General features: G+C 57.1%; 2 protein-coding genes and 1 non-coding gene across 3 annotated transcripts in view; 2 read left to right on the top strand and 1 right to left on the bottom strand.

Annotated features, from left to right (window-relative positions):
• Positions 1-12,808: 12,808 nt before the first annotated feature.
• NSD2 (nuclear receptor binding SET domain protein 2) lies at positions 12,809-88,310 on the top strand. The gene is made up of 22 exons (XM_068975009.1): positions 12,809-12,860; positions 46,073-46,697; positions 48,494-48,656; positions 56,752-56,918; positions 57,410-57,883; positions 63,624-63,768; positions 65,788-65,906; positions 67,837-67,918; positions 68,990-69,111; positions 77,795-77,926; positions 78,015-78,138; positions 78,447-78,647; positions 79,378-79,557; positions 79,831-79,987; positions 80,107-80,312; positions 81,068-81,171; positions 82,096-82,365; positions 83,693-83,809; positions 85,797-85,938; positions 86,116-86,222; positions 86,740-86,944; positions 87,362-88,310. The coding sequence occupies exons 2-22, from the start codon at positions 46,101-46,103 to the stop codon at positions 87,631-87,633; spliced, it is 4,086 nt and encodes a 1,361-aa protein (XP_068831110.1). The 5' UTR covers positions 12,809-12,860; positions 46,073-46,100; the 3' UTR covers positions 87,634-88,310.
• On the top strand, positions 85,596-85,719 carry LOC138082470 (small Cajal body-specific RNA 23). The gene has a single exon (XR_011145100.1). It is a non-coding gene; the product is annotated as a small Cajal body-specific RNA 23 (non-coding RNA).
• A 2,423-nt stretch (positions 88,311-90,733) lies between the features above and the next one.
• NELFA (negative elongation factor complex member A) overlaps positions 90,734-105,061 on the bottom strand; it is a 21,628-nt gene continuing 7,300 nt past the window's right edge. The window contains exons 2-11 of the mRNA XM_068975113.1: positions 96,140-96,311; positions 94,851-95,012; positions 93,940-94,029; positions 93,163-93,293; positions 93,015-93,084; positions 92,794-92,882; positions 92,132-92,243; positions 91,699-91,979; positions 91,526-91,625; positions 90,734-91,376 (exon numbers count right to left, since the gene is read on the bottom strand). Coding sequence (XP_068831214.1) covers positions 91,192-91,376; positions 91,526-91,625; positions 91,699-91,979; positions 92,132-92,243; positions 92,794-92,882; positions 93,015-93,084; positions 93,163-93,293; positions 93,940-94,029; positions 94,851-95,012; positions 96,140-96,311 — 1,392 coding nt within the window. The 3' untranslated portion in view covers positions 90,734-91,191. The remainder of the gene's footprint in view (positions 91,377-91,525; positions 91,626-91,698; positions 91,980-92,131; positions 92,244-92,793; positions 92,883-93,014; positions 93,085-93,162; positions 93,294-93,939; positions 94,030-94,850; positions 95,013-96,139; positions 96,312-105,061) is intronic.

Raw genomic sequence — 105,061 nt, 5'->3', positions numbered from 1 at the left:
ATAGAGATCAGCTTAGGGAATCAGGTTAGGGGTCAGGACACTGGAAGAGGACTGGCGGGACTGTGTGCTGTTTGGCCACGCCCCACGTGAAGGCGGGCAGAACTGGATTGGACCAGGTTGCGGTTTTGCCCAGAGGTGTGATGAAGGGAGAGAGGGGAGTCACGATGTGTGCCAGACAGGGGCTTTATATGACTTGAGGGAGCTCGAAACGGGAGGAGGGGAAGGCTGGAGGAGGTGGGGGTGGCTTGGGACAGCGGAAGTTTGCAGGGTCACCGCCTTGTGGGGCCTGTTGAACCTGAAGGGAGTTTGAGTTGGGTGCCAGGGCAGGTGAGCTGGCAAGAGGCCTGCTTATGAATACAGCAGAGAGTGGTGGGTGTGGCCTGCACCCGTGAGCCCCGGAGAAGGGCCAGGTGAGGTGGGAGGGCCCAGCTGTGCCTTCCTGCAGCAGGCAGCCACGCACAAGCAGGACACCCTCTGCTCAGGCGGGATGGTGGCTGTGGGGTGGATATGGGAGGGACGTGTATTTGAGTCCCGAGACCCAACGGTAGAGTCTGGGGGGCTGCGGTCACAACCTGCTGGTTCCCGGCAGCGACACCCACCCTGTCCCCCCCTCTTCATAGCACAGCCCTGGGTTTACTGGAAAACCTTTCTGCAAATCTTCAAATGCTTTAATTTTAAAATTAATTTTACCTCAGTGTGCGTGTAGTAAAGTGTCCAAGTCCCAAATGTGCAGTCTGAAGCATCTTCCATCAGGTACACATCCGTTCGGCTCCCACACTAATCAAGGCAGAAGGCTGCCAGCCCTGCAGACGCCTCCCCATGCTTGCTCCAGCATCACCCCTTCTCAGAAATACCCTCTGTTATAACTTCTACCTCAAAAATCACTTCAAACTGCCCTGGTGGTCCAGTGGTTAAGGCTTGGCCTGCCATGCCCACGGGGGACGCAGGTCCAATCCCTGGTGCCAGAAGACTCCATGCCCACGGGGCAGCTTAGCCCTTGCATCCTAACTACTGAGCCTGTGCCCTAAAGCCCGCCAGCTGCAACCACTGCAGCCCCAGGTGGGGCTGCTGAACCCAGGCGCCCCAGAGCCTGTGCTCTGCAACAAGAAGCCACTCCAATGAGAAGCCCCTGAGCACCGCAAGCAGAGAGAACCCTTGTGCGGCAATGAAGACCCAGCCAAAACCAACAAGAACAAAAAAACCCCAACATTATAATAAAGAATTGCTTTGGCCTGTTCTTTTACTTTATATAAATGGAATCAACCAGTGTGTCTGTTAATACTTAAAAAAAATCTGGCTGCTTTCACTTAGCATTTTGTCTATGGAATTCGTCAGCATAACAAACTGATGGGTGATGTTAGTTTGCCGTTTTAATTGTCATGCAGTGTCCCGTTATATGAATATGCCTGCTTAGTCGCTCAGTCGTGTCTGACTCTTTGCAACCCACGGACTGTAGCCCGCCAGGCTCCTCTGTCCATGGGATTCTCCAGGCAAGAACACTGGAGCGGGTTGCCGTTGACTTCTCTGGGGATCTTCCTGACCCAGGGGTCGAACCTGGGGCTCCTGCGTTTCAGGTGGATTCTTTACTGTCTGAACCACCAGGGAGGCCCGCTTATATGGACATATGGTTGATCTATCAGCGCTGTGGATGATGGATCCTGCGTTCTTGGCCATTCGAACGAATGACGCCCTGATATTCTCGCCTGAGGCTTTGCTGCTTGCACTTAATGCCTTTGGTAGAAGAACTGCTGGTCGGAAGCTGTGCTTAAGTTCAGCATTACTAAGCACTGACAGCTGGTTTCCAGAATGTTCCTATCAGCTTACCTGGCCACCAGCAGAGCAGGAGCCCAGGCCCCCAGAGTTCCAGTTACTGCGATGGCAATCACTCCTGAAGGTGGGGCACAGCATGGCTCCGTTTTGCGTTCCTTTCATGACTAAGGATTTTGAGGCACTTTTTCATATACGTCTGAGCATTTGGACCTCTTCTTTGATGGAGTGCCTGCATAAGGCTGGTTTCTGGTCCATTTCCCCATTGGTCATCCGCGTTTTTCGTTCTGGCTTGTGAGAGTCCTTTGTATATTCTAGATTATGGGCCCTTAGGTTATATGTATTTCGAACATTTTCTCTCACTCAGGATTACCTTTTCAACTCGTAATGGTGTCTTTTGATGAAGAAAAGTTCTTGATTTTAATGCTCTAAATTTTTTTTTTTTTGGTCACTGCTTTTTGTGTTTGAAGAAATCTTTGCTACCTGAAGGTCCTGAAGATATTCTCATGTTTTATTCTAGAAACTTAATTGTTTTTTTTTTTTTTTTTTAAGAAAAAAATTTAGTTTTGGCTGTGCTGGGTCTTCGTGGTGTTTGGGCTTTCTCTAGTTGTAGAGAATGGGGCCTGCTCTCTAGTTATGTACAGGCTTCTGCTCGCAGTGGCTTCTGGGTGAAGAGCACAGGCTCTCGGGCTTCAGGAGTTGCCGCTCTTGGCTCAGCAGTTGTGGCCCATGGGTTTAGTCGCCCTGAGGCATGTGGGATCTTCCTGGACTAGGGATCAAACCAGTGTTTCCTGCATTGCCAGGGGACTCCTTAACCCCTAGACCGCCAGGGAAGCCTCAGCTGTTCTCTTTCACGTTTAGGCTTGTGATAATTTGAACGGTGTTTCTTTGTTTTGTGTGTTGCGAGGCAGAGATCAAGGATGATTTTTCTCCTGTGGGTACAGAATGGGTCCAGCACCGGTTATGGAAAAGACCTTCTCCTTTCACCTTCCAAGGGCAGAGTAGTGGTCCCCGAAGATGTCTGCATTCCATCCTCATTCTGGGACTCGCAATTATGCTATTTTGTACAGAAAAAGGGATTTTGCAGAAAAGGGGATTATGTGAAGGATCTTCAGATGGGAGTTTGCTCTGGATTATTCCGCTGGGCCCAGTGTAACCATCAGCTTCCTTAAAAATGCAAGAGAGAGACAGAAGTGAGGGGAGGAGGGCGGCCTGACCACAAAGGAGGGGACTGGGGTGATGGGTGTGAGGGCATTCCGGCAGCCCGTGCCTGCTTCAGTGAGGGAAGAAGGGGCCTTGAGCCAGGGAAGCGAGCAGCCTCTCAAAGCTGGAAAGACAAGGAAATGAGTCCTCTCCTAGCCCTGCCTCCCCCAAAGGAATGCCGACACCTTGATTTTACCACAGTGAGACACGTGTCAGATTTCTGACCTACAGAACTTTATGATAAATTTGATAAATTTGGGTGGTTTTAAGCCACTAAGTTTTAAAGAATTCATTACAGAAGCAAATAACTAATCTATCCCACTGAATTGCAGGGGCAATTTTGTCATAAACTAGGTGGCCACGGGCTTGTTCTGCAAGCTTATTCTGGATGTTCTTGATGGAACAGAAGCTCTTCGTTTTAGTACAGTAACATCATCGCTTTGACAACTAACAGATTTTCCCCTGCGCTTTGGGCAATATCTTTTCCTGACCGAAGGTCAAAAGTATATTCACTTATATCCCCTACCAAAAGATTTGAACATTTCCTTTTACTATTTAAGATCTTGGTCCATTTAGAGTTACTAGGCATTTTTGTATGTAGTGTGAGGTACAAGCTCAGCTTCATTTTTTTCACCTTATGGATAATTAATTTTCCCAGGCCTCCTTATTTTTTTGAATTGTATTTATTTATTTGTTCTGGCTGTGCTGGGCTTTTTCTCCAGTTTCAGGGAGCGAGGCTACTGTCCAGTTGCAATCCATGGACTTCTCGTGGTGGCTTTTCTTGGAGAGCAAGGGCTCTAGGGCGCACCAGCTGTGGAGGTTGCCCTGGGCGTGTGGTGTCCCCCCAGATCAGGGATTGAACCCGCGTCTCCTGCACTGGCAGGCGGGTTCCTTACCACAGAGCTGCCAGGGAAGGCCTCAGGCCTCATTGTGGAATGGTCTCTCTCCCCAGTCTGCCACGGCCCTTTGCCACATGTCCACGCTCCATCTGTCCTTATCATTCCTCGGTCAGCCGTTCCCTGTACCATTACCCCACTCATGGTGGGTCCCCCTCAGAGGCACAGCCACCCAGAAGCTAAGGAATTCCCTATGTGAGACTCAGACAAGTCGTTGTTTTCATTGGGCTCTTTCTTTTTTGGACAGACTTGGTAAAAGAGTGGCATTTGGACTGCCGTTGTTCAGGACCAGTGTCTCTCTTTCCAAAGTATTTATCTGCTTGTACTGGGTCCTTCGTTGCAGCATGAGGGATCTTTGTTAGTCGTGGGATCTGGTGCTCTGACCAGGGATCGAACCCCGGCCCCCTGCATTGGGAGAACTGAGTCTTAGCCGCTGGGCCACAGGGAGGTCGCAAGACCGCTCTCTCTCTCCTCACTGCCGGCCCCTCTGGTTTGACTGTGGGCTGACTCCTGCTTGGGGTTAGCTGAGCTTCTTGGATACGTAAATCAGTGTTTTTGTCAACTTTGGAAAAAACTTGACATTATCTTGTCAATGTTTTTTTCTGTCCCATTTCTGTTTTTCTCCTTATCAGGTTCCAACACATATGAGTAAAGCAGTCCATCCCGTGAAGCCTTTATTTTTTTTTTGCTTTTAAAAATCAAATTAAATTTTTTTTTTTGTGGCTGCACTGCAAGCCATGTGGGATCCTGGTTCCCCGACCAGGGATGGAATCTGCTTCCTGCAGTGGAAGCGCAGAGTCTTAACCACTGGACCAGCAGGGAACACCCCCGTTCAAGCCTTTGGATGACGGCAGCCCTGGGTGACAAGTTTGTCTGCGGCCTCAGGAGAGACCTTGCGCCTTAGTCATCCAGCTCCCCACTCCCGAGTTCCTGACAACGCAATTTCAAGCCGCAGGCGATGCTCACTGTGGCTTCGAGCCACCGGGTCTGGGGCCACGCAGCAGTAGGCAGCAGAACAGGGTATGACTGGGAATGTCTTGCTCAAGGCGTAGCCCCAGTTCCCAGGGCAGGGTCCCGGTGTCTCAGCCGTTCAGCCGGGCACACTGATGACAGGGCCCCCACTTGGGCCAGGCCCCAGCTCCCACAACAGTTTTTTTTGCCAGTCTGGGGCCCTTACCGCAGCCAAGGACAGTGGGACATCTTGGACTCCCCCCAGCACACCGGCCTATCCTCCAATGCCTTCCCCACAGGTTCCAGCCACATCTCTGTCTCTCTGCTCAGTGGTACAGGGTGTCCTGCATGGACTCTGTTCCTCTGTGCCACGGGAGATAGAAAGCTGGGCGGGCGGCGGGTGGGCGGCGGGCGGGCGGCCGGCGGGGACGGGGGGCAAGGTATGCCTCATAAACTCCCCTTGTCCAGGGGGCCAAGTCCTGCTCGTGCTTTTCCCCACCTCCTGAAAATGGGTCGCTTCATCTGCTTCCTCCCAGTTGTTTCCAGTGGGAGGGGCAGTCTGGTCCCAGCGTCTCTCTTACAGCAGAAGCCTCTGTCAGATTTGCCTGAGAGTCTACATTTGTGGGAAAACCGGTGAGAGCTCTGAATCAAGTCTGGGAATTAGTTTATGATAACAGACCAATGTTGGTTTCCTGCTTTGCTGTTGTTGTTTTAAATGACTTGTTTAATTTTGGCTGCGCTGAGTCCGTGTTGCTGTGCAAGCTTTGCTCTGGCTGTGGTGAGTGGGGGCTACTCTCCAGTTGCCGTGTGGGGGCTTCAGAGCATCTCAGGGGCTTCTCTTATTGCCGAGCACGGGTTCTAGGGTGCTCAGGTCAGAGTACTGCAGTTCCTGGGCTCTGGAGCACAGGCTCAGTTGCTCCTGTCACGCGGAGTCCTCCCAGACCGAGGATTGACCCCGTGTCTCTGCACTGGCAGGTGGACTCTTTACCACAGAGCCACCAGGGAAGCCCCAGTTTCCTACTTTTGACACAGCTACTGGGGAGATGTAAGCTGTCGACACCAGGGGAAACAGGTGAGCACTGGCCGCAGTCTGTGAACCGAGAACTTCCAGATGTTCAAGCTGAATTTAGAAAAGGCAGAGGAACCAGAGATCAAATTGCCAACATCTGCTGGATCATTGAAAAAGCAAGAGAGTTCCAGAAAAGCATCTACCTCTTTATTGCTTTATCGACTACGCCAAAGCCTTTGACTGTGTGGATCACAACAAACTGTGGAAAATTCTTCAAGAGATGGGAATACCAGACCACCTTCATGCTTCCTGAGGAATCTGTATGCAGGTCAGGAAGCAACATTTAGAACTGGACATGGAACAACAGACTGGCTCCATATTGGGAAAGGAATATGTCAAGGCTGTATACTGTCACCCTGCTTATTTAACTTCTATGCAGAGCACATCATGAGAAACGCAGGGCTGGGTGAAGCACAAGCTGGAATCAAGATTGCAGGGAGAAGTAGCAATAACCTCATATACGCAGATGACACCACCCTTATGGCCGAAAGTGAAGAGGAACTGAAGAGCTTCTTGATGAAAGTGAAAGGGGAGAGTGAAAAAGCTGGCTTAAAATTCAACATTCAAAAAACAAAGATCATGGCATGTGGTCCCATCACTTCATGGCAAATAGATGGGGAAACAATGGAAACAGTGACAGACTTTATTTTGGGGGGCTCTAAAATCACTGCAGATGGTGACTGCAGCCATGAAATTAAAAGACGCTTGCTCCTTGGGAGAAAAGCTATTACCAACCTAGACAGCATATTAAAACGCAGAAACATTACTTTGCCAACAAAGGTCCATCTAGTCAAAGCTATGTATGGTGTTTCCAGTAGTCATGGATGGATGTGAGAGTTGGACCATAAAGAAAGTCGAGCATCGAAGAATTGATGCTTTTGACTGCGGTGTTAGAGAAGACTCTTGAGAGCCCCTTGGACTGCAAGGAGATCAAACCAGTCAGTCCTAAGGAAATCAACCCTGAATACTCATTGGAAGGACTGATGCTGAAGCTGAAGCTCCAATACTTTGGCCACCTGTTGTGAAGAACTGACTCATTAGAAAAGACCCTGATGCTGGGAAAGATTGATGGTGGGAGAAGGGGACGACAGAAGATGAGATAGTTGGATGGCATCACCGACTGGATGGACATGAGTTTGAGCAAGCTCCCAGAGTTGGTGATGGACAGGGAAGCCTGGTGTGCTGCAGTCCATGGGGTCGCAAAGAGTCGGAGACAACTGAGCCGCTGAACTAACTGGCCGAAAGTGAAGAGGCGCTGCCCTGGCTGGTCCTGGATCAGGGCAGTCCCCGTGGAGATTGGGGGTGCAGGGTTCGCAGGCGGGGCTGAGGGCAAGGTGGAGATCCCCGTCTTCCCACCATTGCTTTCGGTTCTCTGGCGGCCTTCCCTTCCCTTCCAGAGACTCTCAACAGACACAAGAACCACGCAGCCCTGCGGGTCGCAGGCTGGAAGGCGGTCGGGGCGGTGGGCGGGCCCCGAGTGGTGGGCGGAGCCTGGAGGCGCCTGACCAATGCGGGGGCGGCACTGGGGGCGGGGCCGGGGAGGCGGGACCCTTTCGGCCTGCTCTCCCCGCAGGTCCCTAAGCCCTGGGTCCCTGCCGCCGCGGCGCCCGGCTCCCACCGTCCCCACCCAGCGGTTCCAGGGAGGCGGGCTCTAAGCCGGTGCAGCGATTCCTGCCTGGCTCTCAGCCGCTCCCGAAGCGGGGACTGCGCTATTGGTGTCACCATTTCCCTCTCTCTCTGTCACAGACACAGACACACACACACACGCCTCACAACCTACAAGTTTATGCAACTAGGAAGACAGGGACTGTGGTTTGAACTGTGTCCCCACAAAGGCATGTGCAAGTATAAACTCCCACCCTGTGACTGCAACCTGATTTGGAAACGGGGTCTTTGCGGATGTCGTCAAAATGGGGTCATTAGGTGGCTCTGATCCAATCACTGGTGACCTTGCAGGAAGAGAAACCAGAGTGAGAGGATGACGCAGGGAGGAGGCCCTGTGAAGTCAGAGCCTCGGAGGGGAGTGATGTGGGTACAGAGCAAAGAGCACAGGGGCTGGGCCCCACCAGAGGCCAGGGCCGGGCCAGGAGTGGGCCTCCCGCAGAAACCGAGAGCAGAGACCCTCCTCACCCTCGGTTTCAGGCTTCTGGCCTCCAGACCTTAGAGAACAACTTTGTGTTGTCCTGGGGCACTTCACGGGTGGTCCTCAGGTGCCCCCACGGGGGGAACCAGGACTGGAGGCCCAGCAGTCTGTCCCCAGGCAGCACTGGCACCTGGAGATAAACCCCAGGGGACGCAAGCGGGGATGGGGGAGGCTTCTGAAGAGAGTGGTGTCCCCACTGAGAGCTGGCATGGGGATGGGAAGGGGAGAAGTTCGGTTTGGTACCTATCCAGGGGTGGGTCCACGTGGCTGTCCAAGGGGCATATCCAGTGGGGAGTCAACTTTGTTGGTGAGGAGCTCTCCAAAAAACTAAGATCATGGCATCTGGTCCCATCACTTTATGGCAAATAGCTGGGGAAACTATGGAAACAGTGACAGACTTTATTTTCTTGGGCTCCAAAATCACCATAGACAGTGACTGCAGCCATGAAATTAAAAAAAGTTGCTCCTTGGAAGAAAAGCTACGACAAACCTACACAGCATATTAAAAAGCAGTGACATTACTTTGCTGACAAACGTCCCTCTAGTAAAAGCTACGGTTTTTCCATTAGTCTTGTATGGATATGAGAGTTGGACCATAAAGAAAGCTGAGTGTTTGAGAATTGATGCTTTTGAACTGTAATTTGGAGAAGACTCTTGAGAGTCCCTTGGACTGCAAGATCCAACCAGTCCATCCTAAAGAAAATCAACACTGAATATTCACTGGAAGGAATGATGCTGAAGCTGAAGCTCCAGTACTTCGGCCACCTGATGCTAAGAGCTGACTCATTGGAAAAGACCCTGATGCTGGGAAAAATTGAAGGCAGAAGGGGACAACCGAGAATGAGATGGCTGGATGCGTCACGGACTCAATGGACGTGAGTTTGTGCAAACTCCGGGAAACGGTGAAGGACAGGGAAGCCTGGTGTGCTGCAGTCCATGGGTTGTAGAGTTGGACGCTACTGAGCAACCAAACAGCAACAAGCTCTGGGGAGAGGGGTGGGCTGGAGAGGCACGGCTCGACGTCTTCCCCATTCCTGAAGGTAGGATTTAAGTCTCACTGAGGAGTGGGCTCTGTGTTAAGGGCGCTGGGGAGCCATAGCAGGATTTTACGCAGGTGGGTGCCATATTGTGGTTTAGAGAAGTTCCCCTGGCTGGGTGCAGAGAACGAACTAAAGGAGGAGAAATCGGTGGGTTGAAAGCTGCCTCCTAATTCCTAGTAAGCAGCTAACTAAGGGCCTGTGGGGGAGGGGCAGAGTGGCAGGGAAGGAGCGGCCGGCTCAGTGGAGGACTTAGGAGGAGGGGTGAGCCCTCGGCCGGAAGGGGACTTTGGTGGGGGTGGGGAGGTGGGGAAGATGGTTCTGAGGTTGCCCTCAGGACCGGCCCACTGTCCTGGGCTGCGGTTTACTCCCGGAGACTGAGGACAGACACTGCAGGCTTCTCAGGGCCTCCCAGAGGTCAGCCCCGAGGCGGATGGAGAGGAGGTGGGCAGGGAAGCTGCGGAGGCCTCTGGCTCGGGCCTCCCAGCCAGGACTTGGGCGGGGGGCTTCTCAGCAGGGCTTCAGTCTCCATGTCCATCTCCTGGCCTGCTGGGGGCCCTGCTCAATAGAGGGTTGGCCCACGTGACCCAGGGGCCTTACGGCCTGCTGGCTCTGTGGGTTGGCCCAGGGAGCTGAAGTGGTGCTTGGGCTTGGCAGGAGCTGAGGCGAGCTGGGCCTTTGGAAGGGCAGGCTGTCAGCTTAGGGAACACAGGTCTGAGCTGGGAAGGGGCCGCAGAGAAGGCCTGGGGTGGGAGGCCCCCTGCCCGTTAGGCCTGGGTTCTGGCCTGCGTTGGGTTGAGAAAGGAGGGTCTCTCCCCTTCCCTCCTTGGAGGCAGGGGCCACCTGGGGCACAGGAGGAGGGGCAGCTTGAGACCACTGGTTTCCACTTGGAAGCCCTCTTTCTTTGGCCAGGGATGGAGAAAGGCTGGGGTCAGAGTGCACACATCCCCATGGAAACAGCAATGAGCCTGGCCTCTGGGGGACTCTGGCTCTGGTGGGGGATGGGGCAGCCAAACGGGGGCTCAGGGACTCCTTTAGCTAAGGGGCCTGGGCTTGGCCTCTGGTAGCAACTCTGCCAGGGAGGCCTGGGCCTGGGTCAAGGGGTAGCAGGGAGGCAGAGTGGGCTCCAGCCCGGGTCACATGGAAATCATGGAGCGGCTTGGGCTTCCTAGAGTTGTATGCCCTGGTGGGTGGTAACATCAGCAGGCAGCCAGAGGTGGCCTGGCTGCAGACCTCGTGGCCAGGGGACGCCCAGCTCCGCTTGACCCCTTGTCCTGTCTGCTGGGCTGGTCCCAGAGCTAGCAGGCGGGCCTGGGGTACCCTGGTCCCAAATGCCTTGCCAGCGTGGCCTTGGTCTGAGAGGCTGGGTGGGGGGCAGCAGGTGGGGGCTGAGATGGAGGACCACTGAACCCCAAAAGGTCAGAGCAGGGGTAGCTTTGCCCTCTGAAATCCTCTCTCGTGTGGTCACTACACATCGGGAGCAGACTCGCAGTCCTGCTGCGAGTGTGGCACTTTCATTTGGAGAAGCGACTGAGACTCCAAGAGGCTGAAACAAGCTTCAGCCCCAGCTGCTGACATCCTCAAGTGCCCCGCAGCCCTCTGGGCCCACTGGGCTTGGGGCTCCCACTGCCCTGGGCCTCCCCAACCAGGAGCCTACCTGTCAGTCCTGTGAGGGCCTCTTTCTCCTCTGCACGGATGGAGACCCAATCATGGGAAATACACTCTCCATGGCAGAGGCCCCAGAGTGTGCAGGGCTGGGGCTGTCCAGCTGGCCAGATTTGATGAAAAGGGCTCGGGACCCCCACAAGACAGCAGGGCTAGTCCAGGGAGGCCTGCGCTGGGCGGGAAAAGATCAGCCAGCCCCAAATAACTTTCAAGAAAATCCAAACACTCGCTTTCATGTTTTGAATAAATTTACATGTTGATCGCACTATTCTAAATGCAATTTTCTTTTTTTTTAAGAGGAGCCCTAATTCCAAATCTGTGAAATCAAGAGAGATGTGGTGGTATCTGTCTTGTACTGCCGTGATTTAAAGCTACTGAGGAGGCAAGCAGTTTTCAGGCTTGTGCCCTGGAAGGATTCCAGAGCCAGAGAGGCAACTAGTCTTCTACCTACAGCTTAGAGATACGGCAAAGTGCAAATGTGAACGGGCCAGCACCTAGCTAGACACCTTCCAGGGGCTCCTGGTGGCCAGAGGTGAGTCCTGGCAGTGCCAGATGGGGGAGGGGTGTCTCTTCTGGCAGCTCAGGCTCCCCAGCACGCTGCAAGGGGGCAGCACACAGTAGGACCTCACCACAACGCTCTTGGACAGAAGGTTGAACAATCCTGTAATCCCTTTCAGCTGGACACCGCGTGTGGCTGCCCCCTGGGACGAGGGAGCCCAGCGATGAGGTGGCTCTCTCGAGCTGAGGCTGGATGGGAAGACTGTCCTTGAACAGGGCCCCGGTTGGCACACTCTGTCCACCCTATGTACCAGCCCACTGTCCTCACGGCAAGCTACAGTGATCTTCCCAAAGCTGGCCCCTGACCATGGGCTGGCACTCCTGGGCCTGCCCTGCCCTTCTTCCCCACCCTAGCCTCACTAGAATGGCACAAGCCCCTAGCAGTTTTGGGGCCTGAGACGAGACCTGTTTCTGACCACGGATTTCCCCACTACCCCCAGATCCAGACCAGCCAGACAGGAGCCTGGGCGGTGGGGGAAACGGGCTGAATCCTCGCCCTGCAGATATTCTGCGGAAGGAGCCACCCGCCTCCTCTCCACCGCGCCGGCCGCCCTGCCGTTTGTGACCATCTATGCCCAGTTTGTAATGTGGGATCCAGGAGCGCAGGCACGGCGAGGACCTCTGCACCGGGAGCCCCCCTCCACAAAGCTCCCCTTCGAGTTCCGGCTGGGATTCGCCTGCAGAGCCGGCTGGAGCCTCACCTCCGCCCTCCCGGATCCCGGCCGCACGACCAGACCAGGTACCTCACCCCCTTGCCCCCTTCCCCGCCGCCAGAGCTCCTGCTGGCCTGGGACCCCGAGCTAGGGCGCGAATGCCCGCTGGGGCGCGCGGCCCGCGGCCAGCACGGGCGGACCCCATGCGCAGGGCGCGCGGGGCGGCCGGGAGGGCGCCACCTCCCACGGCCCGGCTCGAGGGCCGCCGGGGCCGCGCTCGCGCGGGGCGGCCTCGCCGGCGGCGATTGGGCGCGCGGCCGTGACGTCACCGCGCGCGCGCGCGCTCAGGGGCCTGGCTCCGGGCTTTCAGTTGAGCCGCCGCCTGGCGCGCGCCCGGGCCGAGTAGCGGGAGCGGGGCGCGCGCCCGGCGCCAGGCTGAGGCGGCTCGCGCAGTGCCCGCGCCCCCCTCCGCGGCCCGCGCCCTCGGGCCCCCCGCGGCCGGCCGTTGCCCCAGACCCCCGGCCCCGGGGCCCCCGCCCGCCCGCCCGGCCGCCGCCGCCGCCGCCGCCGCCGCCGCCCCGCCCCGCGCGGATTTGAAAAGCCCGGCCGCAGCCCCGCGGGCGCCGCAGCCAATCAGCGGCGCGCACTTTCCCGCGGCTTCTGCGAGGCGGCGGCGGCCCGGCGGCGGCGGCGGCGGGCGGGAGGCGCGGGGGCGGGGTCGGCGCCGCGCGCGGAGAGCCTCGGCCTGGCCGCGCTGCGCCCGCCGCCGCCGCCGCCGCCCCCTCCCCTCCCTCGGCCCTGCCTCCCTCCCCCGCGCGGCCCCGGCCCCGGCCCCCTTCCCGGCCGCCGCCGCCGCCGCCGCCGGAGCCGCCGCGCCGGAGAGCCGCCGCCGCCGCCGGAGGATGCGCCGCACAACAGGTCACTGGCGCCGCCGGCCCAACCGCCGCGGGCCCGGGGGGCGGAGGGCGGAGGGGCCGGGCGGGCGCGGCCATGTTGGGCCCGGCGGCCGGCGGCTGCACCTGTGCCGGCCCGACGCGGGCCGCCGGCCTTTGTTCGCTGCGGCGCCGAGCGGGCCGGGCCGGCCTTTGTGAGGCGCGGGCCGGGGCCGGGGCCGGGCGGCGGCGGGAGGGGCGGCCGGGGCCGCGGGGAGGCGCGTGTTTGTCCGCCGAGGCGCCGGGTGACACTCGGGTTGCCGGCCGTTGGTCAGCGCGGGCGCCGGGAGCCCCGGGCCTGGCAGGTGGCGGCGCGGGGACCCCGCCCGGGGGGGCTTGCCGGCCCGCGGCCGCCCGCGCTCGGCCGGACGGTGCTCCCCCCCGCCCCGCACCCCAACCCCGGGGCCCCGGGGGCGCGCGCGATGGAGCGGCCGCGGCCGCCCGGCAGGCTCTGCCCCGCTCGCCAGAGGGCAGTTTAAAAAAATCTCGGCATTTGAGACACGCGGGTCTCGAGCCTGGGCAGAGGGCGCAGGAGCCGGTGCCGCCGCCGTCGGCTCTCCCCGGTGTCCGCGCCGGTGCCAGGACGTGAGCGGTCACAGGCTTGACAAGTTAGCGCTTCTTAGGCAGGTGATGAGGGCTCGGGGCGCGTGTGCGCGCGTCCCAGAACCGGGGACCCACTCGGTTCGGGGGACTTCAGAGCGAGGTTAGGGAGGTTCTTGAGGACTGACAACCCCGCGCTCTAAGGCCTTGGCTTTTAAATGACTTAAACGCCGAGATACGTGTTCCCTAATCGCCCAACGACTTAAAAAGTTAACGTTGCCACTGCGCGTTGAGAACACCGACCCTCATATTTGTGTATTTTAAAATGAGATGGTCGAGATGGAAGATAAGTTAGGAGCCATCTCATTTATGCAGCGCTTTCGTTTTCCCCAATGTTTTCCATGCCCTCGTTACATGTGTTAAGTGTGACCAGAGCAACATGAAAAAGCACCACTCCAACCAGTAGCTCGGAGGAAACCAGTCGTGGGAGCGCAGCCCTTTCCTGGTGTGCTCCGTGCGTGCTCCGGCGCCCCACCACCGACCGGAGTTCAAATCTAAACTGCCGCCTGGAAGTGAAGAGGACTCATGCCTTAAGCACGATTACTTTGAGTCATTTCCTTTTCTTTTCTTCCATTTTCTCAGATGCTCAGCAGCCTTCAGTTTTGGGCCAGTGGTTGGTAAAGTGAGTACTTTCTGCACGTTCGTGAGTTTCTTAAGTTTTTTTTTTTTTTTTTTTAAGAACTCTGATCTATATAATACAAAAATCCTCGCCTCCTGACTGCGTTACTATAGATCAGGGTGGGCTGGGATTCCAGTGGTGAACATTCCAATTTAAAAGTATCAGAAAAATAACTTGCTGAATTTCAAAAAGTGATGGGCTTGATACTCCCCGGTGGTCCAGTGGTTAAGACTCTTAGCTTCCAGGGCAGGGCCATGGGTTTGATCCCTGGTCAGGGAACTAAGATCCCACATGCTGTGTGGCACTACCAAAAAAAAAAAAAATGATGGGCAGTTTCTTATTCTGTGTGCACATTTGTGATACATGTTATGTCTAAACTAACATAATTTGAAATTTATGGAGACACAACAGAACAAAACAATAAGTTAAACAGGCTGCCATGTGTGACTGCTAGGTTTATGGTTTTTATTCAGCTGATTTAAACAGGGCTGTTAAAATAGTACCTGCTTAAATGTGAGGACTCAAATGAGGAATAAGTCAGAATTGCGAGACTTACATGTTAGGAGTTAGAGACCTTGTGGCTTAGGGAAGAGTGGGCCAATCCGGCCACCTGTTCAGATGACCTCTCCTCCTGCAAGTAGTCCAGGTTGGGCGAGCTGGGCCCTTGCTGCTGCGCAGGCCCTTCTCTGGCTGTGGAGAGTGGGGGCTCCCCTTGAGCTGCGGGGCGCGGGCTTACTGAGGTGGCTTCGCTCGTGCGGCTCGGGGCCGAGGGACACGGGCCCACTCGTCGTGGCGCGCGGGCTCAGTTGCTCTGCAGCACGTGGGATCTTCCCAGACAGGGATGGGACCCGTGTCTCCTGCTTCAGCAGGCAAATCCCGGGCCACTGAGCTGCCAGGGAGGCCCCTCCAGGCAGTCCAGGTTTAAAAGGCTCACTCGCATGGCACAAGTGAACTAGCTAGTTACTTCCTTTTTTACGGCTTGACGCTTTAGTTTAAAACAGGTAAAAGTAGGTGAAGTTACATTTACTAAGAAGTGCTGGTGAGGGGATAGAAAACACTGATAAAATGTTGCTACATGAGATTGGGGTTGTCCTTGCGCACACACAAGCATGTGGTAAGGTGATGCTAAAGTTCCACATTTACTTTCTCCTGCCATTTTTAATCTAGACAAATAAGCTTTCTCAGGAAACAGCTGAGTTCTAAGTGAACATTTAATCAGTGGGAGTTGAAGTTATTAAGCTTTTTACTCACATATTCTGGTATATGGTTTTTGGTTGGTTGATTTTTGTTTTTTGTTTGGATATAATGCTTGGCTATAGAATGTATGCAATTTTGGATAAGCCTCTTAGTCTTCTAAGCTTCACTCCTTGCCCGGCTGCAGTAAATGGGTCCTGGTTCCTCAAATATGTGGTCCCCTGTCCTGATCCAGGCTTCTGCATGGACTGTTGTTGTGTGTGGACCACTGCTTGTCTTTCCTTTAAATTTTTTTTATTATTTAAATTTTATTTTTATTTTTGGCTGTGCTGTGTCTTCCTTGCATTTGCACGGGCTTTCTCTGGTTGTGGCGTGCAGGGGCTACTCGTTTTGCGGAGCGCGGGCTGTACGTACGTGCTCAGGCTTCAGTAGTTTGTCACGTAATTTCTCCGAGGCATGTGGAGTCTTCCCGGACCAGGGATCAAACCTGTATCCCCTGCACTGGCAGGTAGGTTCCTACCCACTGGGAAGCCCTGTCCTCCCATTTTGAACACAGAGGACCCAGCCCTTCAGTGGCCTTACGTGGCCTTTCTCCCTGCTGGACGAGCTCCTGGAGGGAGGGTTCCTACAGTCTCGGGCGGACTGGCCTCTGCTCATGCCTTCCTGTGGCAGGCGCTCAGCGAGTGCTGAGTGAACGGGCTTATGACTCGGGACAAGCAGCCCATTTTAATGCCAGCATGTGGCCTGTTTGCTTCTCTTTTTTGTAAGGCATGGTGAAGCAGAAAGGGCCCTTCTGGAAGAAACTGAATATGGAAAGTAAGGGGCTGGCTTAAGGTCTCCCTGCTTTAATCGGGGAGCCGAGACACTGTTTGCCAGGAAGGCCTGTTTCCTCTCTTTTCCTTTTGTCTTTGTAGCTAACTCAAATGTTAAATAAAAATTAACTGTGAAATATTGCAAACATATAAGTACAACAAGTAACAGAACAGACCTGTATGTACCACCAGGATGAATCAAGCGGTGATGTGTCTGCCGTGCCTCTCTCCCTGTCCCTGGGCAAAGGAGAAAGATAAGATACGCAGAAGCAGGAGGTGACATGGAAGTTCCGGAGGATTATGTTTATACTTTGCAAACTGTCTTTATGTGATTTGTTACTTTTGTTTTTAGGAATTGTTATTTAGGGTAAAACTTATTATTTAGGGGAGAAAAAGACTCAAATGAGTTACCCCAGCGATTGGTCAGCATTTTGCACTTGTCTATTGGTTACAGTATAGCTTTTGAAGGAGCTGATTGATTTGATGAGATTTGCCTTGCCAGTTAAAAAATTCAAGATATCTCAAATTAGTATTGTTCTTGAGTCTGTCTTCCAGAAAGCAAAGGGCCAAAGATGAATTTTTCAGAGCGCCTTAATGTCTGTAATACTTAATACTTTCAACAAGGTATACAAGGATGGAAACTGCTAAGTGGTGGTTGAGCTGAGTGCCAGCCTGCTGCCCAACAGCCCTAGTGATGAAACTCCCCTGTTGGGTGTGAAGAGAAGAATGTTTTGTCTCCCTGGAAGGAGTTGGGAGCTCAATTTTTAAGTTAACTGGGTTGTCACAGAAAGAATCAATGATCTGAAATAAGTTTGTTGTGCTGTTAAGGGTATGTTTCTGTCAGCAGTGTTAAACATTTTAAGTAATCTTTCGCTTGTGTTTGCCGCTGTGTTACGGAGGCTGACAGGTCAGGAAGGGTGTTTCTGACTCCAGCTCCCTCCCCTCAGCCAGCTCTCCATGCGCTGCCTGTCTTTCTAAAATGTGTGTGTGCTCCTGTGGGAGCCCGCTTTTCAGGGATCTCAGGGCCCTCTGGGGTTCAAGACCTGTCTCACTGCTCTTTCTGCCTCTCACTGCACTTTTTTTTTTTTTTTTTTTGCTGTGCTGTGCAGCCTGTGGGATCTCAGTTCCCCAACGAGGAATTGAACCGGGGTCCCTGGCAGTGCGAGCTTGCAGTCCTAACCGCTGGATGGCCGTGGGAGCTCCCTCTTGCACTCCGTATTTTGGTCTCGCCCGGTCTCTTCAGCCCTCTGCTGTGGCTGAGCTTTTCCTTGGCTCTTGCTCGGTCAGTTTTGCCTCCGCTTTCCCCTGTGGCCCTCACACACGCACATAGACTCAATCAGTGCCTGTGTGGGCACCGCTGGCTTCCGTTTGCATTCCTTCTCGTTCAGCTCTCATGCACCTCACTCCTAGAAGGTGGCCCCAGAGCCCCTGCCTGCCTCGGGAGCCCTCGGGAGTGTGTCTTGAGCTCTTGGTGCGTGGCCAGCCTCTTCCCGGTCCACCCTCCCTCTGCCTCAGCCGCGCTGGCCTCTGGCCTGTCTAAAGCGCTGCAGCCACGCTTGGCCCCCGGCCCCTGCATCTGCAGTTCCTTCTACTCGGACAACCTGCCTGGCTGGCTTTTCACCTGCCTTTAAGTCTTTGCTTAAACTTCCCTTCTCAGGCACCACCCTGACCCCTGGTTTATGATATCCTTTTGCTGTCTGGCCCTACCCATCTGCCTCCGCTTCTTTTGCCTAGCTTGTATCCTCTGACGTTCCAGGTGTTTTCCTTATTTGTCTGTGTGCCAGACTGCATCAAGAGGTCTGTAGCAGTGGAGATTTTTCTCCTTTCGGCTTTAACTACTGTCAGGCTCCCAGTGCCTAGAACAGTACCTGAGTGAATGTCAGTCCTTCAGTGACTGCTTATATGAAGACTCAGCCCCTCGTGTGTTGGCCAGTGTGTGAGGAGTGGTGTGGATCGAGGGCAGTGGTGCGAGTGTGCTTGCCCTGGTGTGAGGTGGCAGAGAGGGAGGCCCAGGGCAGGTGAGAGAGGCCAGAGAGGAAGCTGGCCAGCCAGCGCTCGAGGACAGCGGCCGTCCCCAGACCCAGGAGCCTCCAGGAAGGCTGGACCGACGCATCAGAGAGGGCCGGCGTGGCGCTGAGGGCAAGGGGGAAGGGCCGAGTGACCCTAACATTCACATTTCGAAAGATTTGAGAGGGCACCATTTTTGTCTCACTGTGAGCTAGTAAAATGGATAGTGGGCCTCATTTCTGATTTACCTCGGTTCCTTCAAAAAGAAACTGAGTTCACCTACCAGCTGAGATGTGTCCCTGGTGCCTTCCTACTCATAGAGGAGGAAGCCCTTGGTCTTGAGTGTGGCGCGTGGGCCCTGTGTTTCCCTGGGATCTTCACTGGCTGGCCCCTCGCAGCTGCTCTGAGGCCTCAGCATGGTGCTGCTGCCCCCAGGATGAGCCGTGCTCCCTCGCACGTGGTGTGCGTGTCCTGTGGCTCGCTCCATCCCCTTCCCCTGTGGGCGCCGCCAGTCTGCAGCACTTGGGATGCTCCCAGGTCGGCGGCTCCTCTGAGCGCCGGGCCCTGTCCCGGCAGCACACGGCTTGGGCTCTCTCCCTGCACGTGTCCAGGTTCCGAGCTTTTCAGGGTGAGCTCTCAGTTGTCTTCTGGGCTTCAAGCGGCACCCAGTATTAACTGAGAGTCAACTCTTGGAGATATTCGTACTTCTGAGTCTTCTATTTTCCCAAAGATTTATATATATATGTGTGTGTGTGTGTGTATATATATATATATATATTTATTTGGATGTGCTGGGGGGATTTTTTTTTTTTAGTTGTGGCATATGGAATCTAGTTCCCTGACCAGGGATCAAACCCAGGCCCCCTGCGTTGGGAGCACGGAGTCTTAGCCACTAGACCACCAGAGAAGGCCCCTAAAGATTTTTATTTAATAAAAATTGAATTCCTGGGTTTTTACGATTAAAGTATATGTTAGAAATAAGAGCTTCTGGGAAATTCCCTGGTGGTGTGGTGGTTAGGACTGCCCAGTTGCCCTGCTGAGGGCCTGGGTCCAGTCCTTCCCTGGGGAACCGAGATCCCCCAGGGCGCACAGCAGAAAAAGAAATAAGAGCCTCCTGTTTGCATCCCCCCAAAGATTGAAAGTCAGTGCCATCTGTGCAGAGTGGTTCCCCCTGTGTCTTGGAGCAGCAAATCTTGGTTCCCTCCTCTCGCTGAGTCCTCACAGCAGCACATCCCAGAGATGTTAAGTACTGTCCCAGAGTCACAGGCTGTAAGCGCTGGACCTCCTGCAGGGCCTGAGCTCTGCTTCTGTGCTCTGGGAACTCATTGTCCTGCCTCTCAGGGGACATTTGAACATCAGACCGTCTAGACACGAATAGGAGGGTGGGCCGTTATATTTTGTTAGTTAGTATGGCTGTGTACTTCTGCTGACATTCCTTCATTCAGGGAGAATTAAGAAATTAGCTGTGTTCCATTGATGAGCCAGAACTCATGTCCTCGGTCCCCTGGACTTGACAGACCTGTGAGGGGGCTGAAACGGGAGAGATGGTGGACAGAAGATTGCATCTTTGAAAAATCTGTGAAACTGTCTTGCTAAATAATCAAACCTGAAAACTGATCAGGCCTTTGGTCCCATAAGTACTCACCAGGAGGTGCGGGGTGGGGGAAGGGCCACAGGAGGCTGCGCCGCAGGGTCGCCGTTGGCTGGAGACGCGGGGCTCTGCAGGACTTGGCGACAGGCCGCCTCCACCGGAGAAGAAGGGCAATGTGGGCCGGGCAGGCTCCTGGAGGCACCCCAGCCGGATGCCCGCCCGCCGCAGGGCTGTGTGCATCCCGGGCGGGCCAGTTAGGTGGGGATGAGATGGAACACAACTTCGTATTTGTGACGGTGTTCCACTTGTGAAAGTGGAGCGCTGACTCGGTTTCTCATTAAGGAACCTTCCTTTTTTCAGCTGTTACAGTGGTTTTGTTTAAGAAAGGAATTTGTGTCTTGTAGAGCCACGTACAGAATTTGTCAAAAAGTGCACCACGGTCTGGGGCTTGCTTCCCAGCTGTGTGGCGAGGGAGCGGCTGGGCAGGCTGGCACACGGAGCGGGTTCGTGCGTTCGTGGTCTCCGTGACAGAGGGGGAGAGTCGTGCAGGAGACTTGGTGCAGCCTCTGCTGCTCTTGGTCTGTCTGTATATCCACGGGCGTCATGCCTGCCTGGAGGCTGAGGCCGGTACCGAGCGCGGAAGAGGGCCCGGCGTCGGGTGGTGAGGGCTCCAGAGCAGAGAGCCCGTGGCAGGAGAGGGCCGAAGGTCAGAGGGGAGGGCGCTGAGCGCAGAGCAGGCTGTGGGCGGGGGCCGCTCTCGAGGCTGCACGGAGCATTTTCATCTGCAGAGGAGCGTGAGGCCTTGCGGGTTCAGGCGGGCGTGTGTGGGTGGGCAGTGTGCGTCTGTTTGCTTTGGAGAGCGCGTTTCTCAGGGTCGTCTGTGAGCTGGTGGGGGGAGGGTTAGGGGCGAGGCCGTGGGAGGCGGCCTGTGTGCCCTGGCTGGCTGCGTGAGTCTTCCCAACTGGCTCTCTGAGCGCCCCATAGGACTGGGCAGCCTGCCCGCCTTGAAATTGGGTGTGGCTGCGTGGTCTGCTTTTGACAGTGGGAAGGGGCGCGTGGCCTGTGGCTGGGGCCCTGAGAGCCGCGTGCTTGGCCACGTTCCCGCGCCCCTGCTCCTGGTGGCAGCGTACAGGTATGCGCTCCGAGTGAGAAGGAAGCCTCGGGGTGAGCCAGGTCATTGCCCGGTAACCTGGTCCCCCAGGCTTGGTCCCCAGACTGGCCGCATGGGCCACCCGGGAGCGTCTTAGAAGCACGGGCTGGGGCCCACCTTCTGCCTCCCCAGGCCTGAGCTCCCGGGCAGGTGGCCGCCTTCGCGGGGTGCCTGAGCCTGCCGCGCTGAGAACTCTGCCTGGAGTTCCCCGAAGGCCCAGCGCTCAGGCCTGGCGCGGCCTTGATGAGGGGCGCGGGTTCCGCAGAGGAGTCAGCGGGAAGGGCCTGCAGTCAAGCCACGAGGCCCGTGGGTTGTGGGGAGGGTGTCAGTGACCCCTGAGTTTCTGTTTGACAAAGCCAGACGGAAGCCCATTCACTGTCCGAACAACATCCATTCTTGTAAGATTCCATTTACTTGGGTTTCGAGGCTCAGAAACAAGGACGAGGCTAAAGAGGGATGTTTAAAGCTCTCATCGACGCCTTCACCCCCAGGTCGCTTTCTCCGGGACACCCACACTGTGCCCTTTCTGTCTTGACGCCTGGCTTGCTGTCCCCCACCTGCCCTCCCTGCGAGTGGAGGCCCCTTGCTGGCGGCCCTCGCCCCTGCTCCCCACGGTGGCCCCAGGACAGCACCACCTGGATGGGCCCTTAGTGGGCACTGAGGGACCCTGGGCACATCCGTGTGGGGCAGCTTGCTCCGGGCCTGCAGGGGTCCTGTCTGTGTGACTCAGAGCCTGGGCCCTGCCCAGTGTGAGGTGCTGAGATCTCCGACTGCTCTGCAGCTCGGGTTCTGGGGCGGGAGCACTGGCCGGCTTCAGGCTCTTTGCTCTTCCTCAGGTGCGAGGGGGTGGCCTGGGGGAACAGTGCCTGCAGGGGAGCTCAGGGAGACCCCGAGGGCGCGCCCCTGAGGATTCCCCTCTTTATTCTGCGTCGGAAGGTGTCCCTGATTGCGGAAGACCCCTTGGGATTAGGCCTCATGTTGACAGTTTATGGATTCTCTTCTGTTGAGTTCTGAAATCTGTATAAAAAAGTTTTTATTTCTGGAAGTTCAGCTTCTTATAACTTCTTTGAAGACGCGACCGTGTTTTGTTTGTGCGGCGCAGAGGCTGAGCCCGTGTGTGTGTCTCAGGCCCTGGGGCGCTTGCAGCAGCGCTGTTGGCAGAGGGTCCGAGCCGCTCCGTCTACAGCGGGTGCCTGAAGCCTGGCGCCTCCTCCCGTCCCCTCCCTCTGTGAGTTCCCAGCACCGGAGTCAGGTAGCAGAAACAGTTGTGAATTCCAGCCTAGAGTTTATGGAAAGCTTCTTTTCAAGGGCATGCAGTTCCTTGACGGACCATCAAGGCGAAACAGTAAGCTCACGCAGCACTAGTCGTTAGACGACCAGGGACTTCCGCGGGGGTCCGGTGGCTCGGACCTGGCCCGCCCAGTGTCGGGGCCACGGCCATCCCTGGCCCGGAGCGGCGGCCCACACGCCGCAACTGAGATCTGCCTGCTCCAACAGCTGGTGCAGCCAGAACGTTTCTTTCTTGTAATCACAGTACGTTTCATGAAAAGTTTGTACGAATCAGAAAAGTGGAAGGAAACTATTAATTGTAATCTTACCAACCAAATGTTTAGGTATGTATTTCCTGTTTGCTTTTCATTCATCGGTCTGAACCAGGCGCCCTGAAGACGGTTCCCTCTGTGAGGGTCAGAGCAGAACGCAGCAGCCTAGGTGACTGTTCCAGGGAGACGGCTGCTCTGCCCCTTCAGCTGTCTCTTATATCTGTCTATTAAAAAACACTTGCCTGTTTTATGGAGCTGAGAACTTTGAGGGCCGTGTGTTACGTGTGCAGTTCTATCTTCAGGAGATAAGGATTTGGCGTCTTTCCGCCCCACTTCCCCTTCCCCGGTCTCCTGAGTCCAGTGGTGTCCGGCTGTCTGCGCCTTCCTGGTGCGCTGCCCCAGAGCGCGTGGCTGAGAGCACAGCAGTGTGTGTGTGTGTTTACACTCTTGCAGTGTGGACTTGCGTGCCAGGGCCCACCTGTCACTGCCGGCGTGCTGTCGGTCTGGGTCACTCCCGCGGTGCCCATTGCTGGGGGCTGTTGGCCCGGGTCCGCCATTCTCCCTGGCACGGGCCGCCCTTGAGGCAGCTTGGGCCTCCTCACAGCATGGTGGCTGCTTCCTGCTGCAGGAAGTGAAGCTGCCAGTCCTTTTGCTTTCTGCTTATTTCTTGGCTGCACCACGCGGCTTGTGGGAGCTCAGGTCCACTACCCGGGCTTGAAACTGGCCCACGGCAGTGGCAGCCCGGAGTCCTAACCACTCGGTCGTCAACAGATAGTGACAGATGCATGGAAAACTAAGCAAATAGAAAAAGAAAAGGCTTGTCCCCCGTGGACAAGCCTTTTATTTATTCATAAAAACACCTTAAAAAAAAAGGATGCGTTTGATTTATTTGTTTTTTGACTGTGTGGCATGCAGGGTCTTCGTTTCCCCAACCAAGGATTGGACCCGTGCCCCGCAGGGGAAGCCCAGAGGCGTGCCCCCTGGGCCTCCAGGGAAGCCCTGCCGGCCCTTTGAGAGGTGAGGCGGCTCCAGCCTGACGTCGCGCCTGCTGTGTGCAGCTGGGAGCAGCCACAGGCCCGGGCCAGGGTCAAGGATGTAGAGAAACAGGCTTTATCTCTTGGTGGGGGAGTGACGAAGAAGTTTTGGCCATCTTTAATATGCCACAGGTTTTGTTTGACTCTTATGTTTTTAATTTTAAAAATTTATTTAAATTGGAGATGAATTATTTTACAATATTGTGATGGTTTTTTGCCATACATTAACATGAATCAGCCATGGGTATACGTGTGTCCCCCCCCATAATCCCCCTCCCACCTAATATATCACAGTTTTAACAGTTTTTATTTATTTATTTTTAAAATTTTGTTTTGTTTTTGGCTGCACTAAGACTTGGGGGATCTTAGTTCTTCGACCAGGGATTAAACCTGGCAGTGAAAGTGCAGATTCCTAATCACTGGACCGCCAGGGAATTCCCACAATTTTTGGTTTGAATGACTATTTATTAATTGTTCTATTGTTTAGCTGAACGCTACTTTCCTAGTAAATTGTTTTTCTTTTTCTATTTGCTTAGTTTTCCATGCATCTGTTACTAATGCAGGCTCAGGTTTTCCAGATGAGTTGTGTACAAAGCCTTTGGAGATGGTCAGGTACGCGTTTTTCCCTTGGGGAGCCTGTCTGCTGGAACTGTTTGTCTTCCTGCTCCCGACGGGCCTTCCTAGACCCGTGCCCCGGCTGCAGGCGCCCCGTCTTCTGCGGGGACCACCCACCCCTTAGGTCTCATGTCCCCCGTGGTTTGCCTCCATGTCTTGGTGGTATGTCTTTTGGGGGTTATCTCAGAAAGTGTGGGAGGCAACGCTTTTAGAGACCTTGCATGCCAAAATGATCTGTTCTGTGCTTAAACTTGATTGATAGCTTGTCTAGATACGTAACTTAGATTTAAAATAGTTTCTCTCAAAAAAGTGAAGATGGGAATTCCGTGGTGGTGTAGCGGTTAGGACGCCTTCCTTTCACTGCGGAGGGCACGAGTTCAGTCCCTGGTCAGGGAAGTAAGATCCCACAAGCTGAGCAATGTGGCCAGAAATGAAAATAGCTGGAAAATCTGACAGTACTGCTTCATTATTGGGGGGGTCTTCATGGGTGTTTTCTTTTTTCTAAGATAACTGATGCTACCAAGATCGCCGATTCTGGCCTGTCACCTACCTTTACCCCAAACCGCGTGGTCTCTTTTGTCTTCATCCTGTGGAGTGCCCAGTGGGTCTTTTCAACCTCTTGATTCTGGGTATCTTATTTCTTCCCTAATTTTTAGAAATCCTGACTCCACTTCTTTATATTTCTCCCCAGCTTTATTACGGTACAATTGACAAATAAAATCTTCTGTCTCCCAGTGTCCAGTGCCCAGCGTGATGCATAAAATCAGCACCTCTGCGCCGTACGTGGGGGCTGAGAGTGAGCCCTCAGAATTCTCATCGCGTGTCTGTGAGGTGATGGATGTTCACTGAACTTACTGTGGACGTCATTTCCTTGTGTGCATCCGTTGTGCCGCACACCTTCAGCTTACACAGCGCGTGTGTGTGCTCGGGCGCGTCCCACTCTGCATGACCCCTGGACTGCAGCCCACCAGGCTCCTCCATCCGTGGCATTTTCCGGCCCAGAATACTGGATTAGGGTGCCATTGCCTTCTCCAGGGGATCTTCCCAAAGTCTCTTGCGTGTCCTGAATTGGCAGGGAGGCTCTCTACGACTGCGCCACCTGGGAAGCCCTGAACTCCGTACGGTGCTGCATGACTGCACACGTCTCAGTGAAGCTGGAAGAGAGAGAATTAGAGCTGGAAACCCGTGTGCGGTGTAAGGATCTGAGCCCCCACATGCACTGGGAAGCGGCCGCTGACCGAGCTAGCACACCTGGCTCCGCCCTCAGTTCCCGGTCGTGTGTTGGGGGCGAGCGTGCTTCACATTTTCTCTCCCAGCAAGTTTCGGTGTGAAGCTGGGTGTTCTGATCATAGTCCCTGGACTGTGTGTCTAGAGCTTGCTCATCTCACAAGCGAACGTCCGTCCCGTTGGCAGCAGCTCTCCGTTTCTCCGCCCCTTAGCCTCTGGCAACCAACCGCCCATTCTCTCTGCTTGTACGAATGTGGCTTATTTCAGATTTCGCGTATAAGTGAGAGCGTGCAACGTTTTAATAGAACGTCCTCTGGGTTGACCCATGTGCACGTGGCAGAATCTCCTTATTAATGGCTGGATAATCTTCCACCACACGCATAAGCCCCCTCCTCCTTTTTGGCCCCTGTGTGACATACGGGGTCTTGGTTTCCCCACCAGGGATCGAACCCTGGCCCCCTGCGCTGGGAGTGTGGAGTCTTAGCCGCTGGACCACCAGGGAAGTCCCTAAACCCCATTCTCTTTTTCCATTCCTCTCCGCGCGTGGACTGTTGGGAGCGGTGCTGCAGAACGCGAGTCTGCAGACGCATCTTCAGCGTCTGGGCTCGTTTCCGTCTGGTGCGCCCTCAGAGGTGGGCTTGCTGCGTCCCACGGCAGCTCTGGTTTCCATTCCTGAGGAATCTGTTCTCTCCCCGCAGTCGCTGCAGCGGCTCACATGCCCACCAGCAGTGTGCCAGGCCTCCCTTTTCCCTGTGGCCTCACCAGCGCTCGTGGGTTCTCTTTGATGATAGCCGTTCTGACAGGTATGAGGTGCAGGCTCATTATAGTTCCATTTGCGCTTCCTGAGTGTCTTCCCGTGCCTGGGGCCCGTCTGCATGGCTTCTGTGGAGAAATGTCAGTTCCGGTCTCTTTGAGAATTTTAAACTCCTCTGTCCCTGGAGCTCGTGCCACGCGGGTGTTTCTTTAGTGCGGCCTTCAGGTGTTTTGCTTTCTCTGCCCCAGGCTGCTGCGGGCCTTCCCCTTCCTCCTCTTCCTCCCCTCATCTTTCTTCTCCTTCCGGCTCCCTTCCTGCCTCCATCCCTCCTTTCTCCTGCTCTGGCAGTTCTGTAGGAGCCACGATATCCGGGTCTCTCTGTCCCCTTAGTGGTTGTGGAATGCAGTTACAAAGAAAGCAGTGATTTTTTAATTATTTTGGAAATATCTTTACATTTTCACAATGTTCCTTTAAAAATCGAAAGAAAATCTATGATTAGATAATATGTTCACGCGCCTCAGAGTGGAAAAGTGTCGTGTGAAGGTCCCTCCACTGCCGTGCCCCCAGCCGCCTAACCTCCTCCTGGAGGCGCCTGGGCTCCAGGGTGGCCCGAGCGTGCCGCCCTGGAGGACAAGTGTGTGTGCTTGGTGGTTTCTCTCTTGCCCTCTAGTGTGTCTTCTAGATCCCTAGCTTTCTTTTGCTTTTACATTCTTAACTCTCAAGCTGAATTTTCCCCAGATGCCCGATGGCCCTCGATGCAGGCCCCCTGCCGAGATGGAGGTCCAGGAGCTGCCGGCGGGGCTCTGGGCGGGGGCTTCGCCGAGGGCCGATGGGTCGGGACCCACTGGCAGGGTCCTGGTAGGCGGCCTCAGCGGGCTGTTTTGCAGTCTGCCGCCTGGAGCGCCCGCTCCGGCGCCCCCGTCCTTTGAGTGCACTCCACTTCTCCCACTGGCTGCCAGGCTGTGGGTGGGGCGGCTGGGACTTTGATCTGGTCTTCAGACTTGCTCCCAGTGTGCCCTGCTGTATGCCTTGTAAGGCACAGTTTAGAGGGAAAATAGGAAATGCCTTACAGATATGTGGATGATACATCTTAATATGACGAAGCCTTTCCTACTCACGAAAGATTTGATAGGGTAAAAATTGACATGAACTTGATCAGTTGAGCTCTTTTGAAGTATATACTTTGGTGGTTTTTCTGTACATTGTCAGTGTTAATGTAACCGTCCCCACTGTCTAAACCCTGAATGGTTTTGCCACCCCAGTAGGGAGCCGGGTGCCTGCTGAGCAGTCACCCCCCCTCCTGCGTGCCCCCAGCCACCACTCTGCTCTCCGTCTCTGGACTCTCCTGTTGTAGGCGTGCCGTAGAAACAGTGTCATGTGGTAAGTGGCTTTCTGTGACTGGCTTCTTTAGTCCAGCGGTGTTTCTGAAGCCTTGAGGTTTGTCCGTGTGACGGTGTGTGTCAGTATTTCATTTTTATGACTGAATATCCCATTGTATGGCAGGGTCCACTTTTCCCCCTGCGAGGTGGCTTGTGGGACCGTAGGTCCCCCAGCCAGGTGTCAAGCCTGGGCCCCTGGCAGGAGAAGCATGGAATCCTAACCACTGGGCACCAGGAGAGTCGAGATCACTTCTGATTCCATCTGCTTATCAGTTGTTAGGACATTGGGTTGTTTTTCCTTTTCAAAAATAGTTTTGTCAAAATTCTTGTACAAGTTTTTGTGTGAATATGTTTTTAGTTCTCTCTGGGGTAGATCCTAGGAGTGGGATTGCTGGTTCTCGTGGCAGTTGGGGGACGTCTTGATTGTTCCCAGCTGTGGCTGCTCCGTTTTCCATCCCTGGCAGAGTGCGAGGGGTCCTGAGATTTGCCGCTCTGCACGGAGACGAGAGGACAAGCAGGCCTGGGGCCGGGGGCGGCGCCGGCCTGTGTGTCCGTGCAAGGCTAGGGACGGGCCACGGGCAGAGCGCGCCCGGGTGGCTGCGCCCGGGGCTGGCCTCGAGCGGGCCTGTGTGCTGTGCGTCCCTGAAGTGAGCACAGAACGAGGAGCAGGCCCGTCACAAAGGCCTCACTGTGTGCAGAGGGAGCGAAGCTTCGGCTGTGAGTCAGCCCTCCATTCTGTAGGTACAGCCGCTCGGTGGACAGTCTGGCAGGGTGACGCGCTGTTGCGTCCTCAGCCCCTGTTCTGGGGCAGACTCCGTGCTGACCCCGGTGCTCCACATGGAGCTCTTTCCCCTGAGACGGGGCGCCCTGTGGTCATTCCGCGAAGGCAGGACCAGTCTGTTCCAGGGAGACTTGTGCAAAATGTTGGAAAGCAAGGGAGTGTTAGGGAGTGTGTGTGCCTGCTTCCGTTGTGCTTGCAGACTTGACTTTTCCATTTGAGTCTCTCTTCTGCTTCCGCACGAGTGACAAGCTTGGTGCCTCTCTGGGCTCTGGGGGAGGCCTGCCTGCTGTCCGGCACTGAGCCTGCCCCCGGGGACTCGGCTCAGCGTTGCGGCATGGGCTCTGCAGGCTGCAGCTGTACCGGGGAGCTCTGGGAGGGCGGGTGCGGAGGCGTCCTGAGCACAGGGAGGACACTCTTCCGCCACCCCTCCCCCCTCCCCCAGGCCCTCCCCTCTCCCGTCTGTACGTTAGACCCTCTGTTGCCCACTCTGGAGTATCAGCTCCCTAAGAACAAGGTGTGTGCCTTGTTTACCGCTCTGCTTCCGCATGTTGGAACCGGGCCTGTGCGCGCTGGCTGGTTCTAAACGCTGGTCGGTCATCCGGGCACTTCTTTGGAGAGTGGTGCTTTTCCCTTCATCGTGGACACCCCTCCTCTGTTCCGTGTGGCCTCCCCAGCCGCTTGCCGCGCCAGCACCTGCTCTGGAGCGTCTGTGATGTGCGTGGAGTGGGTTGCGCCATCTTCAGAGCTTGTTACACGAGGCCGCACGCGATGCTTGGCTCCCCCCACCCTCCCCTCAGTCCCCTTGGAAAACCATTCGTCACTCTGAGCTGTTAGTTTCTGCTTTAACTAACACATTTTCAGTTTTCACTGTAACGGCATCACGGTTTTCTTTTCTTTTATAATGACTGCATGTTGCATTTTGTTTTTAGACATTTTAAAAGGGAAAGGCTTTGTAGACGAGAGGTGCCCTGAGCCGCCAGCCTCCCTGCAGCAGCAGCAGCAGCAGCTTCCTCCTGGAGAGGTGGCTCTCCCCTTCAGCTTCACTGCGGTCGCTCTCCTGACTCACTTATCTGCTCTCTTTGTCCTTGTGGATCGACCCTTCGTTTGTAATTCTGTTTTGAAAATACTTGTTTATCTGGCTGCGTCAGATCTTTGTTGTGTCGTGTGGGATCTTTTGTTACGGCGCACAGACCCTGGCTGAGGCATGTGGGCTGCGTGGGCTTAGTTGGCCCGCAGCATGCTGGGTGTTAGTTCCCCGGCCTGGGATCGAACCCTCATCGCCTGCGTTGCACGGCACACTCTTAACCACTGGACCACCGGGGAAGTCCCTGAAATTCCTGACAGTCTTTTTAGTTGGGGTTTCTGTAAGGAGTGTAGGTAAATGTGAGAAAGAAGCCTCACGTTTGTTCTAAACCCACTCCCCACTTGTTCCCTGCACCCTGCTTCTTCTTCTGGGCTTGTAGCTTTGCTCTAGTGTGCCTTTCAGCGTTCCTTTTGTGGAAGGAATGTCTATACTAAACTGCCTTAGTTTTTGCATGTCTGAATATACACTTTGGCTCATGCTTGGTAATAATTTAGAGGAGAAATTCTCTCTTCCCTGAGCACTTTGGAGAGGCTCTGCCACCTGCTTCTCTCAGTCGAGGCCGCACAAAGCCTGTGTTTCTGTTCCTCTCCTCGGCTGAAGTCTGTCCATTAACTTATTCTTTACGGGGACTTAGGTTTGAAGATTTTCTTTTTGTCCTTCATATTCACAAAAGTGTGTGTTTAAGTATTGATTTGTTTCTCTTTATTTTGCTCAGAACCCTGGGTACCCTTTTTAATCTGAATACTTAAGTTTAGTTTCATCTCTGGAAGAATTTCCATCATTATCCTTTTGAAAATCGCCTTTCCCCCATCCTTCCTAGTTTCTCCTGGAACTCCAGGGGAATGTAAACGCCCTGAAAGCAGAACGTGCTTCACATGTACGTGTGCAGACAGTCGCTGTCTTCACCGTCTTCACACGCACCGTCCAGGGGCACCGAGCACGCCCGCATCATCGTGCATCTGTTCCTGCGGCCTGCTTCAGAACTTTCCCGCCTCGTGAGATGGAGACTGGTTCCAGTTGGACACCAGCTCTTCATTCTCTCTCCCCCATTCCCTTGCAGGCTGCCTTTCTATCAGCGCTTCTGTCTCTAGGAATTTGATTCCTCTCGGGACCTCATGTAAGTGCAGTCAGGGAGTTCCCTGGTGGTCCAGTGGTTCGGTTCAGTTCAGTCGCTCAGTCGTGTCTGACTCTTTGCGACCCCGTGGACTTCAGCACTCCAGGCCTCCCTGTCCATCACCAGCTCCCAGAGCTTCCTCAAACTCATGTCCATGGAGTCGGTGATGCCATCCAACCATCTCATCCTCTGCCGTCCCCTTTTCCTCCCGCCTTCAATCTTTCCCAGCATCAGAGCCTTTTCAAATGAGTCAGTTCTTTGCATCAGGTGGCCAAAGTATTGCAGTTTCAGCTTCGGTGTCAGTCCTTCCTGTGAGTATTCAGGGTTGATTTCCTTCAGGATTGACTGGTTTGATCTCCTTGCAGTCCAAGCAACTCTTTTTTTTTTTTTAATTTTTTTCTACCCATTGTCCATGTTAAGGCAGACATGCTTCCTTATCACAAACCTATGTTTTTTTAGTGGATTTATTTCCAGTGACGGTTTTGATTTTATACAAAGATCTTTGTCACAACTCTCTGGACTGTAGCCCACCAGGCTCCTCAGTCCATGGGATTCTCCAGGCAAGAATACTGGAGTGGGTTGCCATTTCCTTCTCCAGGCAAGCAACTCTTAAGAGTCTTCTCCAACACCACAGTTTGAAAGCATCAATTCTTGTGGTGCTCAGCTTTCCTTATAGTTCAGCTCTCACATCTGTACACGACCACTGGGAAAACCACAGCTCTGACTAGATGGTCCTTTGTTGGCAAAGGAATGTCTCTGCTTTTTAATATGCTGTCTAGGATGGTCATAGCTTTTCTTCCAAGGGGCAAGTGTCTTTTAATTTCATGGCTGCACTCACCATCTGCAGTGATTTTGGAGCCCCAGAAATAAAATCTGTCACTGTTTCCATTGTTTCCCCATCTATTTGGCAGGCAGTGATGGGACTGGATGCCATGATCTTAGTTTTCTGATTGTTTTAAGCCAACTTTTTCGCTCTCCTCTTTCACTTTCATCAAGAGGCTTTTTAGTTCCTCTTCACTTTCTGCCATAAGGGTGGTATCATCTGCACATCTGAGGTTATAGATATTTCTCCTGGCAATCTTGATTCCAGCTTGTGCTTCATCCAACCCAGTGTTTCTCATGATGTACTCTGCACATAAGTTAAACAAGCATGGTGACAATATACAGCCTTGACGTGCTCCTTTTCCTATTTGGAACCAGTCTGTTGTTCCATAGCCAGTTCCAACTGTTGCTTCTTGACCTGCATACAGATTTCTCAGGAGGCAGGTCAGGTGGTCTGGTATTCCCATCTCTTGAAGAATTTTCCACAGTTTGTTCTGATCCACACAGTGAAAGACTTTGGTGTAGTCAGTAAAGCAGAAATAGATGTTTTTCTGGAACTCTCTTGCTTTTTCTATGATCCAGTGGATGTTGGCAATTTGATCTCTGGTTCCTCTGCCTTTTCTAAATCCAGCTTGAACATCTGAAAGTTCATGGTTCACGGACAGTTGAAGCCTGGCTTGGAGAATTTTGAGTATTACTTTGCTAGCGTGTGAGATGAGTACAGTTGTGCGGTAGTTTGAGCATTCTTTGGCATTGCCTTTCTTTGGGATTGGAATGAAAGCTGACCTTTTCCAGTCCTGTGGCCACTCCTGAGTTTTCCAAATTTGCTGGCATATGGAGTGCAGCACTTTCACAGCAGCATCTTCTAGGATTTGAAGTAGCTCAGCTGGAATTCCATCCCCTCCACTAGCTTTGTTCATAGTGATGCTTCCTAAGGCCCACTTAACTTTGCATTCTAGGATGTCTGGCTCTAGGTGAGTGATCACACCATCGTGGTTATCTGGGTTGTGAAGATCTTGTTTGTACAGTTCTCCTGTGTATTCTTGCCACCTCTTCTTACTGTCTTCTGCTCCTGTTAGATCCATGCCGTTTCTGTCCTTTATCGAGCCCATCTTGGCGTGAGACGTTCCCTTGGTGTCTCTGATTTTCTTGAAGGGCGCTCTCGTCTTTCCCGTTCTGTTGTTTTCCTCTGTGCAATTTCACTGTGTTGGTCGCTGAGGAAGGCCGCGGGATAGGACTCTGTGATCTCACTGCTGGGCCGTGGGTTCAACCTCTGGCTGGGGAACTTAATATCCTGCAAGCTGTGTGAAAAAGTGAAAGTCGCGTCCAACTCTTTGTGACCTCATGGACTATACAGTGGTGGAATTCTCCAGACCAGAGTATCAGAGTGGATAGCTGTTCCCTTCTCTAGGGGATCTTTCTAACCGAGGGATCGAACCCAGGTCTCCCACATTGCAGGTGCATTCTTTACCAGCTGAGCTACAGCAAGCTGTGCAGTGTGACCAAACAAAAAGTGGAGCCACACAGCCCTTGTCCTTCTGTGGGCAGCTTTCCTCGCTTAGCATGGTGCGTGTGGGGCGTGTCCGTGGTGCAGCGTGCCTCAATACTCATCCTTTTTAAGGCTGAATAATATTCCGTCATCTGAGGGTCAGTTGATCGATTCATTCGCCTGCTGAAGGACACCTTGATCGCTCCCAGGTTTTGGCAACGGTGAGATAAAACTGACACACACCTCCTTGTGCAGGTTTTCCTGGATGGAAGTGTTCAGCTTCCTTGGGTAAATTCCAAGGAGTGGGATTGCTGGATCGTGTGATGAGAGTGTCTTCAGTGTTGTGAGCAACCACGGAAGTGTGTTCCCAGCAGCAGGGAGGAGACTGCTGCTGCTCCGCATCCGCTCAGGCAGCCGGTGCCGTCCGTGTGGCGGGTTCTGGCCGTGCTGAGCAGCGTGGGGTGACTGCTCTCCCTGCGGGCCTCCACGGGGCATGCCCCCAGGCCACCTCTGGGGTGGAGAAGCCCCTGAGCACTCCCAGCTGCCGGGCAGGGCCGTGCAGTGCTGCTCCTCCCAGGCCCGCCATTTGTTTCTTGGCTCGGGGTTTGGGCCCCCACCGCCTTCTCAGGCAGTTTTCGAGGGTGGCTGTGTCTCCGGGGGCCTCCGGGGGCGTTTGCTGTGGGCCCAGCCCTGGGCCGGAGGGGCAGCTCGGCACACAGCACTCTGACCGCTGACCTGTGGCGAGGCCGGCGCTCCGTCCGCAGGAGCTGGAGCGCGGGGGCGGGCGCTCGCCGAGGAGGGGCAGTGGTGGAGCCCGAGGCTGGCCCGGGCCGCGGCCCCGCGCTCTGTGCCTGCTGAGCCCGCAGCTCTGCGGGGTCAGGCGCCCACGTGGCCCTGCCCGCTGCTCCAGGCCCGGCTCAGAGGCCTGTGTCCTGTCCCCTGCTGCTGTGCCCAGAGGCTCCTTGCTCTTCACGCCTCATTTCTGGATCTGGAGATTTCCCTGTCTTGTTTTGAATTAGGCGATATACATAGCTCACTTTTTTTTTCTTTAAAAAAAGTAAAAATTTGGCATCTTCACGAGAAATGTCGTGAAACGTGTTAAAATGGTAACGGAGTTCATCGTAATGTTGAACCATCGTGAATAAATGCTCTGTAGCTGTGATACCTTATTTTAACATGCATGGTAATAACTGGGTTTGATTTGCTGCTGTTTTGCCTTTTTTTTTTTGACGGTCCTACTCTACTGATCTTGGTCGATAGCTTTTCTTTGTAGTACTGCTCTGGTTTTGACGGGAGAGGTGTGCCGGCCTTACGTAGTGATGTTTGGGAAGCTCTCCGTCACTTTCCGTGATGGGAGAAATTTGAACAGCAGGAATGCTGTGTTTGCGTGATGAGTAATACACAGCAGTTGGGAAGACTGAGTTGAGCTTGTTCTTATATCGACACAGCGGGAATCAGCTGTGTTGGTCGAACCGCAGGCCCGGTGCGGCAGCATTTCTGGGCATGCACACCCCGTGCAGCAGCTCTCAGCTCCGCAGCCTGGAAGGCGCTTTGTGAACTGATGGTGGGGGACTGAGCAGGCAGATGCCATCTTTGTTAGGACAGTCACCCTGTCCCAGGCCTGCGGGAGGTGGTGCTGCGCTGGGAGCTTATGTCTGGCTTCTAGCTGTTGGACTTGGGGCTCCCGGTGGGTGCTGTGGGCACGGAGAACCAGAGCCCCAGGACGCTGCTGTGGGTGTGTGGTGGGCGGTAGGCAGCCTGCTGGGCTGAGCCTGGCTTCTCTCGCCTGGGGCCCTGGGTGCCCTGAGCCCGTCTTGCCGGTCTTCGGCTGGAGGCGCACATTGTCCAGAGGCCTTCTGTGCCAGAACAGCTTGAGGCAGGTCGGTGCGATGCTGAAGGCTGCCCTGTTGGACGGGCGGGTGTGCACACGGGTCCTGTTGCTCTTTGCGCTCTTCTGCTTTTAAAGCTCATCCCTCTCCCCCGATTGAGGGCCACTGAGCCAGCGAAGCCCTCTGGGCCGTTTTTCCGTGGTTTCTGTGGGCTTTGCAGGTTTTTTGCCTCTTGGTTGGGTTTTTTGGTTTTCTTGGAATGCCAGATAGAATGAAAGATTTCCTAACTTACTGGTATAACCTTGATAAAAAACGAAAACTCCTTGAAAGGTCAAGTCAGTGGTCAGTGCCGTGGTGGGTGTGAGAGTGGACCCTCTCTAGGGGGCTGTGCCTTCAGGCGTCGTCCCAGGTGGAATCCTGGGGAGTAGCGAGCAGCCCGCAGTTTCCAGGTGAGGGAGGGATACAGGCCAGATGCACAGAGAAACAAGTGCCTGCGCGAGGGTAGAGTGCCAGCAGCAGACGCAGGTCTGCACAGACCAGATGCTAAGAGCTGTGTCTGATACATGCGGAGATGTGAAAGAACTTGAAAATTCCAGCAGGAGCAGGCAGTCTTGGAAATGTGGTTCACGTGTAGGTCATGCTCCCCTAGGCCTGGCACTAAATCCTGAGGGGAGCCAGGAGTCCGAACCTGTGTGTGAGGGTTCCAGGCCTGAGTGTTGGCGACTGGCCTCTTGGTTACGTCTGTCGGCTCTGTCTCCTGGTGTCGCGGTCTGAGCTGTGCGCTGCCCAGGGCTGCCGTCCGCGTCCTTCACTCGCACAGGCTGCCTGGGGCTCGGCAGGGCCTCTGGGCGGCGAGCGCGGGGCTGCAGCTGGTGTCTGCCGTGTCTGTGCGGCTGTAGCGCGGCGTTGCGCCTTCTGCAGTCACGTGAGTGTTCAGAAGCCGAGGGACAGAGGGCCTCACTTGGGCTCACCGTTTCCGGTGCCTTCATCCCTCCCTAAAGGCCCCGGCGTCGCTCTGCTCTCATCCCTCACCAGCCGCAAGAACTCCTGTTGGCATTTCTCATAGTGAAGACCTGATGGCAGCAACTTCCTAATTGGTATTTCTTTTAAAATATATTTAGTCATCATTCTTACAGAATCTTTCTTCTGGATGTCAGATACCAGGTGGGCAGTCTTTTCCCTTTCCCCATTACTCTCATCATGGCTGGCTCCTGTTTCTCATGAGAAGTGAATGGCCATCCATGTCACTGGTCTGTATTTAATGGACCTTTTGTCCCCCCTCTGCTCTTTAGGGTTTTTCTTTATATTGGTTTAAATGTTTCCACTGACTATACCTGGGTGTGCATCCTTTTACATACATCCTGCTGAGATTTGGGCTTCCCCTGTGGTTCAGCTGGCAAAGAATCCACCTGTAATGCAGGAGACCTGGGTTTGATCCCTGGGTTGGGAAGATCCGCTGGAGAAAGGAAAGGCTCCCTACTCCAGTATTCTGGCCTGGAGAAGGCCATGGACTATATGTGTATATAGTATAGTGTGTACGTATACTATAGTGTATAGTATAGTGTACGTATGTATATATAGTCCATGGGGTTGCAGAGAGTTGGGCACAACTGAGCGACTTTCAGTTCAGTTCACTTCACTTCTGCTGAGATTTGCTGAGCTTCTTGAATCTCTGAATTTATGTCTCACTGAATCTGAAAAGTTTTCTGTTTAATCTTTCCCAAATGTTTTTTTCTATCTCATTGTTTCTTCCCTCTCCTCTGGGTAGGAGTGGGAATCCAGACCCTTTGATGTTGGTCTGTAGCACAAGCTAGAATCAAGATTGCTGGGAGAAATATCAATAACCTCAGATATGCAGATGACACCACCCTTATGGCAGAAAGTGAAGAAGAATTAAAGAGCCTCTTGATGAAAGTGAAAGAGGAGAGTGAAAAAGCTGGCTTAAAACTCAACATTCAAAAAATGAAGATCATGGCATCCAGTCCCATCACTTCACGGCAAATAGATGGGGAAACAGTGGGAACAGCGACAGGTTTTATTTTCTTGGGCTCCAGAATCACTCTTGACAACTGAGCTCGCGTAGTGTGATAACCTAGTGATCGCACTGTTCCCGTCAGGCACGTTTTTACAGATAGGTGGACTCATTCATCGGAGAAGGCGATGGCACCCCACTCCAGCAGTCTTGCCTGGAAAATCCCATGGACGGAGGAGCCTGGTGGGCTGCAGTCCACGGGGTCGCGAAGAGTCAGACACGACTGAGCGACTTCCCTTTCCCTTTCAAAACCGCTGCAGATGGTGACTGTGGCCGTGAGATTAAAGATGCTTGCTCCTTGGGAGAAAAGCAATGACAAACCCAGACAGAGTATTAAAACTCTGTCTAGTTTTAATACCAGACGTTACCTATAGACAGTACTAGAGACATTACCTACAAAGGTCCGTATAGTCAGAGCTGTGATTTTTTTCAGTAGTCATGGATGGATGTGAGAGCTGGACAGAAAGAAAGGCTGAGCACTGAAGAATTGATGCTTTTGAACTGTGGTGTTGGAGAAGATTCTTGAGAATCCCTTGGACTACCAGGAGATCCAACCAGTCCATCGTAAAGGAAATCAGTCCTGAATATTCATTGGAAGGACTGATCCTGAAGCTCCAATACTTTGGCCACCTGATGCGAACAACTGACTCAATTGAAAAGACCCTGATGCTGGGAAAGATTGAAGGCGGGAGGAAAAGGGGACGACAGAGGATGAGATGGCTGGATGGCATCACCAACTCGATGGACATGAGTTTGAGCAGGCTCCGGGAGTTGGTGATGGACAGGGAGGCCTGGCGTGCTACCGTCCGTGGGGTCGCAGAGAGTCGGGCACGCCTGAGCAACGGAACAACAAAGTAGATCACAGAGGCTCTGTTTCTTTCTATTAATTTTTACTCTTTTTTAAAGATCATTTCTACTGAGCTATTTTCAAGTTTCTTTGTTATATATATTTTATTGAAGTACAGTTAACTTACTATGTTTCAGATGCATATGAAATAGAAAAAGTGAAGCAAACTAGATAAAAGTCAAAGGTCACCATACAGTTGAGCTGTTTTTAAACATGACTGCCCCTTAGAAACATACCTGGAGGCTGGAGGAAAAAAGCAATAGCTGAACATTTGTATTTTTCAAAAGAACTTCAAGACAGTTGTGTAACATATCTGGATTTTAAAAAGTGGTAACAGGTTTTCCTGTTAGATCCTAGTTTTGACATAGAGTCCTATTGTTTTTCTACTGACCAATCATGATACAATGGTATTGAGTAATAACTACATAATCCCAGTAGTAAAAGATGTTTATCACTTTTCACAGTCGGGTTTCACAATCAGTTCAGTTCAGTCACTCAGTCATATTCGACCCTTTGCGACCACACGGACTGCAGCACACCAGGCGTCCCTGTCCATCACCAACTCGTGGAGCTTGCTGAAACTCAGGTCTGCCGAGTCAGTGATGCCATCCAACCACCTCATCCTCTGTCGTTCCCGTCTCCTCCCACCTTCAGTCTTTCCCAGCATCAGGGTCTTTTCCAGGGAGTCACATCAGGTGGCCAAAGTATTGGAGCTTCAGCGTCAGCATCAGTCCTTCCAGTAAATATTCAGAACTGATTTCCTTTACGATTGACTGATCTCCTTGCTGTCCAAGGGACTCTCAAGAGTCTTCTCCAACACCACAGTTCAGAAGCATCATTCTTCAGTGCTCAGCTTTCTTTATGGTCCAACTCTCACATCCATACCTAACTACTGGAAAAACCATAGCTTTGACTAGATGGACCTTTGTCGGCAAAGTTAATGTCTCTGCTTTTTAATATGCTGTGGTTGGTCATAGCTTTTCTCAATCAATAACCAGACAGAAAATGAAAGATAATTACAATTGCAAGCCATAATGGGAACGCAATTAACAATATAAAATAATTACATGCAGTTGGGGGTGAAGCAGAGTGTTGTGAGTGGAGGTGCACACGTGCACACGTTTTCATCGACTCAGCCCGTCTGTGTCTTCTGGTTGGTGTATTTCATCCATTTACATTTAAGGGAATGATTGATAGGTGTGATCCCATTACTGTTTTCTTCATTGTTTGGGTTTATTATTTTCCGTAGGTCTCTTCCTTCTCTGTGTTTCCCGTCTGGAGAAATTCCGTTTGCATTTGTTGTAAAGCTGGTTGGGTGGTGCTGAATTCTCTTAACTTTTGCTTGTCTGGAAAGCTTTTGATTTCTCCATCGAATCTGAAGGAGCGTCTTGCTGGGTAGAATATTCTTGGTTATAGGTGCTTCCCTTTCATCATTTAAAATGTACCATGCCATGCCCTTCTGACTTGTAGAGTCTCTCTCGGGAAATCAGCCTGCTGGGCGTCCCCTTGTATGCTATCTGTCGTTTTTCCTGTGGTGCTTTTAGTGCTTACCTCTGTCTTCAGTTTTTGTCAGCTTGGTTGCCCTGTGTCTGGCTGTGTCCCTCTCTGAGTTTGTCCTTCCTGGGACTCTGTGCTTCCTGGACGTGGTTGACTCTTTCCTTTCCCATGTTCAGGAAGTTTTCAGCTATTATCTCTTCAAATATTTTCTCAGGTCCTTTGTCTCTGTCTTCTCCTTCTGGGACCCCTGTAATGCCAAAGTTGGTGTGTTTAATGTTGTGCCAGCAGTCTCTTAGGCTGTCTTCATTTCTTTTTGTTCTTTTTTCTATATTCTGCTCTGTGGCAGTGACTTCCACCATTCTGTCCTCCAGGTCTTCTGCCTCAGTTACTTGCTGACGATTCCTTCCAGTGGGGCTCAGAGGTTAAAGCGTCTGCCTGCAGTGCAGGAGACCTGGGTTCGATCCCTGGGTCAGGAAGATTCCCTGGAGAAGGAAATGGCAACCCACTCCAGTATTCTTGCCTGGAGAATCCCCTGGATGGAGGAGCCTGGTGGGCTACAGTCCATGGGGTTGCAGAGTCGGACACGACTGAGCGACTTCACTTCCCTTCATCTTTCAGCGTGTGTTCGTCTCTGTGTGTGTCCTCCAGGTCTGCTGCCTCGGTTACCTGCTGATGCTTCCTTCCAGTGTGTGTTCGTCTCTGCCTGTTCTTTCCTTCTAGGTCTTTGGTAAACATTTCTTGCATTTTCTAAATCTGCCTCCACCATTTCCCCGAGATCCCGGACCGTCTTCACGGTTGTTATCCTTTCTCGAGATCCCGGACCGTCTTCACGATCGTTATCCTTTCTCGAGCTCCTGGGTCGTCTCCACGATCGTTATTCTGAATTCTTTTTCTGGAAGGTTGCCTGTCTCCACTCCATTTTGTTGTTTTTCTGGGGTTTTATTTTGTCCTTTCACCTGGGATATGACTTTCTGCTCTCTTGTCGTGGTTCACTTTCTGTGGTGTGTTTTTGTTTCCGCTGCTCCGAGACTGCTTCTCTCGTTTCTTGTCTGCCCTGTGAGGCCGAGGCTGAGAAGCTTATGTCAGCTTTCTGATGAGAGGGGCTGACAAAGGGAAAAACTGGGTCTCCCTCTACTGGGCACTGAGGACATCCAGGGGATATGACTTTGGAGGCCAGTGGGACTTGACTGTGGAGCTGCCACAGGACCGGGGAGACAGGCCGTTGCAGGGCACAGGCCAAAGCTTGCGCGCCAGGAGCCGGGAGAGAGGAGCATTGCCCCACAGGAGACCGAGCCAGCCGTGCCTGGGAGCGTCCAGCAGCCTCCGGTGGAGGCGTGGGCTGACAGTGGCCCGCGGGGTCGGGGGCACTGGATACAGCAGTGTTGCCGTAAGTCCTTTCCCAGGAGGTCGCCATCACTGACATTATCCCTAGCATAGCTTGCCCTCAGGCCAAACAACAGGGAGGGAACACAGCCCCGCCCATCAGAACAAGACCCAGATTCCCCCTAAGTCAGTCTCTTCCATCAGGAAGCTTCCACAAGCCTCTTATCTTTATCCATCAGAGGGCAGAGAGAACGAAAACCACAATCACAGAAAACTAACCAAACTGACCGCGTGGACCACAGCCTTGTCTAACTCAGTGAGACTATGAGCCGTGCCGTGTGGGGTCACCTGAGATGGACCGGTGACGGTGGCGAGTTCTGACAAACGTGGGCCCCTGGAGAAGGGGATGGAAAGCCACATCAGCATTCCTGCCTTGAGAACTCCATGGACAGCATGAAAAGGCAGAAAGATAGGATGCTGAAAGATGAACTCCCAGGTCGGTAGGTGCCCAATATGCTGCTGGAGATCAGTGGAGAAATAACTCCAGAAAGAATGAAGATGCAACCAGACTGAAAACAGCGCCCAGCTGTGGACGTGACTGGTGATGAGAGTGAAGCCCAGTGCTGTAAGGAGCAGTGCTGCGTCGGAGCCTGGGACGTCAGGTCCATGAGTCAAGGTGAACTGGAAGTGGTCAGACAGGAGGTGGCAAGAGTGAACGTCAACATTTTAGAAATCAGTGAACTGGAATGGACCGGAACGGGTGAATCTAACTCAGATGACCATTGTATCTACTACTGTGGGCAAGAATAGAATCCCTCAGAAGAAACGGAGTAGCCCTTACAGTCAACAGGAGTCCGAAATGCAGCACTCGGTGCAACCTCAAGAATGACAGAATGATCTCTGTTCATTTCCAAGGCAAACCATTCAGTGTCACAGTAGTCCAAATCTATGCCCCAACCACTAATGCCAAGGAAGCCGAACAGTTTTGTGATGACCTTCAAGACCTTCTAGAACTAACACCAGAAAAAAGGTGTCCTTTTCATCATAGGGGACTGGGGTGCAAAAGTGGGAAGTTAAGAGGTGGCCGGAGTAACAGGCAAGTTTGGCCTTGGAGTCCAAAATGAAGCAGGGCAAAGGCTAACAGTTTTGCCAAGAGAACACACCGGTCAGAGCAAACACTTTTCCAGTAGCACAAGAGATGACTCTACACATGGACATCACCAGATGGTCAGTACTGAAATCAGACGGATTATATTCTTTGCAGTCAAAGATGGAGAAGGCTATACAGTCGGGGAAAACAAGACGGGAAGCTGACGGTGGCTCACATCGTGAACTCCTTATTGCCAAATTCAGACTTAAATTGAAGAAAGTAGGGAAAACCACTGGACCATTCAGGTATGACCTAAATCCCAGTGACAAATAGATTCAAGGGATTAGATCTGACAGAGTGCCTGAAGAACCATGGACGGAGGTTCGTGACATTGTACAGGAGGCGGTGATCAAAACCATCCCCAAGAAAAAGAAACGCAAGAAGGCAGAATGGTTGTCTGAGGAGGCCTTAGTAGCTGAGAAAACAAGTGAAAGGCAAAGGAAGAAAGGAGAGATGTATCCATCTGACTGCAGAGCTCCATAAAATAGCAAGGAGAGATAAGAAAGGATTCCTCAGCGATCAATGCAAAGAAGTAGAGGAAAACAATAGAATGGGAAAGACTAGAGATCTCTTCAGGAAAATTAGAGACACCAAGGGAACATTGCATGCAAAGATGGGCTCAATAAAGGACAGAAATGGTAGGGACCTAACAGAAGCTATTAAGCAGAAGAGATTAAGATATCTTAAGCAGAAGATATTAAGAGGTGGCAAGAATACACAGAACTATCCAAAAAAGATGTTCATGACCCAGATAACCACGATGGTGTGACCACTCACCTAGAGCCAGACATCCTGGAATGTGAAGTCAGGTGGGCCTTAGGAAGCAGCACTATGAACAAAGCTAGTGGAGGTGATGGAATTCCAGCTGAGCTACTTCACATCCTAAAAGGCGATGCTGTGAAAGTGCTGTCCCCAATATGCCAGCAAATTTGGAAAACTCAGCAGTGACCACAGTACTGGAAAAGGTCAATTTCCATTCCAATCCCAAACAAAGGCAATGCCAAAGAATGTTCAAACTCCTGCACAGTTGTACTCATCTCACACGCTAGCAAAAGTAATGCTCAAAATTCTCCAGGCGAGGCTTCAACAGGACACAAACCGAGAACTTCCAGATGTTCAAGCTGCATTTAGAAAAGACAGAGGAACCGGAGATCAAATTGCCAAATCATTTGGATCATAGAAAAAGCAAGAGAGTTCCAGAAAAACATCTACTTCTGCTTTATTGACTACGCCAAAGCTTTAGACTGGGTGGATCACAACAAACTGGTAAATTCTTAAAGAGATGGGAATACCAAACCACCTGACCTGCCTCCTGAGAAATCTGTGTGCAGGTCAAGAAGCAACAGTTAGAACTGGACGTGAAATAGACTGGTTCCAAATTGGGAAAGGAGTACGTCAAGGCTGTATATTGTCACCCTGGTTATTTAACTTATATGCAGAGTACATCATACGAAATGCCAGACTGGATGAAGCACAACCTGGAATCAAGATTGCCGGGAGAAATATCAGTAACCTCAGATATGCATTTGATACCACCCTTATAAAAGGGAAGAAAGCAGAGAGGAACTGAAGAGCTTCTTGATTAGAGTGAAAGAAGAGAGGGAGAAAGCTGGCTTGAAGCTCAGCATTCAGAAAACGAGGTTCATGGCATCTGGCCCCATCACTTCACGGCAGACAGATGGGGAAACAGTGGGAACAGTGAGAGACTTTATTTTCTTGGGCTCCAGAATCACTGGGGACAGTGACTGCAGCTATGAAATTAAAAGACGCCTGTTCCTTGGAAGAAAAACTATGACCAACCGAGGCAGCATATTAAAAAGCAGAAGTATTACTTCGCCGACAAAGGTCCGTCTAGTCAAAGCTGTGATTTTTCCAGTAGTCATGTATGGATGTGAGAGTTGGACCATAAAGAAAGCTGAGCACTGAAGAATTGATGCTTTTGAGCTGTGGTGTTGGAGAAGACTCTTGAAAGTCTCTTGGACTGCAAGGAGATCCAATCAGTCCATTGTAAAGGAAATCAGTCCTGAATATTCATTGGAAGGACTGATGCTGAAACTCCAATACTTTGGCCACCTGATGCGAAGAACTGACTCATTTGAAAAGACCCTGATGCTGGGAAAGATTGAAGGTGGGAGGAAAAAGGGACGACAGAGAATGAGATGGCTGGATGGCATCACCAACTCGATGGACATGAGCTTGAGGAAGCTCCGGAGTTGGTGATGGACAGGGAGGCCTGGCTTGCTGTGTAAAGAGTCAGACACGACTGAGCGGCTGAACTGATATGGTGGAGTCTCTGTTTCCCCCAGTCCTCTGGAAGGCCTGTAATCAAATTCGACTGGCCCTCAAGGCTGGATGCCCAGCCCCGTTGTTGGATCCCCGGGCTGGGAAGCCTCACGTGGGGCGCAGAGCCTTCAGCGCGGCGCTTGGGCTGCTTCGGTGCCTGTCTCCCAGTCTGTGGGTCGCCCGCCGCGCGAGCGTGGTGCTGACGCTGGCCTGAGCGCGCTCCTCCTGCTGTCTCCAGGCTGCTGCCGCCTCTTTGGCGTCAGGTGTCTCTCTCTGGTGGGTTCCCGCACCCTCCTGTTGGTGGTCCCTAACAGCTGGTTGCAACTTCAGTGCTTTTGCAGGAGACAGGCACGCGTCCTGGCTTTATCCTGGATGTTGTGAGTGATGCGCCTGGAGACACCCCTTTTTTCCGATACGTTCTTCTCAAGAGGACTCGTTTTCTTTCAGTTGTGTTGAAACTCTCGTAACATTTACCGTCTTGACCGTTTGAAACAATTATCTGGCTGTGCTGGGGCCTCAGCTGAGGCACGTGTGATCTTTCAGCTGTGGCACAAGAGCTCTGGGCTGCAGCGTGTGGAATCTGGCTCCGTGACCAGGGATCACACCCAGGTCCCCTGCGTTGGGAATACGGAGTCTTAGCCCGTGGACCCCAGGGCGGTCCCCCCTCTCAGCCGTGTTGAAGCGTGCCACTCGGGTGCTGTGTGCAGGCAGTGTGGTAGCCATCGCCTCCAGAACGGTGCCGCCCTGTGAGCCTGCAGCTCGGCCCCCGGCCTGCCCTCCTTCCTGCAAATGTCTGTGGCTCTGATTACGCGTGAGGAAGCGGCCGCACAGCCTTTGCTCGTCTTCTGTGACTGGCGTACTGCTGTCCGCGTAACGTCCTTGGGGTCGGTGTGTGGCAGGTGTCCGCCTCCCCTTGCCGTCTGAGGCTGCGGCACGCCCCGCTCTGTGGATGGACGCGGGGCGCCGACACCCCGCGTGCCTGCCTTCCGTCCCTGGGGGTGTGTGTCGGGTGGGCTCGTGGGTCCTGTGGGTGCTCTGAGGAAGCCCCGCTATTTCCTTCCCGCCCCCGCCCCCGTGCACAGGGCTCCAGGCTCCTCGCGCCCCCCGAGGCCCTGCTCTCTGTTCTGATAGTGGGTAGCCATCCTCATAGGTGCTGTGTGAGGCGGCATTTCTTTTGGGGTTTTGATCTTTTCTTTAGTTTTTTAGTGGGGGATGGCCCTCACTGCGTGACTTGTGGGATCCCAGTTCCCGAGCAGGGACGGAACCCGGGCTCCCAAAAGTTGAGAGCGCAGAGTCCCGGCCGCCGGGCTGCCAGAGAGCTGCGGTTTGCCCGTAAGAGTGGGCTCGCGGGCCTGCGTGCGGGCCGTGTGGGCCCTGGGGCTGGGCGGGGTCCGTGTCCTCTGCTCACCGGCCACACGCGCCCTGCTGTGCCTCGAGGCCGTCGGCTTCTCTCTGTCCAGTCAGCCTGATGTGAGCGGGACTGGAACCCACTCAGACTTGCCTTAAAAGCCCCCCGTGGGTCACAGCGGACGGTCCCGGCGTGTGCTCGGGTGGGGGGGTGGTCCCCCAGGGGGCGTCTTGGTGCGGGGCCCCTCGGTGGTGGCAGGGCCAGCTCTGGTGCGGTGCCCTCCATCGGGGGCGCCCCGACTTGGTGCTCTGGTCCCCCCGGTGGCTCGTCTTGGAGGGCCTCCTCGCTGCCGCTGTGGTGTGCTCTTGGGGGGGTCTTCCCAGCAGAGTGGGCGCCAGCCTGTTCCCCGTGAGCTGCCTTCACTGGGTGTCCCGAGTGAGGGGCTGCGGCTCCCGGGGAAGCCCCCCCTGCCTGTGGGGCTCAGGCAGCCCGTCTGACCCTGGGTACCGTGCGGGGTCCTTGGTGTGCCCTGTCCAAGGAGAGCTGCGTGTCCTCGAGGCTGCGCCCCCTCCTCGTCCCCACGGTTAGCGTGGGCCAGGCCGGTGGCAGGGGGCCCGCTGCCACCTTCCCCGTCCGTCTGGGCTTAAGCTTTGCTGCCCAGTGGCTGTGGGCAGGCCTGGAGCCCCTGCCTGGCGCTGCTTCCAGCTATGTCTCGGGCCCCTCCTCTTGTCCTCTGCCCAGGCCTGGCTTTGCGCTGGCCGCCTTGGGTGCTGCCCTGGCGGCAGGTGGAGGGCAGCCCCCGTTTCCCGAGGGCTCGGGGGCAGTGGCGTGACTTCCTTTCCTCGCCCGACTTCTGTGTTCCACCACGAAAACCCCGTCCTGGTCCTTTCACTCTTGTTTTGGGACTCCTGTCATTTCTGTGATGTTAGAACTGCCTGTTGGGACTGAAGTCACAGAAAACACCATACCCTGCCTCAGAATCCCTGAAACTCCCCAAGTGTATAAAGAGTTCCATTGGCGTACTCATCTGAGGTTTGAAATTAAGATGTTTCTTTTCTCTTTTTCCAACACTGCAGTGTTCTGAGACGGAGGCACCGAGGCTGAATGGAAGTCAGCGTCAGGAAAAGCCCTCTTTCTGCTCCAAAGGTGGTAAAGTGCATGAAGATGAAGCAGGCCCCGGAAGTCCTGGGCAGCGCCAGCGGGAAGACCCCGAGCTGCGACGTGAGCCGAGAGTGCTCCGTGTTCCTGAGCAAAGCCCAGCTCTCGGCCGGCCTGCAGGACGGGGTTGTGCAGAAGTTCAACGGCCATGACGCGCTGCCGTTCATCCCGGCCGAGAGGCTGAAAGACCTCACCTCCCGCGTCTTCAATGGAGAGCCTGGTGCTCACGATGCCAAACTGCGTTTTGAATCCCAGGAAGTGAAGGGACTTGGGACCCCACCTCACACTACCCCTGTCAAAAATGGCTCTCCAGAAATTAAGCTGAAAATCACCAAAACCTACATGAATGGGAAACCTCTCTTTGAGTCCTCCATATGTGGTGACGGTGCGGCCGCCGTGTCCCGTTCGGAAGCAGACGGACAGAGACCGGAGCACAAGGCCCGGAGGAGCCGCAAGAGAAGCGCACAGCGTGGCTCTTTGCTGGAGCACGGCCGCGGGGAGGCTGCCCTGCTGTCCAGGGTCTCCAGTCCTGTGGACAAAAAGGTATTTGTGAATGAGGGGCTCTGGGCGGGTGGCAGGGGGCCTCGGAGGACACGTGACGTGTGAGAAGCGATAGGAGGTGGGCGTGGCCCCCGTGGCCGGCTCTCCACTTGCTCTGAGGGCTCGCTGCGGGGACACTCACATCCTGTTGAGCTGGGGCCTGGAGATGAAGTGTGAAGACTGCATTAGGTTCTGAATCTGGGCCTGGCCATTCCAGAGCCCTCGGCCTTCAGGCAGTCCTGTTTCACAGAGCTCCTCTCCGCCTGATGGCGGTCAGTGGGGGACCCCGTGGGGCTTCCTCGGTCTGTGCTGTCTGAGGAGCGCTCCCGCCGGCCTCCCCTCGGTCACTGTCCGCCCGGGGCCCACTGTCCGCTGCAGGGGCCCTGCGTGTGGCTTGCCCCAGTGACCACGGGGACGTGCCTCCTGCCTGCATGCTCTTGGTGCTGGAGTGCGCGTGAATGCACGTTCAGGGTTCGAAGGCTGGGGTGGGAATGTGGGATGAAAACACGGTGTTTATGCCACAAGTCTTCAGTGACAGGCGGGAACCTCAACCCTGGCAGAGGAGCTGCAGAGGGCTTTGTGGCGCCCCTGTTCCTGAGCTGGTGGTCTGCATAAATGGGGTCTGGCAGGCCTCTGTGCGCTGGCCAGGTGAAGCTCCAGGCCCGCTTTCAGGAGTAGGGGCAGGGGCTTGAGGCCAGTTTGGGTTTTTTCTCACCAAGGCTGGAGGAATCACTGTAAAATTATAGTGAGGAATTTTGTTTACGGCCCCACAGATAGAGCAGGAAAGGATGGACATTTCCCTGGAGGAGCTGAAATAACGGAGACCTTCAGGGCTTCTGTCTGTTGAGTGCTGGGGTTGGGGGCGCAGGGCGGCTCTGACGTAATCACAGTGATGGTGGTCTGGGCTGCTGTGGCCCTGCTTGAAGCCCCCTGGTGGATCCGTGCTCCTTTGTAGGGAAGAGGCTGCGGTTGATTTTGTTAAAACCTGGACAGGTCACCTGCTTTTGCCGCTCTGAGTCTGGCTGCGCCCTCCGAGTGGGGACGATACTGCCTGTCCTGAGGGCGTGGGCGCGAGGCTGAGGTGACAGTCAGCCTGAGAGCCGGCGTCTTTGTAGGAGTGTGTGACGCGCCCGCTCTGTGCCAGCCCTCACCCCCGATGGGCGTGGCGACTGCACTCGCCTCCGTGCACGCGTGTGGGGCTGAGGCTTAAAGCCAGTCGGCGATTCGACTGTGCTCAGCCCCCTGGCGAGGGCGCCGCTCTTGCCAGGCCTTCATTCAGCCTCCTCCTGGCCTGGGTTCTGAGGTGCGGAGGCTGAGGCTCTGGGAACCCAGGCCTTGGGTGGTGGGGGTGGGGCTGGGCCTGCTGCCGAGCCCCCGCGTCCCGGCCCCCCTGGGGTCCTCCCTCCCGAGGACTGACTGTCAGACAAGGGCTCAGAGGGGCCGAGGGCCAGAGGATGAATTCCATGAGAATTCTTGTCCAGCCTGCGAATAAAGCTCCACTAAAGGCCTCCCACCAGGCCAAGGAAGTGGATTTCTGCAGAGACCTTTGTCATGTCGGGCACCTCTGTGTGCCAGGTCCTTGCTGACCTTTAGCTGGGGGCAGGAGATGAGCAGTTTCGATGAAGTGCTCTCAGGGCTGTTGGCTAAAACCGATGAGGGAGCCGTGAGGGAAAGCACACTTCTTAGGTGTGTGTGTGCACGTGTGTGTATGCAATCTGCTCTGACTCACCCTTGGTCTTCTGTGGATAGGAAGCTGGGTTTAGGGCTAGGTACTTGACGTATCTCTTGTTCATTTTCAGATTCCAGCTAAGAGAGAGTCCTGTCTGAACAGCAGCAGAGACGAAGGCCAGCCATTGAGGTTCGGGGTCGGGGACCTGGTGTGGTCCAAGGTGTCCGGCTACCCGTGGTGGCCCTGCATGGTCTCTGCCGACCCACTCCTGCACAGCCACACCAGGCTGAAAGGTACCGGAGGGCGCAGTGGGGGCTGCCGTTCCGTCTTCGTCTTCTGCGCTTCACTGTTCCCATCGCCCAGCTTCTCTCTTCCTCTTGCTTCAGCAGCCCTACTGCGGCTCTTTATTTCCCCCTTTTTTATTGTGCTTTAATGCAGAAACATAAGATTTACCGTCCTAACCGAGTACTCAAATGAGTGGCATGAAATACGTTCACATTGCCAGATAGTGGTCCCCGCCACCTGTGCCCAGAGCCCTGCTTGCTCCGTAGACCTGAAGCTCTGTCCCTGCGAGGCGGCAAGTCCTCAGGGCCCCACCCTAGACCCTGGCGGCCCCGCTCTGCGTTCGATCTGCTATCATCTCCCTAGTGATTAGTGATGGTGAACACCTTTTCATGTGCGTATTGGCCGTTCATACAGCATTTCAGTCGGCTTGTTGGTGGAGGTGGGTTGGATTGTTACATTTTTTTTGTGGTTCATTTTGCAACTTTGAAGTTAGTGATTCAGACATGACGCATTGTTTTTATTTTTATATCCAACTTGGATATGTACTTTATCTGATTGAATTAGTATTATAGGAGAATGGTCTTTGCCTTCTCATTTGCTTTTCAGGTTTTATGATAATTTATTATTATTTAGATATATAGTAATTACTTATGTCAGCATGATGTTCAGAGATTAGTATTTCATATTGCATTTTAGTTTAAAGACGTCCCAGTTTATTTTATTAGGTGGGAAAAAGGGAGAAAGACTAGAAATATTCTAATCATCTTTGTTCTCATGAAACTTGAATTATAAATCAGAGAAGTTAGAGCACATAATGTGATGTAATGTGTTATGATACAGATTAGAGCAGATGCTTAAATAATTGAACAATTCATGAAACATAAGTTCTCATGTGGTTTTGGAGGGAGAAAAAACAAAATTGGGTGGTTTGAGTGTCTCATAAACAGTTCTTCTAGAGTAGACTCTGAGTTTGGTGTGAGGAAGGTGAGATGTGGTGATGCAGGGCTGGAGCTGACCACGTTGGCTCCTAGGTGTCTGTGCCCTCCAGGGGCGTGGGCAGGCGGGGTGGGGCCTGCCCCAGTGGCCCCCCTTGGCCTCTGGCTGGAGGCCTGAGCCTTGCCGCGGCGTCGCTGCTGGGAGTGGGGTTCAGCAGTGCCCCCTGGCAGGCAGACTTGGGAGGCTCAGATGGGGATGAGAGGCCCTCTCTTGTGTCCCGAGACCCCGGCGCACGTGTGCAGGACGCCGGGGCCGGGGAGGAGCCTGTGGGCTGGTTCTGCTTCTGCCCCGGTACAGGGTGTGCAGCTTCCTCAACTTGCCAGCATCAGGGAGTCTCTGTCGGGGCTTCCGGGGCCCCAGGGCGCACCCCAGAGGCCCCTGGACTTGGTCAGAGTGCGACAGGAGTGCCAGTTGAGGCAGAAGCCAGGCTGCCCTGCTGTGGTCGGGGTGGGCCTTCTGCCTCGGTGGCAGCCCTCCCTCCCAGCTCCAGGTGGCCCAGGCAGAGCCCTCCGGGACCCTGTGACTCCATACCGGTTGTCTGCAGAGCACATCACATGCAGTCTCTCGGGGTCCTTTCCAGCACTGGGATTTCTGCCTCATTTCAGCCTCCCAGTGTCTCAGACCGTCCTAACTAAAGGCGTCTTTCCATGTCTCTCTGTTCCAGCTGCAGGGCTTAGTTCCCTTCATTGCTCGGTCCCCCGGGTTAGGGTTGGATAATTTCTATAGCCTGCAGCAGCTCCATCACTTCATGGCAGACAGATGGGGAAACAATGGAAGCAGTGAGAGACTTTATTTTCTTGGGCTCCAGAATCACTGCAGATGGTGACTGCAGCCATGAAATTTAAAAAAGATGCTTGCTCCTTGGAAGACAAGCTATGACAAACCTAGACAGCATATTCAAAAGCAGAGACATTACTTTGCTGACAAAGGTCCGTCTAGTCAAGGCTATGGTTTTTCCAGTGGTCATGTATGGATGTGAGAGTTGGACTGTGAAGAAGGCTGAGTGCTGAAGAATTGATGCTTTTGAACTGTGGTGTTGGAGAAGACTCTTTAGAGTCCCTTGGCCTGCAGGGAAATCCAACCAGTCCATCCTAAAGGAGATCAGCCCTGAATATTCACTGGAAGGACTGAAGCTGAAACTGAAGCTCCAATACTTTGGCCCCTGATGTGAAGAGCTGACTGATTGGAAAAGACCCCGATGCTGGGAAAGATTGAGGGCAGGAGGAGAAGGGGACGACAGAGGATGAGATGGTTGGATGGCATCACCGACTCAGTGGACATGAGTTTGAGCAAGCTCCAGGAGTTGGTGATGGACAGGGAGGCCTGGTGTGCTGCAGTCCGTGGGGTCGCAAAGCGTCAGACATGACTGAACTGAACTGAGCTGACAGCAGCTTCTCTGAGTGAGACTGGCGCGCCACCACTGGTGTGCGTGCTCCGGCTCAGCGCTTCTGCACGCTCGCTTAAGAAACGGCAGCCGCGTCCTCCTGGTTGAGGCGCAGACTCTGGAGAGTCAGTCGGCTGCTGGGGCCCGGCTCAGCTGGCAGTGAGCTGCTCCTCCGTGTCTTTAAGCTCCGAGGTTATCAGGGTGTCTCCCTAGGTATGAAAGACAGAGGTGATGATGACGCTACTTTTGGGGAAAGATCTTAGCACAGAGACTGGTGAGCTCTCAGGTGTTACCATCAGCCTTTTTTTTTTTTACTTTTAAAACCAGAGTTTGTATTGTGTCTGCACCCCCCGCGCCCGGTCACCTCTGGGGTTTCTCCTGAGAACGTTGCTGTTTGAGCAGTTGCTTCCCCTGAGCAGCCCTTGTGTTTGGTGATTCCGTTTTAATAGTTTTGTGCCACCCGTCAGCGTTCTATGTTGCCAGGCGTCCCCGGAGCGTTCCCAGAGCCGAGTGGCCACAGATGGAGTCTGTCTTGGCTCGTTTTCCACGTGGAATATTTTGTTTGTTAGTACCTTTTCCGATTTGAAGCGTTTCCAGCCCACTGTTCAGAGTGGAACAGCGCTGTGGATGCCACCCACTCTAAGCTAGACTTGCCAACCTTAAACGCTTTGTTTCACCTGCTCTCTCTCTTTTGTATATGAATACACTCCCCTTTGCCAGCTCATCTGAGCGGGTGCTGTACCCGTCCTGACACTCCACCCTGGCTCGTCAGCGGCAGTCCTCCTGGAACGAGGCCAGAACCCCGCCTGCATGTGAGAAAGCGGCCCGCCAGTATCTGGCCCTTCGTCTCTTGGGGCCTTGCTTAGATCTCCTGGGAACCTCCAGTGTGGCTGTGCACCTGCTCTTTTCTTCACCCTGAGGTTGAGTCAGGGTGCCCTCCCAGCCCCTGCGGGCGAGAGCAGACCCCCAGCCCTGGCCTTGTGAGCAGACTCAGGCCCACAGAGGCAGGCGAGCGCCATGCAGGTAGGGCGCGGACTTGGCCCTTCACTGAGGCCTTCTTGAAAGGAGGGCTTCAGTCCAGCAGTGTGCTTCTCCAGGAACTGTCTTGGCTTGCAGGGGAGGCAGCCTTGGTCAGCACAGGCCAGCTGCAGAGCACTGACAGTGTCGTTTGGAAAGCAGCTCGGAAGGCTGAGAGCCAGGATGGGTTGCAGGGGGAGTCAGATGACCTTTGGAAAGTGAAGGGGTCAGGGGAACCTGGGAGACCGTGGGGCTGGCCCGTGCCGTGGCCCCTGCCCAGGAGGTGTGGACCAGAGTGTCCGGGGCGTGCTGGCCGCTGTCTCAGTGGCTGGCCTGCGCTGCATTTGGGGCCTGGCTCCCTGGGCGCCTCCCTCTGAGGTCTGGCCCTCCCTGAGGACCCACTGACGGTCTGCTGAATGCTAGCTCTCCATTTTTATCCTTTTCATGGGAAGGCGCTGGCGCTTTTCTGTGAAGGTGAGCTCCCTCCTGAAAGGTTACTTATATATTGAACGTTACTGCCTTCACTCTCTTTAATACGCCCGCTGTTCCAGGTGTGGCCTCTGGGAGCCCAGGGAGTCCCTTTCAGCCGAGAGCCCCTGTTCTGGCTCTGTCTGTCTTGGAGCGCTACCTCATGTGTGCTAAGCACTAGCCACACTGCGGGCTCCCTTTACACTTCCTTCGCCCCAGTCCTTCAACCAGCTATTCCTCAGAGGAAGCCGGGGTCCTTTGAGTAGCAAGTGGTGTGTGGCTGCCCAGGTCTGGGCTCTGGTTGTGTCCAAGGCCTGGAAGGCAGAGGATGGAGGGTGAGGCGGGTGTGCTGGCACGCTGCCCCCGCTCCCTCTGCAGCACCTGGGATGGTGGGCCTGAGGCTCAGGAGTCCTTGCTGGGAGGACGCGTCGAGGAGGGTGGCTTCGGGTGTGGAGCTGGCCGAGCAGGGGCTTGGGAAGCAAGGCCTTTTGATTCCTGTAGGATGGAACTCCTCAGCCTGCTCCTGATTCCCACCCGCAGTTTTCTCTTTCTGTCTTCTTTTTACTTATCATACTTGGGATTACAGGAGTTCTTGGATCTGAATCGGTAGCAGTGCATTTAAGCTTTCCTTAAAAGATAATTTCACACATGTATTTTTGGCGGCGCTGGGTCTCCCCAGGGGTGGCGAGGGGCCACTCTGGTTGTGGTGTGCGGGCTCCTCGCTGCGGAGGCCCACAGGCTGGGGGCGCGCGGCTCGGCGGCGGCGGCGCCTGACTCCGTCGTGGCCCCCGCGCCCCTGAGCACGGGCTGCGTACTCACAGCGTGTGGCCTAGTTGCTGCGCAGCGTGTGGGGTCTTCCCAGAGCAGGGATCGAGCCTGTCTCTCTCACGTCGGCAGGGAGACTCTTTACCACCTAGCCGCCAGGGAAGCCCACACGTGAGCTGTAGAGACTGAAGTAGAGTCTGTGTGCAGAAGAGAGCACAGCCGCGTAGAGAGTTCAGGCCTCCTTTGCAGACCTAAGCGCGCTTCTGCCGTTTGTAGCAGCAGAGCTTGTCTTGGAGACCGTCTGCCAGGGCACACGTGGCCGAGCCAGCGGCTCTGAGGCCTGGCCCTCTAGGTTGGAATCAGGAGGTGACTGGCGTTCTGGGTATTACACTGAAGAAGACTGGATTCTCTTGCACCTGGGAACGTTACCGTCTCCCTGGGGTACCCGGGTCCTGCTGGCCTCCCTGCAGACACTGGGGCGTCGGGTCCGGCTCTCCTCTGTTGGGCCCTCCTGGTCCATTGGGTGAGACTCTCCTCTGCTGGGCCCTGCTGGTCCGTTGGGTCCGGCTCTCCTCTGTGTGGAGGGTCTTATTCTCGCCTTTTCTGTGTTATTATGTAGAAAGGAGCCCTCATTGCTGTATTTCTAAATTCCAGCATTTTCTGAAAATACTACAGGTAATCTGACTTTCTCACCTTCTGAGTTGATACTGTGATTGTTCTTTCTGCTTGTTCTGTCAACTAGGAAGAGAGGTGAGTTAGGGTTTCCCACTGTGGTGGTGGACGTGCCCTTTCCTGTTTGAGTTTTTGTCAGTTTCTACTTTGCCTGTTTGGGGTCTCCGGTGACCCCCCCAGGGACCGAACCAGGAAATGTGGGCCTGGCCATCCTTGTTCTTTGTTTCCCATGGGGCGGACTCTGGTCTGCTCGGCCTCGCCCAGGTTCAGGGTCCACCTTGCGTCTGATGGGCCGTGATGGGGAGGACGCGAACTCGGTACAACGTTAAAGTGCCCGAGCTAGTGGTGGCCAGCTTCTCTCAGGAGGGAGGGCAGGTGGGGCCTCAGTGACCGATGTTTTCCTTCCAACTGTAAGGATGAAAATCCAAGGTCACAGGGAGGAAGGGCTGCTAATGGGTGGTGGGACAGTTGGTTAATTATGGTTATCAAAGAAAGTAAGGAATTCACCTCTCAATTTGGACCAAAATAAAATTCAGATGGCTTAGAAAAAAGCCTTAAAAATAAGAGAAAGTTGGGTTATGTTTGTTATGACATTTCTGAGCAGAAAAGAACTTTAAAAATGTTAAATTAATTTTATAAGCTTGGGATCAGCCTGTCATGTTCTCTGATTTCTTTTTTCCAGCGGACATGTAAGGAGCACTTTTACCGTCTTTAGCTATTTATTTAAAAACTGTGTGCGCTCACATTGTTCCATCATGTGCACTGTAACACATTTTCCTCAGTTCTGCAAACGCTACGGCATCTATCTATATCCACTTTCACGATCACGAGGTCTTTGGAAAGAAGTCACAAATCTCCCGACATAGTTTTGAATCTTAGCTATTTTAAAATCAAAAGAAGTATACACACTTATAAACAAGTCAAATTGTCCTGAGAGATTAATAGTGGGAAACAGTCCCCTGCCCTCCCAGAACTTATTATTTTTAACTCTTTAAACATTTTCTTTTGGCTTTAGCTTCTTTTATCATCAGATATTTTCTGTTGACTTTCTGTTATGGTAAATGAAGATTGATCTCCTCAATCATTTCCTGTTTCTTTCCCTTCCATTCTTTCCATAGAATTAACTCACTATTTTTATTACATCAAACATAAGTGTCCATTTAATTTTGACCGTGTAAATATCATTCAGTGAGAAATCCAGCTGTGTTCTCAATTGCATTTTATTTCTTGTACAACCTTTTGTCTTTTTTCTGGAGATAAATATTGCATTTCTCGTGGAATTGTATAGTTCGCTGCCATTTAGCTAAATTTTTTCAAATGTTTGCTCTTCTGTCTTTAAAGCTCATGCTGTCGCGTGGTTAGTTTCTCTGATTGGGGGTAGAAATGGACGGCCGCGTTGGAGCCCCGCCGCCTCTCTGCCCGCCTGCCTTCCTGCTGCCTGGTCCCCTTCGGGGAGGAGCCCGCGCGGCTGGTCCCCTCTCCCCTTCCTCGCGCCCCTGGGCCCCGCTCCCCCGTCGACTGTCACTGGCCGGGTGCTCTGCTCTCCTCGGCCGCCGCTCTGTCTGTGACTCCACGCCGTGCCCTTCCTCGGTCCGCTATCCTGTCTCGCTGCAGCGTGGTTTTTGGCATCCTGAGGAAGCGGTGGGGGTCGCTTTGAGTTCCTGGGTTCGGAGGGTGCCGCTGCTGTCACACTCGAGCTTCGGTGTGACTGGGTGTGGGATTTTATGTTGGACGTAATTCTCTGACATGGGAGAAGGCGTTGCCTTCCAGCATCCAGAGCTTCTGTCTGTCATTTCGTGAACATGGACCTGTCTCTTCTCCCCCAGCGGCTCGACTGTCCCAAAGCTGTGCCTGGACCTGGGTGTCGGGTGAGGTGCTGGCAGGGTTAGTTCTGACGCGTGTTCCTGGGTTTGGTAAACTCTCTGATGAGTTTCTGTTCGGAAGGCCAGTTACCTGATTTCATGGTGGTATTGTCAAATTTCAGATGGCGCTTCTCTCTCCTTCTTCTCTTCTGACAGCAAACTAGAGTTCTTCTGTGTCAGGCGTCACCTCCTGGTGTGGCGCCTGTGGCCCTGCAGACTGTTGACTGTGAGCTCTGGGCTCTGTTCGAGGCTCCTCTGGGCCCCGGTGCCTCCGCTGGGCCTGGGTGCCTGCGCTGGGCCTTCTTGCAGAGGACGGCGCTCCGCTGGCTGCGGCCCGTAGGGGGCACTGCTGGCTTTCTTAGAGGTGCTGGCTGGTGGTCGCCTGGCTGAGGGCATGAATCTCCACCTTTTGGGGCAAAGGCAACGTGGGAAGCTGTTCCTGTGGCGTGCTGGTTCCCTGGGAAGTGCGCTTTGCTGCCGCGTGTCCAGTGTCCTGTGCGAGGGCGCAGGGGCCGGGGCGCTGGCTCCTTCAGCATCTGGGGGCACTTGGTGGCCTTGAGCTGCCCTCTCCGCAGCGTGGTGCATGTGGGGGGCTGGGGTTTGCGCCCGCAGCCCCCTCGCCACTGTCCTCTCTGCTCTGACTGATGGAGTGTCTTCTTCGGTGGCATGAGGAGGGAGGAGATGAGAAGTGAGCCGGGTCATTGGTCTTTCCTCGCCGGCTTTGAACCCTATCTAAGTCTCACGAGTGTATTTCCCCTTTTGCTATAGAGTGTGGTGGGGGAAAAAAAGGATTTATTTTGAGGTTAATGGATTCCAACAGCACCAAGTAAAATGACTTCAAAGCCACTCCTAACTTGATATCAGTAATTATTAATAGATTTGCCTAATTTCATCCCAAATTCTAACTTTCAAGTTCTAACATTTTATTTTAAAAACTAGGTCAGAAAAAGAGTGCACGCCAGTATCACGTACAGTTCTTTGGTGATGCCCCAGAAAGAGCTTGGATATTTGAGAAGAGCCTTGTAGCTTTTGAAGGAGAAGGACAGTTTGAAAAATTATGCCAGGAAAGTGCCAAGCAGGCACCCACGAAAGCTGAGAAAATTAAGGTGACAGACGTTCCTTAAGTACAATTTTAGACGAAACTTTTATTTTTATTCGTAATTATTTACCTTGTTTTGAACTGTGGTTGCTTGAAACGCTGCCGTGGCTGCTTACATCTGCCGCTGCTGGCTCTGCCCAGCGCGCTGCGTCCCACGGCACGGCAGCTTTGTGTAGACACGTGGTTTATCCTGTTTACTCCTTTGATGACTCCCAGAGATAGTTTCCTAAGTTTTGTTTTCTTTTATGTATGCACACGCACAGAGACACACATATATATGATATTATATGTAAGTATTCATTGTAATTGCAATTGATTTCCAATTTCAAGAAACAGTAGAGTTATACTGGTCTGAACTCTAAAACCTTCAAGTTAATTGGTTTTTATATTTTTTATTTCTAAATTTACCTTAAATTCAGAAAGTGCCCTTCTTTAAAGTGGGTTAATTTTTAATCTTTATTTGATGAAACTTACACATGTCTTGTGTTTTCTTTGCAGCTGTTGAAGCCCATTTCAGGGAAGTTGAGGGCCCAGTGGGAAATGGGCCTCGTTCAGGCCGAGGCCGCCGCGCGCATGGCGGTGGAGGAGCGGAGGGCCAAGTTCACGTTCCTCTACGTGGGGGACCAGCTCCGCCTCAACCCCCATGTGGCCAAGGAGGCGGGTGTGGCTGCGGAGTCTCTGGGAGAAGCAGCAGAGCCCTCAGGAGGCGGAGAAGACAGCCCGAAGTCCTCGGGGGAGGAGGGCGCACCTGTCAAGAGGAGACGGAGGGCCAAGCTGTCCAGCTCCACCGAGAACCTCCCTGGCGACGCGGGGCCGGGGCGGGCCACACCGCAGAAGGTGGCTGAGGCCGACCCCAGGAGGGGTGCGGGATCCCCCCCCGGCAGGAAGAAGGCCACGGCCTCCACCCCAAGGAGTCGGAGGGGCGACGCGGCGTCCCGGTTCCTGGTCTTCTGTCAGAAGCACAGGGACGAGGTCGGTGTAGGGATGGCTCTGAGGGGCTGTGCTTTGTGCGGGGGGTCTGGCCCCGGCCCCCGGCACTGTCGGCCGGGCCGTAGCGCGCCTTCTGTACACGCGGGTCTCGGGGGCAAGTGTCGTCAGGGGGAAGCCAGTGCAAGCCTTGGGGGCAGAGATCTTGCCTTTGTGCTCTAGAATATTCCTCCTGACTATGGTGGGAAGGTCCAGGGACAGTGGGAGGTGGGCTGCTCTTTGTTAGAAGCTTGGCCTTACCCTGACCTCCAGCCCAGGTCAGCGCCTTCCCCAGGAGGCGGCTCAGAAGCCTCTAGGAGGTGGTGCGAGATTGGATTTACAGAACCTGATGTTGCCATGGGCCTGAGCGTGTCGGCACCTGCTGCCGCGGTGTGTGAAGGGCGGCCCGGTGTCAGTGGCTAAACATTTGGCTGGTTTTCGTAATCATTTTTGTAGAGTGAACTGAGCTTATTTGAACATCGTCAAGTCTCGATCCTGCTTCAAGAGCTCAGGCCGGCATCACTGGTTCTTCACTGTTACACTGTTACTTGAAATGAGTGGGTTGGTAGGACTCTTCTCAGGATTGCGAGGCAGACGTGGTGTTAGGAAGCCTGTTGGGATCCGCCGCTGCCGACTAAGCACGCGTCTCAGCAGGTGGAGAGTGCGCGTCTGATGGCAGCGGCAGCGGCTCTGCTTTTCTGGCCCTGCCGCGCGGCTTCTGTGCTCTTGGCTCCGTGACCAGGGGTTGAGCCTGAGCGGTTGGCGGGGAGAGCGTTGACTCCTCACCCCTGGACCCTTGGGGAGGTCCTTAGGTGTGACTGCTTTCTGACACAAAGTTAGCAGGCAGGAGTAGGTGGGAACTTCCTTCCGTCTGCTGAGGGGTGATTTTGAGGATATTTCAGAAGCACCCTCTCGGATCGTGAACGAGGCAGGGTTCCCTGGGTGCCACCGCTGGCGTCAAATGCGGTGAAAGCATGGCCGAGCAGCAAGAGGAGGCCTGCGGCAGAGCCCCCGGCCCAGGGGAGGCAGTGACACGGAGCAGCCCAGCACGGGGGAGCTGGAGCGTCACGGGGTCGTGTCTTGAGGCCGCAAGAAGGGAAGGTGACAAAATCGGTGCGACTTTGGAGAAAAGTGACTGATGTTTCAGCGACCTGAGTAGAGTGTGATGGGAAGGCTCGCTGTTCTGAAGCTATAGCTGCCATCCCCCTCTGCTGACTCTCAAGCCCAGCGTCCTCCCGGGAGGCTCCCAGCAGGAATGTCTGCCTTTTTAAGCAGGTGCTAGCATAGCCACGTTGGAAGGGAAGCTCGGCCTGAGGACTGGCCCTGCACAGAGGAAGCGCTCCTACTGCAAACGGGGGGTCTGCCGCTCAGGACAGCTGCTGGCCCACACTGCTGACTTCAGAATTCAGCGGCTCCACGGGGAGAGTTCTGTCAGTCTAGGGGAGGGAAGGCTTCTTCAGCCAAACGGTTCACAAACTGGAAAGGAACGTTGCTAAAGTGAAACGAGAGCTGTGTGTGCAGAGCTCAGGACAGTCCTGGAGGAGGACGGGAGGGGCTTTGAGAAGAGCAGGTCACAGAAGAGACCCCAGGTGCCAGTGAGCTCAGACTGGCTGCTGAGCCTAGGGCAGCAGGGGCCACATCACAGCCGCCACACGGCCAGCACCTCCGTGGCCAAGGGCCCGAGGCTGCGGTGCGAATCCACATGTGAGGCTGTGCAGGGCCATTCCTTACGTCTAGCTCCAAGAGAAATTTGGCAACACTTAGTGAAACTGAAGACGCACGTTGCTTTTGTCTTACAGTTGCACCCCTAGGGATTTGCCCTGGAGAAATTTCGCCCTAGCACGATGTTGAGAGCTGTAAGATGCTGCTCCCGCAGCGTTGCTCAACCGTGAAGGCGGCCTTGCTGCACGCCCAGGATGGGGACCCTCAGATCTCATCACCGACGTGTGGAAGTGCAGCACGCTCGCCCGCCGCCCGCTTGTGCCTCCCTGCCTCCCGCGTCTGTCCTCAGAGATACGCTGGGCGTATCCAGGCCTGTGCCTGCTCAGGTGCCAGGCGGTGCCGCTGTGCCAGCCTGCCTGCCAGCCGCACTTGCGCCGCGCCCCAGGCTGCGCCTCCCTAGAACGTGCCCTTGTCTGAGTTTATGAGGGAGACCTCAGGCTGCTTTCCAGAGGACGCCCTTTTTGCTGTGGGGACCCAGGTTGCTCTTAGTCAACCCTTCTAGCACTAAGGTATGTGCCGAGAGCAAGTAGGCCGACCGCTCCAGCAGGTGCCGATGAGCTGCGCCCCAAGCCCAGAGCCCTGCAGCCCACTGCACAGCCTCTCTGGTCTGAGCGTCCCTCCAGAGCTTTGCTGTGGGCACCCCAGCGCACGCTCACCCCAGACTGCAGGTGCGCGGCCACAGTCAGGCCTGCGGCAGAGCCAGACGCCCGCCTGGCCCTGCCTCTGCCAGGTGGGGCCCGCAGGCCCGCCCTCCTGCTGGGTGCGGGCTGGGCCGGCTCTGAGGGCCCGGTGCTGCCCGGGCGGCGTTCGCCTGCTCCCGCAGGTGTGCTGTGCTGCTTCTTTAGGGAGTGACGCTGGTCCTGAACACAGGAAACCGCTGACCTCAGCCTGTGGAACGACCTGGCTTTTCCAGTGGACAGTGGCTGTGCACCCCAGGGTGGTTTTGTCTGGTTGTTAACGAGCCAGTGGCCGGCCCTGGAGGGATGGAGTGGATGGAGTCTCCTTTTCTGGGGCCACCAGACAGAAGACTGTGCCCGTCAGGGGCATCTGGTCGCCACTGGCTGCTTTTCTGAAAGAGCGGTTTCCACCTTATGTGAAGGAGAGCTCCGTGCTGCCTGCAGTGGCCTGAGCCCTCCGTCATGCGCTTTGCTCGCTGGTCTGTGTGCTGCAGGCTTGGGTTGCCCTGCAGCCCCGGCTCCTCCTGGAGTCCAGCTCCTGGGCTGAGGACTCCCCGAGTCCCGCTCCTCCTGAGGCAAGAGACGAGCGTGCAGGACGCAGGTCCAGGGGGCAGAGGCCTCTGCAGGGACCAGGGCGGGGGGTGGCCCCGAGCAGCCGAGCGGTGCCCGCACGTGGCTTGCAAGCCTCCCACGAGGAGAGGTAGCTTACGGCGCCAGTGCCCGTGGCGCTTTGACCTGCTTGTTTCGGCTGTGGGGGCCTTAGCTGTGCGCGCGGGCGTCTGGCTGTGGCGCAGCTCAGCAGTCGTGCAGCTTGGGCTCAGTTGCGCTGTGGCCTGCGGGGCCTCAGCACCCAGACCGGGGCCTGAGCCCCTGCCCCCTGCACTGGATGGCAGGTTCTGGGCCACCAGACCACCGGCCGAGGCCCCAGGAGGAGTTTTATTAGCAGGTGTTCCCAACACAGTTTCTGATTTTTAAAGGGTCTTTTCCTGCTTTATCTGCCCTGATTTTTACAGCTCCTTTAGGGGGTGCCAGTGTCTCTGTCTCGGTTCTTTGGATGAATATTTGTATTGGGCACCTGTTGCTTTGTAAGAGGTCACCTCGAAGCACAGTGGCCTAAAACGGCCACCTGTGCTGATGATCTCAGAGGCTGCGGGTTGGGACTTTGGGGGCAGCTTGGCCGGGCGGTTCCGCCTCAGCATCTCTCGTGAGGTCACTTTAAGATGTCAGCTTGGTGGGGCTGTGTCACCTGAGGGCTGGACTGGGGCTGAGAACCCTCCCCAAGGTGCCACATCCTGGTGCCCGCGGGGCCTCCGTCCCTCGCCAGGTGGCCTCCCCAGTAGATGTGTGTGTGTGGCGGCGGGGGGCGGGGGGGGGGGTGCCATTACAGCAGGAGGCCAGCCTCCCAGCAGGTGGTCCCCGGGCCAGGGTGGAGGCTCTCCTCGCCCTGGACTCGAAGTCTTGGGGCCCCTGGAGCATTCTTGTGAGTCTCAGACAGCAGGAGGTTCTCCAGGGCGCACATGTGTGGAGGCTGAGGACGGGAGAGCCTCTCCAAGGGGCTTCTGGGGTCTCAGGTTGTGCTGTGAGCTCGTGGGTACCTGGCTTTCCGTGTCTCCTTTTTCCAAGGAGGGGAAGGTCTCCATGACCATGATGGAGGGGCTGGGCGAGGGGACATGAGCTGCAGACTCTGCCCTTGCTGCCTGTCCTGGTGCTGAGGAGGGGCAGGGGTTACCCTGCCCCTGCTGAGCCTGCAGGGCCCCAGGCAGCAGAGGGCCGAGCCCGGCTGCGGGGCAGAGACCCTCAGGGAGGCTCCCCGGCCTGAGATGCTCGGGGGGGCGCCCTCCTTTCTCTAGATGGTCTAGAGGGAGGTCAGAGCAGGCTGAGAGGGGGCCTGGGAGGAGGCTTGGGGGGTAGGGGCGGCGGGCTGTGTGCCCTGCCGCTGCTCCACGGGTAGGCGAGGGCGGGCCGGTGCTGCCGTCTCCCATCGAGCTTGCCGGCAGCCCTTCGGTTCCCCGAGTCCATCGGCGTACGGCGGAGCCCTTCCTGAAGCGTCTTCTGGAGCCCGCTCCCACTGCGCTTGGTCCTGACTCGGCTGTGGAGGTCTTCCTCCGGGACGACCGCTGCCTTCCCAGCTCCGAGAGAGGCCTGCCTTCCCTGCCTGCCTCCCCTGCCTGCCTCCTCCCTGTGGGCATCTGGCCCGGGCCGGGCTCTGCCCAGTGGCTCCCTCCTCACCTTGCGCCCAGACTCCGTCCGCTGCACTCCTGGGCTGGCCCGCCCCTGCCCCACGCGGCTGGCTCGCTGGGGAGGTCGTGACTGTTGGTTTGGGGCATTCTTGTGTCTGAGGTGGTTTATTCCAGCAGGGCGATGGTCACCGTGGAGCGCGCACCACACTTCAGGCCCATTGCCAGCACGTTTTCATGACCAGCCGTGTTTGGTGAGGCTGGCGCGGTGGCCCCTCCTCCCATAGCCAGGCCCCACAGCAGTGGGGGTGCGGGGCGGCAGGGGGAGCAGGCCGGGGCCGGCTTGACCAATGCCTGTCACCCCTGTGGCAGCTGTGCTGGGTGGTGTCCTTGTGAGCCCGTGGGCAGAGTGAGCGGCCGTTGCTTCACTGACCTGCAGCAAGGCCTGACTGTTGGCCTGCCAGGGGTGCCAGCAGTGGAGTCACTGCTTGGCCCCTGAGCTTCCGTGCCGGGTAGGCTGGGGCTGCTCTGGCCGCAGTGCGTCGGCCTCTCATGTGTTGTCGGTGGTCCTCAGCACGGGGCACACAGACACGCACGGAATCTCGGAGGGGCAGAGTGGTGCCCACGGGATGGAGGGGCCGTGGCCCTGCCCACCTGCCCCACCCCTCGTCACGGGGCGGCAGAGCCTCCTCACCGCCGGGGCGCACAGCATGGGTGGGGGCTCCTGGAGGCCTTGGGAAGGGGCTCCCCGGGGCGCTGCAGGGCCGGAGTGCTCTGCGCCCCTGCTCCCGGGGGGCGCGGCCCCTCGGCCTGCTCGGCACCCTCCAGGCGCGCCCCGGGAGGGCGAGGCTGGTGCCACAGTGAACACGCCGGCCGGGCCTCACCTGCACACCCAGGGGTGTTTCCTGCTGCCGGCTTCTGCAGGGTGCTGGGACATCGTAAGGCGCCGGCCGTTGGCTGATGTGGGGCAGGTGCACTCTTCCCTTTCGCCATTTACCATTTCCTGTGTTTACACAGGTACAGTTGACTCACTTCCACCAGCCCTGATTTCAGTGAGTTGCGGCACCAGGCAGACACTGCTTTCCTTTGGCGCTCTTCTGGGACGCGGTTCCCGGACGCGGCGATGAGTGTGCCCGTGGCGACCTTCCTAAGCCCCTCCTGTGCCCGCAGGTGGTCGCCGAGCACCCGGACGCCTCTGCCGAGGAGATCGAGGAGCTGCTCGCCTCGCAGTGGGGCATGCTCAACGAGAAGCAGAAGGCGCGCTATCACACCAAGTTCGCACTCGCGGCTCCGCCCCAGTCCGAGGAAGACTCTGGTAACGGCGCCTCTGTGCCTGCGTCCTCTCCCGGGCCTGTGCAGCGCCTTGCGGTCATGATTGTCGCCAGAGCCGCGCGGTGGGCGTGTGGGGGAGGCAGGCAGCCTGTGTGGCCTCCGGGGCCAGAGGGGCGCCTGACGGGCCGGGGTCACACTCCTTGGGGCAGGGCTGTGGGCTTGGGAGCTCCCCGGGTGAGGAGGCTGGCCGTGGCCTGGCAGTGGGTGTGGGCAGCCTCTGGCTGTCACTGTGAATAAACACAGTGCCCCTTCACCCTGGGCACTGGTAAGAGGAAGGAGGCTTCACACTGAGCTTGGGGACACGTGTGACCACCTCAGCTGTGGCGTCTGCATGCTGGATGCCACGGTGGGGACGGACGCCCATGATGTGGACATAGTGGACGTGTTTGGGCATCAGTTGAAAATGCAGAAGAGGCCTGCGTCTCTTGAGGCTCACCTCTGAGGCACTTTGGAGAGGCCAGATGTAGGGCGTGCGCGCGGGGGCCAGAGGCCAGCTCAGGAGGAGGGCGCCACCTGCCTGTGTGCCCCAGTGACCCCACCCTGGTTGGTGGGCTCTCGACCCCACAGCCCCGTCCGATGACACCAGAAGTAAACGTCACTCGTGTGTGCAGGGTTGATTGCAGATGCTACAATTCAGAATAGCAGGGTGTTTAGGATTTGAGTATTTTTTTTAAAAGGCAGAAGTTTACCAGACAGCTCATCAGTCTGTAACTCTAGGAAAGTGTCCCTTTTCAGTGGCTGCTGGTTTAAGAGCAGGTGGGAGTTATTGGAGCCAGAGTCTCCTCTCCCCTGAGGAGGGTGACCTGACTGTCTGCTCTGTCACCGAGGACCGTCTAAGTAATTGGCAGGCGCGGTCCCTGCCCCTGGGATGTCCGGTATGTTTGCTCTGCCGGCCTCGAGCCCTCCCGCAGGGGCCACGGGGCTGACGCCCAGGACGCCAGGCCAGGCCGCGGTGCCCGCTGTCTGTCTTGTCGGTGCTGGGATTCACAGGTGCCCCTCCTGCTTGTTTCTGTGAGAGACAACCTGGCAAGGGGAGAGCCGCCCTTGACGGGGAAGGACAGGGACTCCACCTCCCCGGGGGCTCTCTGCCTGGCGCGCAGGTCCTGAGGGGGTCCTGGCAGCTCGGGCCAACCTTGGCCCTTGCTGGTTAGTCGGGCAGCAGCTCAGCAGGCCCCACCAGCCACAGCTCTGCGGGCCTCTCCTGGTGTTCCTTGAGGCCAGCTGGTGCTGTGTTGGCCCAGAGCTCAGCGAAGGCCGGTCTGGGTCCAGCGCTGGAGAGGCCAGCGCTCCAGCATGGTTCTCCGTGAGCACTGTCGGGCCTGCACGTTGAGCAGGGCCTCCGGACGCAGGGGCCTGAGCCTCTGGCCGCTGCACCCCGCGGCCCCGGCAGGGCTTGAGGGTGACAGCACCCTCCCACGGGATGCTGGAGGGAGGCGAACAGTCCAGGGGGAAGCCCTGAACCTCCGTGATGCGGTGTTGCATGTGCAGGCCCCGGGTTTGCATTGAGTGGGCCTTGGCGTGCCCAGATGAGCCCCCAGACCTGCGCTCTCCGCTTAAGCCGTGCCTTCCGGTCAGTGCTGTTTGGACCCCTCGAGTTTCGGGTTGGGTGGTCTCCCTGGGGACACCTGATGTGCACAGTCCACAGACTTGTAGAAAGTGCTTTATTTGCAGATGGACGTGGAGTGTCCTTAAGATGCTTCTTTAAGGAACTGTGTTGAAAGTAGCAAGTTGTCTATATTTTTAAAGTTCGACTTAAATTCCACAAGTCTTTGAACGTAAGCGAAAGATTTTGTGAAAACCCTGGGTACATTGACGCTATGTAACAGATAGCAGGGTGTTTGCCCCCTGGGCGAGATCGGGGTTTCTGCTCGCCCGGAAACGAGCAGGGTTTTGGGGGGCCTGTCACAGCCGGACCTGCACGTGCGCGCGCCAGGCGGCTGCTCGGCGCCCCAGAGGGCGGCTTGTGGGAGGGTTTCACGTCCGTTTCCATCTGCATCCCAAGGTAACTTCAGTGGGAAGAGAAGGAGCCACGCGAAGAGGACCCAGGGCCTGAGCGGAGACGCTGAGGCGGAGGAGGCCCCCAGGAAGAGGCTTAGGACCGACAGGCTCGGCCTGCGGAAGGTAGTCGCACCGGGCCGGGCCGAGGGGGGTCCTTGGGGAGCTCCTTTCCGGAGGCTGCTGAGCAGAGCAAGTGTTTGTCTGCCAGGGGATTTAGCAGGTCTGAACACTGAGTAACACTGGGTGTTTTTGAGTCAGCAGAATCGCGTGTTTAAAGTGACTCTTCAGTGAAGACTGTATATCAGTCCGTGTGTAAATAGCGAGGTGGCGGGTGAACGTCAAAGTCCGCTCCCTATGTTATTCTTCAGGAAGTTGAAATATCCATTAAAAATGGGCTTTATGAACTCATCCCATTGCTTAGTAATTCATATAATTGTTTATGTAATTAGGAAGACTGAGCAGGCCGCGCAGACCGGTTTGAGGCAGCGACAAGGCACCGACGTAGAGGCAGCCCCAGGACCTGCTCGAGCAGGGCTGACCTGGGGCCTGGAGGAACGCGGAGCTGACCGAGGCTCCGGTACTCGGGGAGCCGGGCCTGCGTGTCGGCATTGGTGCCCGTGTGTGAGGAGCACACGGGCTCTGCCAGGCGCTCTGTGACGGGACCCGGGGAGTGTTGTCATGAAGCGAGATGAGGCTGAGCGTGTGTTTATCTAACGGTAGCTCTTCCAGGGTGGTTGTGCTCTGGTGTATCATTCTGAGTGTAGCTATAAACTGCCTTTTTTTCGCTGTGCTGTGCCCCTTGTGGGGTCTTTTCGTGGTGGGATGTGAGATCTTAGCTCCCTGACCACGGATTGAACCCAGGCCCCTGCAGTGGAGTAACCAGCGGGCTGCCAAGGAGTTTCCCAAACTGTCTCTCACTGATGTGGGTCGAGAAGTTGCTCTTTCTATTGCTTTATTTCGAGGAATGGAAAATAAGTCTCATGTGTCGCTCAAGCACAGAACTGTAGCCGCCGCATCATCTGTCTTACTTCTTTAAAGGTGTCTTTGCAGTTCAGGGGAGCAGGCAGGCCCCGCCCTGTTCTTTTGGCTCGGAGAGCACTGTTCCAAGGCCCTTGTCGGCTCCCGCAGTGAGCCAGCTAATGACCCAGGTGACCCCCGCGCTGAGCCGCCGGTGTCCAGTGACTGCGGCCTGGGCTGAGGGTCCTCTAGCTGCTGCCTTGGAAGTGGGCCTTCACTGGCAACCACGCAGGCACTGGTTGCTTTGGAATATTTGTATAAATCATTTACCTGAAAGTGTGACCCCAGACACTTGAAATATCAGAATTCATATTGAGTAGCTAGATAGAAATTCACTAACTAGCAGCTCAGGAAATAGTGCACGGTCTTAGAAGGGGTGGCGCTGGCTCGGCCTGTGAAGCTCTCTGAGCCGCGCCGTCTGCAGTAACCCCAGTGTGCCCCGAGCACAGGCGGCCAGGGCGCGAGCTGTGTGCTGCGCCTGCCGCTGGGCCCCAGGCGGTGTGCCCTGGAATCGGCAGCCTCCCGAGGGGCGGCGGGTGGTCTGGGGCAGTGGCGCCACAGTGCTGTCCAGGCCACGGTGTCCGAATCTGAACACTAGACGCATGTCCATGATGCTTTTTAAAATTCTTTTTTGCTGTTGCGTTGTGAAATGGGCTTTTTGATGGTCTCTGTGTGTGAGCTTTATCTGGAGCTGGTCTCAGAACCGGGAACCATCAGTGAGAGGGTGGAGTTATCCCTGGCTTGCCCTTAGCGGGAGGGTGGCTGCCTCTGAGCCAGTCCGCTCCAGTCCAAGGGCAGGGTGGGCAGTGCACCGAGGAGGCCCCCCACGTGCGTGGGGTGGCGGGGCAGGAGATCGGCCCCTGTGAATGGAGAGGGGCTGGTGGGCAGTCACACGACACCTGTGCAGAGCGTGTGTCCACAGGAGCGGTGCAGCTTTCCAGCCCCGTGTCGGTTCCCATTGGAGACTTTCTTTCATTCTTTGCTTTTTCGCTGTTCTTCCCTCCTTCCCTCTCTCTCTCTTGTTTTTTTGTAACAGAGAGAGGCGATCACTGACAAAGCAGCCCGCACGAGCTCCTGCAAGGCCCTCGAGGCGGTGTCCTCGCTGAAGAGTCAGGCAGGTAATGTGGTCAGCACCGCTGCCAGGCCCCCGGGCTGGGCCGGGGGTAGTGCCGGCCCTGTCCTCAGGGAGACGGCGGGTGAGCGGGAGGCCGGGCCTGCAGGCTGAGCTGGGAGGAGGCGCCCGTGCCTGCAGGCTGAGCTGGGAGGAGGCGCCCGTGCCGGCGGGGCCCTTGGCTGTGGCAGGAGGTTGCCGCAGTGCTCGGCTGCTGCTCAGCCAAGTTGCCCTTCCGACTTCTGCTCGGCTTTATTGTCTTCAGTTTCGAGTTATATTTGAAAGGTGATTCAAATCAGAAATGTCCAGGCTTGTGACTCGATGGTGCGAGCTGTTGCGGTAAATTCCACTGTGTTTAGTACCCAGTTCTCCATGCGTATTTGCTAAAGTGAGAGTGATGACTGATTATCTCTGTTTTACGTGTTGAAGAAACTAGCTTAAAATATTTGGGGAAAATAGCTGTCAAAGCAATAAAGGGGAACAGGCCGCCACTTTTTTTTTACCTTTTCATTAATTATGTTTTGATGTATCTGTCTGAAGAATGCTTACCATCTCCAAATCTTCATTTAAAAGGAACATAAAATTCAGAGTAAGAGAAGATTGAAAGTGGCTCTTTTCCTTATTTTCCATAAAGAGCTATACTGGTGTTTAAAAGTTTAATTGAACAGAGGTTTTTTTACAAAAGCAAAACAGGTATTTGTAAGTAGTTTGAACAGAGTGGATATTTGAGGATAGAATTGATACTTTTGAGTGTGATAGTGGTATTGTAGTTACATTGACTGCCTTATGTTCAGAGATGTTCTAAACTTCTTGTGGGTGAGATAATCTGTCTGGGCTTGGCTGCGGAGAAACGGGCAAGGGGGCTGGCACCAGGTGTGGGTGGGCTGGCGAGGCCCAGGCTGAGCTTTGGGCCGTTCACCGCCCAGCTCGCCAGCCCTCATCGTCCCATAGCGAAGAGTTAGTGCCCAGAAAATTCGTCTTTAGAAATTCAGTTACTAAAGGGGTACTTTGAAAGCAGGAGGGAGATTGAAGGTTTAAGGTTTCAAACTTTATTTTATAAACCAAAACTATCTTACAGCCACGAAACACCTGTCTGACGCCTGCAAGCCCCTGAAGAAGCGCCATCGGGCCCCGGCCGCCGCCGCCACCCTCACCTTCAGCAAAAGCTCGTCTCCTTCCGCGTCCTTAACTGAGCACGAGGTAAAGTCTTGATGAGGGTGGTCAGCGCTCGCTCTCATGCAGGCTGTGTAGGTGCCCACGCTGAGGTGTGGTGGAGGTCAGGGCTGGTGAGTGGGAGCTGGGTTCTCTGGCTGCGTGTGTTTCATAGAGGAACACGCGCCCGGTGTGTGGTGCACGAGCGTGCCCGCACTTCCGTGTGGATGCATTTCATTGTGCTTGGAATCTGTCTTCAAGATGTTGGTCTGTGATGTTCCACACGGTCCTGACCTGACCCCATGTCGGCAGACTGCCTGCGGGCCTCGGGCAGCCACCCCCAGGGAGGGCGGGCCGCGGTGCCCAGGCCCTGTGCGTCTGTGGCCACGGGCCTCCAGCTTCATGCTTAGCCTGGAGTGTTGTTCGGTGCTCGATGGCGAGGTGAGTCAGGACTGCCGTGGCCGTGGCCCTGCTTTGTGGGCCTGGCGGCCCGCGCTGTGCACAGAGCTGCTGGAGGCTCTCGCTCCGCGGGCCGTGGTACCACGAGCACCGTCCAGCCTGCCTCTGTGTGGCCAGAAGCAAAGCGGAGGCAGCCTCCAGTGGAGGTCTGGTCTTTTCCTGTGCAGAGGGAGTTTGGGATTCCCAGTTTCAGGACTGCCCAAGGAGCTTATTTTCAGGTTGAAGCGTCTAGTTACCTTGATCCCTGTGGTCCTTTCCTTGTGGTGGACATGAGTCCTGTCTCTAGAACATCTTTGAAGAGACGTTCACCTTGGGCTGTTTCGGACAGGGTTCTGAGGCAGCAGGTGGGTCAGGCTGGCGTGGCCTCCACCGTGGGCTGTGGTGGGGACGCTTGGGTGCCCATGCCCGTTAGAGGTGGGCAGGCCTTCTGGGCTGAGGGCTCTGCTTGCACTCAGGCCGGTGGGCAGCCGGGGGAGTGCAGGGCCAGGACAGGGCCCTGCAGGCCTGTGTGGGCGCCCTGCCGCTGGGCCAGCGCAGGTGGCAGCCTTTCTCCAGGCCGGGCAGCAGCCTGCCTCGCTGGGCCCCGGAGCTGGCCGACACGCGGAAAGGCAGGTTCCGCACAAAGCTCTTTCCTGTCGTTCTTGTCCACACACCCTAACGTTGAGCAGAAGGAGATGTGCAGTTCTGGAGAAGAAAACAGTGCAGGCTTCGGTTCTGTAGGCTGTTTCTCTTCAGTCAGCTGTTTTGTTAAAGAACTTTCTAATGAATTTTTCTGGTTTGATACTTTGGCTCACTTGTTTGGTGGAGTTTTTTTACTTCTACTGTTGAGAGATACCATCAAAGAAATGCACAAGGCCAACGAGGTCTCGTCTCCTGTTCCTTGTACGGACCTGGAGCAGTGCCCCAGGCCGGTGGGCGGAAGGGAGAACGTCCATCACGGCCCCGGGTTGCTTTGGACCAGAGCGATCCTCGTCTCCCAGGCTGAGACATCTGGTCTGGGCTTGGGAAGACTAACGGAGCATTTTACAGTCATTAGATTTAATTGATTTTTAATTCTTTGGGACTTCAGAAGTAGATAGGTTATTAAATACGTATATACTGTGTATTAAATACATTGAGATGATACATGCATACACCTTTGCATCTTGAAGGTGATACATAGATTCCATAGTGTGCGTTCTGTCCCTTACATAAAAACGTTTAGATCACCAGGCTTTCTCTATCAGCCGTTTCTGTGCAGCATATATGAATCTCACATTAGAATTCATTTTTACAGAAGTGGACTGTTTATTAAAGTTCACTCTAGGTGAGCTGGAAGGCCTGTCTGCTTCTGTGCTAACACTCCTGAACTCCAGTGTGCAATCCCAGTGTCTGCTGGGCTGAGTGCCTTTCTAAGCGCGAGAGGCAGTGCAGTGTGTAAAGAAACCCTCCAAGCCTCCAGCTCCAGCTCCAGTGGGCCCTGGGTGGCCACCGGACTGCGGCTGGCAGGGCTCGGGCTGGCCCCGGCCGGGGCGGGCCACGTGCCCTTTGCATGTTCACAGTTTCTCCTTTCACTGCCATTGTTACAATGAGGAGCTCTCAGAGGGTTGGTGTCCGCAGACGTTCCAGGTCCTGCTGCGGTCTAAACGCCTCTCAGACAGGCGTGTGTGGCCGGCCAGGCTCACAGCAGAGGGGCCCTTCCGTGGCAGCGCTGCGTCTGCGGGAGGACAGAGGAGAGCCACACGCTTGCATGGCAGAGGCCTGGGAAGAGTCAGTGTGTATAAGTGTTCTGTGACTGCGTTTCTTGTTCCCTCAGTAGAGCAAACTCTCGTTTCTTTCACCTTCATGGTAACAGCCTTTGTGGGAGCCACATCAGCCAAGCCGGATCTGATCGCGGCTGCTCTGTGCTGCGCTTAGCGTGCCGTAACTTTCCGAGACGTCTGCTGCAGGCCGCGTGTCGTCATGCAGACCCAGCGGCACCCTCTCACAGGCAGTCACGGAAGACGTGTGACAGTCTGTTTTTACTGGTATTAATAACACACACAATGAAGAAAACATAGCAAATTTTAAGACCAAGGTAAGATACCTAATCAAGGCCATTTAACCAGTCACATTCATCTCATAACAGAAACACATTCATATCCAGTGGGCGAAAGGGTGCCCTTGGTCAGGGGCTGTCCTGGGCCTGAGACGAGGACAGGACACTGGAGGGGCTCATCCTGTTAGAAGTCGTTTTCTCCTCTAGTCCATAACTTTCTGAATTTTTACTGAAAACGATGTCAGCATCTGTACCTTCCGAAGCAAAGGACAAGCGGCGCCCTCTAGAGAGCCCCGGCCGTCTGTCCTCGTTCTAGTGGAGTGTGTTCAGCCCTGCAGGCGGCAGACTGGTCGCCAGCATAGAAGGCAGGAGGACTCGCGACTCTGTCTTTTTTACTAAGCAGGTTACTGTGACCCTAGCTGTAGTGGATTTATAGGGAATCTGTCGCTTGCAACGTCGCTGTGAGCTGTTCAGTCTCCCGATTCAGTGCCCGTTCTCTGGGCGTCCCGTCACCAGGCCACTCACACCCACCTCTCCCTCGGCTGCTTTTGTGGAACACGAGCCACCACATTAAACGCCTCAGTCCCGGGCGGCCGCCTGGTGTGCCCCGGGGGCCACGTGCCTGCGTGGTGGGGAGAGGCCTCCGTGCCCGTCAGCTCACGGGCGGGGGGGCTCTTCATGCTGCCAGGCCCATAGCACTCGACTCCAGCTGAGCAGACGCTTCAGATGTGCTTCACGTTTAACGAGAGTTTCCCACTGACACGTGTGCTCTAGGCCGTCAAGTGGTGCACCACACGTGAGACACTTGGGGTGCCCGGCGCCTTGCGAGGGCTTGGCGGTTCGCTGTTGTGACAGCAATGGTCCTAACAACAAAAATAAGGAAGTCATTGTCACTCCGTTTTTATCCAGAAGTATAGATTTTGCTTTGGCATGCAGAGTGGTCCTCGGGACTGCAGTAGACCCAGAGGCGGCACGTGCCGGGCGTGGCCCCGCCTCGGGTGCGGCCCCCCTTCGGGCATGGCCCCGCCTCGGGTGCTGCCTGCGGCTGGCTGGTGACCCTGCTTGGACACAGTGGGATGTGGGCCTCCCGATTGGCAGCGGTCATGCCGCTCCTAAAGGGATGGTGGAGGGTTCCCCAAAACCAGTCACTAAATTGCAAAATGTCAAAAACCAGTGGGGCAAGAATGACCTCGTCCAAAAAGCCACTACCCAGAGTAAAACTCCCTCCTGGAAGGCCTGTGACAAGAGTTAAGAGGCTCATGTGGAATGATAGCTTGAGGAAGTTTGAGTTGTAGACAGCCCGCCAGCGGCCAACACGTGGCAGGTAGGGTCGGAGTTGGCCACAGACGAGCCTTCGTCTGATGGGGAGGATCGGCGTGCCCCACGAGCAGCTCGGAGTCTGCATCAGCAGAGTGGGGAGGGTGCGCGGGGCAGGTGTGAGGGCACGTGGTGAGCCTCAGCTGGGCAGAGAGGCTGGGACGTGGGGAGGGTGGCCCGCGGGAAGGGCAGCTGTGTCTGCATCGTTCTGCTCCGGGCGCAGTGTATTTTGGGGTGCTGGCGGGAGCCAAGCTCCCCAGAGGGCGTTCTGGCTTCTGGAGGAGCTGAGTGGAAGGGGCTCCAGCTTGGAGAGGGCTTAGAGACGGGCGGCAGTGCGTGCGGAGTGCAGGTGGGCCGGCGCTGGGTGACGTGAGCGGTCCTCACTTGCTGAAGTCAGTTATGCTGTTTCTTTCTGCCTGTTGCTGAGGTGACTCTGGTTACGCTGCTTTCAAGGTCCCTGCCGTGACCACCCCTTCCACTCCCTACACCTGTGTTGGCAGAGGAGGAGGCCAGAGGTGGACGCGTGTCTGGATGTCCCGAAGTTGAGGTTGTGGCCATTCCAGAAACGCAGGGGCCCCTCGCCATCCGCAGGCTCCCTCTCTTCTGCCTTTCCGAGAGGCGTCCTTGTGGGGGTTAGGGGAGGGTGCATCTCACCACCCTGCAGCATCTCGTGTCGGTGTCCTCCCAGCGGAGAGTGAACACACAGCAGAGGCCGCCTCTCGCACGGCGTGTGCGCCCCACCCCCACCCCTCAGACTTGGGGCTTAGACTGCCCCCCACGTGGTCTCTGGGAGGCCCAGCGCTGTGGTCTTCATGGAAGTCCATGCAAAACCTAGGAATGTTCCAGGCGGAGTGCTTCAGGTCCAGGATGGGGGGCAACGCCAGGTCTTGGATGGGAGTAGCTGGACGCAGCGGAGGAAGGGCAAAGGAGGGGAGGCCCGCCACCCCTGGGCCTCTGGGCCCGGCTGGTCGCCTGGGCACAGGACTGGGGACGTGTGAGCCTGGCCAGACCGGGGCGGCTCTCACGCCCAGCGAGTCTCAGAGACGGTGAGAAGAAGGAACTCAGACTGCAGTTGGCATCTAGATCCAGAAACGTGGAAGGTGCCCGTGTATGAGCTTAAAGTCAGGGTCCTCTCCCCAGAGACGGTTGTGAGTGGACGTTGGCCCCACTGTGGCAGACGGGGTGCTGAGCTTTGTCCCTTTCAGTAGCCGTGTGAGCACTGTAAGTGTGGCGCGTCCTCCGTTGGTCGGGCAGTGCCAGCTTGGCGGGCGGTTCTGGAGGGCTCAGGCAGGGGAGTGCAGCCCACGTGGGCAAGAGAGCAGCCCTTCCCCAGAGGAGAGGGGGCGGTGGACACGATCACTGTGGTTTCGCGAATTGACTTGATTGACTTGGCTTCCTTTCCATTCGGCTTCTAACTTCCCAGCTTCTGAGACACGTCTGTCTCCTTCACATATCATCTCACTGTTAAGTTCTGGTTGGGGATTTGTGTGTGGTTAGACTGGGTGAGAGCTGCCTTGACTCAGTGTGAAGCTAGCACTTATGCTTTTAAAATCAATAGTTTCACCACCTCAGCTTTTAAAAATCTGTGAACAGAAGTAATTTCTGAGGACTCAGTTTATCTATTAGATTGTGGACTTAAATTACAGTTTTTTTGTTGAAAGAGTTGAAATACTACTGTCTTATTACGAAAGGCTTCTCAAAGTGCTCTCAAACCTGTGATTGGCTTTCAGTGCTTTTCCCAAGAAGCATGTTGACTCCCGTATGTTTTAGACTTTTGGTCAGTAAAGTTGATTTTCATCCTTTTAAGTATTGTGTTTGCTGTTTTACCTGGAATATGAGAAGTCACGACTGGTTTACTTGCCAGTGATGAGGGGTTGGCTGTCTTCCGCAGGTAGCTAACCACGTTAGACCCACGCTTATGGTTTTCTCTGGCCTTGGTGTCTGTGTGGGGTCTTTGCACATAATTCTCTAGTGCGTGTTTGGAAGCGTGTGCTAACCGATTACTCAGGACATCTTGAACCTCGCAGAGATGACTGAAGTGGGTCGGGGGAGGGCAACCGCGGGGAGGGCTCGGTGGCTCAGCCTCTGCCGCCAGCCGCCAGCCGGGCCTCCCCAGCAGCCCTCCCCAGCCCACTCTGCGGGTGGCAGCTGCTGGGGACACAGCTTGGACCACGCTTGCTTCACAGGACCTTGTAGAGACTCGTTTTCACCTGTGACCGGGGCCGGGGGCACCTCTGGGGGCTGCTGGGGCTCTGGGGGCCGCCTGGTCAGGTGGTAGTGTGAGGACAGGGCCAGGCTGTGCTCTCCCGACTCAGACCTGGGCTTGGGGTGGTGAGGAACGATCGCTGTAACACATGTCCAATAACTTCTGTTTGCATTGTAGCACTTCAGGTGATGAATGACTAACGAATTATTTTAATTCCACCCTAATACTTCACTGTGATGTCAACTTGGAAGACCTGTTTGAGATCAGTCTTTTGGTTTTAAGCTTATAAAGCTCCCGGGCACAGGAGTCGTACCATTTGTCAACCCTCACCCTCTGTGAACGTGCGCCTAGTGATCTGTTTTCCCCTTTACAGAAGCGTAACTCAAACGAAAAAGCAATGTTGGTTCATCGAACTGTGTTGTTCAAGGTCTGTAATTGTATTTAAACTGATGTAGTGTCAACCTGTGAAGGGATGTTTGTTAAAAGATTTGAACCTCACTGTGTAACGCTGTCCGAGCGTAGGGCCTGCTGGGAGTCCCGAGTCACTTCTAGCAGTTGGGTCGCCTGTTCCCTAGGCGCACGTGTCCGTTGGTGTCTCACTGACAAGGCCCTGGCACGCCTCGGAGACCGCGCCAGCCTGCAGGAGCCTGTCCCTGCCACCGCGGGCCGCGGGGCGCGTAGGTAGCGGGTGTGCGTGGGGGGCGGCTGCGCCCACTGCCCGGCCCTGGGCGTCTCTGCCAGCGCCTCCTGTCGGATGTGGAGTCCTCCCTAGAGGTCGTAGCCTGAGAGTTGGGACTGTGTTGGGACCGTGCAGGTGAATGTGTCTCCGAGTAAGCCCGGCCCTGGTGCCCCGGAGGTGGAGCTGCAGCCAGAGCCGGTGCCGCCCGCTCCGCCCTCGTGCGTCAGACCCCGGCCGGCGCGGGGGCCTCGGGCGCGGGCGGGGGCGCGCTGGGATGCCCGCGGACCCTCCCCCCGCCACGGACTGCGCTGTTGGGGGGTCTGCTGCTGTGCGTGCACCTTAGCGCCCGGCAGAAAACGCGCCCGTGTGTCTTGAACATTTATACTCCATTCAGAAATATGTACTCCGTGTTAATTTCCTCACCCAGACTCTGTCAACTTAGGAATATCTCCGAGTGGAGACGTGCTCGCTTTTTCTGTAAATCTTAAATAAAAGGTGCTGTTCCTTCCTTGGCCCTGGACTGGTCTGTGTTTCCTGTCTTTCTCTCCGTGCATTTTTCCTTTTTCTTTTTTTTTTTTGATTTGTTGCAGCCGTGTTGAGGGGAGGACCTGGGCGGTGGGTCAGGCGCCGGGTTCGTCCCGGGAGCCCCCGTGAAGGCCCTCCCGTGGGTCGGTTCTCAGGCGGCCGCGTGGGGCCGGGACTGGGGGGGCCGCTGCCCGCCTGCCGCCTGGCACCAGCACAGACCTGCCTGGGGCTCGCCCTCTGTGCCTCTGACGCACAGGTCAAACGGGGTTTGCCCTCAGGGCGTTCTCCCGGCTGCCTTCTCTGGGGCACCAGTATGGAGGAGGAGGCGGTGAGCCGTAGGGAGGGCCTCGGGCAACAGTGCCCGTCCACGCCGTCTCCTTCCTGCGGGAGAAGGTGGGGAAATAAAGGGTTCAGGCTGCTTTCTCTGGAGACGGGGCTCCGTCAGCCCTAGGCATGTGGCCAGGCTGGCATGGGGGCCCATGCCTGTCAGCCGCCCGCAGACGCCAGGCAGCCTGCACACCCCAGAGAGGTCAGCACACCTTAACTCTGGATTTCCAGTCGGCAGAAGCCCCTCTGTTGGTCAGGGGCTTTCCCTTCCGCTCCTCCCTGTCATCTCAGGGAGGTGAACCTGGGAAAGTAGCACTGATACCCAGAACTGGATGAACTGGCTGCGGGGTTTACTTTGTTTTGTTGGGTTTTTAAAAAAAAAAGAAATGTGGCCCAGTTGAGTTTCTAGTTCTGTTTCTTGGTGAACAGCAAGCCTGGGTCATAACTCCTTGTTGCTGTGGTTATTTCGGCGTCCAGGAAACTAGCTTATTACTTCTGTTCTGCTGAAAATTCGGTTTTCAGTATTTATTTGCCTAACATCCGGTAAATACTAAATGTATTTTTTAGGCTTAAAAAAATTTGAATGTAAGGTTTCTGATTAAACATTTATTGGTTTCTATCCATAAAGATTTACTGTTGCTGATCTTGTGAGGGAAAGGCTGTGTCCAGCGTCAGGAAGGGGCCTTCGCCCGCCTCTCCCAGACACTGCCCTACCCCCTGGCCCCTCTGCAGGGAGGAGGCTGTGGGCCGGGCCGGGGCGGGCGGGGCTCTTGGTCAGTTACTGGGCGGCACGTCCGGACGACAGGCCCCTGCCCTGGGGGAGCACGCGTTGTAGCCACGCGTCCCGAGCCGCTGCCCATCCGACCAGAGGCCCGCATCTGACACACTGTGTTGAGTGTGGACACGTCTCTCTTAGCCTAAGATCACTGACCCTTTATAGATCGGGTAAGAAAAGTCAAGCTCGTCGGCCCCACGCTTGTCCTGACTCGCCTGCAAGAGCAAACTGGGTTTTCACAAAAGTTGCTTCATTTTTAAGGAACATGGCGAGAGGTGGCGTGCGCGCCCACGTACACCATGACCTGCACACCAGGCGGGGGGGCCGCTCCCCGTGTGTGCACACACGCAGTGGGCCCACGCCAAGGGGGAGCCGGCGGGGCTGCTGGCGGCCGCTGTGAACTGTCGTCCGCCTCCTTCCTCCCAGGTCTCGGACGGCCCCGGAGATGAGCCCCCGGAGTCCCCGGACGAAAGCGCGGACGAAACCCAGACCGAGGCGTCCATCTCCTCTAAGAGGTCCGAGCGCGGGGCCACCGCCAGGAAGGAGCTCGTGTGCCAGGTGAGGGGCGGGGCCGGGGCCGGGCGGCCTCCCTCCGCCAGGCCGGCGGGCGCGGGGACCGCCTGAGCCTCCGGCCCTCTCCCCACAGCTGTGCGAGGAGCCGGGCAGCCTGGTGCTGTGCGAGGGTCCCTGCTGCGGCGCCTTCCACCTGGCCTGCCTAGGCCTCTCCCGCAGGCCGGAGGGGCGGCTCCTGTGCGGAGAGTGCACCTCAGGTACGCCGCCCCGCCCCGCGCCCCCCACCGCAAGGTCTCTGCCTCCCTGTTCGCTGCTGCACAGTCTGGGGAGGGGCGTGGACGGCCCTTGCGGCTGCAGTCACCGCCCGCCTCCTCTTCCCTGGCCGGGCAGAGGGTGTCGGTCCAGTTGGAGGAGCTCGCAGCGCCGGCTGTGGGGCGCCGCCCTCCCGGGCAGCCGGTCAGACCCCCGCGGGCAGGGCCCCTCGAGGGCTAGAGGAGGAGCTGGTGCCTGCGCGAGCTGCGGCGGCTCAGCCCTGCTCTGCGCCCCCTCTCGCCCTGGCCGCCAGGGACCCACTCGTGCTTCGTGTGTAAGGAGAGCAAGAGTGACGTCAAGCGCTGCGTGGTGTCGCAGTGTGGGAAGTTCTACCACGAGGCCTGCGTGCGCAGGTTCCCCTTGACGGTGTTCGAGAGCCGGGGCTTCCGATGCCCGCTTCACAGCTGCCTGAGTTGCCACGCCTCCAACCCCTCGAACCCAAGGCCCTCGAAAGGTGCAGAGAAGCTCCGTGTGGGTGTGACCAGATCCAAGCCATCGAGGGCGGGCGGGGTGGCAGGCTTGTCCCCGAGAGCTTTGCCCCAAGTGGGTTTAGATACCTGCTGTCACTGCCTGGATGCGGGTGGGGGTTAGGGTTTTTCTTGCCGTTTCCCTTCTTCCTGCCCTAAATGTCACCCTAATGATTGCTGACTTGAGGAAGGGGGGCCTGAGCCCTTTTGACAGATTCTGTTTGTTGCGGCTTTGATGGTCCTTCGTGTTGTGAGAGCCATGTTTTCGGGTGCAGGCCCACCTGTGTCGTGCCGCGTGGAGTCTGTGGAACTCAAGGGCAGCAGGTGTCTGCTCCCTGACACCAGCTGTCCTCAACCAGGGGCCTGCACTCCAGAGGGTATAAGGCCATGTCTGGAGGTGTTGGGGGTCCCTGCTGGCGTACACAGGGCAGCCCCCACGGGCCCCTACTGGCCCCCAGTGCCCAGGCTGAGAAACCCTGGTTGACCTCATTTTAGAAAACAGCATTAAGTGCTTGATGGCTTTCTGATGCCGTATTGAATTACCGCTGCCTTAAGGAAATGTGTCTTCACAACGCTAATGACACTCTTACCCTCCTACCCAAGCCCCTGTTTCCTTCCGCTACCCCCGGGTATTTCTGCAGCAGTGCTGTGAGCCTGCGGAGGCCCGGCGCCCCGGCTGCCCTGCTGAGGTGTGGGGTGTGGGCGTGTCCACTCCAGGTAAGATGCTGCGGTGTGTCCGGTGCCCCGTCGCCTACCACGGAGGGGATGCGTGTCTGGCAGCGGGCTGCTCGGTGATCGCGTCCAACAGCATCATCTGCACGAACCATTTCACCGCCCGGAAGGGCAAGAGGCACCACGCGCACGTCAACGTGAGCTGGTGCTTCGTGTGCTCCAAAGGTGAGCCCCCCGGCGCCACGCACGCTCGGGGCTGGTCCAGGCTGTCCCAGGGCCGCGCGCCGAGGGCCAGCTGCGGCACTTCTCCAGCTCTGTCCACCCTCTTGCGGCCCGTGCTTGCCCACGTAGTCGCATTCGTGGTCTCTGAGTTAACCACGGTCATGTCACAGACTCGGGATGGCTTTCGTGGTGGAAAGAAAGCGTGCTCCTGTGTGGCACGGACCCCGGGAGCCGGGGTGGGGGCTGGGGCAGGGGCTAAGGGCGCCCTCGTTGCAGGGGGGAGCCTGCTGTGCTGTGAGTCCTGCCCGGCGGCCTTCCACCCCGACTGCCTGAGCATCGACATGCCGGACGGCAGCTGGTTCTGCAACGACTGCAGGGCCGGGAAGAAGCTGCACTTCCAGGACATCATCTGGGTGAAGCTCGGGAACTACAGGTGGGGAGGAGGCGCCCGCCCGCCGCGCTCACTGTCTTTTCTTTCTTTGCAGAGCTGAGCGCACTGGGATGCTGTCGCTCTGAAGAGTCTGTGAACCCTGTTTTTAATATTTATAATAGATGGTGGCCGGCAGAAGTTTGCCATCCCAAAAATGTCCCCCCAAATATTCAGAAAATGAAGCACGAGGTTGGAGAATTCCCTGTGTTTTTCTTTGGGTCTAAAGATTATTACTGGACGCATCAGGCGCGAGTGTTCCCGTACATGGAGGGGGACCGGGGCAGCCGCTACCAGGGGGTCAGAGGGATCGGAAGAGTCTTCAAAAACGGTACGGGGCTCCACGGGGTCGGGCACGGTGCTTGGGGGGCCTCTGCTAATGCTGACTTCATTTCCAGTGTTTGGTTTCTGTGGGAAACGCTGGACGCAGCATTCTCTTCTAACTGTAGCTTAAGTCCTTGTGGATAGGTTTGTTGAAGCAGAGGATGAGACGTGACATGTAATAAATTCCCTAACATTGACTGTGGTGACCTCCACTGGCATGCATTAGAGCTCCCACTTGCCTTTGCGTGAGAGGGAGCCCGCTGCAGTCGGCGGTTGCTGCACAAGCCCTCGGGGCTACCGTGACCCGTCAGCAGCCACACAGGCGCCTCCACCCCACCGCCGGTGGGGGACAGAGGGGACAGAGGGCTGGCCTCGTTTGGGGGATGCAGGGGTCAGGAAGGGCAGCACGTGAGGGCGGCAGGGCAGTGGGGCCCTGGGGAGGCGACCCGCCGGCCCGCCCGCCCCCACTCCTGCACACGGCCCACCCAGGTTTCTCCAGGAGAGGTGGGCCGGGCAGGCGGCTGGGCAAGGGCAGGGTCAGCGCCCCTTGCCTGGAGGCCCCGCAGAGCCCCCCTGGTTCTTAAGCTGGCCGGCAGTCCTGCGCCCCCGTCTGTGTGGGTGCCGTGTGGCCTCCTGGTTTAGGGAGACTAGAGACAACGCTCGCAGCGGGATGAAAGTGTAGACGAAGTCGTTAACGTGCAGACCGTAACGGGTGGGCGTATCTGTTCGCTAAAATCTTTCACTGGCACTTCATTGACTTAGCACTGCAAGAAGCTGAAGCCCGTTTCCGTGAAATCAAACTTCAAAGGGAAGCCAGAGAGACGCAGGAGAGCGAGCGCAGGCCCCCGCCCTACAAGCACATCAAGGTGACGGCTCGGGCGGGGGCGGGGCTCGTCGGGCGGGGGCGGGGCTCGACGGGCGGGGGCGGGGCTCGACGGGCGGGGGCGGGGCTCCTCCGGCGAGCAGCCCTCCCCGGACCGCTGCGCCGGGCCTCCTAGGCGGGAGTGGGTGCTGCCACTGGCCATGTGTCCTCTATCTCGAGGCCAGGGTGCGGGCAGGGCTTTCGCGCGGGAGGCCTGCCCTCAGCCCGATGGTTAGCCGTGGAACCGCAGGGCTGGCCCGGCTGCCCAGAGGACGGCGCAAACGACAGGCCATCCTCCTGAACCACGCTCGCTGCCACCAAGCCCAGATGAGAGGTGGTCAGCCCGGGCCACCCGACCCAGGAGGACCTTCTTCAGATGGTTCGGGGAGTGAGGGGGCGGGGCAGGAGCCATGTTACCACGTGCTGCCAGCCGGGGCCCCGGGTGGGGCCGTGCCGCCAGGGTGGGCGCCCGGCCTCTGCCTCGAGGCAGGTCAGGGGCTCCGTCTTGGCTGCCCGTACCCGGGCCGTGGTCAGCGTCCGAGACGAGTGTGCATTTAGCCTTCGCTTTAGGGTGAGTCCCCTGGAACAGAATTATGGGGGATCTGAGCGTGGTGCTGGGGTTCCCGAGGCTGTTCCAGCCCCTCCGGCCCGCCCCGCCCCGCCCCGCCCCGCGCGCGGGTGAGCAGGCGTCTCACCACGGCCTCCCGGCTGCTCTTCCGGTGCCCAGCCCCTCCTCCCCTGCCGCCTTCCTGGGCGTTTGCTCTGAGCTCGGGAGGCCGGGGCTGCCCTGCCTCCTCCTCGTGCGCCTCTGTGAGGAGAGCGTCCGGCGGCTGTTTGCCCCCCCACTGGGGATTCCCTGAAGCGCGTGCTGCCGTGAGGCAGCCCAGAGGCGGGGTCGCGCGAGGCTGAGCTCGGCTCTCGCCCGCAGGTGAGCAAGCCCTACGGGAAGGTGCAGGTCCACACGGCGGACATCTCCGAGATCCCCAAGTGCAACTGCAAGCCCACCGACGAGAACCCGTGCGGCTCGGAGTCGCAGTGTCTGAACCGCATGCTCATGTTCGAGTGCCACCCGCAAGTGTGCCCCGCGGGCGAGTCCTGCCAGAACCAGTGCTTCACCAAGCGCCAGTACCCCGAGACCAAGATCGTCAGGACGGACGGCAAGGGCTGGGGCCTGGTGGCCAAGAGGGACATCAGGAAGGTGCGTGTGTGTGCGTGCACACGTGGCCGTGTGTGCCTGTGCGTGTGGTGTGTGTGTGCGTGTGCGTTCACACGTGGGCGTGTGCCTGTGCGTGTGGTGTGTGCGCGCCTGTGTGCGTGCACACACAGGCGTGTGTGCCTGTGCGTGTGGTGTAGTGTGTGCACGTGTGCCTGTGCGTGTGGTGTGTGCGCGTGTGCGTCTGTGCGTGTGTGCGTGCACACGCGGGCGTGTGCCTGTGCGTGTGGTGCTAGTGTGCGCGTGTGTGCGTGCATGCCTATGGATGTTACTGTGTGCATGCATGTACACGTGTCTGAACGCGCGCGTGTGAATGTGTGCCGGTGCACACATGCACTCGTGTGTACATGTTAATGTGTGTGCATGTGTGTGCACATGCATGAATTAGTGCGTGTGTGTGCAGCGTGAGTGAATGTGTGCACGTCTGTTAATGTGTGCAGGTGCACGCATGCGTTCATGTGTACATGTTAATGTGTGCATGTGTGCGTGCATGCCTATGGATGTTAATGCATGTGTGTCCATGCATCTGAATGTGCGCACGTCTGTGTTGTGTGCAGGTGCACGCATGCGTTTGCATGTACGTGTTAATGTGTGTGTGTGCGCGCATGCATGAATATTGGTGTGTGCGTGTGCGAGTGTGTGCAGCATGTGTGTGTGAGTCCAGGGCTCGCTCACCTCTTCCTCCTCCTAGACTTCGCTAGCTCGTGTTGCTTCTGCACTTGTTGAGAACAGGATTTCAAACATGGTTTCTGAATTGTTACGATTGAAGGTTATAAAACATTGAATGGAAGATGTCTACCGCAGTAAAAGTCTAAACTCCCATGAGTCAGGCCTGTCGGAACCCTGATGGCAGCCGTTGGGAAGTGAAAGGTTTACTGAGATGGGGGCCGGAGTGTTGCTGAGCAGTGCTGTGGGGTCGCTCTCCTGAGGCCGTCCCAGGACAGGGCAGGCAGGGCCAGGCTGCCGGGAAGACACGGGCCACACGGTCCGCGTTCAGGCTGCCTGTCGCGGCTGACCCCAGCAGTGTCGAGAGGGACTGCCCTGACCGCCGGTTTAGGGGCTCTTGCGGGAGAGATTGATGGTCTCCACCCTGCTCTCTGCTGGGGAGCGTGACTGTCGCAGGGCCGGCCGCAGGGCGCTGGGGGGGGCGGGGGCTGGCCTGTCGCTCCTTCCAGGGTGCTGGGAGAAGCGCCTCACCGGCAGCCTTTAGAGCGTGTGTGGTCACCTGACTGACTGACGGGCAGGGACGTGGGGCTCCGGGCTGTGCCCGGCAGGAGCTTCTGCTCACCCCACCGCGCCCTCTGGCCTCCAGGGGGAGTTTGTGAACGAGTACGTGGGCGAGCTGATTGACGAGGAGGAGTGCATGGCGAGGATCAGGCGTGCGCACGAGAACGACATCACCCACTTCTACATGCTCACCATAGACAAGGTAACGCCGTGGCCCGGGCCTGTGCCTGCTCAGGAGCGCACGTGGCCCGGGCCTGTGCCTGCTCAGGAGCGCGCGTGGCCCGGGCCTGTGCCTGCTCAGGAGCGCGCGTGGCCCGGGCCTGTCTCTGCTCAGGAGCGCGCGTGGCCCGGGCCTGTGCCTGCTCAGGAGCGCGCTGTCCGTGGCGTCGGGCCGCACGCCACGTGACGCTGTCGTGCCGTGAGCGTTTCACACCCCTGCGGCCACTGCCTGGGGGCCGGGACGGGCGCCAAGCAGCCCGCGCGGGGCTTCTGGGAGGCCCATGCTCCCTGATGCACGCAGGGACACCAACAGTCCTCCCAGGGTCAGAGAGGAGGGCTTGGAAGGCCACCCTCAGGGACACGGGGAGACTCCCGGGGTATCTGTTCCTTGTCTGAAGCCCACGTCCGTCAACAGTTGGGCACGTGTGTCCTCTGCGGGGACCAGCGTTCTCAGCGGTGCTGAGCTGGACTGTCACAGGCCGGGTGGAGGAGAGCAGGGTCGTCAGGACACAGCGCCCTGCTGACCAGCCCTCTCTGGGGCTCTAGGGGGCACAGACACCCCAGGAGGTGGCCGATTTCCGCACCCCCTGCCATCCCCCCTTCCTTTGGGCTGTGGTCATGAAGGAGGTTATTTCATTAGGAATGAAAACCCTAGGCCCGTGCCTTCCTATGTTTCAGTCTAAATCTGAACTGCTTGTATCTTGTAAGAAATGCCAGTTTGATCACTTAACACACAAATCAGTCCCTGAAACGATCATTCACTTGAGGGCACCTGGCTGAAACAAAGAGAAAGCCCATGAAATGATTCTGCTTCATCTTTTTCCTGCAAGAATCAAAGAAAAAGCCCTGCCTCCCTAAATGTGTACCAGCGCAATCGAGCAAGATCTTTGTGAGAAGACCCCCATACAAGCTTCACTCTGAGAATCTGAGATAAGAAGACCAGATCTGAAAGAAAGTACTAGATGTGTTACAAAATGGTTAAAACCATAAAATGAGATTTAGAGACAGAAAAGATACTGAGGAATGAATCAGGCAGATTTGATAAAATGGTTAAAACTGGGAGTTAACATAAATTCACTGAAATTGACCCATTGGATGGGTTAGGAAAAGTTAGATGGTGACAGAGGAAGTTTCTGCCGCTGAAGAAGCTCCCGAGAAACTGCCTAGACGCAGCAGACGTGCCGAGACCGGGCGGGAGAGGCAGGGAGCTGGGAGAGGGGTGCTCAGTAGGTGCGACAGGGGAGGCAGGAGGCCTGGGGGAGAGGCCGTGTGGACAGTTCTCTGGGATCCGTGCGGCACGGATCGTGTCATAGGTGAAGCTGACCAAGTTTTTGAGCAGGGTAAATAATAATAAATCTATGCCTTTATACGTTTAAAAAAAAGTAAAACAAAACTGTAAGATGGCAAACATTGTGGAGACTTGAAAAGCAAGCAAGAGGGCCTTCCCTGGTGGCCCCGCGCCTGGGGGCTGGTGCTGCCGCTGCCGCAGGCCTGGGATCCATCCCTGGCCTCGGAACTGAGACCCCACACAAGTCGGGCAGTGAGGGCCCTTCCCCAGGACAGCGGAGAAGAGAAGGGCGATTCTCGGAGCAGCGGCGGGACGGCCGGCCTCCCCCCGAGTGCAGTCCCGTGTCCTCCTGGCTCGTGTGCCCCGCTGCTGGTCTGGCTGGACCTGCAGGCTTGTCCGACTCTTCAGCGGGTCTGTCTCGCCCCCATCGGCGCGTGCCTCTAGGTGGTGGGGTGACCCCTGACCTCTCCCTCCCTGCCGCCCGCTCACCAGTGCTTGGTCTCTCCTCGTGGCGCTGACCTGCCCTCCGTGAGCCAGAGAAACAGGACTGGTTTGGGGGTGTCCCATCCGAGCAGCCGTGGGAGACCACGGTTTCCAGTTCGACACCGCCGTCCGTGCGGGCAGAGCCTCGGGTGAGCGCTGGCTGCGCCACGGGCCGTGACACCCGAGTCATGCCTTGCAGGACCGCATCATCGACGCCGGCCCCAAGGGGAATTACTCCCGGTTCATGAACCACAGCTGCCAGCCCAACTGCGAGACCCTCAAGTGGACGGTGAACGGGGACACGCGCGTGGGTCTGTTCGCCGTGTGTGACATCCCCGCAGGTATGCACTCCCGGCCGAGGGCTGGGTCCGGGGGGCGGGGGGGTGGGGCAGCTGAGTCTTGCTGGGAGCACCCCCTTCACGGAGTGGGCTGGGAGGCTCCCGGGGCTGCCCACGTGGCCATGCGGCTCTCGGCGGGAGGACTGGAGGCCGCGGCCCCAGTGCTGTGTCCCCTCACAGGGACAGAGCTGACCTTCAACTACAACCTCGACTGTCTGGGCAACGAGAAGACGGTGTGTCGCTGCGGAGCCTCCAACTGCAGCGGCTTCCTCGGCGACAGGCCGAAGGCAAGTGGTGGCGGGAGCGGGGTCTGCAGGGCACGGGCGAGGCTGCTGCGGAGCGGCACGGGGGCTCACGGTCTGGGGCCACGAGCCGAGGCCGGGCGTGGTCAGGGTGGGGCTGCGGCTGGGCCTGGCGCCCGTGTCCGTGTCTGCAGTGCCCCGTGTCTGTGGACCCACCTCCTCGGGCCTGCGTCCCAGCTGTGTGATGCCTGCAACAGCCCTGCTCCCTGCGGTGCCAGCAAGGGCCGGGGCCGGGGCAGCGGCGCCCTCCCGAGGACATGGGTCGCCTCAGGCGTTGGGCCTGGAGCTGCAGCATGCGTGCCGGCCCTGCCTTGCCTAGCTTGGCTGTGTTCTCGCATCCTGAGTGAGGTCCTTCAGGGCCTGGACATGCCCCGTGGGGAGCAGCCCATCTGCCGCGTGGTCCCCAGGCAGACGGACCGCCACGCCCGCGCCCCTGTGGCCCCTGCAGCCCCGCCCGGACCCCCAGCCCCCTGCGGTGACTCTGCTGACGTCCCCGTTGCAGACGTCAGCACCCCTGTCCTCGGAGGAGAAGGGCAAGAAGACCAAGAAAAAGGCCAGGAGGCGCCGCACGAAAGGCGAAGGGAAGAAGCCATCCGAGGATGAGTGCTTCCGCTGCGGGGACGGCGGCCAGTTGGTGCTGTGCGACCGCAAGTCCTGCACCAAGGCCTACCACCTGCCCTGCCTGGGCCTGGGCAAGCGGCCCTTCGGTGGGTCGGGGGTGGGTGCTCCAGGTCTCTGCGCGGAGTGGGGGGCGCTGCCAGCTGCTGTCAGGAGGGAGCCCCAAGGCCCTGGCCCCAGACCGGAGGGAGGCAGACACGTGAGCCTGGACAGAAAGCTGGGGGCGGCGGACAGACGGTAGTTCTCCAGACTGGACAGAGCGCCTTCACGGGCGCATCTGAGGCGGGGCCCCCAGAAGCTCAGTCCAGCCACACCCAGTCCTGGGAGCAGCCAGGCCGGCCAGTGGCCTGGGCTTGGACACGGGCCCGCTTGCCCACCAGGCCTCTGAGCAGCAGCTTTAGCTTCCCTTACGATTTGCGAGTCGTGTGCAAAGTCGGGCCCGTCTCACTGGAGTGAGAGCTGAGCCCCCACCCTGAGCCCTCGTGTGTCACCCGCTCTCGTTGCAGGGAAGTGGGAGTGCCCTTGGCACCACTGCGACGTGTGTGGCAAACCCTCCACTGCCTTCTGCCACTTCTGCCCCAACTCCTTCTGCAAGGAGCACCAGGACACAGCGGCCTTCAGCTCCACCCAGGACGGGCGGGCGTGCTGCAGCGAGCACGACTTCCGGGCAGAGCCGGCTCGGAGCACCAAGACCGAGGAGCCGTGCTCAGGGCCCAGCAAGGCGCGGGGGCGGCGGCGGCGGCGGCGGTGTTGGCGCAGGGTCATGGAGGGCAAATAGCGCCTGGCTGGGGCCGGTCCGACCAGGGGTGGCTGCAGGCGGGCGGAGGGCCGGGCCCGGCAGCGTCGGAGGACCCCGCCCCCGGCCCCTGGCCCCGGCATAGACGCACAGGCCTCCCCGGGGGGAGCGTCCCGCCACTGAGCCATCTCAGCAGCGCCCGCTGCGCCCGCACTGACCGTCCGAGCCACGTGGCGCCCCGCGAGGCGCCAGCGTCCCAGGACAGACAGCCTCACTACACAGCGTCACAGCTACACTCGAACCTCAGCCCGTCCCTGCCCCGCTGTTCTAGGCCGAACTTAGGACTGAAGATTACTGGCACATGAAATGCATTTCTCTCACCCGGGTAGTGTTTCCCTGAGGGTCTCTCATCCCCAGGCTTCACGATGTTGCCCGCCTCCCGCCCGCCCACGTCACTCAGGAGAGGAGCCCAGGGTGGGGCCTGGCAAGGACCGGGACCCAGGATGCCTTGGGAACGTGGTTTTGACTATTGCGCTTATGAAACAGCTGTATGGTTTTTTTTTTTTTGTACTAATGTGAAGTTTTTCCTCCAAGTGCTTCTTTTCCATCCTAGCGAGAAGCCAGTAGTATAGCGTGCGACCCCGGAGCGGCTCCGGCTGTGGACCTGACCCCACGGCAGGCCTGCGGCACAGGCCTGTGAGCGGCTCTCTGGGCCCTCGTGTGGAAGCGTTTGTGGATGGTTTTGGTTGGTTTTTCTTTACCAGTTTCTGGCTTTTACTCTCAATATATTTTTGCTAAACTTGTTTCACAAACTACCACCGACTGCAATGCTTGTTTACTGATGCGTCCCGAGTTCCCGCAGCTGCAGGACGGAGCGCTGGGTGTGGGCCCTGCTGAGGAGCCTGGGCTGCCCGGTGCCCCCACTGGGCCTGGAGCTTGAGGGGAACCTGTGTCCGGACAGCTCTTTCGGGCTGAGAAGAGGCTGCCTGGGCGGGGACAGTGGGAGCCGGGCTGGGTGGACAGGCTTGGTGGGGGCACTCAAGCCGGGCTACTGGGTGTGGGCACCTGGCCTTGCGACAGCCAGCTGATACCCCGGGGCACTGCGTGGACCTGGGCCCGGGCACGATGCCAGCAGGAGCCCCCTTGCCTGCCCGTCTCCGCGCGAGGGGAGCGGCCACTCAGCAGCTGCTGTTTTCTGACCCTTTCGCTGAAACCACCCAGACGACGTACATCCTGCGGTTTACACACCTGCCCCCGAAAACTGCGCCTGAGGCCCCGTCCGTCTCGCCATGCCGCTGCAGAATTGCAGGGTGTGCGGTCCAGTGCTGAGCCGTCGGGGTTGGTGGGGGGGGCTCTGTGGCCCTGGCCCCTGGGGAAGCATGTGTTCTGGGTCAGAGGCTCCCGCCGCCTCCCGAGCACAGACTGGGGCGGGGGGCTGCCGACCCTCTTCTGGCGACTCCGGGACAAGTGGCCAGGTGGGACCAAAGGCAGCTGTGGCCTCAGTGGCCCTGCCGTCTCTTGGGGGACCAGGGGCGTTTCCGTGCAGAGCTCGCTCTCTCAGACTCCCATCAGGAGAGTACTGGGTGGACGGCGGTCACCTCCTGAGTCCCTGAGCTTGGGGGGCCGGACGCAGCCCTGCCCTGCAGAGCCAGGCCTGGGGAGCGGCCCCCATCCTCTCCTGCCAGGGAGGGCCCTCTGCCCTCCAGAGCACCGCTGCTGCTTCTGCAGCTGCTTTTCCACTTTGGGCGCAGGTTAACTTCTTTTTGTATTTGACAGTAGTCAAGTTTTGTGATCTTTGAGTCACTCTGAGATTTCCAAATTCTTCTATGATCTTTCCGAAGGAAATACTGGAGCCTCACTTTAGATGCGGTTGCCTTCTTTCCAAAAATTATTATGACTAGTGAGCAAATAACACTAAGTTCTGAGAGTCCCTAAGAAGCCAGTTCACAGCTCGGAGTGGAACCTGGGCCTGGAGGAGCAGCGGAGAAGGGCCCTCCCGACGGGCCCCCAGCCTGCCTCCATCAAGGCCTCTGCCCCAAATCGGAGGGGCGCTGGATGTGGGAATTCGGTCTCCTCTGAACCTCAGCCTCAGTCCTTGGTCGTTAACGTGAGGCCAAAACAAAAGGAAAGCTGCCCGAGGGCCTTGGGACTCAGCACGGGGGTGGACAGGCTCCCTGGGTGCTGACGGCCTCCTGGCCCCCATCTCGTCCTCCCAGGGGAGGTGAGGTCACCCTACCACCATCCCCAGGACCCCCCCGACCAGCAAACGGCCACGTGTGCGCAGCCCCTTCTCCAGCCACTTCACGTTTGGGAGTCAGACAAGCCCGTTCTTATCACTCAGTACAGACTGTCAGGTGCCCAGTTCTTGACCCTACGAGACGTGTAGCGAACGAGGACGCGCTCACGTGCGACGCTGTCTGCGGGCGGCATGGTGCCCACCGCCCCGCTGAGACGACTCCAGCAGCACCCGGGTGTCGGCGTCAGTCACCCGGAAGGGGCCAGGCTCTGGGGCACCCGGTGCTACTGCCAGTTCTGACATTTAAGAACTTGGACTTCACTTCTGGGGATATACTGAAAGGGAGATTTGCTGTTTGGGGGGAAATAGCGTTTTAAGGTCGGAAATTGTGTCTGGAAGATTGTATGAGTATTTTTGTATTAAAAAAAATTTAAAGGCTTTTTTCTTAAACTTATTTTATGTGGGATTGTGTTTTTTTTTTTTTTTTCGAATTTTCCCAATTTTTTTGGCCGAGGGGAGCGGGGGCTTGCTGCACACGTGGTCCTAGTCCTCCAGGATGAAGCTGCACCCCCTTCCGCAGAAGCACGGGTGCTAAGCCTGGACCCCGCGCCGTGCCGCCCCACCCCAGAATCGTCCATTGCTCTGAGCATCTGACACTCTCCTGACGTCTGGGGAGAGGCCACCGTGGCCCTGGAAGTGGTCTGGGGTGGGTGAGGGGCTCTGCTTCTGCCCCGCCCCCGCACACGTGGCAGTCAGAAGAGGAGGCTTCGCCAGCCTCAGCCCCAAGGCCCCCTGACTCAGAGCCTCTGGTGTGCCCCCCCAGCCCCGTCGTGCAGAGTCACCCCCCGAGCAGAGACGTCGAGCTGGCTGGAAACAGCTCTGGTGGTTTTTCTTTAGAAAAGCTAAACTTTAATTAGGTAGTTTTTACAATGAAAACGTACCCAAGGACTGGTCTTAAATGCTCACAACTGTACAAAAGGCAAATACAAAACCTGTGGGTGTGAGCGCGGCCCATCCCGGGCCCCGGGCCGGCCCCACCCCGCTCTCAACCACCGTGGGCGCCACCTTTGGTCCCTCAGCTGTGCGGGTGGGGCCCGTGCTGCCCCAGCAGGAAAGCCCTCCAGGTCAGCGGGATTTAAGAAAAGCTAAGAAAAGGCCCCAGTCTAACAGGCGGAGCTGTTGCCAAGATTAAGAAGTTACAACTTTTTTTTTGGCTAAGTTTAACATTCAAAAATGTAATACTGAATCCAAAAGTGTCTTAAACCACACAAAAAGGACCCATATTAAAATTTAGAAAACAAGTCCAGGACGCCCCAGAGAAACCGGATCTAGAGCGTCAGTGGGCGGGGACGTGCCCAGCGGCCCTAGGACACGTTGGCCATGGGCTTGTACTTCTTGAAGCGCGTCCACTGGCCGGTGGCGTAGTTCATCTCGAAGACCGTGTCCACCAGCATGGTGGTGCTGCCCTGGCCGTCCGACTTGGGCAGGTCTTCCGTGTGCTCGCTCAGCTTGATCTGGATCACGTCGCCCTGCTCCTGGCACGGGTTTTCTGTGGGGGCGGGCGGGGGCCGCTGGGCGGGGCCCCGGGCCCACAGGGCCCCCCCCGGGCCCCGCCCCCCGCCGGCCCCGGGCCCCGCCCCCCGCCCCAGACCCACCCCGGCCCCGCCCCCGCCGGGCCAGGCCCCGCCCAGGACCCACCTCGGGAGCCCGCCATGAAGCCCAGGATGAGCGCCTTCTCGGGCCTCGTGACCTTGTTGGCCGTCTTGAACATCTCCTGCGCCGCGAACATCTGCTCCCTCTGCGGGGAGGCTGGTGTGGGCGCTGGGTCCCCCCTCCCCGGGCGCCACCAGCACCCCGCCCCCCCCACCTACCGTGAGGGACAGGTTCTTCTTGGGCTGCGGCTGGGCTGGGGGCTGCTGGGCCTGGGGGGCCACCATGGCCACCGGAGGCGTCTGGGCAGCAGGAGCGGCGGCTGGGGGCGTGGTGGGCGTCAGGGGCGAGGGGGGCGCGGCGGGCGGGGGCGCCGCGGGGCTGGGCCCGCTGTTGTACAGGGGCGCCCGCTGCTTGAACTGCGCCGGGAGCGCCGGGCTCGGCGCGCCGGGCTCCTCGGGGGGGCGGCTGGCTTGCAGGCTGGCGTCCCGTGAAGACGGGGCTGCGAGCAGAGCGGAGTCTACTGAGGCCCGAGATCCCCCGCTCTGCGTCCAGCCCGAACGAGAAGTGGATGCACTCTGGTCCACGGCCCGGCCCGGCCTCCTGCCCCCAAGGCGAGCCGCAGGTCCCGGGGAAGGGCGGCGGGCCGCTCACCTGGCGGCGTCTCGGAGCTGGGGACGTAAGACGAGGCCGGGACCACGCTGGGCGTCGCCGGCAGGTAGCTCGTGGAGGGCAGAGCGGGCTCGCTGTTCAGAGACCCGAGTTTCTGGAAGACAGAGGCCACGTTGCTCCCAGAAGAGCCCTGCGCCCTGACCCCTCAGGGCCGGACCCCCAGCCTGGAGCCGCCCCGTGGGCTGGGGGCCTGGCCAGGCGGTCCCGTCTGGTCAGGGACCCCTGCCCCCCCTCAAAACGAGCCACCTTTGAGGAAAGACTCCAACGATGCTTTTCTTACCACAAGCATGTGATAAAAGGAAAACCCAGTCCTTTCAAGACCATGAGCACACACAGCTCTGCAGCACTCCCCAGAGGAGACTGACGGACACCGGGGCGCCTGGTGCCCGCCTGCACAGCCCCACAGCAGAGAGGCCTCGGCGCAGGGACGCCCTTCTGCGACGCTGACTGCTGTCCCGCGGGGCCCAGGGGACGCCGAGGAGCCCCCCGCTCTGGGCCCGTGTCCACACCAGGGCCCCCTAGGCCCCCATCCTCCTGCGTGTGTCCACGTACAACACGTAACGCGTGTGTCCCCGTGGACACGCCCCAGCGGCTAACGCTAGGACAGGGGCACCTGCTCTGCCACCCAGGGCCCGCAGCCCTACCTGCGTGGACACCAGGCCGGCCGCGTAGTCGGGGGTGGCGTTCTCCACGACTGTCTCCTCCCTGGTGGGCTTCTCCACCGCCTCCGTGTCTGCGGGCAGAGCACGGCCTCAGTGCCCTCAGCCGGGGCGACGGGCCCCCCAAGACACGGCCACCTCAAGGGGTAGCCGGGCTCGTCTCGGGAGACGAGGCCGCCCGTGGGCACAGGCGGCCAAGTACATACCCAGGGCCCTCCTGCGCCTCTTGGCTTCCCGGCCAGCGCCAACCACATCCAGCTCGGAGATGTCCAGGAGCTGCAGACAGACAGAAGCCCCTCAGCCTTGGCGAAGGCGCACCAGGCCGGCCCGGGGCCGCGCGGGGCCTGTGCCCACCTTCACGCCCCTCTCCTTCCGCAGGGGCGTCCTGGACGGCGGGATGGGCGTGCGGTTCCCGGCGGGGCTGAAGACGCTGGGGGCAGTGGGGCTCCTGAAGGGCGCCTGCTTCGGGATGCCTTTTAGCGGGGCTGCGGGAGTGGGTGGGGGCGGCCGTCAAGGGTCTCGGGCGCTGCCTGGCGAGTCTCCGCACCCTCCTCCGCGCCTCCAGTCCTAGGTCTCCGAGAGGGCAGGGGGCGTGCAGACCCCAGGGTGGGGCCGTCCCAGCTGCACCAGCACCACCCCTACCCCCTGCGGGGTTCCCGACGCGTGAGGGACGGTGCCTTCCGCAGGCCCCGACTCCCTCCCCCAGGCCCGGCCCAGCACCCGTCAGCGGACACCAGCGCTCGCGGTCCTCAGCAGGCCCGGCAGGCAGCAGGGAGCCCCGGAGCCCCTGTGGAGGTCAGACCCAGCCCAGGCCGGAGAGGAGGGCGCGGCAACTCCAGAAGAGGACGGGGCGGTGGGGCGGGGCGGGCCCCCTGAAGCACGGCCACTGCCCTCTCCGACCCCGGCCTGTGGGCAAGCCCAGGGCAGGGCCGGGCGGACAGCGCCCGGGGAGCTCCAGCCCCGAGGGAGGCCAAGGGGCCGGCGGAGCTTCGCAGGGAGAAGCTGGACCGTCCCAGGCCAGCTGGGTCCCTCCTCGGAGGGGCAGAAGAGCCCCCCAGTCCACACGGCAGGGCCCTGTTGGCTGCAGACGCCCGTGCCTTCCCAGACCCCCGCCCCGGGTGGCGGCCTTACTCGTGGTGTCCATCTTGCGAAGAAGCCCCCGGCCTTTGGCGTGGAAGGGCACGCCCGCACTCCTCTTGAGCTGTTGGGCCGTCTCAGTGGCTGGAAGACAAGGGCTGTGTCGGCGCTCCCCAGGCGGCGCCTCTGACCATGGGCTCACAAGGGAGCGGACAGTGGGGGCTCCTCCCTGGTAGGGGGTGTCAGCACCGGCCGGTGGCGGAGGCCGAGGCGCCAGCTCCGCAAGGCTGAGAGCACTGTGGGCCCGATGCTGTCCAGGGGAACCACGGTGGCGGTGCTTTATCTGATTCTTTGAAAACAGGCCACTTATACACTTGTCGACATCAATACCAGAACCACTTAAAATGAAGTCTGCTATCGGTCAAAGGAACCAATATCCTAGCCTCTTTCCCAACAAGCACCTTCTACATAGGTTTTATAGCTGCTACTTAAGGAAACATTTAAGAAAATGACCAAACATCTTTATAGTCAAATTCAGGCCATTTGCAACTCCAGAACAGTCAAGGGAGCAGCTGCCTCATCACCTGTGTGACTCGGTCGGTTCAGACATCATTTTTGGAACAAAGATTATAAATACTTTCACCTGAAAACTCGCAAGTTTCTACAGGAGATTTTTAGAACATACAGTTCAGCACAGCAATCAATGAATTTCTAATAAAAGAGAAAAAACTATGTAGAACACTGTCTTTAAAAGATAATTAGGTGCCATAAAACCTTAAGGGAACCTCAGAATAAAAACTACTGACATGGGACAAAAGGCACGGCTGCCGGCAGCCAGTCTCCTGAAGCCTGCAGGACCTCCCAGGCCCGGCTGCGCAGGGCGCCCCAGCTGCAGCGGACAGAGGCCCCGGGCACCCCCAGCCCCGGGCGCCCCAGCCCCAGGCAGACAGAGGCCCAGCACTCACACTTCTGCAGCAGCTCGGCCCTCAGCGTGGCGCTCTTCGGCTTCCGTTTCAGCTGAAAGTGCTTCACCGGGGGCGTGAGGGGGCCCGCCAGTGTCGTCAGGGCGTTTTTGTTCAGGTACTGGCACTCCAGCGGAAGCATGGCGGACGCCTCACACTCGTTCACTGCTCGGAGAGCCGGCGTGTCACGAGGCGCACCTCCGCACGCAGGCACCACCTCCACAGCCGACGTGGAGGCGCGGTTCCCTATTTCTGTTCGTGGAGCTTCTGCTTTGAGCTCAAAACAGAGAACAAGGACCCGCTGACCGTATGCTTGCCCTCCCCAGCAGTCAGGGCCACCGACCTGGGCCCAAGGGCAACGGAATGCCCCGGGACCGGCTTGAAGGCCGGAGCCCCTGGCCCAGCACAGCTGGCGTCCTCACGGCTGTCTGGACGGCGCTCCGTGCACGCCCAGAGCAAGCAGGGGGTGCCCACAGCCGCCCTGGGTCTCCCCCCACCCACCCCGTCGGGGGGTACCCCTGGGCCCCGCTGGACCCTGGGCCCCCGAAGCGGCACCCAGGCCCATGTCCTGGCCCGTGTGTAAGCTGGGGGCGAGAGCTCAAGAGCAAGGCCCGGGGAAAGCAGAAAGCAGACAATCCCACGCTCCTGTCCTCGGGGGAGCACTCCGAATCTCCCCAGGGCTGCAGACAGAGCGGGCCCCTCCCACCCGAGAGCGCACCCAGGAGGGCCTGGACCTGCCGGGACCCTGGACGAGCTAGTCCCAGGGACACAGACACCCCAGTGTGGGCTCTGGTGCTCCGGGGCGGCCACGGGTCTGTGGGCGGCTACTGACCAAGTGCAAGCCTGCAGAGTGGGAGTGGCTACCTCAGGGCCGGGAGCAGGCACGGGCAGCGGCCCCGGATGCCCAGGCCACCGGCCCTGCAGCAGCCCTGGGAGACGGGCCTGCCTCTCCGGGGCTGCGGTGCTAGTTCTGAAAACTAGAGGGCTCGGGGGGACAGGCCTCCCGCCCGCATGCGTTCTCCTGCCCAGGCGCAAGCAGTTCCTAAGGGGGTTTGGGGCTCGTGTTCTGAACAGATGCATTGTGGGTGTTCTTGCACGATCTCAGGAGCAGCCAGCTGGCGCCAGGAGCACCCAGGCTCCGGGGTACAGCCCGCCCGGAGCTGAGGGGAGGGGCGTGCGGGGCGAGGACAGGTCACCACAGCGCCTGAGCCGGGCGTGGGGGGACCCGACAGTCCCTGCAGGAGCGCTGTCAGGGCAGGGCCCCTCCCCCGCAGACTGCACGCCAGACCTACCCTTCTCCCTGAGCTCTCCCAGGATGTCCTGGACGTTGGGGTTCTGCTCCTCCAGATCCAGGTTAAGAGCCCCGGTGTCGGGAAAGGACTTGAGGATGTCGGCCACCATGAGCACCCAGGGGTCCGAGTCCAGGGTGGCGAGCTGGATGATCTCCGTGAGCGCGCCCTTCATCTGCGAGAGAGCACAGAGTCTGGGCCCACCCCGGGCTGCCCGCATGGGTCTGTGGGCGGACCCCAAGCCGGGCCTCTGGGCGCCTCGCCTTCTCACACCCGGGCCTGCGTCAGACCTGCGGGCTCCTGGGGCTGCCGAGGGGCCAGCCTCGAAGGGGCCTCCCAGCACTCGGCAGACAGAACGCGAGCCTGCAGACGGGGCGGCGGGTGTGGGAGCTGGCCAGGGCGGGCGGCAGAGGGAGGTCCTGGCGGGCAGGGCGCGGGCAGAGGCTGCCAGGAGGCCCGGGCCGAGGCCACACCTGGGCTCCTGGGACGGAGCAGCGCCCAGGGAGGCCGCCCTACCGAGGCCCCGGTGACAGGGCCACCGCCCCAGCCACCTCCCCAGGCCGCCAGCGGCCGAGTGTCCCCGCTCCCTGCAGCTTGGGGCCCAGACGGAGCCGGACTCACCCCACCCCGCAGACCGAACCCTTCAGCATGGCCCTCGGGAACAGGGGGCCCTCCCACCTGGGCCCAGCCCCCGTCGAGCACGCCTGGCCGCCTGCCGGTATCCGGGGCTCAGAGCGAGAGGCCCAGCCTTGGTGCCTGACACCGGGTCCCTCCTGCTGGCTGCGTGCAGGGTCGAGGGCCAGCTGACCCAGCTCTGAAGGGCTGTACCCTGAAATACCCGGAAACGTGTTCTTTCAAAGTGTGACTGAACAGTAAACGTTCTTGTTTTTTTAATTTAACGCTTGTGGTGGGGGCTGTTACGGCGTCTACTACCCTCCCCCCTTGATTTAGCTGAGCTTCACTCGTTCATGTGTTAAGAACCAAAGGTATGAAACAATAAACACTTCTGTCTGTCACTTACTAGAATGAGTCAGACAGTATGAACGTGTCTGTGACAAACTGAATTTATATAAAACGGAGAACAAGGACACCCCGACTCACACCCCGGCTCACCAGGGGCTCCACAGGCAGGCTGGGCCCTGGGCACCATCAGGACTGCAAAACCCAGGCAGGCAGACGGCAGGGCGGCTGCCCCGCGCCAGGCACACAGTGTGGCATTCGGAGAACCACCTGGCCACTCCTCGAGAAGACCAACACGGGCCCCCTGGAGGCCTCCCGCAAGGATGCCACGCTCTCACTGCGGGGGGCCGGTTCGGCCCTTGCCCAGGGAACCAAGATCCCACAAGCCGCGAGGCAAAACCAAAATTAAAGAAAAAGACAGACCCCGCGGGGCGCAAGGGCACAGACCCGGAGACTGGAGACGCCCGGCCTCCCAGACGCATTCCTAACACCCCCAGAGCAGCAGCGATGCCAAGGCCATCATCTGATGGAAGCTTCACCCACACAAGGGGACGCTGGGCTGGCAACTAAAGGGCACACGTGGCGACGCGGGTGAGCCATGAGAGCTCTGTGCGAGCAGCCACACTTGAGCGCACACGCCGCGCGGGTCACACACCAGGACAGCTTACCCAGCAGGCGCAGGAGGCGCACGGCAGTCCCTGGGCTGGAGGTGGCGCAGGGACAGACTGCTGGCGAGCTCGGGGTCGCCTCCTCCGGGTGACACAACTGTTCTGGTCTCAGATAGCGTTGTGAGGTACCCAAACCACTGGTCTGTGCATTTCAAGAGTGGATCTAACCTGAGTATCTCAGTCTGAAAACTGTATGAGCAAAGAACAGGGGGCCGCAGCTGAGCCAGAGCCCGCAGCCGTCCCCAAAGCTGGCGGCACACCTAGGCTCCTGCCTGGAGGCGGCGTGTCCCCGCCCTGGCTGGGCGTCACGTGCCCAGGTGTCAGTTCTGGGTGACAGGACTGGGCTCTGTGGAGGAGAAGCCGGCAGGGGTGGGGACAGTCCTCGGCCCGGGCCCCCCCCCCCCCCCCCACGGAGCTCCTGGAAGAGCCACGCCCGAAAGCGCCTGCTTCAGTCCAGCGGAGTCACCGTCAGGGAGGAAGCAGCAGACGGGCAGCCAGAGTCCCGCGGAAAGAGAAAGGGCGGGAGCACCAGCGCCCCCGAGACACGCCCCGCGGGACGCGCCCCCACGAGACACGCCTCCACCAAGCGCACGGCGTCTCTGACCACTTACAGCGCCAAGAATTTTCAAACTCTACAAAATGAGGAGATAAAGCAGAGAAATGGGTCTAGACACAGCGAGACGCCAGGAAGTAACCGGGCAATGAAGAGACCGTACCAAGGAGCCGACTCGAGGCATCACGCGATCTCTAAGGACGCCCTCCAGGGGCCAGGAGCCCCCGGGCCTGAGTGGACGGCGGGGACGAAGTGCGCGGTGCCCCCGGTGCCGTCAGGATGGGTGGTGTCCTTCGGTAACCTCTAAGTCCGGGGGACCCCACTCAAGCTGCAGAAATACTTCTTCACAAAACTATCATCTGATTCTAACTTCCTGTGAGAAAAGCAATAGAAGTAAGAAGTTGTAAAAGAAGGTAACGCAAGAAAGATCACTGCTGCCAGGTATCACAATCGTAAACGCCCCATGAGATTAAACATGTCCTTCACCTCTCACTTTATTCCCAGATAAGCTCCAAGTGAATCAGACTGCAATTTGAGAAATGAGACATAAAGGCCCTGGGAGGACCACAGAGGTCTCTCTTCTGTGTGACTGGTGAGAGCAAGTTCTCTGGAGTTACGACTCCAAACTGAGGAGCCGCAGAAGGCAAGAGCTTGAAGCTGACCGCTTCAGTATTTTTCCTATGAAGCATCACACAGAAAATCCAAATCCCATAAAAGAAATCAAGAGAAGTGTCACGCTGGGTGGGAAAAAAAATCTGCAACTCCTATCACAGGCAATTAAACACACACCCGAGTGTCACACTGCATAGGCGTCTCTACTAGACATAAAGAGCAAACAAGGAGGCTGAGTCTGCATGTCAATTTGTGAAATTTTACCATTAGAAAAATGATTGAAAACTCTTAAAAATGCAAAGGCTGCTCGCCCTCATTCAACATAAAAGAAGTGTAAAATAAATGCAGAAGGAGACAGTTCCCCGTGAGGGAGGGCAGGGCGGGACGGTGAAGGGCTGGCGGCACAGGCCCGCGTCCAGCCCCCGAGGGCCACGGCCGGAGGACGGGGCGAGCAGCAGCTCCGCGCTCACCCGGGGCCTCGGCAGGTGGGGCCGCGTCGGGCAGGAGCCTGAAGACTTCCCAGGGCGCAGGGGGCCACACACGGGTCAGAAGCGAGGCTGGACCCCACGCCCTCGGCAAGGAAAGCGTGGCTCCTACTCTGGACCACCAGGGAATTCCCTCTACCAAGTTCACTTCAGTGACGCTCACCAGTTTATGACCAACATGCTTCTTGCCTGAGCAACTAGTGTTTCTAAGAACTCATCCTCTGGATTAAAGGGCTAAAGGTAAGACTGGACACTAGAAAGTTCCCGGAGGCAGAACACTCTTTGACATAAATCACAGCAATATATTTTTGGATCCATCTCCCGAGACGGATGGAAACAAAAACGAACCGACGGGACCCAGTCAGAAGCTCTTACTCAGCAAAGCGAGCAGCAGACAACCTGCAAAAAGGACGCAGCCGACACAGGACTACCCTCCAAAGTGTACAAACAGCTCGTATGGCTCAAAAAAAAAAAAATTAAAGACCTGGTAAAAGCAAGGTCAAGGTAGACACTTCTCCAAAGACATCAGTTCAGTCCGGTTGCTCAGTCCTGTCCAGCTCCTTGTGGCCCCACGGACTGCAGCGCGCCAGGCCTCCCTATGGATGGCTAAAGGCACGTGAAAAGATGCTCAACACGCCGAGTATCAGAGAAATGCGGATCAAAACTGCACCGAGGCATCGCCTCACACGAGCCAGAATGGCCATCAAGACGCCTGTCAGCAGGTAAGCGCTGGAGGGGGTGTGGAGAGAAGGGAACCCTCCCTCCTGCAGTGTTGGTGGGAGCGTGCCTCGGTGCAGCCACCGTGGAGAACTGTACGGAGGCGCCTTACGACCTGAGGACAGAGCTACCACGTGACCCTGCACTCCCACTCCTGGGCGCAGATCCAGAGAAAACCGTCACGCGTGCAGCTTCCCGTTCACAGCAGCCAGGGCGTGGAAGCCGCCTAAATGCCCATCAGCAGAGGCGCGGGTAAAGAGGCGGCGGCGTACACACACAAGGGAATGCAGACATCACGCCGTTTGCAACAATATGGGTGAAGCTAGGTCCCATACTAGGCGACCTGAGCATGTCAGACGGGAAAGAGAAACATATGATGTCACCTGCATGGCGGATCTAAAGAAAACTATACAAGTGAACTTATACACAAAACAGAGACACAGAAAGCAAACTCAGCCCGAGCAAAGGGGGAGGCGTGAATCAGGGGCCTGGGATCGCAACACACACACTATCATCTATAAGACAGAGAACCAGCAAGATCTACCCCACAGCGCAGGCAACTAGACTCGGCGCTTTGTTAATGACGTACCGGGGACAGAACCTCAAGAAGCAGCGCTGCGTGTGAGTCTCCGGGCTCCACGCCGGGCACTGACACCAACGCTGCACAGCAGCTACAAAACAATAAAAGCAGAACCCACGCAGCAAAGGGCGCGCCCTCTAGTCACCCGGCACACCTGAGGGAACGCACGCCCGCTGAGACCCCCCCAGGCGGACGGACAGGGGGTCAAGCGGTAAGGAAGGTCCTGGGCAGGGGGGAAGGAGACTGCAGTGCGGAAGGGGCGCCGAGACACCCAGACGGCCCCACCGGAACGCGCGTCTGCGCGGCTCGCCCGCCCGGCAGGCGCCAAGCCCCTTCCTCAGGCCCTGGGGCACGTGGCCCGCAGGACAGGGCACCGGGTCTCAGAGGCAGCTCCGGGCAAGCACCGCAGACACGGAGACGGCACCTGCACCCACAAAAGCTGCTGCTACGGGCTGACCGGGCCCCCCAAAAGCTTTACTGGAGTCCTGACAGGACCTCAGAATCCGACCTCACTCGCAGACAGGGCCGGACACTGTTACAGTGAGGAGGCCACGTTACAGTGAGCTCACTGGAGAGGGCTTCGGTCCGGCACAACTAGCATCCTCGTGAAAGGGCCGTCTGGACAGACAGACACACACGCAGAGGGTGGGCGGCGTGCGGCCTCCGCGGGGGAGCCAGGCACGGCCGGGGGCGAGGCCTCCCCCGGCCCCGCGGTCAGGAGGGGCCCTTAGAGCTGTGGCAGTGCACCCTGCTGCGGGCCCGAGGGCAGCCCCAGCAGAACAGCGCGGCCGCAGGAGGCGGCTGGGCAGTAAGGGGGGAAGAAAGAAGAAGGAGGCTAAAGACCCAAGAGCCCAGTTACAAACTGCACGCTCCCCGTGACACTGCCGTCCTGAGCGGCTCAGCGTCCTTCTAACGGAGCCCCGCTCACGGCCACAGCGCGCGAGGAGGAGGGCCCTCCGGGAAATCGAGTGCCCATCCCAGAGGGCCGGCTCATCGAGGGAGGCGTCCCAGCACCCAGGACGAGGGCTGCCTAAGTCAGCAAGCCTAAGGTGTCCTGTTCTAGCAGCCCAGGCCTTCAGATGAAGCCGCCATCAGCGGGAGGCCTGCTGCCAGCCACGCTCTCCCACTGACCAGGCTTGACTGCGGCTCGGGCGGGGAGACGGAGGAGGGATGAGGCAGGGGGTTCCAGCCCCGAGGGCCGACCGGCACGGGCTGCCCGGAACGCACAGACCCACGTGGCACCGCAGACCCAGGAGAGAAGAGGGGCCAGCTTCAGGCAGGCACCCAGCGGGGACCAGGCCCCAGAGCGGAGCACAGGGCTGACCCGGCCCGAGGCCCAGCCGGACGCGCCGGGGCGTCTCGCGGGACTGCGGACGCAGCGTGGAGAGAAAGGGCACACCGGCCGACTTCTCCAAGGGCTTCAGAAGCACAAGCCGCGAGCCCCCGGGTGTGTCACTGGGTGCCTAAGTGATGAGCAGACGGGAAGTGTAGTGGGCGGCAGCAAGACGGCAGATTTGTGACATCCAAAGCCAGCTGCGTTTAACTTCACAATGCACAGAGGGCCCCCGCAGATCCACAAAGGACGGCAGAAACACGGGCAGGCGTTACTGAGGGGCAACAAACAGAGCAGACGCCTGAGAAGGCGGCACACGCAGCCAGAGGCCCCAGACGGATCAGAGGCCAGCAAACAACACGAGGCGGCACCTCCCGCCAGCGGCTTTCCAGTGGCAGGCACGTGTTCACAGCCGGGTAGGGGCAGCGCGAGGGCAGCTCGAGCCCAGCGCGCCTCACCGCCTCTGCAGCAAACTCACCTCACCCCACGGGGGGCAGACTGCAGCCAGGCGTGCGCGGTAACTAAGGAGCTCTGGGCCGCGGCCTGTCGCCATCTGGGCTGGAGGGTGACGCACAGCGGCGACAGTGGGCCAGCTGGGCAGGTCGGGGTCACTCGCTTTCCCGCCAAGGGCCGGACAGGGACTGCGTGAGGCCTTGGGGCCGCCCAGGCTCTGCTGTCTTTTTTAACCAACCCTTTAATAAGGTTCAGAACAGTCTCTGTTCAAAGATCGCACAGAAAACAAGTCACAGGCCTCAGTTTGTCAACCCCTGGGTTAGATGAACAGCAACGTGGATGAATATTAAAAATAGGTTTTGTGCAGAAAAGCTGATCGAGCTATAGAAAACAATATAATCTAAGTCAATTAAAAGTATATGCCACCTCCCTTCAGTTTGAACACCCTACCAGACATGCCCAACACTGTTAGGGCTGGCAGAAAAACCGAATCGGAAATCTACTCACGGACTGCACGCTCCAAGCGGGACAGCGAAATGAATGAGGCAAACGCCTCAGAAAGCAGTCCGGCCGTTTCCGCCACCGAACCGGGCCGTCCGCCCCAGGCGCTGCCTCTAGAGATCGGCCACAGCGCACACACAGAAACATGTCCCCCCAGGACACTGTCAGCAGGGAGTTACGAGCTGCTCACACACATCACACACACGTGGGTCTGAAATGCTGCTGCCGAGTGAAAGCCAGATCAAAACCACGTTTATGTCGATTGCACTTAGAGTGGAAAGTCCCTGAAAATCACACACATGTTGCAAGACGTAATTTCAGGAAGCCCAACAGACTTTGCAGGATCAGCTTCTAAAAGCGTCCACACAAGAACAGGGCAGACTGCTGCCTGTCGGGGAAGCGGGGCTAGGGACGGGGTGAGAGAGAAGTGAGAGCGGCTGGACCACGGAGGGGAATTGGAAAGTAAAGTTAGAAAAAGCTTTCTACCTTACTTATTTTGGGCAGTAAATCAGCTTAATAATAGGAGAAAGAAGAGACGGGAAACCCAGAGGCTGCCCAGATCCCAAGAAACATCCACGCGGCCGCAGAGGACACGGAGGGGCCTCATCGCCGACTGCGGCCACAGCAAGGACAGGCCCCAGGCAACCGGCCAGGTCAGGAGAGACACCTGCTCCCGACCATTGAGGGAAAGACCAGCACAATTTCAGGAAGCCCAACGGACTCTGGAGGATCCCTTTTACAAAACGTCTTCACCAAAACACGTCCTGGCTGCAGTCAGCGGCGACGCGCGTGTGGGCAGAACAGTCTCTCCTTCACCAGGCGCCTGGCCTGGTCTCCCAGGTGATGAACCACAGCTGACCCCGTCAGGGATTACAGGGATCCCACGGAAGTCTCGCAAGCCAGATAGCTTTACGATTTAAAGCGTTATCTCAGTCATCCCTAGAACTCTCCCTCAAACCTCCTATGGTGGCAATGATAAGGTCTCAGACAAGAGCCATCCCGGGTTTTATTAGTAGAAGCATCTCGTTTCCTCAAAGCCCTTTCAAACACAGCTAAAACATCACGAAGTCAGTGTTTATGCTTTTTGACACTTGGCAGTTAGCCAGACACCTATGGACACTGTCTCCTGAAGTCTTTCTGACTTCCTGAACCAATTTCAAAATCCTTAGAGGAAGGGGCCCTAAATCACTTCTGTAACCCCCTCAGTGAGTAAACTTAAAATTCTGGGTCATCAAACTACCTTTCCTACCTCCCTGGTATTAGTTAACAACTCTTGTTTCAGTTCAGTCCAGTCGCTCAGTCGTGTCCGACTCTTTGCAACCTCATGAACCGCAGCATGCGGTCCAAACTCACGCCCATCGAGTCGGTGATGCCATCCAGCCATCTCATCCTCGGTCGTCCCCTTCTCCTCCTGCCCTCAATCCCTCCTGGCATCAGTCTTTTCCAATGAGTCAACTCTTGGCATGAGGTGGCCAAAGTACTGGAGTTTCAGCTTCAGCATCAGTCCTTCCAAAGAAATCCCAGGGCTGATCTCCTTTAGGATGGACTGGTTGGATCTCCTTGCAGTCCAAGGGACTCTCAAGAGTCTTCTCCAACACCACAGTTCAAAAGCATCAATTCTTTGGTGCTCAGCTTTCTTCACAGTCCAACTCTCACATCCATACATGACCACTGCAAAAACCACAGCCTTGACTAGATAGACCTTTGTTGGCAAAGTAATGTCTCTGCTCTTGAATATGCTATCTAGGTTGGTCATAACTTTCCTTCCAAGGAGTAAGCATCTTTTAATTTCACGGCTGCAGTCACCATCTTCAGTGATTTTGGAGCCCCCCAAAATAAAGTCTGCCACTGTTTCCACTGTTTCCCCATCTATTTCCCATGAAGTGATGGGACCAAGTGCCATGATGTTAGTTTTCTGAATGTTGAGCTTTAAGCCAACTTTTTCACTCTCCTCTTTCACTTTCATCAAGAGGCTTTTAAGTTCCTCTTCACTTTCTGCCATAAGGGTGGTGTCATCTGTATATCTGAGGTTATTGATATTTCTCCTGGCAATCTTGATTCCA

The sequence above is a fragment of the Capricornis sumatraensis genome, chromosome 7 (genome assembly GCF_032405125.1).
Source record: "Capricornis sumatraensis isolate serow.1 chromosome 7, serow.2, whole genome shotgun sequence".
In the NCBI taxonomy this organism is placed as follows: domain Eukaryota; kingdom Metazoa; phylum Chordata; class Mammalia; order Artiodactyla; family Bovidae; genus Capricornis; species Capricornis sumatraensis.
The sequence above is the reverse complement of the archived record's forward strand: the minus strand, read 5'-3'. Positions and strand labels throughout refer to the sequence as shown.

What these genes read in the sequence shown, in the direction of transcription:
- NSD2 (XM_068975009.1), top strand. Translation starts at nt 46,101, where the DNA reads ATGGAAGTCAGCGTCAGGAAAAGCCCTCTTTCTGCTCCAAAGGTGGTA. An exon ending in CAGCCACACCAGGCTGAAAG is followed by an intron (nt 48,657 to 56,751) that starts GTACCGGAGGGC and finishes TTTAAAAACTAG; the next exon opens with GTCAGAAAAAGAGTGCACGC. An exon ending in CTCGCTGAAGAGTCAGGCAG is followed by an intron (nt 67,919 to 68,989) that starts GTAATGTGGTCA and finishes ACTATCTTACAG; the next exon opens with CCACGAAACACCTGTCTGAC.